Source organism: Chiroxiphia lanceolata, chromosome 3 (assembly GCF_009829145.1).
Source record: "Chiroxiphia lanceolata isolate bChiLan1 chromosome 3, bChiLan1.pri, whole genome shotgun sequence".
NCBI lineage: Eukaryota > Metazoa > Chordata > Aves > Passeriformes > Pipridae > Chiroxiphia > Chiroxiphia lanceolata.
Genome location: NC_045639.1, coordinates 93,304,690 through 93,448,868, shown reverse-complemented (window position 1 = coordinate 93,448,868; position 144,179 = coordinate 93,304,690). Strand labels below are relative to the sequence as shown.

At 36.5% G+C, this 144,179-nt stretch overlaps 2 protein-coding genes and 2 long non-coding RNA genes across 10 annotated transcripts; 1 reads left to right on the top strand and 3 right to left on the bottom strand.

Moving 5' to 3' along the window:
• Nucleotides 1-11,945: 11,945 nt before the first annotated feature.
• On the bottom strand, nt 11,946-28,718 carry LOC116783852. Its single transcript, XR_004355870.1, has 3 exons — nt 28,643-28,718; nt 14,510-14,585; nt 11,946-12,071 (listed from the first exon to the last, which is right to left on the bottom strand). It is a non-coding gene; the product is annotated as an uncharacterized LOC116783852 (long non-coding RNA).
• A 10,775-nt stretch (nt 28,719-39,493) lies between these two features.
• On the bottom strand, nt 39,494-52,140 carry LOC116784394. Its single transcript, XR_004356043.1, has 3 exons — nt 50,961-52,140; nt 42,061-42,204; nt 39,494-39,568 (listed from the first exon to the last, which is right to left on the bottom strand). It is a non-coding gene; the product is annotated as an uncharacterized LOC116784394 (long non-coding RNA).
• A 585-nt stretch (nt 52,141-52,725) lies between these two features.
• MCPH1 (microcephalin 1) lies at nt 52,726-102,067 on the top strand. 6 transcript variants are annotated; one of them, XR_004356140.1, is made up of 11 exons: nt 52,726-52,793; nt 54,927-55,018; nt 57,398-57,516; nt 61,625-61,709; nt 62,206-62,326; nt 62,610-62,750; nt 65,393-66,391; nt 74,441-74,553; nt 77,306-77,521; nt 82,844-82,914; nt 95,969-96,006. XR_004356140.1 is itself a non-coding variant. In XM_032683298.1 (10 exons), the coding sequence occupies exons 1-10, from the start codon at nt 52,775-52,777 to the stop codon at nt 102,028-102,030; spliced, it is 1,734 nt and encodes a 577-aa protein (XP_032539189.1). In that variant the 5' UTR covers nt 52,726-52,774; the 3' UTR covers nt 102,031-102,067. The 6 variants fall into 6 exon arrangements, 5 of the variants coding, with proteins under 5 accessions (XP_032539189.1, XP_032539188.1, XP_032539193.1 ...); XM_032683298.1 differs by lacking the exons at nt 74,441-74,553; nt 77,306-77,521 and adding an exon at nt 102,022-102,067 and having other exon boundaries at nt 95,969-96,046; XM_032683297.1 differs by lacking the exons at nt 74,441-74,553; nt 77,306-77,521 and adding an exon at nt 100,589-100,713 and having other exon boundaries at nt 95,969-96,046.
• On the bottom strand, nt 93,380-139,326 carry ANGPT2 (angiopoietin 2). 2 transcript variants are annotated; one of them, XM_032683303.1, is made up of 9 exons: nt 138,889-139,326; nt 117,896-118,051; nt 115,789-115,910; nt 113,950-114,182; nt 111,584-111,711; nt 104,918-105,019; nt 104,206-104,372; nt 101,328-101,458; nt 93,380-100,014 (listed from the first exon to the last, which is right to left on the bottom strand). In XM_032683303.1, exons 1-9 carry the CDS (start codon nt 139,171-139,173, stop codon nt 99,854-99,856), a joined length of 1,485 nt encoding a protein of 494 aa, XP_032539194.1. In that variant the 5' UTR covers nt 139,174-139,326; the 3' UTR covers nt 93,380-99,853. The 2 variants fall into 2 exon arrangements, with proteins under 2 accessions (XP_032539194.1, XP_032539195.1); XM_032683304.1 differs by lacking the exon at nt 117,896-118,051 and having other exon boundaries at nt 138,889-139,325.
• Between the last annotated feature and the right edge of the window lie 4,853 nt (nt 139,327-144,179).

Below are 144,179 nucleotides of genomic sequence, written 5' to 3'. Positions count from 1 at the left end.
TTGGAAAAAAATCTTTGTCAATTGATTGAAGAAATATAGTCTCCAAGCCTGGCAGATATGTTATTCCTATGAGATACTAACTGATTTGGTTTAACATGTCTTACCCAGGAGAGACCATGCCATCATCATGTTATCATATAACACATCATCATATGGAGTACTATAAAACAGGTATTAAAGACAAGGTGACCTTCTCAGGAATAGGTCACTTAGTGCCATGTTAGTGTCATACCCATGCTCTTCGCCATGGATCTATTTCACTGTCAAGGCTCTGGTCACACTGATTATGCAGAGGTACCCAGGAGAAGGTAGAATGTACATAGATCAACTGGCAAAACTATCCTTTCTCTTTTTACTGAAAAGCAAGGCTCTGTTTTACTCTACTAAAAATTTCTGGTTTGTCCTGTACAATGAAAATCCCTTTCAGTCAAAAGGCAGTTACACCTCTCTAACTAAACCTCCCTGGGATGAACTCTGTACATTCATACTTACAAGACACTCCACTGGTTTATTTCTGACAGCGCCTTACCCCTTGATCACTCAAGCCTTAAAGAAATGTTATAAAACCACTATTTGCTTCATACTGAAGCAGAACACGAGCCACATTTTGAAGATATAACACTGTTATTTCACATGTTTTTCATATATTTATGCCATTAGTTCAGTCACATTGAAATTCAATACAAGGATATCAAGCAACTATGCAATTTGTCTGAAAACTAGTATCTTTCGGGGCAGATGTTTATCAATTAACAGGCACAACTGGGATATTATAACTAAGCTACACATTTTCTGCTTGTTTAGCAGTAAGTGAAGCTGAATTCATTGAGAGCAAATTAAATTCCTCCTAGGTTAATGTACAGAACAAAACTTCACTGCATTAGCAACATTATTATCTTACTACTCATGTTTTGAAGTAATTGTAAACTTCAATGGCAGGAACAGTGGCTAGAACTAACTTAATATTTTGAATTAATTCCATGACTATTTACTCACATTTTAAAAGAAATTTGTTTTGAGTTACATCTGCACCATTTCAGTGTTTCATTTCTGGATTACATTCACCAAAACCACCTGCCCAGCAGATTTGTGTATTACATAAGTCAACATAGCTGCTATTTTGAAAGCTTAGCTGAAATATAAAGCAGTATGCCCTTTATACTTTCTATGCAGCAATAAATATACCTAGAATTATGATATATCTATGTGTTCTTCTTCCTCCATAACCAAGTATGCATATGTTATCACCCTGTCTTAATCTGGGATTCTTTGACCAGCTTTTGATCAGATCAAATTTCCAGATGAGGTACTACCATTTTCAGACCTTTGAGTCTGAATAAATTTCAAAGCATGTTACCATCATCCCTGGCCTAAAATTCCTAGTATTTCCATAATGGCACTGGGACTTGTATGATGTCAGAGCAGAGAGCTACAAATGAATTATAATTTCTTCCCTCTCTAACACTCAGATTGAGCAATGTTTTTACTTTCTTTGATATTGTTGAAAGATAATTTTGCTGACAATAACCATGACTGCATATGTCTCAGGCCTTGTAGATACTATACTCTTAATCCAAGGAATAACTTAAAGTGTAACCTCACTCTATCAACCTCCATAAATCAAACCCTCTACATTATGTTTCACCTCACATAAGTGAACTGTTAGAGAATTTGAGTGAAATTCAAGTACCACTGCCGAGTGTGACAATGTCTCAGGATAACTAAACAGGTATTCAACACATTTAAATACTGAAAAGAACTTTACAGACTTTAATTGTGAAGTGCTTTCACTGGAAAATTCTTCATTTACTTCAACAGAAGCAACATTTTATCTTTTCTACTCATGCTTGATATGGATGTTCTTTAAAGACTCATGAACAACTAAAATATAAGGAAATGGTTTCAAATTTTAGAATACTTTGGGATTTGTCACTGATAGTGAAGCATCAGAAATGATCAAGTGTAAATAGAGCTTAGACACTGGTATTGGCCATTGCTGAGATTTAAGTACCTTCCTCTGTATCTGAGCATCATCACTGCCAGCCACCGAAATCAAACCTCTCATTATTATATGTAACAAAGGAATCACTTGTCCTTTTTCCCTTGGCACCAGGTAGAAGTTACAGCTTCCAAGGTATTTTATAGTGAATGAAGTTAACTTTAGTATCCTTGGACTACTTCACCCCTTGAAGAAATTTTTATGGCTACAACTATGTTAGCTGAGTACACTCCAGGCATGAGTTCCTTAATGACATTTCCAACAGCTTCTTATTACCCTGTCTTTCAGTCCTGTGTAAGCTTTTGCTTCCTATTCCCCCAAGCTGACAGGCACTTCATATTGCTGTGTTCTGTTCCCATTCTATTTAGTATTGCAGACCACCATATAGTCCTAATTCTGGGCAGCTGAGGCTGTGACCCCAAATACAGCATTTAAGATCACTGCATTCACATACTAGCATGTACTTGTCCAAGTACAAGTCCAAGAACCGTGAGTTGATACACAATTATAATGCCATCCTAGGACGACTAAGTAGATCATCTACTGAGTCCCTAGTTTGGCTGTGTAGCACAAACTCTTTGAGGAACTTCTGGAGTAAAAAAAGCAGTAATTGAGCCACTGAAAGACAGATAGTTCTCCAGCAATGCATAATAGGCAAATTCCTAAAAGCTTTTAATTCTGTGTGTTGCTGTGATTCAGTTCCAGAAATTCAGACATAAGTTCCAGAGCAAGTATTGACGTCATCAGAGGGAGATGTGTAAAAGGCAAGAAAGTGTAGCATCATAGAGGGCTTTTTAAACAGTTTATGAATCATAACACATGGGTATCTTTCATTTGTGAACATCACACAAAAACTAGCAAAATTACTGTTGTTTTTTTAGGGGTTAGGAATGTATCTATTATTAAGGATAGGTCCGGTGTAATTCTCCTGCTGTGACATCACAGATGATGCCAACCTATGGGAGATAGTCCTAACTTGTATATTTTGTCTAAGCACAGTTGCATTTGGCTTGGTATTACTAAATGCTACAAAAAGAAGTTGTCCAATGACAAGAATCTAATCCGTACACGAGGAGTAATCTGAGGTAGCTGAAACACTGAGTACAACCCACTTCCAAAAGGGAATTGGCTGTGCTGGGGACTAGATTATCTTTAAGATCCCTTCCAACACAAATGATTCTATAATTCTATGTCATAGTTACAAAAAACAGCACGAACTTAGTTACCAACCAGCCTTTTGGAGCCCTTGGTGTCTGAGAGCACAAGTGCATCCCTGGGGCAATCCTGCCTGGAAGAGCATTGTAACTCACAGAATTAGTGATCCAAACAGGAGTTATCCTGACTGGGTGGATATGCTGTGCTATCATGCATGTAGAGCCTGGCCTTCAGACTGTTTTGCTGCATGTACCCCTTGGCTGCAGGGTCACCTCATTGTCACAGCAGAGCCTGTGCACAGCTCATACGCAGCTTAGCAATTACACCGCCTGCATGACCTGGCTCTAAAAAGTGCAGCAAGATGATCTCATGTGAACACCCTTTTTTTCTGACAGTAGAAATCATTAATGCAATTGTTTTCTTTTAAGAAAGTCGTGTAAGGTCTCAAATGGCCAAAAAATGAGTAAACTTTCCATGGATAGGATCCACACAGTGTGTTATGCCCTGGTTGGAGCCCCGTTTGATGCTGGGCATCTAGGGATTCACAGCATCTGAAGGAATATAAGATTATCTACATGATCCTCTTTTCCTTTATAGTGTTAATACCAAAAAATGAGATTTTAAGTGATACCTTGACAGACTCTGAGTGCCTTTCATTCTAGGACCATAAGAAATCAGTACCTTCTGGTGTAAAACAACACCATATTTTCTTTCTATAGCCTGCAGTAGGAAAATGGAATTGATTTTCATTTGTCTAAGTTTATGGGGCTCCATTTTGCTGCATTTTCAAATGAAAGGTATCAGAAAGCTAGTTACTGGAATAAAACAAGTTTTAAGGAAGACAATGGTCATCTGTGTTTCTGAGTATCCAAACTTCAGTTTTGGCAGTACTAGGAAATAGAAATGTCATTTTGTTTTAGCTCCTTGGCACTTATGATCACAGCATGTCCAATTGCTGGCAGAAAGACAGGCAACTGAAAAGCCCTGACACTCCATAGTGCAGGCATCCATCATTATGTCACCATTTTGCTATCACCTTTCATTAAAAAGCAAATTAGAAGACTGACTTAAATGTTATAAAACTTGGTCAAAAGCTAACCTCTGGCTACAGATCTTGCATGCAAATTTTAAAGAAGAAAGAACAATTTCTAAGGATTTCTTAGGATAAGACATGGAAGGTAGGCTTATAATGAAAAACTACTACCTCTGTTCAGTGACAGTAGTGTCAAGCATTATTAACAGCTCTATTTGTACTGTGAGAAAAAAACAGACAAAACAAACAAAAAAAAGAAGATGCGTGAAGTTTCAAATAAAAGCTAATATGAGTTTTGTACCCAGGATAACTCTCTATTTCACTCCAGAATTTTAAAAGTTGAAGTTAAAAGTGGCTGCTAAAATAGGCATTCTTTTGATATAAGACAGGGTGATGGAAAAGATCTAAAGTAAAAATTTTTTCAGATTTTCTGGAGCTTACCATGGTATCACTTTTGCTATTAATAACTATGCACAGCACAGACACTGAAGCCCTAAGCCCTTAAATGAGTGTGCAGAAGAGCATAAACACTGTGACTCAAGTTGTTCTCTTTCCTTCTCTCCTAGTTCACGGGAGAAAGAAAATTAGATCTATTCTGGTAGTAGACTCTTAGCTCTTGATATACTTGCTTACCTGTTCCAGGTAGGACTCCGCAGGCAGAGATAACACTTCGACTTGTAAGACGGAGCCCCTGCCACTACCACTGTGCTTACAGTACTGACATAAAATTCCATGACCATTAGTGTAGGTCCAATAGTTTGGCCCAGGTAGTTTTATAAAGCAGATCTGAAAGAAATGTAGGTTTGGAGTTTTTTTATTTTATGTGTTTCCTTACAGAAAAGTCTAATTGTGACAAAAAGTACTCAGGTTCAGAAACAGTTTCCATCAGTCACTGGTATTTGACAGGTAGTGGGTTTTTATTAGTATTTTAAAAATAAATAGAAACTTCACTATTGGGAAATAATTAAAAGCACTAAAAATCAAAGCACTTGTGCTCCTCAATCTTTTCTGATGTTCTGTAAAATCAGTGGAAAGGCAGTGACAGAATGAACACCATCACTTCTTCCTGGGCTGTGTGACATCCAACAAAGGGAAGAATGAAGGTTCTGCACACTGGTTATTTTCCTTACTCAGGGTGTATTTACATGGTTACAGGTATGTTTAACTATGACATTTGACTAACTCATTGTTTAGTTAACCACACTTTTACTTGCAAAGTTACCTGTACTTTGAAGTGGACTACTGGACTACAGCCTTAGAGGTTCTGTGCCTTTAAATTAAAGCAGAGTAGGGATCATATGTGCCCTAGAGATGACAGCCATTACCCAGTACTAAGAAATCTCTTCGATATGCTAGCAGTAAAAGCTAATAATAAAGAACAGAAAAAATCAGCTTTTCAATGATCTGCTCCTTCCAAATCCACTTTTAGTGGGGAAAAAAGACAAAATTTTTATCTACAATTTTATCTATAGCTTTTCTCAGTCCTCAGAAGTATACAAAGTTTAATGATCAGTGAAACACTTGGCAACAGCAAAGGTTGAAAGACAAAACCCATATCGGTCTTTGTTATTCTCATGTCCTCAAATGTAATCTACACACTTTATATAACTGTGATTTCTTCCTCCAAAGGTCCTAACAACAACTCCTATGTTGCTATAAGTAACTGTTTAATCTATAAGTAACTCTAAAAATGGTCTGCTTAAAGGAACTGGTCCTAGCATTTAGAAGTATGTACTACATCCAGGTCTTGCCCCTATTTGAAGTGCTACAAATCAGTTATGAGGCTAGAAAATGTGGGGGGTTTATCTAAATTGAGCATACAAACCAGCCAAAGTCACTGAAGGCAATCTATATTGTCCTAATGCATCACAAAGAGCACTGTCAAAATGACCCACTCAGAAAGAAAGCTAATGTTCCCTATGGTCCAGCAAAAAGATAATATAATTAATTGGAACCCTATAAAACATTATGATAAATAACTTATTTATTAGACTACTTCAGCAAGATCTATCTAATAAGAAATCAGATTGCTTTCAGAATTGGCTGGAACTGCCACTACCTAGCCATCAAGCAATGACAAACAGACTATGTTCATTTAAGCAGGAAATGTCCCTCAGCTTTCATGTATTTACTATAAATATGACCTGAGTTTATGAAAAGGTCTTCAGCCATTGTTTCACTAAGACAAGAGCAAACAGAAGAGCAGTTCTCTAATGACTGATACTACTGAAAGGTCTGTTACATGGCTTGCTGCTTGACCTGTAATGTGGGATAAGAAGCTTCTTTTTACAGCAGCAATGCCTCCAGGTCACATTTAAGGATGTTTTTTTCTTAATGAAGGCTGCTTTATTTCACAGACTGTACCATTATCGTTATACTGGCACAACAGCACTGGAAACTAATCCTCTTCCAAAGGAAATACAAAAACTATGTGCAAATTAGCAAGCCTTTAAGACAAATACAGAGTCATTAGAGTGAAACAGTCAGTGTTAAGGAGTGGATATCCATGGCTTTTTTATATATTCCACTTGCCTTAATCTAGTTCTGTTTCTCAAATGTTTATTTGCAGGTGGATCTCATCTTCTAGATTTTATTTAATCTAAAAACCAATTCATGTGTACTAAGGCCACCCCACAGTGTGAATGGAAGGAAGGGTGGGGAATGTCAGGAGATTCAGTTCAAAAGTTCACTCCTGCACTAAAACACTATGTCCATATTGTCCATAAACACAGAAGGAGTCTTCCTGCTGATGTAAATTTACTTCCTCTTTAAATTATATAAAGTCCATTAGATTGTTTCTTGCTCATACAAGAGCTGACATTTTTCATGCCCATATTCAAAGCCAACTTGCTTGTACTGGCAAAAGTATATTTCATAAACCTGGTATACAAGTAACATCAAAGGCAAATCAGCACAAAGTATTTCTTCTAAACATGAGACTGCATACCTCAAACAAGATTCCTGCACATGCATCACTCTTGTAAACATGATAGATATATTAATCATGCCACAGACAAGATGAGCTTCTGACACTTAATGCTATTTCTGTATGTTCTGAATATATTAGGATTATATAAAATGCAGCATCAACCACTCCATGCATAAAATTTGTATTTGTTGGACATTATTAATGGGAACACAAAGCCTCTCTCACTATGTGTATGTACATGGTCCTTTAAACTACGGTTTGCACAGTAACTATCATTAATTTTAAAAGCCATCCAGTCATATTCCTGCACAAAGCTTTGAGAGTGTAAGAGTAAGCTCACTTGTGCACAAGAATGATAAATGTATTCCTTTGCCTCACAGATACGATTTATATTAACCACTGCAGTGCCCATCATTTTTATGTAATGCAATACACTGTAATGACTTCTAAGTAAATAAATACTTTACAATGAAATAAATCAAGGAACTTCAGGCAAGAGCTTGTTAGAATTTTTCAGTGAAACTTTTATTATTTGGGAGAGACCATTTATCAAAGGTTTTTGTGGGATTAGTAGGAGTGACACTTACTAGGAAAGGTTTCCGATCTCTAATATGGACATGCCAGAAATACAAAAAGAAATACAGGCAACAGAAGAACTAGTAATTGCAGGAGGTCTTTTGATGTACCAAACTCTTAGGAGTCCTTCTTTCTCACGATATTTTTTTTCTGTGGGTGGTACTTTTCTTATATCTGCAATTAACTATTAGTCCAAAGAGAAAGAAAAGCTATTAGACATATCCTAGAGGGGTGGTCTCATCCTCTCAGTTAAAAATTTCTGAACATATACCCAATATATGTATATTTATTTATAAAATATATATATTTACTTCTGTACTATTATATTTACATATTATAAAACATATACAAAAATAGAAATTAAAAAGTATGATATAAACATTATTTTAGAGTTTATTTTATTTATTAATGGTACAAAAATCATAGAATTATACAATGGTCTGGGTTGGAAGGGACCTTAAAGATCATCTAGCTCCAACCTCCCTGCCATGGGCAGGGATGCCACCCACTAGAGCAGGTTGCTCAAGGCCCCACCCAAACTGCCCTTCAACACAAAGCATCCACAACCTCTCTGGGCAGCCTAAGAAGTGCTTCACCACCCTTTGAGTAAAGAAGTTCTTCCTAACATCTAACTTAAACCTACCATCTTTCAGTTTAAAACCACTGACTCTTGTCCTGTCACCATGTGTCCATATAGAAAGTCCCTCTCCCTCCTTTTCATAATCCCCCTTTAGGCACTAGAAGTCCTCAATATAGTCTCCCTGAAGTCTTCTGTTCCCGAGGCTGAACAACCCCAGCCTCAGCCTGTCTTTGTAGGAGAGGTGCTCCATCCCTATGATCATTTTTGTATCCTTCTGGACTTGTTCTAACAGGTCCTGTCTTTCTTGTGTTGAGGACCCCAGACTTGGATGCAGCACTCCAAGTGGGGTCTCACGAGGGCAGAGTAGAGGGGCAGAATCACCTTCCTTGACCTGATGGCCACTCCTCTTTTGATGAAGCCCAGGGTGGCTTTCTGGGCTGTGAGCGCACACTGTTTGCTCATGTCCAGCTTTTCATTCATAAGGACCTGAAGTCCATCTCAGCAGGGCTGCTCTCAATGAATTCTTCTCCCAGCCTGTACTCATGTCTGGGACTGCTCCAACCCATGCGCAGCAGCTTGCACTCAGACTTGTTGAACTTCACAAGGTTGTCATGGGCCCACTTCTCTAGTTTGTGTTTTCTTCCTGCTCCCCAAGTCGTTGCTTTGAGCATCCTGAGGTGTGCGCACACCCTACTTTGGAGACCACTGAACTAGAGTACCAGCCTCAAAGACATGAGTCCTCTTCCTTCATCTGAACTGAAAAGAGCCAGGATTTGGTTTCTCACAAAAACATCTTTCAAGTAGTCTTGAATTTGCTATGACAGTTAAGATGGTAGTGCTACACTCTTTTTGTTTGAATTCTTCTCTCTCACCACTAGCAGGAACACGAATTGTCATTTCTGCTATCGTGAGTCTTGATCATTTGCAAGACAACTCACTAGAATTCAGTATATAGTAATAACGTCTATATTCAGCAAAACTGCTGTTGCCCAGCAGAATGCTTAAAAAGTTATCTTTTAATATTTCTAAGTTACTCTCAAATTAATCTTATTACTCAGTCACCTTTCATACATATTCAAATAATTCTCGTACATAAACAGTCTTAAAGTTGCAGACAAGAATGCTTATTCAGTCTTGTTTAAGCTCCGACATAATTCCTTAATACCGATTTCTAAGTCCCAAATAGAAAGTCCTCAAAAGCATTCTAGTCTTTCTTTACTAAACACCTATCTCTGCTTGCCTGATTTCCCAGATGCACCATTCAAGTCACTAACACATGTGCAGAGTGCCTTTTTCAGAAATATATGCACCCCTCTTTTCCGTAATGAGCCATTGCTAACCAGGTTTAGCACATGGGAACCCGGACTCTGCCCATGCTGTGGGAAGCCTGAAAAATCAGTTGCAGTCAATAATTTAGTTGCAGACAAATAATTTAGTCTGCTGTGATGGTAGGTTGTACACCGTTTGTATAATGGCTAGCTCTTAGAGAACTCACAGAATGGTTAGAAAACAGAGCAGCCTGAGCTCATCCCAGGAGATGTGGGATTAAGCGTATGGCTTTCAGTTATTGTGAGGGGCAAGATACGCCACCTGCCTTCAAAACTGACCTACCAAAACAAGAAAATAGTCAGGTGGGCCAGGCTAGGCCTGGACCCCTAATGACTAGACAAGTCAGCGAACAGAGACATTTAAAGCTCTGCTTTTGGTCTGGAGCCATGACTCAAAAGCAGAGTCTGCTACAACCAGACTTATCCTTGCTGGGTCTTCATCTGGTCTTGTGATACTTTTCACTACGTAAGAGTTCAAGATGCAAAGGAAGGCATGAAAAGTTCATTTATTCATATGGGAAAAGAAAATAATGCTATTTTTAGTCAGTATATTTAAAGTCACCTAATACTTGAATATGAAAACCTACTGATAAGACCAGAACTACAGTTCTCTTTTTAATACATTGTTGTGAAATCCCAGATATGATGCACAGTCATAATTTAATCTATGATGCACACTCATAATTTAATCATGGCAGTAATAACTTTGACACCTTTGGTAATCAATTAACATTATCTTTGGTAATCAATTAACACCATGAATTTTACATTGTGATATAAAAATTGATAATATGTCTTACTATTCCAGTTCGTCAGCAAGTAGTTCATTTTGTTACAGAGTCATTTTTTTATATCAGTTAAAAGAAAGCTCATTCCAGGGCTGTATTGCTCATAGAGGGTTCTTTCTCCTAATGGAGAGACAGGTTCCAGACAGATCCTGGGTACATTGACTCCCACTTAGGTATGCAAACTTGTAGAGTTTTAACTGAAAATGAAAAAAATGGTGCTATTTAGAAACTAAATTCTGCTTCACACAGCTTCACATTGCGTGTACAACTGCCTTTTCTGAACATTTGAGTAAGCAAAGCTTCATCTATTCAAATGCCCAGAGAAAGCCATTTCTAAATCCATAAAAGTCATGTCTTTTAGTTTGCTTCCAAAACAATAATTGTCTTAAGTGGAAGTAGAAGTGAATCGGAAACAGGAAGATAGGTTTTGGCTGACCAGTCACGGTCTGCATACCAGACTGTGTTTATGAATTGCCAGAGGAAGAAAACACTAGTCTAGGCCTACGCAAAGTGATATTAATGCTCTTTGACCATTCTGAAATATTAAGAATTATGTTTAAAACCATTGGCATGTACAATGAATAAGCCATGATTAGGCAAACTGTGTCCTCCCAATAACAAATAATCCAGAATTCATTCTCCTGAATTGATATCTTGTCTAAAATATTATCATGCAGAAAAAACCTTGTTCAAAATACATATACATATATATTCCTTTCTTCAGGGCAGGAAGCATATTTGCTTTGCAGTCTGTGAAGCTCAAAGAAATCCTCAGTGCTGAGAAAACAAAGTACCTATTGACACAATCATGTCTAGTTGATCTCTTGGAATTATGATGATGCTTGGTCTCACTGACTGCAGTAGCAGCATTTATTGAAGAACTGTTAAGAATTCTAAATGTAACACAAAAGCCTGGTTTGTCAAAAAATGAACACGGAGGGAACAGGGAAAAACAAAGAGAGCAGGTAGAAGAGGCAGACCACCACTTTAGCATTCTCCTGAGTACTCAGAAAGACAGCTAATGACCTTGCCAGTACACCTCGAGCCTAGACTTGGAACTGTCCATGGCCCATGTATTGTATCAGTACAAATACTGCTGACATTTTCTTGAACTTGTTCAGGGATATATCTCCTAATATGGTCTCCTCAAATTTTCATGGTTAAATGTCTCATAATACTAAAGTCAGAATGTGTTACATGTTTTTTTTCCATTTGTAATGTCACAGTCACATAACAAACTAAAATGACATTTTTCTCATTAAAATATTTCTCCAGAGCAAGTCACAGATCTGCAACAGTACCTGGCACTGGGATTTATTTTTTTGTAGATCCATTTGCAGAAAACTAAATATGTGGTTTATATCCACTTTTATGCTTAACATAACAGCAGCTACATCAAAAAGTTAATATAGACTTAGTCCAAGCTTTCATATATTCCTCTGCAGATGACAGAACAAGTCCCATAGAAATGTTTTCAAATAAACATAAACATTTATTTAAAGTAGCTATTCACAGAAGAGGTACTTTTCACCAGAAATGTTACCTGCAGTTTTTTTTTCTGAAAGTTACATCTTTGCTTTAAGTGGTTTCTGTAGTGTTTGCAAAGTCTTCAGACATAAAAGGCCATTAAGAACACAACTGAAACTGCATGTTTTCTCAACCTACAGCGGTTTGTAGTGTTGCCTGCAAACAAAAATAAAAGACCAATTATGGCTTGAACACTGCCTGTGTCACACTGATAACTGACTACCCTTCTTCGTTCTTGTATTTTTGTAACACCTCGAGCAAAGGATACGTTTCCATTTCAAGCTCCAGTCCGCTCCTAACCTAACAGCTTTCATTCAGTTGGGGTTAACTTTCACCTCCGTTTGTTCCATGAGGTCAGACTCCACTGCCTACTCACTCCATTTTCTAACATTTTCACCTTGTCCCATGCAAACTCATAGAATTTTTACTAAGGATTGCAGATTTTATTTCTCTGCCTTCAAATCACTTGTTGAAACTCTGATTTACAGCTAAGATCACTGTCAGTGATGCTAACCAACATGTCACTGTGTCTTCATGCTCACACATTTTAAGCAATCGTTATCCTGTCCTATGCATAGACTATAAACTGTAAATGTATACTGCCTGAGAAACAGGTTATGACTAGTCTTCCTATGTGCAGATAGAAAGATAATATAGGACAAAAAATAGTAATATTAATTTTTGTGAGGAACATCAAGATGAGAGGCATTCATAAAAGAGCAGTACTTCACAATGCACCACTGAGGCTTTTGATCAGTATCTACCCAAAAAGAAGAATGCCATCTACTGAGCTGGTAATACAGATGACTTATTAAAAGCATCCAGGACTCTTTTTTTGGTAATCATTCAACTTAAGTCAGGTGAACTACAAAATACGAGAGGGGGTCAAGGCAGAAGAAACAAAATGGGTGGAATTTATTTTTTAAAAAGAATTCTTTTTTTTTTTTCTAACATACATCTTCACCATAAGAGTCTCAAATTTTCAGCAATGGTTATTCAACATTTATACCAACAACTTGGAACATAAAGAGCTCATTTAATACAGCCGTTGTTGTTTATAGTGTTTAAAAATTCATAAACTCACTGTATAAACTCACTTCCTAAGATTAGTGCTAAATATTCTTACCTAAAACCAGTGCTACACCTGCATAACAGAAAATTGGGTATAAAATGTCAGAAAAAAAGGTAAAAAATATGTGCAAAACTACTTCTGTGCAATATTTAACTGGCTTCGACTGCACTGAAGAAAATACTACAATTAAGTAATTATGGAGCTTATCAGAGCAATATATTTTCTAACATTAGTGTACATCAGACATATGATGGTCCATAATAAGAAGCTGGATGTGCTACAATGTTTACTTCCCATGAGACCTAGTTTGCATGTATGTTATACAGATTGTTCTACAGAAATAATAGAATTGATTCCTTGTTTGGTTGTGTCTTTTTTCTAAATGGAACACTCTAAAAATCAAGCATTCTTTACAGAAAACGAAAATAATATTTGAGGGCAGCATTAGAGGGAATGATGAATAAGAAAATAATAGGGTTTTTTTCTTTTGTTTATTATGACAGCATTTGAGAACCTCACACTTGGACCAGAAGATCACTGTGTCTGGAATTGTGCAAGAATATAAAAAGAAAAAAAATGAGAAGAAAACATTGCTGATCCTATAACTCAAACTTTATCATTACTTGATTTTGATTTTATAACACATAAGTACACTGAGCTTTGTACTCCACTCAGAATGCAAAACACACATGCACTTTGTAGTCAAGTGCAATTTTTTTGCTTTATTCAAGTTCTAATAGGAAAGGCCTGCTTATGTGTACAAGCACTTACAAGAGGTTTAGATAAAAACACCCCTCTTAGGTAATTCATAATATTTTTTACGCAGTAAGATAAAGATGAAAGAACTTTGCTTCCTAAAACTGGTACAGAATATCAAGAAAGCATGTAGACCTGGTTCTGTTCAGATTCTGGAATCTGAACAATTTTTCATCATTAAAAGTCATGGTAATCTTGAAAATCTCTGATATGTCCAAAACGTCAGGGTACATCAACACTTCTTTTGGAAAATGACATTACAAGAAATTCCAAAAATATTGAAAAAATAATAGTGTGTCACCAACCATAATGCATTATTGTCTATGGACATCAAACTTGTTAAATACAACTAAACCTGGGGTATGCATGAGGGCAGAAAATTTAAGAAAAGAATGTAAACATATGAGATAAGGGAATCATTTTGGTAGACTGAAAAAGTCCTCCAGAAATTTCATCAGGAATGCTGTTTGCTAAAACATCTGCTAAAATGAGAGTTTTCATCTCCTTGGAGCTTTGCCCACTGTATGTCTGAACAATTCCAGGAAAACAAAATTCTCTGTTTAACTATCTCAGAAAGCATGCAAAGCATGCAAAAAAGTTATTTTAACTACTGTTCAATAAGCATTCAATTTTTTGAAGTTGTCTTCATACTCGCAAATACTGCTCTCTCTTAACTAACAAGTGTCTTCTTTTTCTTGTCTATTTAAATGTTATTTTCAGTCTGGCCACAATACGGAACTGAAATCAACTTCAGTAAATAACTTACCATCAATAAAATAGCTGCTTTCTGGAATTTGGCAGAGCAAAATATTGAAACCATAATCTTCTGCAGTGGTCATAACCTGAATCAGAAAATCAACACACAGTTATAAACATCCACCATAAACTTATGGCATGTTTATCATTTTATTTCCACATTCAGCATACTAAACTATGCACAGTTTTTAAGTTCCTCTCTTGTAGGTAACCAGGCAAAACTATAAACCTGTACTTGTGATATTATACATTATTTTAATGACAATGTTAACAGAGTTATGAGCAGGATACTGTTTAACTCAACACACTCTGCCCACTTGCCTCCTCACTAATTAGGGGAAGAGACAGAAGTAATTGTGGTGAAGAGTATGGATGATAAAAAGAGAATGCAAGGCTACTTCAAAATCTTAGAACTTGCAATAGTCCAATGTCATTGCTTCTCAGATACTGTTTTCCAAAGGCAGGATTTGTGATGCAAGATGCTGCAGTACTGTCTCCTTAAGAGTTAGGAGATTTGTAATTATTTTGTAATTATTAATTAATTACAATTTGTAATTAATTTGTAATTATTTTTCTGGTCAACTCAACCAGTCAGGTAGTCAGGTCTGCAAAAAGCAAATCTTTCTTTCTTTCTGCTTGTCTCCTTGTCACTTTATCTTGGCACACTTCCCTTTCCCTTTCTAGCCAGCAACTATTTGCATAACGTTCTATTGCAAATGACAATAAGGGTTGCTTTAAACTTTTCCAAAGGTATTTCTCATTTTTCTTTTGCTGGTCAGACATATTAATTTGCAATTTAAGCAAGATGAGAGAATAGGTGAAAAAGAAATCCAGTGCTAATAGTGTGATTAGCTCTGATACACAATATTTAAGACAAGCATATTTCTTTCTTCGTACTCTGTGGGACCGATTGGACATACAAAAGGTAGATTAAAATACCAGTACGGTTGCTCTGAAGATGGTAAGGGTACTCACTGATATGTTCCCAATGACAGCTGGGATGGCTCCAAAGGAATCAGTAAACGAGTTGTGACACACTACTGGCTTGATTCCACTAAAAAATAGGAGTTTCTGTCATGCACCTTTCTGTCTAGTATGAAACCCAAGTGAAGCTGGGGTAGCAGTGCTTCTTAGCAGGGTACTTCTCAGGGTTACCAGAAAGGGCCATTTTTGCCTTAAAAATGTGCTATGGCATGTTCTGAGTTCCATGCTGAGTTCTTCAGGTTTAGTTGAGAATGTCTGCACTGTCTATTGACTGTACTCCCTCAGGTGCCATGGTAGGGAGAGAAGGCAGATGCAGCCATAACAGAAGCCTCTTCTCACCCAGAAAGCCATCTCCTTTGGCTCCCCCTTTGCACATGGATGGGGAGAGGATAAATGGCTGGATCACTTTTAGTTCCATACTTCAGACAAAATCATCCAGGCAATGAAGTTGAAAGAAAGCCTTGTCTACACTGTTGTGTAGACAACAGTGGATAAGTTAACCTTTTGGATGAATCAAAGCTCTGTTTTCTCCATATGCTGCTCAGTGAATGCAAGCTGAATGCAACCTGAACACTCCATGAATACATCGGTTAGTTCACTGATGTTTCACTTCAAATATATTCCTTAACTTATCTTTCTATATAAAATAATTTTGTGAATAAATTCTTAAAACATTTGTGGAAGTATTTCATCCTCTTTTGCATTACTTCTCATCACTGATTTACATCTTTTGTAGCTGCTTCCAAAAAAACCTCTGTGGAGTTTTAAATATTGCAAAGATATATATTTTTAATTCAGAATTACCATTGTCTAACTTTTCTTGCCCCTTTTCCTGTAAAACCCTTTTACTATTATGTATCAAATATCTGTTGTGACCATTTACACAAAAAGTGCATTAGCTATTACTTCTATTTGCCCTTCATTTCCCTGCACTACATGAATTTACAAGGAAAGATCTGTTAAGGGAGCAGACAAAGGTATGCGTCTGGCGTATCTATTTCTCTTTGGCTCCTGTTAGGAGTGGAGAGCCAGAAACTTAGTGATAAGCATTAGATGTATGAAATATTGGTTTTGAAAGCAGAAAATTAAAAACTTCATCTGGAGTTGTGAAGCCTTTGAATGGGTGACAGAAATCAGACCATGCAGCCCTCACTAGTACTTATTTTATTTTGTTCTGTTAAAGATATGCTACTCAATCCATCCTTTCATGCACAATCACACACACAAAAAACCCCCATATTCTCATCCAATGATGGAGTAAATCCTATGGCTAAAACCCCCAATATACAACTATGAGCAAGTGATAAAGCTACCTGCCAGCTCAGCTGTAAAGGCATGCAGGAAGCATTTTTTTTTTCTCCCTTAGGAACAATGTGAATAGGGCTGTGATTGCTACTTGTGGTGTTCTATCACAAAAAGCAAAATGTCCATGTTGTGTTGCAACATTTCATCAGTGTCTTATCACTCTTTAGTGGATATGTAATGGTAGTTTAAAACTGCATGGCAACTTTCCTTTGAAATATGATGATGTCAGAAAGCTTGACACCATGTTAGTTCCCTGTGTCCTTATAAACCTAAGGCCCAGTTCTGCAGAAGTTTCTGCAGAATTTTCATATGAAAAATTTCTAATGCAAAGCAAGGATTTTGTAAAAAAATGCTGATTCAATGAAATAAAAATATTTGTATAAGCATTTTAGTTTCAGAAATTCACAGGAAAAACATGTGCATTTGAGAAGAAAAATACCTGTCTCTGATATCTATTCTCTTCCTAGCTAATCTGGAAGGCAACTTGGACCTTGAGTCATAAGTTCCATGATTTTAAAAAGTCAGCAATATGTTTATGAAAACTGGAAATTTGACTGTTTCCAATTCTGGAACTGCAGAAGACCTCATTGTGTATTCAGGTTTGGGTACTGTGTCCAGTTCTGGGCCTCTCAGTTCAGGAAGGATGTTGAGGTGCTTGAAGGTGTCCAAAGAAGGGTAATGAGGCTGGTGAAGTGTCTGAAGCACAAGTCCTGTGAGGAGCGGCTGAGGGAGCTGGGGTTGTTTAGCCCAGAGAAGAGGAGGTTCAGGGCAGACCTTATCACTCTCTACAACTACCTGAAAGGATAGTGTAAGCCAGGTGGGGGTCAGTCTCTTCTCCCAGGCAGTCAGCAACAGGATAAGAGGGCACAGTCTTAAGCTGTCTCAGGGAATGTTTAGGTTGGACATTAGGAAGAAGTTCTTCACAGAAAGAGTGATTGGGCATTGGAATGAGCTCCCGAGGGAGGTGGTAGAGTCACCAACACTGGAGGTGTTTAAGAATAGAATGAATGTGGCACTTAGTGCCATGGTCTACTTGACCATGGTCATAGGTTGGACTCAATGATCTCAGAGGTCTTTTCCAACCTGGTTGATTCTGGGATTCTGTGACCTGTGTGTTTCTAAGTGATGTAGCAGGTAGCTGACCATTTTCCCTTGGAATATGGGGGCTTCATTCTGGTCCCAATCCCTGTCTTCCCACTCAGGGGCCTGGTACCCAGAGAACAACTGTCCTTACTATTGAAGACTGAGGCAAAGAAGACGTGAAGTATCTCATCCTTTTCCTCATACTATGTCACTATGTTTCACCTCACATGCAGCAAAGGATAGAAATTCTCCTTAATCCTCTTTTGTTACCCTATATACTCTTTGAGGGATATGGTTATCAGTCATGATTGTGCATGGACAAAGACTTTACAGGCTGGAACCTATATAAATATAAATAATATACTGAATTCCATGCAGTACAATTACATATAAAAGTGTATATAGGCTCTAAAGAGAGTAAAACTCATCATTCAACAACGTATCACCTTATGATCGATACAGATAAACAATTCTTACACTGGGAACAACAGGGCTAACTGTCCCTTCACTTGGACCCACCGGACAAAAAACAGAAGCATAAACAACAAGCCTGAAATTATTTAGACTCAGTAGGTGAACAAGGTAGACAAACCGGTATATTATATCCAGCCTTTCAAAAAGGCTAACTTTACAAAGCTCAGGAAGATCTGAACATAGATAGAGCTGTTTAAGAGGATTCCAAAGAAAGGTCTCATCATTATAGTGTACAATGGCACTAATAATCACCTTTTGCTACTGGAAATATACATCCTTGTGTTAAGTTCCCTTTTCACAGACCTGCCCTATTGTCACACCCTGGCTGACCCACATCATTATCCTTTGCTGTCATTTCCAACTGATAAGTCCCCAGTTTCTGGAAGAAATTCTTGTTATTAGTCGCTAAATGCATGACCTGACACTTTTCATTATTAAATATAACCCTATTCTATTACAGGAGTCCTTTAGGTCATCCAGTTTCTTCTTTGTATTGATAATACTTCCCAAATTTTGTCATCAGCAAATTTCATTACCACATTTCCACCATTTCTGCCAAGGTCATTAATTAAACTATTAAATGAGATCAACCTCCAAAAAGAATCCTTGATGAAATCTACAGACAATCTTTTTTCATCACAATTCTTCTTTCAACCAATGCACTGGTATATGTTTTCAGCCAGTTGTCCTGTATTTCTATCCATTTTTTGCTATTCTTCATTTTGACTAGTATCTTCCCAAATAGTAATGTACTGAACGCTCAGATGAAGATCAGATACACTGGATTTTCAAATCATCTAAGACTGATAAAGAGGTTAACATTGGCATGTCTCACAGTTAGGAATCTTAAAATGGTTAGTTGGCAAAGCTAATGTGATTCATGTTCGTATTACAAACACTATTTCAGAAGAATAGATATGTGATCATCTCAGGAAACATCTTTAAAGCAACAAATGTTTTCAACACCTAAATGACTAGGCTGCCATCATAACCAAACAAAATTGTGGAGAAACCCAAACACTTAAGATAGGAATACAATTAATGTCAAGAATTCTGATGTTAGGGAAAACAGGCCTAATCAAACAAAAGTGATTTCATTTTTTCATAAGACTGGTGAACAGAAATATATACACTTAACACATAAACTTGAAAAGGATTTTACATGCACATTACACTGTGATTAATAAAGAAGCATCCTATGATATTGATGAAGCATGTGATAAATAGGGTAAAAGTTACCACTAAGAGTAACTGCCATAACCTTGTATCCTAGATTGACCCTGCAGTCACCCAAAAAGATGTTCACTGTCCTCTCTGGTGTGTATTATATTCTGAACCACCCAGCAAAGCCACCCAGGGGTGGCCTTTCTTTTTCTGCTGTTTTTATATTTCATGGAGTGGAATAAGAGACAGGAAGAGAGATAAAGTCGGGTGCAAAAACACCAGAAATCATTCTTATTTGGAAGTTCTTAACACACAAAGCTTGCATATGCAAGTGAGCTTGAAACACCTTTTGAAAATGCATGAACTTACTATGCACGCAAAGTCAGATTCATCCCGGAAATTCAAGAGACTCCCTGAAATGGTGCTACTCTGTGATCTCTGTGATCTCTGTGATCAAGCTAAAGACTGACAGACAAGGAAGCTAAGAACTTGGACACAATGTCAATGTAGTTAAGATCCAGTATAAGATGCTACCTTACTGAAATACCTTCAAGAACTCACAGAATATGCTGAGTTGGATGGAATCATCGAGTCCAGCTCCTGGCCCTGCACAGGACCATCTCCAAGAGTCACACTATGTGCCTGAGAGCATTGTCCAAACGCTTCTTGAACTGTGTCAGCCTTGGTGCTGTGACCATTTCCCCAGGGAGCCTGTTCCAGTGCCCAACCACCGTCTGGGGAAAGAAACTTTTTCTAATATCCAACCTCCACGACACAACGTCAGGCCATTCCCTCACATCCTATCACTGGTCACCACAGAGAAGAGATCAGTGTCTGCCCCTCCTCTTCCCCTCACAAGTTGTAGACTGCAATGAGATCTCCCCTCAGTCTCCTCTTCTCTAGGCTGAACAGACCAAGTGACCTCAGCCACTCCTCATAATGGCTTCCCCTCAAGGCCCTTTACCATCTTCGTTGCCTTCCTTTGGGCACTCTCTAATGGCTTAATATCTTCTGATATTGCAGTGCCTAAAACTGCCACAATATTCAAGCTGAGGCTGCCCCAGCGCAGAGCATAGTGGGACAACATCTCCCTTGACTGGCTGGCAATGATTTGCCTGATGCCTCCCAGGACATAGTTGGCCCTCCTGGCTGCCAGGGCACTGCTGACTCATATTCAACTTGCCATCAACTAGGATGCTCAGGTCCCTTTCCATGACACTGCTTTCCAGCATCTCATTCCCCAGTCTGTCTGAACATCCAGGGGTTGCCCCACCCAAGGTGCAGAATCCAGTACTCTCCCTTGTTGAACTTCATATGGTTAGTGATTGCCCAGTTCTCTGTCAAGGTCTCTCTGCAGGGCCTCCCTGCATTAGAGGGAGTCAACAGCTCCTCCCAGTTTGGTGTCATCTGCAAATTTGCTTAGTATCCCTTCCAGTCCTGCGTCCAAGTCATTTATGAATATGTTGAAGAGCTCAGGGCCCAAGACGGAGCCTTGTGGAACCCAACTAGTGACAGGTCGCCAGCCTGATGTTACCCCATTCACTGCTACCCTCCGTGCTCAAGCTGTGAACCACAACATGATGTGTTTATGCAGCTGTGTGCTGGACATCTTGTCCAGAAGGACACTCTTCTCACTGAAAAGTTTTCCATTTATTGGGAGTGTTTTTCAGACAGTCCCAAAAGCACAGGTTCAAGGCTTGATTCTATTCAACATTTTCATTAGTGAGCTAGTTAAAAATTATTACACATGGCCATACATTTAGCAAAATGATAAATAAGGAAAAGGAATTGTGCAGAACAGTCTCTCTCACTTGCTAAGTTTGGCCTCTATTTAAACAGCATTTCATTTACTAATGTAAAATGCAAAGTTCTATTTGTAGAAAGCAAGACTAGAGGTAAAATCCACAAGCATGACAGATTGTATCCTGAAAAGCAGTGACCAAAAAGCATGTAAGAATTATAGTAGACTACCAACTAAACATAAACATCTGGTGCATTGCTATCACTGTGCTGTATACAGTACTGGTGAAAGTAATCCAGGGAGATTGAATTTAGGTCTAGGAGTTATGTCTAGAAAAAGTTGCTGAAAATTCAGCAGTACTGAAAATATACAGAATATCTCGAGGGTTGTAGAAAATGCCTTTTAGTGAGAGAAAAAATAGATCCGTCCATTTTACCAAAAACGTGAAGCTGTGAGATGATTACAGAATAAAAGTGCATTTGCAGGGAGGAAACACCAGGTGTTAAAGCTATTTAATCTTATCAGGAGAGAGCAAAGCAGAAAACAGTGGCTTGAAGCTGTATTCACAGAAACTTGTGTAAAAGCTAAGGTACAAGATTTCAATGATAAATGAAATGATGAGAATGTGTAATCTCTGAATTTTTTCCATTACTGGCAAAAAGCTTCAATTAGAGATTTGATCCATTTTCAAAAGACGTAACTTTGCAAAACAATGTGAAAAGCAATGTTATGAGCAACTAGATGATCAAGTAATTTTGGCCTTGAATTTATGTATGCCAAACAAATGACAACATAATCTCTCTATCATCTGTCAGACATGCCCTGTATTTCTTACACTTTACCAAGAAAGATTATGCAATTTTTTTTTTTTTGTATTTAAGAAATACTATTAGTATCACTTTCTTCAGCAGTAGAATAAATCCTCTAATATCAGGAGTATAACTGTATAGGCATTTAAAGAAGAGTGAAACTATCACTAACACACTGTAGAAATGCAATAATTATATATAAATAGCATTTTCACATATAATATGACAAGTGCGAGGTCTGATATTTCAGCAATGACATGACTAATAGATAGTACTGCACACATTCCATTTCCTTTCCAATGACCTGCCCTACCAATGGTATACAGCTCTCATTTCAACACTGATGGATCACAAAATACTGGATTTTAATCCTGTCACTGGTAGAGAATATTGTTTGTCCTGGGCTTCAGGCCATATTGAAAGAAATTTAGCATTTGTGGAGGAAGCAGAAAGAATGAAATATTTCTCTAGCAAGATATTTATTTCCCTCAGTTTTCAAAAGAGAAAGTGCATCTTGAAACTAGTCACTAACTAAGTTAGAATGTTAAAAGAAATACCAGCAGAACTTTATGGGTAAAGCAGAGTAAAAGAACTAGGTATCAGATGGATATTACAACCATAGCATCATCTGAGGTATATGACAGACTAAAAAAAAATATGTATTTAAACCTTAAAAGAAAGCCAGTGGAAACATCTGAAGTGCAAACAAAGTAAAGAATTACTGTTGAAAGCAACGTTTAGACTAGACTAGATTAGAATAGAACAGAACAGAACAAAATATTTGCAATTGGAAGGGACCTACAACAATCACCTTGTCCAACTGCCTGACTACATGACGGCTGACTAAAAGTTAAAGCATCATCCAAAAGCCTCTTAAACACTGATAGGCTCGGGGCTTTGACCACACTCTAAGAAGCCTGTTCCAGTGTCCGACTACCCTCTCAGTAAAGAAATGCTTCCTGATGTCCAGTCTAAACCTCCCCTGGCACAGCTTTGAGCCATTTCCATGCATCCTGTCACTGGATGCCAGGGGCAAGAGACTAACACCTCCCTCTCCAGTTCCTCTCCCAGGAAGCTTTAGAGGGCAATGAGATTACCCCTTTAATTCCACATCTCCAAACAAGACAAGCAAAAAGTCCTCCTTTCCAGCCCATTCACCAGTTTGTTCCTGGACATTAAGGTGCTGGAGCACGTCCAGTGAAGGACAACAGAGCTAGTGGAGGGTCTGGAGCACAAGTCACATGAGGAGCAGCTGAGGGAGTTGGGGTTGTTGAGCCTGGAGAAAAGAAGGCTCAGGGGGAACCTTATCACTGTCTATAACTACCTGAAAGGAGGGTGTAGCCAGGTGGGGGTCAGTCTCTTCTCCCAAGGTAACGAGCCATAAGACAAGAAGAAATGGTGTCAAGCTGCACCAGGGAAGGTTTAGATTGAATATTAAGAGAATTTTCTTCGTGGAAAGGGTTGTCAAACATTGGACCAGGCTGCCTAAGGAAGTGGCTGAGTCACCACTCCTGAAGGTATTTAGAACACATGTAGACACACAGGGACATGGCTTAGTGGTGGATTTGGCAGTGCTAGGGGAACAGTTGGACTCCATGGTCTTCAGAGTGTTTTCCAACCTAAACAACTCATGATTATATAAAAAAATTACATAGATTGTGTGATTTATTCCAAATATGGGATGGACATTCATAAAAAAACCACAAGAGATTTTTATGGGATTCACTCCTGACTGAGATAGCAGACAAACAACACAAGAAACTGCAATATTAATCTTCTCTTGAAAATCCTTAAGTTAGTTGTCAATACTGTATTTACAAGGGCACATAATGTTTGGATGCTAATGAAATTAACAATTATTTTGCAAAGTCACGTTAGGAAGCATGGACTAGTAGGAGGAAGCACTTGCCACTGGTTAGAGGTCTTCAGGACTCATGTTCAAGGAATATTTTATACCAAATATTAATCCTCCACAAAAAAAGCATATGTGCATCAAGCTTGTCCTGGGGTAGATTAAAAGGCATTAAAACACTTTAACAACATATAGGTGTTCTTTTATGTCTCTCATGAAAATGCCTCTTCAATTAAACACTTTATAATAAGTAAACGGAAGACTAATTTCTTTTCTTCTTCTAAAGTTAATTTTTTTTCCCTGGCAGGTTCACATGCACAAAGATTAGCAGGGTCTGCACCAAAGGCATATAGCAAATTTAACAGCAAAAATTACTTTGGGGGAAAATTAAAACAAAAGGGGTGGGGAAGAGAGAAAGAGACAAAGAAAGGAAAAGGGGAAGGAAAGACTCCACAGTGGCCAACTGAGTAGGGAAGTGATGGGAGTTTCCAGGCAAGTGTCCTCCCCTAGGAGGTGTCCAGCAATTTGCTTGAAAGTTGACAGAGATGGAAATGAAAAACAGACTACAGAAATGGAAAGAGAAGGTCCTTAGCACTACAAAGGCTAAGGGTCCAAAGGCACTGCGCAACATCGCTGAAACATGCCAACACCGAACTATAGGAAAAAAATCTGAGTAAGTGTGAAGAGTAACAGAATTGAACTGAAATAGAGATTCTGGGTTTTATCAATTAATTCAACAACTTCAGTCATTGGGGGAAATGTGTCTTTTCATTTGGCTTCTTGTATGCTAATCAATTCCTAATTACTCAAACATATTGAATAATATATTGACCTCCTCTCACTGTTTGTGCCATATAGGTTAATGAATGACACTGTAAAGAACACAGTATCACACTTGGAGAACAAGGGATTCATGTATTATTCACTCTACATAAATATATAGTTACCCTTTTTTGCATCTAAGCCAGATTTTGGGACTTGCAGGTTGTTTGTGTGAGGAGATGCTGATAATGCAACCTTGTTTATTTACATCAACATTAAAAAAATAGAAAATCTTCTTTCTGTGATCAGAGAAAAAAATAAAGTCTCTTAGTTTGCAGCTCTGTCCTGGAATCCTCAGTCCAAAAAGCTTCTTTTCTGAGGACCACATTCCCAAGAATGGTTCAGGTTATGCCTGGTACTTCGTTGGTAGCTCCCCTCTTTTCTCCTATGACTTTTCTGCCTTAACAACACAACAGCCCAAAAAAATCTCACCAGCCTTTCATCTGCTTTTCTTTCATACCCAGAAATATGTATGCAGGTTTGGGAGTGAGGCTGCAGTCTAGTTCTTTGAAGAACTAACTGCTTTATTTTTTCCCCTGTGGTTTTGCTCCTCTGTCTTAATGCAGAAGCAACATTTGGAGGAGGTGAGGGGCTTGAGAGGTGAAAGCACTGAACATAAAAAGGAAAATGCTGTTGTGTAGGTAGAGCAGGGAAGAGGACAGAAGAAGTCATTGTACATAAACAAAGAAAAACCACATGCCTAAGGAAAATACAGAAAAGAAAATAGACTTGAAGAGAGGAAGCTGAAACTGGAGATTCATTTGAACACTTAGCCATGATCACAAGTCTTCTTCTCCCATGGTACCCACACCCCAGTTCAGTAACCTCAGGGAAGACAATGCCTTCCAATATGCTACACTGGAAAAATTATTCCCAGTTTTGTTTGTAATGCTGAGAAAAAGGAGAACAACATTCCGAAACTGTGCTTTGTTCAGCTGCAGATAGAAGTGACTTTCTGTTTTCTGCTGGTCTTTTCCTAAGGTAACCTAATTTCTCCTGATCAGAGATCTAGTGATTCATTCTGGCTTCTGCCAAATGTCATGGCAGCCAACAGTCTGTCATAGCCTAATATCTTCCATGCTCTGCTATTCCTATAAGGGTAGCTGGGACAGGTCCTTAGGGAAGGGTATTCTGACTTTGAGGAAGGAAAGGTTGAGGTCCTTAGGTCACACTTTTTTCTGCTGGTTTAATCATTTCATACCAAACAGGAATCAATCTTCAGAATTACGATGGCTGAGTTCTTTGTTTTACAGACCTTTGTTTAAATTGCTAGACCAGTTCTTACTTACTTCACTCCTGTCCAGACCAGTGAGTCAGACAAAGAAGAACTTTTTTCTGTTGAAGTAATTAAAAAAGAAGGTTATGTGGAAACACACCAGATACACAGAAGACTCAGTGATATACCTATAAACCTGCATAGAATGAAAACAAACCCTGCATACAGACACAGAAGCAAAAAACCAAAATGCCTGTCTGACCTTTATGCTCATTTAGAGCCTATGTCAACAGATGAGGCGAGATTTGAGCGGGTACTTAAATTTGGTGCATATCCTCTCCTGAGGTCTACTCTAAAAGTGCAGTTACTCTAGTTGTCCGGCACAGAGTACAAGTGCAATAACAGCTTTCAAACTTACCAGGTAATAATATTATGCCAGGAGACATGTCACAAATAAACACTGAATTGAAACAGCATTTGTAGCACCTTGGTATATCAAGCATTGATTCAAGTACCTTTCACAATTTAGAATTTTAATCCTGAACTGTATATATTTTCAGAATTTAATATTTTATACAAGAAAAAAAAACCCTATCAATTATTGCCCTGCTCAAAACCTTGGACTTTCCAAAGATAGATACACCACCTTATGTGTTTTATGACCTTATCACAGGAAGGGTGATAGCACAGTTTACAAATCCCTCTCCAAAGAAGAGAATCTATTCCTTACTATGGACTTTCCAATCCATAGTTTTGAGTATCTTTAAATATTCTACACCATACAATCAAACTCCTTACAGGAATATGTGTATAAAATATTCTTTCCAGGAAGATGTAATTTGCTGCATCAGGGCCCGTGTGCTTGCTTACTTCATAGGAACATAAATGTGCTATTTTAATTCTCTCTTTAATGCTTTCATCTAAAGAACAACATTTTCCTCTTCTGGTCCATGACTAAACATGTGACTAAATTTATTATAATCTAAAGAGAAGTGAAAGCCAGGGGGAAGATGAGGATGCGTCCAGGGGAAAACATGAAACTTGCACTCTGCTGCTAAATCTAGCATGAGTGGGGGCACACAACAAGTCCTTTACACAAATGGGTGAAGTGTGGGAAACTTCAAGAGGGAAACTTCAAGAGAGAAACTACAAGTTCTTGCATAACTGTAGAGAAGTAATACCATTGGGATAGAGAAATGTGGTGGAACAGCTCACATAACTAAGAGTTGTAATCGCTTTTTGTCAAAGGTTTTTACATCAGAGGACAGACCAATGTGGGTGACACTGTGGTACGTAGCTGTCACATATCACCTGATCAGAAATATCAAGATGAAAGCTTCTTTAGACACAACACTTTCACATGCCCTGGTACACTTGTGGACTTCAGCCACTCTGACATCTGCTGGGAGAACATATTTGCTGGATGTAAGTGATCTGGGAGATTTTTGTGCTGTGTGGACAAACAGTTGAGTTCCTCCTAATGAAGGGGTCAACTGACTAGGGAGATGCTCTGCTTGACCTATTGCTCTAACATAGCTAAGGAGTGGCCAAGGATGTGAAGGTCAAGGGCAGCCTTGGCTGCAGTAACCTTAAGACTGTGGAGTTCAAAATTCTGAGAAAAGTGAGCAAGACAAAGAGTAGAATCACAATCCTAGACCTAAGGAAAACAAATTCCAGCTTGTCAGGAACCTGCTTGGCAGGATCCCATGAGAGACATTTTGAAACAAAAACTGAAACATGGGGAGGCAGCTACTCGCTTTTCAAAATGCTTATACATTCATGCAACTTCTACTATGCAATGTTCTTTCACTATACAATACTTTCACTACAGTGATAATAGTACAGAGTAGAGAGAGAATATACTTCGCTCTTCAAAAATGTGACCTGAAATTAGAAGACTATGCTAGAGTATAAATATGAAGACTAAGTGGTGGTTAACATTTGCATAAGATATGCGATATAAGCAATACAGACAATATGGATTACATAATGCATATATTTTATATAATGAACATCTAATATATGTATGAGAATTAAAAAAAATTTATGTGTTATCATTGGGCCCTAACTACATATACAACCATGTATACCAAGGTGGGAAGTCTGTTAGGAAGATATAACACCTGTAAATGTTCATGAAAGTGAATCTGGGGGGGGTAAAATTTTTGGAGAGTCTTGTAAAAAATTGTAAAGTATACAATTTTTTGTATACTTTACAATATCCCTTGTAAAGTACAGATTTGGAAACATAACCTCAAATTAACAAGTACTGGCAGTGGGTAGGGCAGGCTATACAGGAGCCAGAAGACTAAGCAAGGAATTTTACTTCTCTAGGTTTGTTGTATACAGTAGAGGGAGAACATTTTCTCAACAAGGCATGTCATAGCTTGTTATGAAATATTTCATAAAGGGATCTCTACCAATACTGAGAAAGTCTAGAGAAATTAGCCTCCTGTGCCTGAAGGTAGTCATTGTAAATATCCTCGATGTCCTCCTCGATACTAGGTGTTTACAGAAAAGTAGATCAAATAATTTCACTATCATAAAAATATGGCAAAGGTACTTGTGCAGATAAGAAAGGTTTCTTTAATATAAATCTGAATTTTGAACTTCACAAGATACAAGATATTAAACTAAATCAGAAAGAATCCCTGTGGTTGGAAAAGTAAAAGCAGAATATGGATTTATCTTACCTCCATTTCTCTCTGACCGTTAGTTGGAATCCTCAACTAAAAAATAAAGGAAAAAAGACTAATGCTAATATTTAAATATTAACTTTGTTTACTTTAAAAAAGTAGAGTCTTCTTTTCTTACCTTTCTTTACCATTTAATCATTTCATTTGTGCAAGGAACATCTAGGATGAACTCATTCTAGGATACTTATGAAGGTAAGAAATATATAATTAAAATTTGCTTGGGTACAAACTGCAGGATTAGATTCTTTGTAAGTCAGAATTTAACGAAGAAAAAAAATTCTGCTGGATGTAAGACAAGTTAGAGAAATGTTTAATGAAAGTTGTTTACACAGCACTATTATAAAAATATAGATGTTATGTATGTGCATTCGAAGCACGTCACAGCACCAGTCTAAAACGCTTAATATCCCCCTATAGATGACAGTTGGAAGATAATTTTTTGCTTACTCTGTTGAGTTTTTTTTTTCCTATTTACATGCCTTGAATATGTACAAGGTCTACTTTGAAAGAGGTGATGCATTCCCTCTGTGCTTTCCATATTGGGAAAGGTATTTTGGATGTGTATCTGTTTTATCTTTGTTTGAAAGGATTTCACAAATAGATTGTTTTATACTTTTCTTCATGATCAAAAGAGAAAAAGACCTGGATAAGGTATGATCAAAAGAAATTTAAAAACAATCCCACAATACTTCATTTGAGCATAAATAAATAAATAAATGCAAGTCAGATAAGACCAAATAGACAGATGGCAAATAAAAACAACATATAAATAACAATTAACTTATGACTGTGCCTAAGACCTTTCATGCACTACAAAGAATCTACAAAGATAAAATCAGTAGCAAATAGAGGTTTTACTCTTTCGATGTAAATTAAATTTTTCTGCTTAGAATTGAAAAGATATTTACTAAAGATATCTTGTTTCTGCAATTTTGCATGGACTCTTGCAAAATATATATCTATTACAGCTTCATATGCAGAACGATTTTTAGAAAGGAAAACCAACAGAATAACCAGCATCCATGTGATAGAAATGTCCTTGGCTTCAAAATATAAAGGCAAAAAAATTAATGTTGAAATGTCAGTATCCTTGGTGCAACATTTTGTACAAAAATATTTATGTTAAAACGTTACAAAGTGTTTAAGCTCAGCAATTGATTCAATATTGAAGACTATTTCAAAGGCTGTGCCTTTGTCTTTAGAAATTATAACAGTGCAGAAGATTTCAAACCTGTAAAGATTTACAGATACTTTAATGAGTAATTGTACACAACTCCATCAAATTTACAGGATAGAAAAGTTTATTTTGCTTATTATGCATGCTCTAAGGCAATTATAGTGCTGTAAATATTTAGGAATTTATCACTGGGATGAGCCAACAATTAAGTAAATGAACAAGAGGTAACAAACTCAATGGCCAGTATTTACTTACTATTTTAAATAATCTCTAATATGCCCTAGATAATCATCATATTACAGCACGGAATTCACTCAACATCAAATAGAGGATGACTTACTCATATAAGAGGTGAATTTAAAAGCTTTGTGAGAAAAACCCTTATGGATCTGTCTCAAAACAGTGGAGAAAATAAAGTTCTCAAGTGAAAAGAATTGAACAGCTTAATTAGGGTTGAACTCTGAACCATCCGTTAAAGGGCCTTCCAACTAGTTATAACGAAAGCCTAGGGCAACTTGGGAAATGTAAGCATTAAGAACATCCGCCTCTGCCAGTATAAAATTGGAACTATAGCTGCTGAAAGGCTATTACACCTGATGGTACAAAACTTTAAATTAATTATCATTAAGTTTGAAAAAGAGAGAGAAAAAACCCCTAAGGTTATATCCAGATGGATTAAAGTGGAAAGGAAAATAAATGGTTACTCACACCTGCCAGTCTTGAACTTTAATATAAGGACTAGTGAATGCATTTTCTAGAATGTCCCAAGTGATTTACAGATTTATCATTATTATCTAATATTAGTATTACCACTGAACCCTGAGGGCACTGTCAGACTGTTCAACAGTGTTCAATATCTTCACAAGACAAGGAAGACAGGTAACATTTGGTTGGGGGATAGAAGACTAAACTAATAACATATATGCCAAATTACTTATCTACATGCAGCTATGCAGCTGATAATTTGGGTGGCTGTGGACCATGAGGAGTCCAGGACCAAATTCTGAGCACAAGTGCTCTCCCCTGCATTCACTGAGCACTGAGGAACTGTGGACATTTAAAACGGGAAAAAAACCCAGGCTGAACCTGAATAGGTATGAGAGTGAATTAGGACCAAAAAATAAACCCACGTGAGGGAAGGCAGTACAAAATTGGAACTAGAAGTGCTGTGGGTAACAACAACCACATAACAGCAGAAACTAGAAAGTGAAACCACAACTGGGTTGGCAAAACCAGCAAGACAGACCGAAAAGCAAGAGCCAAGGAATAGGACGCAAAATAGAAAGAACTAAAGTGGTTAGTGAGCAAAATTACCTGTCAAGGCATAGGGGCATTGAGATTGGGAAGGGATCTGGAAAGGACATGTGGTGAGGCAGTGGGATCTCGGATCCTAGGAAGAGCTGTATTAGAGGGAATTATTGCAAGGCACTTACTGTGCTGTGGCTGTAGGAATGCAGGCAGAGGAAGAACAGGAAGACTAATGAGAAGCAAAGACAGACTTGAGACTAAGCAAAGAAATGGGGGAAAAGATAGGCTCTGACTGCACCAGAAGATTACAAGTGGAATAGAGAGTATGGCAAAGTCTGGAGTGAGGGGAGCAGCTGGATAATGCCCTGGTGCATCCTATCACCATGAAAAGGCAGAGGAAGTGTTTTGCACAAAAACTACCTGGTCAGTTGAAAAGTCTCTTAGTTATTCAATAAGCTACTTAATAAAGAAGTCATTTGATCAGCAGGTAATGCAGTCAAGTGTCAAGAGAAAGCATGCCCATTCTTTATGCGCTAATTTCAAAGCTCTAAGCATAATATCTCAGATTCTCAATTTGTAAGAAAATGCTGGACCCCAATACCAAGATAGTGGTCTCCAAAATTGAAGTTCACCTTATTCTCTACATCTGACAGTGATAAATGACCAGTACGGCTAGAAAAATTTAATGTACTACTTAATCACAAATACCTATAAGCCAAATACTCTGGGGTCACTAAGGAAAAGGTTTTAATTTGAGTTTGGTCTGTTTATGGACGTGATTATCTGACAGTCATCAGTAAAAACAGGAAACAGCCTTAGTAGCAGCTTAAAATATTCTCCATCTTCTGCTTTTAGTAAAATTATACAAAGCTACACTTTTCCATTGGAAAATAACACACTTCTCAAGCACATGCAGCAATACAGCAGCATTTTGTCTTTTTTGTGTTTTATACTGGGGATGTATTTATCTTTCAGCATGATAAATAACAAGTTCTACAGAAATGTGCACATTAAATGATGCCAGAGCATAAAAGTGGCAATGCTGGTTCATAATACAAGAATATAAATAGATAAAATGTATGATACTTCAAAGTATTTTCAGGAACTATATATTTTATTATTGGTATATAAGTAAGTGGTAAAACATGAAGATAAGGCAATTTGCAGTGCTATAAAATTTATACAAACTAAATTATTTTCATATATATGAGTGAAAGGAGAAAGAGGCAATACCACATAAATGAAGGACATTACCATAATTTTCTACATGCCCTAAGATATCTACACTGACATATTAACTTCCATTCACTTGTTCAAAACATTTCAGCTTTCTGGAAAAAAAAAAGATGAGAAGTGCCTTGCAAATTTCTCTTTAAGATTTCCTTCAAAAGAATTTATTATTTTTCTACTGTGTAAAAGAAAATGTGGTTTATGCATTACTAAGAAATAACATGAACCTCTGGCCATATCTATTGCCTTCCATCAGTCTGTTTAATTATCCTGGCCCATAGGTTTTTATCTTGGCTGTTAATCTTGCCACTAAATACCAGACCTAGCAAAATCTCAGAGAGTAAGCACAACCTCCCAAGTCATAACATGGACTATATATAGCATGTGATCAGGAGCACAAAGTAAATTATTATTAATATTAGAAAAATCTGTTTTCTCATCCAACAATGTCCTAGCACTTTAGGAGATGCTTGAAGTTACATAATTTTAAATTGCAGCTGTGACTGCCAAGTTAATGGCATCCTTTCAAATATGGCATTTCACTTAAAGATAGTTTAGCCTTTGGTCTTCATTCAGTTATTGTCACTGTTTTAGAACTTTTCCTCTTTTTGTGGCTGTCATTACAACAAGGATTGTTTTTAAAATGTAGCATAATTAATTTGCTAAAATCTCTTAAGAGTAAATAATTTTTAGATGTTTTAATGTTTTTTAAAAGGAATTCTACTGTATGTATTCTATGTATCATATTTATATTACAAATCATATCTGTGGGGATATATATACCCTACTAAGCATTTGATTTACAATAAGAAAAGGCTGTAATGTTTTGGAAAGCAATTGTTCAATCTTTCCTAAATTACAACCTTAACTGTTACTCTACAAGTGTTTCTATGTATCTGTAACAAACATTAGGAACAGTATGATTCTGATTACATATTTTTTTCTAGAGATCATATCTTGCTTCTCTAATTCACTTGCCTTGAGGCCCTGAATTTCCAAAGCAGAGGAGCACCATCTAGTTGTGTTGTTTCCATACCAAAGCTGCTGCCCTTTTCTTTAGAAGCATATACTGGTTTTGAGAGTATACTTTTCAAACATTTTTATTAACAATAAGATTTTAAAAAATCATCATTGCTTTAGGTATATTTAAGCATGAACTCCCTTTGTGCTGTTTAATATTTATTTCTACATAAATGCAAGATATTCAAACAAGTAAGAACTTATTTATTTCATTTGCTTGGCTCTATCCTGTGTGTTTGCAAGTAAGATTTGGTGGCTAGACAGAGGACACTTCAGCATTGTGCATCAGCAGGAATGATCTCAGGAATTCCTTTGCCCTGTTCTCAGAGATGTGAGTGAGATCTGCTAGCACAGTCTCTGTCAAAGTCCTCAGCAAAGGGGAAAGTAGCAGATCAATAAGATATGGTTTGCTAATGCAGGTTACACACCCACAGCTCTTCAGCCTTTCCTAAAGTAAACCCACCTATCACTCAGGGGGTTTAGCTTTTTCACTTTTAACTGTACTATTTTTTACAGGAACACACATTGTGTTTGGGGGAACACAATCAGGATTTTTATTTCCAATTTCAGCAGCATTCTCCTTATTGAATAGAGCAGAAATATTTTATGCATACTGCAAGAAAATGCAGAGTCAGGATCTTTGCTGTAATCAGCTCACCTGCAGACTAATACTTGAGACTATCCACTAAAAATTTAAAATGGATAATTTTACCTATGAATTCTATTGTTTGTCAGCATGCTTCCATGCAGTATATGTATTAGCACCATAAGAAAATAAGTACTTGGCAAAAACCTAATACCTAAAGAGATCTATATAAGCCTGCCTATAAAAGTGTCGGGCAGGAGAACTAAGAAGGTCATTGTATCATTTTTACAGTTTCCCAAGTGCAAATTATCTTCACACTTAAAAACCTTCTAAGGTTGAATACCCAAAGGCACTTGGAGATCTACACTATATTCTAGACAGCAATTTAATAAATCCAGAAAGACTGTAATACACAGAAGAAAAACTTACTCTTGTAACAGGCCTATTTCTTTGCCCTTGGCTTTTAGAAAAAAATTTTAAGTTACAAACTAAACAGGCTCAATCACTGGACTGGGATGAACAAAATCCCCTATTCTTGGAGACAGCAGCATACAAGTAAACCAAAGGTGGAGAATAGACTTAATGAGGGAGTTGCTATGGGAAGCAAGGAAAAGCACAAAGACAAACACACTCTACCTCACTCAAAGCAGAAGTTTGTCTCATCCTACTACATAATTCATTTTTGGAAGTTGGCACCCTGAGAAACAGACGGATGTTACAAATTCAATTATTTGAAAGAACTGTTAGATGCAGCTTCCCATGATTCCTAATGAGGTCAGATTTAATACGAAATGAGCTAAAGCATTCTAATATTGGAAAAGAAAATGTAAAGCTAAAATCATCAAAATATATTTTCATGAACTAGAGTTAATGATAGTGCTTTGTTGGCTTTGTTTCTCCAGGAACCAGTAAGCTAGAGAAACTGCAGAATCTGACAGAAAAAAATGCTTTAAAACAGCAGATGGCATCTTATTTTCTATTTGGCTCCTGGAAATCTGCTGAACTTTCATAATCTGAATCCTGGAAATTATCCTGACCTGTCAGATAAGTACAAATTAAAATAAATAAACAAATCACATAAAAATAAAGACAAATATAGAAGAGGTAATAATTTCACATATAGAAAAGTTAAAATACCCAATACATTCTATAGAACTGTATTAGGACCATTGTGCCAACACCTACTATGTTTCTTAAATCAAAGTCTGGTAACTCTGAATAAGTTAAAAAGAGCCAGAAAAATAAACAGAGGAAATACTTCAATATCTATATCAGTCTGCCATCCTCACTGGAAGTGGAACAGTGTGTCAGAATATTAAAACAGTCACTGGCAAGTCTCCAAGACAACAGCTGGAACATACCCAGCAAAGTCATATATCATAACAAACAATCTCTGTAGGAACAGAGACCACCTAAATAAAACCAAAAATGGTTATGATGTTCTGCTTCTTGGGAAGACCTAGAATGTTAGCCAACACTTGCTCTTGATGACCAGCCCAGCCATGGTGCTCCAGATCACTATGTGCTGTCTGCATCCATGAAGCAAGTCATGACTTAACCCTATGGAGTGAGGTGTCCTTTTACAAGGAATCTCTTTCACAGACATCTATAATGTGCAGAAGGGCCTTCCTATTGCTTTTTGAGACCCCTTTTTGTCTATACCTCACAGAATAGTTGTTTCACTTTACTGTCCCAGATGCTCCTGTCTCTCACCAGCCACACTGACCACATTGTCTCAGTATGTAAAAAAAGAAGTTATTTGTGAAACTGGGGAAAGTTGAGAAAGAGTCCAAACCCCAAGAGAGCTCTGTCTAGACAGAAGCAAAATCCAGCATGGTAATGTCCCACTTTGTTTCACTCCTAGTCTTTATTCATAGTGAAAGACTAGAACTGTTCCATAGTGTTGAGCTATGCCTAGGGCTACAGTTTTCTACCTAACTACGGATACACTCACCACAAGCATCTCACTTTTTGTTCACATGATGTGGACAGCTGCAAGCTGCTATTTTCTCTTGAGTCCACAGAAACAGCCTGGGCAAGAAGACTGAATGTTCTAGAACTGACCTCCTCACTCCCACACCTTCCTCTTCTAATGCCCCAGTCAGCTGCTGGCATTTCTGCAGATACTGGCATTTCTGCAGCTGCTGTTCCTGGTCCAAAGTGAAGTTTCCATGCATTTTTTTTTAACATTTGTTTTTCAAGAGGGAAAAGGCAGGACAATGGTGAGGTCAAAAGAGCAGTAAGGGCTGTGTTATGACAGTGCGTAAAAGGAAAGTACACTCAACATTCTGGCAGTGGAGGATAGTCTACTCTGTCAGGGAGCAACACTAAAATTTTTGGTTGATTTCTGAGTTTCAATGGGGTTTTTTTATTGTTTGTACAAATCCCTACTTACTTACAGTTTACAGCTACAATGTTTGTTTAAGGACAGATTCAGTTTAGACCTAAGGTATACATTACTGTGAGTAGAGACTGACCTCTTTTCAGGTGAGAGAGAGAGGTGGTGTTGCTGGTGGGCAGGAAGCATCCAGGGCATGATTGCTGGTTCCTGGCAATACTAGCACACACAGTTTAATACTTTTCATTTCCATTACTATAAATAGTCCTATTTTATCTCCTTTGTGTAATAGGCATTTAAGCCAGGCTGGATGGAACTCTGATGAACCTGATCTAGTGGAAGGTGGCCCCGCCCACAGAGGGGGTTTGGAACTAGATGATCTTTAAGGTTCCTTCCAACCAAGGCCATTCTATGATTCTATGAGAACTTATGCAATCAATAAGCAGTGGTTTTGCTTTGTAAATGTGGTTGGCCAATTCAGTAAGCGAATTATACGGCTGATGATTCTAATGTTACTTTTTCCCTAAAGATTTTTCTTTTTTTAATGTTTGCCAAGAAGTGTAGTAGTCAAATGTCATTGTCAAAGACCTCCTTCCTTCCTAGCAATCTTACCTGGACCTCAGCCATGTTCCTTCCCTGCTACTCCTCTCATTTCACTGAAACTGTCTTGCTCTCTCTGCTTCCTCTTTCTCTGTTGCAAATACTGTTGATGAGAGAGTAAAGCTCTCTCCTTAAAAATATGTACAATTCCATCCTGTTTACTCCACACTCAGACTGACCTCCTGGTCAAAACAGCAGAGCTGCACCATTTTATTGCAATAAATTACAGCCTCTTGAAACAATGAAACTTGAGTTGAAATTTTTCTGCTGCATATTACAGGACATAAGGGCACCTAGGAAAAAAGCAAGGAACAAACCCTAACTAATTAATTCTTACAGCATTCCTATGCTTCAGAGAAGCAGGAAGGATTAAATCAGACTAAGAAAACAGAAGCCTCTTCCAACAGCTTGAAAATATATCATTGCAGGTTTCTCACATTAAAAAGCAAAAACATTTACATGAACTCCATGCTACTTTTTCCATATCTGTTTATATTCAGAAATGAAACCCTTTTGTCATTATCTATGAAACACTTTGGTTAGCCTTTGTCGTGTGTGGGAGTGGAAGGTTTAGACAAAATTATTACAAAGCAAAGCCTTGCTGGAGAGTCTCGAGATATAGAAAGGACTCCCTTGCTTTCTAAACCCCTTCTCAGAGAAGGGTTGAGGTCCAGCTGAATCCTATCTTAGCCTTGGACTGTGTTAATGGTTTAAATTTAAGGAATTATAGAGGTATGATTAAACCACTTTGCTTTTAATCAATATATCTAAATATATAAATGAATTATCTATTATGACAAACTAACAAACAGGTGAACAGACAAAAGATCTTAATCAGAATTATTTACTACACAACATGAACACTATAAATCTACTAGTAGAGTATAATATAGCATAAAGTAGTATAGTACACTGTAACAAAGCAATTATTGAAACAATTATATTGAAGCTAGCAAAAAGAAATAACTATTAAGTAGAGATCTCATGTAACTCACCCATACCAACACTCGTGGAGAGATTTCTTCCGCTCAGCCTTGAGGAATATCCTTGGAGGGCATCCCCCGCCAAGGGAGGAATCTCCACACATACACCCCAAGAAAGGTTATGTCAGAAGAACCTGATTGTGTGAGAGAGGACTGAACTTTTATTGTATAAAGTGATTGACTGCTAGTCACACATTCACAGGTCAGCTATCAGCTTATCTGATTTGAAGTCTGGTGAACCAGGATGGTTTTAGTGTAATTAACACCAAGACAACACATGGTTCCAGCAGTTGATCTTTCATGACAGCTTGCATGATTGGATTATAGGTCTTATCAGGGTGGGTCTATCCTACCACAGCCTTGAATTTAGTAAATGATGTCTTTATCTCTGTTGGTCAGATAGCCTACTTTCAGATCAAGAGAGCAAGAGCAACTGTTCCTATGATGTAAAATAAAACTACTACAAAAATTGCTAGCTGTGTTTCCTTTTTAGTTTTTAGGTGACTTTTGAAATTCAGCTGAGATTGAAAAGTGATGTAAGAATAGTTTTTAAAAATGAAGAAACTGCTTTCCCTGCAGCATTTCAGTTTAATTATGTTTCTGATTTTCTCTTTGTAACCAGAAGCATTGATCAGCCTTGATTCATGTAAAGATCATCTTCTGCAGTGCTTCTTTCTTGTGATGTGATGGATACAACCTAATTTTCTAAAACTCTATATGCTTGTTTACTAGCAAATAGAAGTTTTTTTCTTCATTCTTGCTCCACTCTGCCCCCTCCCCATCAAATACGTACATTTCCTATGTTCAGCAATCAAACATAACTTTTGCAGCAATACAAACCATAGCCTGGCTTCATAGTCAAGGTGTAGTAATCCTGATGTTATGACCACAGACAAGTCTGGGACTTGGACATGATTTCCTTTTACTCTCTGAGGCCAGATATTAATAAAGTCCTGAATTCTTTTCTCATACAACATACGGTCACACTCCAGAAAAAGCAAGGATTATCACTGGAAACTGCAAAGAAGAGAAGCCATGGATAACATTGCTGTCAAAAATGAGGCTGTAGTTGATAATATGCTGTCTTTAACAAGGAAGTATGCTTAAGAAGTTTCTCATCCTCAAGAGTTCCTTTGGGCCCCACCTATTTTTCTCAATCAGATTACTAAAATGAAGCAACGTTGTTCAAAAAAATGGGTCTTGGAGGAGAAGACCCATTAACCTGAATGCAGCCAACTATGCATCATGAAAATCTGACAGCTTACTGCCACTAAGAGGGGACAGCAAACAACAGTGGTATTACCGTCTGTGTATAGAAGGGATAATTTTTTAAGCCTGTTTCACCTTCAAAGATATTTCATCACGGATGTACTGCATGAAAACTGTGTGCCCAAATACTTAAGGTCTCTGCATTTAAAACAACGGGAGGCAAATGCTATCCTTAGTAGTGTTGCTAAATTCAAAATGCCCTTGACATTTATTATACTGAGAATTATGATGAGTCTAATTTGTAGTAGACTTGTTAAACTGCTGGAAAGAAGCATATATCATCCCAGTAATATTTTTTCTATGCTTCTAATAAGACATACACATACAGGATTCAAAGTGCTTCCCTTATATGAAGTGAAAAAGACATAGACCTCACTCAAAAATACACTGACCTCACTCATCCTATTGTTTTTCCTGAGCTTTGCCGCTCCTGAAGTTTCTTTCTGTAAGAACACTTTGTCTCTTCCTCAGCCTTAAGAGACATTAAAATCCTTTTTATAATCCAATACACTGCCAGTAAGAACTCCTTGTTCCAACTGGAAGGCAAAGCAGATGAATTCTGCATCACTGACTATATTCCTAGAGCATGAATCCTTTTACAATTCCATTTGAGACTTTATATAGTACTTTTTATTCAAGCAAGTATAATGATGCAACTTTTTTCCTAGTAATATATTCACTTCCTTTTTGTCTGACACAATTTTGCTACTATCTGCAAGTCCTACATGAGAGTGCAACAAGCTATTTCTTCGCCTCAATGTTTTGCCATTTTTGAAAATGTTAGGTGTAGGTCTCATTTTCCCAAACCAGTTAACAGTTTGAGATGTTCAATCCAAACTTCTCTACAAGTCTTGTTTCAGAGGCAGATGATATTTTCTAAGACTATCAGCAACTTACCAAGATAAAAGAAGTTAACATAGGCCATAAGCAAGCAACGAATTTGTCATTCGGCTGTAACAACTCATGTACATACTTTGCCTCTTGTAAACATTTTCTGGAGGGTCAGTGAGAAAGAGTAATCAATCATCCACTTGCTCCTAGGTAAGAGCAGTTTCTTTTTGGCAGCTAGTGAACAAGCTGCTGTGCTACAAATTAACAGATGTGTTCTATAATGACTGCTCTATAGGTCCATATTTTATCAACAAAAATGTTCTGTATAGTAGCCACACTTAAAGTTAGGCACCCAAAATTATCATAAAAAGGCTAATCATTGGTCTGGAGCCTACTACTCATGCCGAAAGTGTTTTTACAGCTAGCCATATGCTTGTGAGTCTCAGGCTCTAATTTCCAGCCAACAAAAACTGATGTGAAAACTTCAACTAGATGAACAGAAATCAGTTTTGGAAATGTTATGTAGAGCTGCTGGACTTCACGAAATAATAGTTTTTCAACTTTATCAACAAGCATATGGAAATGTAATATACATGTGGCAAATTAACATAATACAGCAAGAACAAGGTAATCTCTTAGTTCATATAGTGTCTAGCTTTGTGTTGCACTATATCAGAACTGCATTATCTGAAAGAATACAGAAACTAAAGTAGTTAGATAACCACCTCAAGATAATCCCATTCTTGGACTTTGTACAAAACAATCTTTGATCTAAAACTTTAGGATGTCTTACACATGTCAAATAACAGGCCTGTTATCTGTCTGTGGGTTTCAGTATTTTCCAGTCTGTGGATCTCTACAGCTTTTCCAGCAGATCTATATGTCACTTTAAATTTTCACATCCACTGGGTTATTGCATAACAAATCCAGTTCATATTGCAAATCCCTACTAAGTGATCTCTGTATCTGTAGCTCACCCAACTGCAGAGCACCCTTTTATCTTGTTTTGTTATGTTTTGAACAGTCTGACAGAGTTGCTTATTCTTCTGATAGGTTTCACTGTATTGTGATGATCCAAATATATTCTATCTCTGCCTTGATGAAAGAGAAATTAGAATCCAACTTCAAACAACTGAAATGCAAATGGGTTAATCTTTAGCACTCTCAAGTCTCCCTTCTGCCATTTAACTTCTTCCTTATAATCCATTCCTAAATTTTATTCCATTTAATATTAGATGGACCATATTAACTACTGGCTTCACTAGAATTGCATAAAAGATTAGTTTCATCCCTGATTACCAAAAACATATGGTGAGCAATCAAAGAAATCAAAATGGGTTTGCTCTACTTGAACATAAACAGATGTTTATCTAACATTTGTCATTTGTTCCTTTGCTGCTTGCCCACACCCTGAAACAACATCTCAGCCTTGGCCATATTGATCAACATAACTGGTCTACTCTGGCCTCCAATCGGGAGGTCTGGAGTCACACCATCTATAACGCTGCTGATGCTTTTGAGAAAGCACGCAGGATCACTCTCAGGAAGAAAAGACAATGCAGAAAGAATCGTGCCTTGCAGAATATACCACCTAAGGAGTCTTTCTGCTGTGCCTTTTGCAACCAGACGTGCCTGTCTCATATCGCCCTCTTTAGCCACCAGCACACTTGTAACAAACGTGGGTAGAGCCCTTCCCAAATCTTCATTCACAAAGCCTAGCCATGATGATGACAATCTACTTTCATTTGTAGCAGCACTGAGAGTTACACATAGTTCTGCTGCACTTCTTCCACTTCTCCAATTTACTGTGATAACAGATTAGCTAAGCAGAGCTAGAGGCATGCGAAAAACTTTTTTGCAGGTCTTAGTCTAGATGCTGTTTAAACATATTTGAAAAGGAGAGGGGTGTAAGGCTTGATACGCACTCAGGTAACCCTGGGCATCAGGCTGTGGCTGAAAAGACAAAAGGCGAAAGCGGAAACCCACTTTGGTGCTTTTATAACACCACCTTTTGCATGTGCAATAAAACCCAAGGCTGTGTTCTTCCCCTGTGCTCTATGGCCTGCCTGGCCCCCCTGCAGGGGCCTCCAGGCATATCTGTGAGAATTTTATCACTTGTAGCAAGGGAGTTACCTCTCGGCAGACAGATAAAGATACACAGCATCCTGCATGAGAATGAATTCTTTCCCACCTTAAAGCCTTTTCGTGGCAGCAAAAGTTTCTTTGAGCAGGTGTTACCCTCTCCCTTCTCATCATTTCTTCCAAAGGTCTCTGCACCTACAGGGGGAAACCGACAAGCAGAATTAAAACAAACAAACAAACAAACAAACCAATTTTCCAGATCAATAATTTTATTAGAAAATATAGCACAAAAAATTATGAAATAATGAGAACTCCAGGTGACTCTATCCAGTAATTTTTATAAATATTGCACTAAAAACTAAGTACTTTATAGCATCCTGGAAGACACCATTTTCAATGGTAAAGTATTCACAGAATTATAGACTATCCCAAATTGGAAAAGACCCATAAGGATCATTGCATGCAATTCCCTGCTCCTCACAGGATTACCTAAAACTGAACCATATGACTAAGAGCATCAACCAGTCACTCCTTGAACTCTGACAGGCTCAGTGCTGTGACCACTTCCCTCAGGAAAGCCTGTTCCAGTGACCAATCAATCCTTCCATGAAGAACCTTTCCCTAATTCCAATCCGAACTTCCCCTGACACAGCTTCATTCCATTTCCTTGTGTCCTATCTCTGGACAGCAGAGAGATGAGCATCTCCCTCTCTGTTGGCTGCCTTGAGAAAGTTGTAGACTGCCATGAAGTCACCTCTCAGCTTTCTCTTCTCCAGGCCAAACAAGACAAGTGACCTGCTTCTCCTAAGTCTTGCCCTCAAGATCTTTCAGCATGCTGGTCACCCTTGTTTGGACACTCTCTAATACTTTTATGTCCTTCTTATATCGAGGCACCCAAAACTGCACACAATAGTGTGGAGGCTACACATTTGCAGCATTGAGAAGGAAAATGACCACCCTTGACCATCTGGTAATGCTGCGCTTGATGCAACCCAGGACACAGTTGGCCCTTTCGGCTGACAGGGCACTGCTGACTCATATTCAACTTGCCATCAAACCAAATCCCCAGATCTCTTTACTCTGGGCTATTCTCCAGACCCTTGAGGGAGACCACAGCTCCTTCTAATTTAGTATAGTTGTCAAAGTTAATGTACATTTGATTCATGCATTCAGATTATTTATAAAAACATTAAAGAGCACTGTCCCTAAAATTGACCCCTGAAGAACCCCACTGGTGACTGGCTGCCGGACTGATGTAATCCCATTTACTATAACTTTCATGTTGACTCATGAGCCAATTGCTTATCTAACCTATTATGGACTACTATGCTCTATGCTGGACATTGTATTCAGAAGGACACTGTGAGAGACGTATCAAAAGCATTGCTAAAATCTCAAACCACCATATCTACTGGCTTCCCTGGGTCAACGAGATGGATGACTGTCATAAAAGGAAATTAAGATGGTCTCTCCCCTCATGAACCTGTGCTGGCTGTGACCAATGACTGTATAGTCTCTGAAGTGCTTTTCAATAACTCCCAGAATAACCTTCTCTATAATTTTACCAGACTCTGAAGTGAGACTGACAGGCCTGTAATTACCAGGCTCTTCCTTCTTGCCCTTTTTGAAAGTGGGACATTTGCTAGCTTCCAGTTGACTGTGACCTCTCCAGAATCCCAAGATTATTGAAAAATAAAAGAGAGAGGTCCCACAATGACATCAACCAGCTCTTTCAGTACTCTGGGATGAATCCCATCAGGCTTCATAGATCTATGCATATCCAGCTGGAGCAGGAAGTCTCAAACAAGTTCATCATTGGCTGGGAGTTCATCATCCGCCAGTCATGCCCTTCCAACACTGAGCTCCAGGGGTTCCAGGGACCATCATCAGTGTTGAAAACAGAGGCAAAAGAGGCATTAAATATCTCCACTTTGTCTGTGTCCCTATTTAAGCAACAGACCAACATTACTTCTGATTCTCTTTTTGTTATTAACATGTGTTAAAAAGCCCTTTTTGTTGTGCTTCACAAATCTAATCAAGTTTTGGCCACGAGAATTTTCTCCCTACAGTGGTCAACAGAATCTCCATACTCCTACCATGTTGCTTGTCCTTGTCCCCAATGTCCATATACTTTTCTCCTCTGCCTAAGTTTTAGAAGAAAATCCCTGCTTGTTCAAGCCAGTCTTCTGTACCACTTGTTTGACTTCTGATATTTTGGAATTGCTTGCCCTGCCTAATCATCCTGTCCATCACAGTCATGGAGCTCATTCCACCAGGTTTTGCTTCAGCCAATGATGTCATAGCTCTGAGACAGGGTCAAAGCTTCTAGCTCTTCTTTCTTATTCCTCAGGCTGTACACATTTGTATGAGGACATTTCAAATATGGTCCATGTACTGAACACCATCACTAGCAGACCATCCCTCAAATAATGGCATACCACTCTCAGACTTATTTGTAGGGAGCCTGGTTCAATTAGCTCTGCTAACTCCTATGCAAAGATCACTTTCCCCTTTGAGACAGGTGTAACGCATCTCTTGCCAACAGGCTTGGTGCCATGTAGACCGACCCATGATCAAAAAACCCAAAATTCTGTCAGGTATGCCAGGCTCAGAGCCAGGTTACTGATATGTTGGCTCTTCCAGTTTCTTCCCTCATCATTTCCTGCAACTGGACAGACAGAGAACACTACTTGTGCTTCTGATCCCTTAATCAGTTGTCCCAAGGCCCTGAAGTCTCTTCTGATTGCCCTTGGACTTCTTGTTGCAACTTCACTGTTTCTTACATGAAAAATCAATAACAGATCTCATCGCATCTTTACTCAGGTCCAAGGAAGGCAGTAGATCTGTTCTCTACAAGATCAGGTTGCAGGTGGTGTTGTTCCAAGTGGTTTTTTCCACCTTTAGAACACTGTCCTGATCTACAGCACAAGTCAGACGAGCTTCAGCTCCTCCTTTGATAACATGGCCCTGTCCCCTGCTTCACACAGACACTGTTGCTCAGAAGTCATGCACTGACCTAGATCAGGGAGTTAATCTGGCTGAAAATTCATAGAATTAAAGGGTATATCCAGCGGCAAGGGATCTTGGGAGTTTGTCTAGTCAGGTGCAACGCTGAACTCAGTGCATTTGGCTCTTTGTGCATTTGGCTCTTGAAAACTTCCAAGAATGGATATACCACAACCCCTCTGGGCAACCTGTTCCACTCCCTCAGTCTCTCCTCAAAGGCCACATATTCCAGCCATCCTGATGGCCCTTAACTGAACTTACTCCAGTCTCCCCACGTCCTTCTTGTACAGGAAGAACCCAAACCACACTTTATTATTGTCAGGTATCCTTCTTGTCCAGATGTTGGACTTTGGATATATCATTGTTGAATTTAATGAGGTTCCTATTGGCCCATTCAGGTCCATTTGAATGGCAGCCTTAAACACAGGAGTACTGACACTACCCCCCAGTTGGAATCATTCACAAACTTAATCAATTCCTTTCTTACAGCATCAAGGCTCTCACAACTTGGAACTTTAGAAACATAAAAATATATATTCTCAGCCAGAGTTTACCTAATCTGGTAACATATCTCAGATAGAGTCTCAACCTATTTATGGTTTCAGGATTTCCTGAACTGTGAAGTATCTAGTAACCCACTTGAATTCTGCAACCACTTCTGTCAGCCACAACAACCAGCTGCCAGGAGTTCTACAGTTTAAGTTCCTCTTGTGTGGAAAAAACCTCACATTTTCTTTTTGTTATGAATATGCCTTCTACTGAACCCTTCTTCATTGGGAAGAAAGACTGAACAGCCTCTCCCCAATATCACTCTCCAGGTCACTCCTTTTTACACACCCACATCCCCAGTCACTCCCACTTGGCTGTTTTTCAGGCCATTTTGAGGCCCACTAAACTACATGGAATCTATCACATACCTCTACTCACACCAGTCACACTTCTCTGAACCTGAACTCTACTATATCCTACTTAACTTGGGAAACAAGCTCTGCTGATGGGATGTGGGCAAAGTACAGTACAAGTATAGTAATATTCCTTGTTTTGCTCTCTATTCCCAAAGAGACGGAAACAGAAGGCTCCTTTCCTGTGTGTACCACTTCATCCTTAATACAAGTCAGAAGATCTAGTTGGCAAGTAACGCACTTCAGATGCCTTCAAATGAGCTTTGGTCATTCATGCCAGGGAGATATAAGAAGTTCACACTTAATATTGTTCTCTTTGCTGTGTGCACTGCTTCAGGAGCTGAGTCAGCTGTAGCAGATGTGAATCAGCACCTTTTCTGCTTTAGTTCACAGCCTGAACTCCAAATTCACCCTACCATCACTTTTCCAGAGACTCGCAAAAGCTGTGGAGCTCACAGCAGAGGATGGAAATCTCTTAAATTGGTCTCACCTATACAACCAAGACTTGCCTGAACATATGCAACAGGACCGTGTTTCTAAACAGTACCATTTGGGCTGCTTAGCCAAGAGACAATAGGGATCATGAAGCATTTTGGATATTTGTCGTTAATTCTGTCTTCCATAGTCTGGATCTGCATCTCCACAGAAATGTGGAGCAAGCAGCCTGTGTTCAGTAGTTCAGTTCTACATTGCTTGGGAAAATCACAAAGCTTCAGCACAGAATTTCAGTACAGAGGTCAGATAAACTGTCTTTCCCACCCCTTCACAGCTGCAGTCATAGCCTGAACTGAAGGCAGTGAAAACTGTTCAGAGGGCAAATGCATAAGCCTTCCATGCCAGCATGAACAACACAGACACCTGCTTATTAGCATGTTGTTGAGTCATGCTCTCAGCTACATGATGGGCTGTTACTTTTCAGCATGGTGCTGTGTTTTTATTCCACAGTAGGTCTTCATAGTAGGGGTCATAATGCATCAAAGACATTGTCTTACTGGGAGAGTTAAAACTCCACAAGGATTAGTCTCTATCATATTATCAGTGTTTCACAAACTCAAAATAAAGCTGGTGCTGTGTCAGCACATTAGCTGTGGATTTAAAAACAGTGATTTCTTAAATTACAGGGTAGAAAGAAAAAATAAAATTGGTGTTACTGCCTCAGCTGAAAGAAGAAAATATTAACTGCTTTTTCATTTCCTGAAGGTTGCATACTTACTTACTTCATGTCATTTTCTTAATCATGAATATCACATTGGAAAATGAACAAAATCATCTCATTGATGAGAACATTCAACAATTTTGTAAGACTACATGATCAATAATATTATACTTCCTTTGTGACAGCCAATAAATGTCCCTCAAATTTTTTTCCTTGTTCCATGAAACATAAATAAGAAATGAGAGCAGCAGTAAAGGTTTTTTGACAATGATAAATACACATCCATCTGACAAGCATACATAACTGTTTTTTCCCAATATTACTCACAATGTAAGTGTGAGTAATATTTCTTTGTTTGTTTTACTAATATATACTAATAGTCTACATAATGTATATTAAAATAAACAGGGAAAATACGAGATAAGAATTTCCTCTTGTCTGTTTAGATTAAACTACCCTGGAAAACAGAAGTGGTAAGTTGAAACATGTTTTCAAGCATCAGTCAAAGGACGAAAACAGGAAAACAAACAAGCCACTGTTGGCAATCTCAGGAGGCTTTCTTCTTGTGGAGAAGCAAAGAGACTAGATGCCTCTAAGGCTACTGAGGCGTAACTCCTGTATCTTATTTACAGCACAAGCTTTTGCCAGCCTGTATGTCAGATCACTATGTGGTATGAAAAATGGCAACATGAGAGTTTATTTCACTAGTACAGTCCCAATTTTGAGCTATATTAGCACCACTTTCAGCTGGCTTCCTGGTCTGTAATTCTATTATGCATCATCAAAAGTCTAATCAACTGGAAGTGGCCATTTCTGGGCCCAAAGATGTCTTCCTAGTGCTAACTGGTCAGGAACAATTTTGCTGACTTTTATACCAACTAGGATAGGGGCACCATATGACACAGGGAAGGGAAAAAAACTGTCAGTTGCATAAATCGGATTCCTGAGATCATGCTGGCATATACCACTTTGTCATAAGAAAACTGTTTTCTAGATGGAAGTAACCAAGATTAAATCTAAGTTCCTGTAATAAACCATTTGATATATGTTACGTTACTACTACATATGAAGAAGAAGGGGGTTTGTTCAAGTCCTAAATGGGGAAGGTAAATAGGCATAAGATAGATCACAGGAGAGGGAGAACTAAAGACTATTCTAATGGAGATCCTGAAGGTGCAGTTAAGACCCAGTCATAGCTCCAGATAGATACAGTTAAGATTTCACCTTACTTACTATTTTAATTATGAGCTTGGAAATAAAAAAGTGTGTACTAATGAAATTTGCAGGTGGCCTGAACAGAGGCTTTATTAAAACAGAGGCAGACCAGAATACAAAAACAATTGGATGAGCTCACATACTGGAATGCAATGAAATTGAAAACTAATAAACAAGCAGTTACGATGCCATAACTCATGAGCTGGAAATATAAGTCTATCACAGAACAATTATGTGGTTCCGAGAAAAGGATCATAGGGTGAATTATATAAAGTGTATCTAGCAGTCCAGTGTTAATGGCATAGTACACAACAGATACACTGTACAATTTTGTGTGCTACTTAACAAATCAAAATTCAAACTGAAACAGGAACAGACAAGAACTGTTGGGCTCACTGAGAAAATGAGGAGTCTACTTTTTCAGAGGAGACAATGATAGTGGATGTGGACACTCACAGCTGCTTTCTGGAGCTTTCTCCATGAAGAAACCATCCAAGTTTGTACCTCCTCCAAGCACTTCTTCCTGCCTCTACATCTGTAGTGGTCAAGTAGCATTTAGAGATGACAACTGCAATTGTTACACAAGTGTTCAGGTATTAAAGAAACAAATTGACTGACTGGGATTTACTGATTTATAGGAAGTAGTGCACCCCAGTTGTTTAAGTTTATCTGGGACATAAATTACACTTGGAAATTTAAGAATGTCAAAAAAAAAAATACAAAAGGTTAAAGCTGTTGTTTGCCCAAATTGGAAACACAAAGCCAACCAACCAAAGAAACAAACAAATACCACCCAATAATCAATACACAAAATTAGACTCCACTTAATAATAGCAAACCTCCTTATTTGTTCTAGGTATCTTTCATACACTTAATGTCACGTCTTAGGGAGTAAGTAATACATAGCCCACCATCTGAACTCTGTGTCTGAGAAATGAACCTTGTCTCTGTGATATAGCCTTACAAAATACAATCCCAAAGGTCCCTTCCAATTTATATCGATCAGTTAAGAGCTGGCTGAGAAGGACTCTTGAATTAGCAAAGAAAGGACTTGAGAATACAGATCTTTTTCATAGTTTACCTAGCTTTGGAAAATTACTTGCATTGTTGGGGTTTTTTTAGTTTTTCAAATTCTTTGGATGCCTGACAAACATTTCAGTATTCATAGGACTTTTACTTTTTTGGGACTATTAATTCTTTTTGATTAGGAGGTCAGTTGAAATGTAACTTTCACTGTTCCTTCCTTTCTCAAGATTATTTACCTGTAAAACTCTTTCTTGCCAGTGCTGCATTCTATAACCTGTATGTCCTAGTAACAGAATGTGCAGAAATCATGTCAATCTAATAGCTGATGCTACATTCCTAGCTTTATAGGCACCATGAAATTGCATGTCATCAACCCAAACAACAAGCCTATTAAGATGACACTTACTTAATGTAAGTAAGCTCCATTTGTTGTCATTTTCAGGAGTTCGTTATGGCATGAAAGCTAAAACAGCCTGATGTATTCAAGCTGACAAAACAGCAGCTGTAAAAATATATTGCTGCTTTCTGTAAGTACTACAGGATTATAAATGCTAAGGAGGAACTGACAGCAAGACAATACTGGCGCAAGAACAGACAGCTATTAACTACCTATGGAATTCTGAAGGGTAGTCACCATCTGATAACTGAGTTCTTGTAAAGCCTGAAGTAACTCTGAGGTCAAAATGTCAACAGTTTAGGACAAAACTGTAAATTTGTAGGATATTTTTGGCATTGTATGTATTTGTTTCTGTAATAAAAAAGGTGGGTATTCCAAACCCAGCGTTCTCATGAGTAGTCCTAATCTGCTCCGATAATGAATTATAACATCTTCTTGCAACTACTACTCTTCATTTTCTCTACCAATGTAGAATCAGAGCACACGGAAATAATTGTACAATTCAGTATATTTCCCTTTAGCATCTAAAAACCTGCTACTATCTTTTACAAAAGGGCTCAAACACAGCCCCTGCTACTACCTTTTACATAAGGGCTCAAACACAGCCCCTGCTACTACCTTTTACATAAGGGCTCAAACACAGCCTGTGGATTTTTTACTAAGGGTTTGCAGTGTACATTTAAATCTCCCCTACCTCCACTTCTGAAATTGCCTTCAGATTAATGTTCATAGACGCTGCATTAAGACTAGACTTCCTTTTCCCTGAGGCACGCTTGAGAACCTTGGTAAAAATATTACATTCTTGCCTAGTAAAATACTGTGTAACATACTGACAGAAATGCAAAAGATAGGTAAATGCAAACAAACATATATATATGTAGATTGACTGGTCACTTTACACACACAGTGAACACGAAACTGAAAGGAAGTCTGTCACAGGTTCAGCAGATGAAGGACCCAAGAACTTGTGCTCAACATATGCCATAGATCTAGTGCCATATCAATGCCCTGGAAAATAAACAAACTGAATCAATACTAAAATATTATATAATAAATTACGATATCTTAAATAGCATTGGTACAGCCATCTGCTTGGAAGACTCCTAGGGGTCAAGATTTTGAGTCTGTCCATGAAAGTAAGAATGGACATAATGGACCCAAAGGTATTTTAGGTCAGCACTGTCTCTCCAGTGGGAAATTACTGAAACAAAGAACAAAAGAAAAGAAAACACCAAAGTATTCACTGTACCTTCTCAGAGTCCAGCAATATACAATTCAGGGCTTTACTCAGGGAAAGATGGCTTTGTACACTTTTTATAGTCTTAAAATGGATTTCATGAATTTGCTGAATATGCTTCTAGAAACTATGTGGTTTACTAGCACTCTGAACACACTTCCACAGCCTGATGAAGCACAATGTGGAAATATCTCTTCTGAGAAGACGCCATCTGCCAGTCTTTTGGTGCTCGCTATCTCTCGCTGGGAACGCACCACTCCAGGTCCACCTTCTGCATATGTTTATGATTTTAAGGGCCTCTAGCACATCCAGCTTCCACTGTTCCTTTTCCAAGCTGACAAGTTTTTGTCTAAATACTGATTTCTGCTAAGGAAATCACTCAGTATCCTTGTTTTGCATCTCTCTTGTTTTTCCATATCTGCTACATTATTTTTCAGATGATGAAATGAGGTTTGCACATTGAAGATTTCAGGACAACCATATTTGTCCAGCTATATAGCAACCCCTGAGCTGTATGAGTTGTATAGTGAAGCTGTGCAGCATCATTTTCCTTGATGTACTCCTTCTTTCTCATGGCAAATCTCTTTATACTCACTAATTCTATTATTTTTTATACATTTTATAATTTTTCCTGGGGAAACCATCAGTTTTTCTCTAATTTCCCTCTGGTATCACATTTACTACACTTCAGCCTTCTAGCACCAAAGCCAGTTCCCGCTACGGTGCACTAACTATAGCTAATAGTACAGTTGCTGTCAAGCAATTTTGTAAGCTTTCATAAATACCATCTCATAGTGCTCTTTGCTAATCCCTGTTTTGCTGGCTTTTTCACTTCAGACACTGCAGTTTGCGCCACCAGAGAGTTGAGAGGCTACTGGTACTCTGATGCACCTTTCTAGAAACTAAAATTCTTCCTGAGGACTCCTCACGGTGAATGGTAACACAGAAAATTCACTTAGTGTTTGGTTGTCAAAACATCCTGGCATCCCAACCTGCAGAGAAATAGTGTGGCCAGCAGGAATAAGGAAATGATTCTTCCTTTGTAATGGTACTGATGGGGCCACGCCTTGAGTTCTGTCTCCAGTTCTAGGACCCTCAATTCAGGAATGACATTGCACTGGTGCGTGTCCAGACAAGGGCAACAGAGCTGGTGAAGGGTCTGAAGCACAAGTCATATGAGGAGCAGCTGAGGGAGCTGGGGTTGTTTAGGCTGGAGAAGAGGAGGCTCAGAGGGGGTTTCATTGCTCCCTACAGCAACCTGAAAGGAGGTTGTAGCTAGCAGGGTGGCAGTCTCTTCTCCCAGGCAACTAGTGACAGGACAATATAACACAGGCTTAAGTTGCACCTGGGGAAGTTTAGGTTGGACATGCGGAAGAATTTCTTCCTAGAATTAATGATTAGATAATGGAATGGGCTGCCCACGGCATTGGTGAAGTCACCGTCCCTGGTGGTCTAGTTGACATCGTGGTGTTTGGTTATAGGTTGGACTTGATGATCTCAGAGGTCATTTCCAACCTAAGTGATTCTGTGATTCTGTAGCACAGTTTCCAGCAGCATTCGCTGTCACGAACCTCTGCCGGCGCAGGGCAGGGCCGGAGCTGGGCAGAGCACACACCTGTTTCTAGGCAGGACTCCGTGGAGCCCGCACCACTTTGCACTCCAGACTTGTGTGGACACGACGCGGCCGCCGCTCCCTCCAGCCCCTGCCCGCCGGGTCCCCCTCCGTGCCCCGGCACGGCCCCGCGCAGAGCGCAGGCGCGGCGGGGCCGGCGCGGCGGCGGGTTTGAACGGTGGCGGGCGTCGGAGCCTCCCGGGTTGTGGCGGCAATGGAGCCCGTTCTGACAGGTACCGGCCCGTCCGCCCCGCGGGGGCTTCTCCTGGCGCGGCCGAGAAGGGCCGCCGGGCTGGCGCGGGCCTCACTGTCCCGCTTTCCTTCTCCTTGCGGCCCTTGCCCCGGCACCTTCCGGCTGGGCAGCCGGCGGGAAGTGGCCGGGCCGGGCGGGTGAGAGGCTGCATTCGCGGCCGCCCGTGGCGGGGGGACAGGGCTCCCCCGCAAGTCGCTCTGGCTCGCCGCGAACCCGCCCGGTCCCGGCGGCGCGGCCCGGCTGTTCCGGGGCAGGTGGGCTGTGCCCGGCAGGCCCGGCGTGAACGTGAGGTGCCGGGACGGGCCGGACCCGCCTCGCTCGGGCTGCCCCGCTGGGGTGGCTCCCAGTACTGCATGGCTCGGAGCCGCCATCCGCTCTTCCTGCTCCGGTCAGTCCTGGCTTCCTTCTGCATCTCTCTAAATTTCTGCCTCGCCAAGTTGCCCTCTAATGGCAACTCAGCGATCGCCGCCTTCTCTGAGACCTTCTAAGCATAAGTTGGCGTTTTCAGATTTCAGAGCTCTTTTAGTTGAAAAAAGCACTTCTTCATTTTCCTTTCCATCAACTATACAAAAACTACAAAGGGCCTTGGAGTATATTTGATTACCTAAAATTGACTAATTATCATGAAATATACCTTTCATCCTCCTGCAGGTGCATGGAGCTTTGAAGTAGCATCCCTCTAAATTCCTAGTGTGGCCTTTACTGAAATGTTCCGATTTGTTTTTCTAGGAGAATTATAACTCTGGAGATTCTAAAATATTTCCTGTAAGAGGAAGATAGTGTCTCTTCAAATGCAAGTGTAGTGTTTCTCACAATAAAAGAATCAAGGGAAAAAAGCAACTCTTGTCAAATGCTGCTCTGGTCTAGTAGTAGAATGAACCCAGCTGGTGCACTGGAATAGATTTAAGTTCCCGTGTATATCTGAAGTCATGGTACTGATAATAAGATTTTTCCTAGTGGGCTGAATAAGGAAGTGGTTTGTGTTCCATATTTCTCTTGTATGTCAAAAGTATTTCTAGCAATTATAAAACCATGTTAATCTATAGAAGTACTTCTACTGTTGGAGCATTGTTCTAGTTTTCATTTAGAAAGAAGACAGGCGGCACTACTTAATAGTTGATCAGCAAGGCATGTGTCGTAACTAAGACAATTAAACAATATTTGCTAAGGATGACCCTTTTAAATTGAAACTCTCAATTTATTTCATCAGTTGTGAGAGTTGTCTGGCCTGTGGTTTGTATAAAGTTGTTTTTGGTGAACTGATATGCTTCTAGATTCTGGAACTTTCCTGATTCATCAATCAAAACGGAAAAGTGGCATGGCCAGTGGAACTGTAGTTTTACTTTAGTGCCCATCCTGAAATGAAATTAAAATTAATGAAGGGATTGTTATGAGTTTTATTTGCTTATCCCTCCATGTCAGTACTTCTGTATTGATTTTTTTAAAGACTTTGTTTGGTTGTTTAAAGACCTTGTCAACCAAGGCTGATTTCATTCCTTGAAGAGTTCATTGAACTGCTTGATAAAGGAAGCTACTTAAATGTGAATACCTAAAGTTATATAAGGCAGCTGACATGAAATTTTATTAGCCCCTGTTATATGTACCTAATTTGAGGTGGTTGGATATAAATAAAGTGAAACTTCAAGTCAATGCTGTTAAGTAATATTTCTGTAGAGTTTTCGGGGAGTTTGGGGAAGGAATAATTCTATTGTGGTTATTTAATTTTGTTCTGTAACTTGTGTTACATCAACTTGTCTTCAAATTTTTGATTAACCTCAAGTTAGCAGTGATTAAATAATGATAAGGGTAAGCAGTCATGTAAAGATAACGCATTGCTTGTTAATCTGGTAGTGTGTTTTAAATAAGTGAAGTGAAACATTGTTTAACTAGTGTCAGACTTCTAAGTTAGCTTAATTACAACTAATTTAAGGGACATAAATACACTTACAAAAACTTTCTGCTGCTAAAAACTGATACTCAGTTTACTAAAATGTATATTTGCAAGTGAATACAATATGTATAGAGACAAAATTTTATTAGAAAGGCAGCCTAACCAGTTTTACCATATTATATACTTTATTAGTTGTTTGTTGCTTTCTCTCTTCTTCTCCAGGTGTTTCTGCATTTGTAGAAGTTTGGTCATCTAACAGAACAGAAAATTACTCAAAAACCTTTGAACAGCAACTTCTTGATATGGGAGCCAAAGTAAGGAGACTATTTTGAAATAAATAGAATAGGAAAGCTCTTAATTACGCACTAGCTTGCTTGTATGTATATGCCTTGCCTGTCATGTATATTCCTTTTTAGTATGAGTTTTTAGAGGGCAGGAAGGAAGAAAATCACAGACCCGAGAGCAGACCAACGTGCTGTGAAATTCTTGCTCTGACAGATGGGAAATGCATTTAAAGCCTCTCTACATCTAGAAACCTCTTTGCATATTAATGTGATAGCCTGCATTTCTTGTGAAGTATTGGGCTTACCATGTACTGTGGGCAAAACAAATCAAAGTGTTGAAAACCTGTGGTTTGCAAGTATGTACCTTAGGTGGTTTTGTTTTCTTTAACTTGTAGGCAGCTGCTCTGTTATTAGTAAAATTTTCTAACTCAAGTACCACAACATTTTACTCTTTCATTCCCTCTCCCGCAAATGTTCTTCATTTCCAGAAAGTGCTAGTAAAAATACATCTAAGAGACTCAGTGTATGTCAAAATGATTTTTTCCATACCAAATATAGTTGACTTGTAGGTGCAAAAGATGTTTAATTGCCAGCTGTAAAATTTCAGCCAGAGACCAAAGTCAAACTCACATTTTCCCTTCTTTCACATTATCACTGATTAATGGAGATTTTTACAGCCCACATCATGCTCTAAAAAACATTTATGTGAACTCCCAGTGCTCTTTAAGTGGGCATGTGTAGATATATCTTGCTGTAATTAAGAAAGCTTGCTGATCTCCCTCAGTCCTCTCTGTATGAAATAAGTTGAGAGAGTGTGACAGAACAGTAGGATAACTAGTTTTATTATAAAAGCAAATGCAACTCTCAATAAATAACTCAAGTAACAAATATTTCTTGTTCTTTTGTGCTGTACTATCAGATCTTTGTAATTCAATTCTGATGATAGATTTTTCTCACAGAAAATATGACAAAAGCATAGGGCTTCAAAATTCTTCAGATTGATTGAAGTAGCCAAATATGGTGGAAGGTGCAGGCAGATGATGTGGATGAGCCTATTTAGCAGATCCCTGTGACTGAAAAGGGGTGGTCATGCCCCTTCATTATTTCAGACACTTCCCTTTTATTGGCTTAGCACATGATAGTAGACTGGCTTGGCTCATTGTGTCAGGAAATTAAACTCTGTATTAGTTTTTCACTAGATTGTTGATTCAGACATCGTCAGGTAAGTTCAGCTGAGCTGCAGAAGACGTCTGGGGTAAGAGAGGAGGTGGGAGGGGTGAGAGGGATGTATAAGATGGTGTTCCTCCATAATTTGGAGACAAAGCTATATCAAGCATCTGTCTCCTTAGGACATGAGCTGTCAGCTGGATACTGGGAAAAGTGAGTAAGCAATTGTATCTGGAGTTATAACTTATTCCAAGAGAGATTCATCTGTCCCATATACCTAGATACTTAAAAATCATGGGATTTTGTCTGCTAAGAAGTCATAAATCAGCTTGCCACCAGAAATTTTTTGCAAAGCTGAATATTTTTCTTAAAGCTAAATACAGACACAGCATGCTGAGAGCCAAGTATAGTGGTGCAGCTGAGAGAGCAACAGCTGAGAGCAACATTTGGCTGTGCTGAGAAGGTGCTGCTGCTGTAAAAAATGGGTTGTATTGATCCACCATGTCAACAGTCACAACTGATCAAGCAGTTCTGTGTAGGGTGTTTAGTCTCCACAAAGGAAATTTTGACCGTGAAGAATGGAATATCTAGAACTGAAAACATTATCGCTTAGTTGTCAGTAGAAGCTGATAATTGACAATTTGATCAGATGTGGAATATAACTGTGTATGATCAGATGTGGAATATAACTGTGTACTGACTTTAATTTTCTGTATTTCTCACTTTTTAAAGCATTCAGATATAATTTTTTTTTAGTGGCACCTTCAACCTTCCCTCAAAACTAACAGCGATCTTTATTGATGAAAATTGGTTTAAAAAGTGAGATTAGCTGTACTCTTTAAGCCTGAGTTATTTGCTGAATAAAAAATATATTTTGCTATTTCTTTAGATAGTGGCATCTGCTTTCTATACTGGCTGTTGCATAAGAAATTATGTTGCACTACATAAGTAAGTGATACAGCTAGAGTAGGGAGCTGGAATTAGTAACCTAGAAAAAAGAAGTCTGAAAACAAAAGGCTACTCTAGCCCTCTAGCCTGCATTGGCTTGAAAAATGAGGCTTGAGTTTTGATTGTCTGAGGATTTTTGCAAAGATGGGAAAGATCAAAAGAGTTTTTGACATAATGTTTTGAATAAGTTTTTATGCTAATGGTTTATACACTAAAAATAGACTACAGTAGCTAGTGTCATTAGCATTTTCCTATTATCAGACTTACAGGCGAGCTCTCTGTGTACTTCTGCAGGTCTCAAAAACTTTGAACAAACACGTGACCCATGTAGTCTTCAAGGATGGACGTTTGACTACATGGAAAAAAGCACAGAAGATGGGCGTAAAAACAGTTTCTGTACTTTGGGTGGAAAAGTGAGTACTCGTGGTTATGATGAATGTGGCCTTTCTCAGAGATAATGAATTCTAGTATTGTTTTATTGAAAAACTTCAGTACAGAACCTGTTTTATTAATGTACTTGAAATAGTGCTAAATCCATGAGTAAATTGTAACTTTCCTATGACATTATTCCTATTATAAAGCATGTTACTTGCATAAAAAGGTAAAATGTTAACTCTTAAAAAATGAATGTGTTGAAGTAGTTTCAAAGTACATTTGTTAACTATTCAGTGTTCTACTCCTTACTTTCAGATGGCATGCATAGGCAGTGAAGGCCAGATATTTATGTTGAATAGAATTCTTCCATTTTCATATGAAAAAGTACATTTCATCAAGGGCATTTTACTATTTCTGTACTTCTGTAGAAAGAATATATCCTAGCAAGAAAGAAAAAGATCCACATGTAGTCTGGCTTTTAAGACACTTGTCAAGTTCAGAACAGCACTACTTGAAGATTCTCTTCTACCATATGGAAAAAGTTAAATTTATTAAAAAAAGTTGTAAAAAAATTTTGGCTATGCAGCCAATCGGTGAGAATTTGCTAGTCCAGAGCTGCTTCTCTTGAGTTTACAAAGTGCTTGTGAGGCCTAACTTAGATTTCAGATGAAGTGTCAAAACACAGTTTTTGAATATGCATGTGTTATATTCAAACATTCCAATCAATAAATCGATGTGATGGTGAAAATTAGAATATAAGTCAAGTAAAGAGGGCCTTACCTATACCAATTACAATATGCACAGAGATAGCAGTCTTAGTGCAAAAATTTTGGGGTTATATGTTTTTTTTAGAAAAGGGGGGGGCAAATCTGATCTCTTCAGCCACTTAATTATAGGCCAATACAACCAGAAAACTTGTGATGCAAGGCCATTAGCATAAAAAGAAATTTCTGTAGAAGCAGGGGTTTTTCTTTTTTTTTTTAAGGATGTCTGATATAGAAGTTACAGACACACAATCCAGCCAGCTTTAACACCAAGGAAAAAACACTTTAAGTTCCCAAAAATGCGGGTGAAGCAAAATTGTATTTATGTGAATGTATTTCCCTAGGACTTGGATGTGCTATAGGAAAAAGAATCTCAAAAAAGTACAGGTGAGTAGCATCAACCACGGAAAAAGAATGAGAGTACCTTACAGGAGAGAGTCTCGGACGTGTCATGCAGAAATACTGTCTCCATAATAGCAGTTCCACCACAAGAATCTTCTCGGCAATGCTGGAAGGCATTGAGTGGATGAACACTATAGAAAGTTGAGCCATAGAGACAACCAGATATGTAACACTGTAGGAGATAGCAAGGAGCTTTGAAATCCAGGAGTAAAATCCTCAAGAAACTTTTGCTGGATACCAGCAACAAAGGGAAAAAACAAGAAACAGGATCTGGAGGGAAAACTTAAGCTGTTTAGTAGGAAAGAGAAGGCTAGCATCTTCCTGGTATTTTTTTAAGTGTTCCTAGTATCATTCAGACCAAGGCAAGGTCTTGGTATACAGCTTAGAAGATGAAGTTTGTTGGAACTGGGGGACTCCTCTGAAATAGAGGTATTTTGTTGCAGAGGAGGATCCAAGCTGTGAATTATGATTGAACTCCTCTGTAATCTTTTTCTTCTACCTTTTAGTTTAAAGTAAATGCCAAAAGAAGAACAGAAGAACATACAGCTTAGATTGGTGCATACTGTAGGCAGAATTTATGGGAATATCATATTCTTGAGCAAAGTATAGGTCAGGAGTGGTAGAAGCTTACATACAAGATAGTAATAAATATTCTTACTAGTCATAGGGTTATGCAAATGAGGCACAGACAGTACAAAATTAAATCAGTCTGTGCTAGCATTCAATTTTTTTTTTTTGTAATAAGATGAGGAAACTGGAGTGCCTGACTTTAAATTATATGCCTTGTATATCAGTGTCTGAGACATTGATAGGCAGAAGACAGTCTGTTGAACCCTGGGAAAATGTAAAGAGTGTGTGCCAGTAAAATAGTTGTCCTGTGTGGATGGAAGCTTAGTTTAAACCTGACAACCGTGTAAGCAAATAATGCAGAGTTCCTATGAGTTGAAGTTTTAGCATTGCTAAAAAAGATGGATGGCTTAACCAGCTGCTCCGTTCACTAGCAAGGGGAACATTCTCAGAATGATCAGAAATGCTGTGAAACATCATTTCAGGAAATGTAATAGTAAGTGTCAACTGTCTAGTGTAGACTGGGGGTTGGGTGACTCCTATTGGAGTGCAATGCAAACCAAATATATATTGTTTGGTCTTAATTGGTTTGTGGATGGTTCTTCTAATATTTAAGTAATTTTTGCAAGTATGGCCACAGTATAAAATATATATTCGTACTGGAACACCAAACCCAAGATCTTCTGTGACAGTGCTTAAATTCAAAAGGGAATCTGCTTGAAGTGGAAGTAGTTCTGTTAAGAAGCTAAGACAGTAAAGGGAATAAAATTCTTCGTAGTGTCAAGGAGACTATTTAAAGCATAAGTCCTCTTAAGCATGTCAGAGAGAACATGAATATCACATTTTGGGACTTACAGTAAACATTTCCATAACATTGTCACTTCAGCAGTAGTCAAAAATCATATTAAACAGAACATAAAACTTCATGTAATGGAATGACAGCATTTTATTGTGGTTACATTTGGAATGTTGCCAGAGATGGCAATTAGCATTACTGAAGTTTTCTTATAAGATGGGATAGAAGAGACAATAATGCTTCAGTCAGGAAAAGAAATGGGAGTGGAGGAGGGAGACTCTTGTGAATACAAATGTTCATATAGAGAGGCTGAATATGAAATGAATGTATATTTTCCTTTCCAATAGAAGAATGAGAAAGCATCACATGCATATGCCTGGATGCAGATTCAGAGAAAACAGTAAATGATGGTTTTCAACAGAACTCCTTGATGCAGAAACATAGTCAGCAAAGATTTACATGGGTTTAGAAAATTGCTGAAGCAATTAAATGTTTATCAAAACGTAAATACAGTGTTGTATCTGACCATGTCTAAACAAGAATTCTGTGGAACATAGACAATTGAAGTTTAAAAAAATTTGTGACTCCAGAGTAAAGGTATTTTTAATTTAAAAAAAGTTGTTTAGTTTCCTTCTCTTTTGTCTCCTTTCTAAGAATGGTAGATATCTCATGTTAAAAACAGTGAACAAAATCATGGATTTGCTATTGTGCAAACAAATTTTAAGTTTAATGCAAAATGAGTGACAGCTTTGGGATCACTGAGAAAAATCTTTTTGCATCTTCTTCAACAGAAATACAGTGAGCAACCTAAAAAAAAATCAAAACCCCAAACCAAAAAGAACCCTATAAAAGACAGAATTGCTACAATCTGCGTCCAGATTAGGAACACTTAATACTTCCGTATCGAACCCATGATTGTGAAACTCTACCTGTATATTCTTAAGTCGTCTCAGAAATAAATGATAAATCATTTACATCAGAATTGTATGCAAAAATTCTTATAATATATTTAGTGGCCAAATTTTCTTCTGTTTAGCTTCTCTGAATCAACGAAATCTCTGAATTAGTGTAATTTTTCATGTCGTCTGCATCTATGCTGATTAACAGTCTCAAAAGTCCATCGTTTTGAATATCTCTTTTTGATGCTCCAGAGAATTCTAAATTCAGTTTGTTTGACAAATGCACGTAGTAGTTTGGCTTTTTTCTTCGTTCAGAATTGAGTAACTGAGGATTAGATTATAATTGTACAGCCACAGACTTTCTAGCAGTTTCATCACTAGGTGTCAGTAGAGCCACACTGATGGCTGCAGGAAGGACTTCAGCCACAACTTTGGAATGTGTGCAAAATAACGAGTGGGAATCTTTCAGTTTCAGAACAGCAATTTAGAGGGCATCATTAGCACAAAAAACTGTATCACGTATCTGGCATGTAAGGTATAGATTTGGGTGATTTTTTAGCATTACAGTAGTTACCTTAAAGTTACACACTTAGGAAGGATTGGTATTACATTATTACAGGGCTCAGATGGCTTTTTTTGCAGTAAAGGTTCTCATTCTTAAAAACAAACAAAACTAAGAGAAGAAAACCTCAGCAAAGCTGCTTAATTTGTTGTACAGGTGTCAAGAAACTGGAGTACGTGTTGATGAGTCCTTATTTCCTCCACTGAACACTAGTGAAGGATTTCCACTACTGATCAAAAAAGTATGTGGGTTTTTTTTTTTTTAAATAGAACAGTAAGCTTTAAAGTTTGAACTTAACTTTCTGACCTCAGGCATTTGAGCTGTTTATTTTCAGAACATTCTGTAAACTGTACTTATCCATCTAAATAGGATTTTAAAGATAGGCTTTTGGTGTGATCATGTGGCATCTTACCTGAAGAAAGTATACTAAAATACAGTTTTTGTATTGGTGAATAAAAAATGAAGATGTTTCATTGAGTTGCAACAAACTCTATTTAAAAAAAAATACCTTTGAAGCTTTAGCTTTGCTGCAAACAGTAAAGTTCTGTTAGGTTCTTTCCTACTTCATATTAAAGTTCACTTTCAAAAATGTTAACTTCTGCAATTATCTGTGACTCTCAAGATAAGTAGCATAAACACCAATAATAAATACTGTGATGAAGGGATAGGCAAATAAGAAGTATAGTTACTTCTGGCAGTTTTATACTATGTAACTAATAGTTTTGTGTGTCTTGTAGCACAAATGTATGCAGCCAAAAGACTTTGTTGAAAAAACTCCAGAAAATGATAGAAAGCTTCAGAGAAGACTGGACCAGATGGCTAAAGATTTAGCTATACAAAAGACAACAATTAATGCTGGTAAGAACTATTTTTGACTAACATTCAACTATCTGAAGTTGTTTCTTTAAAGCACTTGATGGGGTTTTGTTTTTTGGTGGTTTTTTTTAGTTTTATGCATCTCGCCATGAGAAATGAAGTTGACTTTTTACAGAGTTCTTTGCAAGTCTGTGGTGTTAAGGCATCTGTAATGATTTTAGATAAAAGGAAACTATTTTTTGTTTTTTCGAAACAGAAATGAAACTTCATCTGAAGTTGTTATAGCATTTAAATATTAATATATAAATACAATTTCTTTGTGTAGAAACGGATGTACCAGTTTTACTATTTGAAGACAATGGTTCACTTGTATACAGTCCTGTTAATAAGATGAAAGATCAGTGCAAAGCAATTGAAAGAGGAATGAAGGGTATGAAGAAAAAAAGAGAAAATCTTTCTCCTACTGGTAAGGAGTTAAATTTTACTTATCTATGAACATGCACAGTTAGCTGGCTACTGTTTTTATTGCTGACTTTTTTGCACACTTGTCATGTTCTCACATGTTCAGAATTCTCTCTCATGTTCAGAATTTTTTTTTATCTCTTACTTGATTACATGTCTTCCCTTCTTCCCAGGTTTTGAGTAGGTACTGAACAACAGGATTTACAAATTAAATAAATTTGAATAACCTAATTGAATAAATGTAGTTGATTTCAAAATGCAGATCCGGGTGAATTAAATCTAGATTGTAGTTTTCAAATGTTTTTTGGTGCTTGCATTATCTTACTGAGAAAATATTAAGGTCTAAATCATTAGGTTTTGCAAGTTGTAAAAACTGTTGAATGTGGAACATCTTTTGTTGGTACGAATCTGTAGTATTTGAAGTTTTAAGATGTCTGTGTCAAGTAGACTGTGAGTTTCTAATTTGAAAAATAATTGTGAGAGGAAAGTAAAGATATAAGTAAGGATAAAGTGATACATGGATGAAAAATTAAACTTCAGTGTAATTTAGCGTGGCTTGTATTTATTTTCTCTTTGAGTTTTAGGTAAACCTTCGAACATATTGAAAAGCATTTCTACTATATCAAGGCTTTGATGCTAATTGCAGAATTTGACAGAGTCCTTAGTAAAATGCCTCAACAGGCCCTAGAAATGTCTGTAAAGATATCTAAATGGTTTGCCATCATTCTTTATTTTCAGAAAAATGTGCTACTCAGTTACCTAGAAAAAAATACTTACCAGTATGTAATAGCTTTTTTTGTTTTTATATAAATTTGAGACTGCTGAGCAGTCAATAATTATTTATATGGTTATAGTTGGCAACACAATGAGTTGTCTCTTACAACTAAGCTGTTTCTAAATATGAATAGATGGTATGGAAATCTGTACATTTCCAAGTTGGGCTAACTAGTTTATTTTTTACAAGTTCCTAGGTTCACAAATGACTCAAATACTTCCAAGTAATTCATCAGGAGACTGCCCTCATATAGTTATTCTCATAAAGTTAGGGGTTTGTTCCTGTGTTTTAGCATATTAGGAGGATGTAAGAGAGATGATTGTGAAGTCTGTTGAGCTACATCAGTGGGCATCCTAACAGTATTGATCATGTATGCAATGGGGACATACTTCAGACATCATGTCTTCTGTCAGTCACATGAGCAAAAACCTCAAGTTAGATGCTGGTGTTTGATCTCAGTAGAAATACAAGGAGAAGACAACCTTTTGAATTCATAAGCAGGGCTGCTTGAGAAGTTTGCCTGCTATCTGTTCTCCCCCAACAGTACACTGTACCTTGTGCTTTTCTGAAGTGCTGTATTTTGTTGACATCACACAGGAGTTCTGTTATGTTGGCTTAGCTGAGAATAGGGGCATTATCCCATTGCCTGAAACAGCTTGGTATGTCTTTGTGCAATGTTAGCGAAAAGTGATAGCTTAGTACTGGCAGTAGCATAACTGTGCCAGCAAACTTCTTTTATTTCTGTAGATTAGTTACGTGTTAATGAGGTAGAACATTTCAATTTGAGAGCTTTACCTTGAGTAAGTCCATTCAACGTTACAACTGCACAATGTAATTTTACATTAAGAATAGACCACCATATCCTGTGACAGCATTCAGTGTAGCTTCCATTTCTGATACTTTGTGACAGTGGCCCTTTTGTTTGTGCTTGAGAGATATATGAGATATATAGATTAATAATGGTTAAAAACTTCAAGAAGCCAGTTTTATTTGAGGACTGAATTTAAGACCTCTTCGACTGTCAGTTGAAACTCTGATCCTTTCTTTTCCATATATTTTATGTTTCTTAGTGTAGTTAGCTACACCATATGTTTAAAAATATTATCTATACTTTTAAGCAAATAACATCAAAACTTCCCCTAAAATCCACAGGAGCACTTGCAGAAATATTGCTGAAGCTTTGAACTCAACATGTGTTTAAGCAGAAGCATCTATTGCAATTATCAGATTGTAGAACAACAGGATTTTTAAAAATGTATTCTGAATAATCAGAGGTATTATCTTGTTTCAGAGGAATTTTTTCTGAAGAGTTATGAATATATTGTGTACCACCTCGCACAAAATAATTTCTTGAACATTGCTACAAGAAGTTATACATTTTTCCACTCTAATTATTTTTAATACATTGTGTGGATGTATGTGGTATGATACTATGATGTTGTATTTAATTTCTTGACTGCAAAAGCTACAAGGTGGTGCTAACGCCGTGGTAGCAAAAATGGTTACTGAGTTTCCAGTATTACTCTAGTGAACTTTATCAGTAAAATCTTGCTGGTTTTCTCCAAAAATACAAGAGTGAAATTGAGTTCCTCTGTTGCTTTGTTTCAAGAAAGCAGAACAGGACTTATGGGTGCTTAATGACCAGGTAAGGAGATATGATAGCTAAAGCTGTCGTAGGTTCTTGTCAACATAGAATGTACTTTGTTTCTAGTCCATTTTCTGTTTAGTTTTTGACAACTTGCTATATAATATCCAGAGAAGTGGCTAAATCCTTTTTTTGGTTCAGTAATTCCTTATATGTTTTACTGAGAAATTGATACTCTTTCTGTTTTGTTCGATAAATTTATATCAACACTTTCTGTGTTCTGCAGGAGAACAAATCGAAGACTACTTGAACTCAAGTTATGATTATCTTTGGGGAACTGAGAAATTAAAGAGACAGAAAACAGAGGTAGTAGAACACTCCTGTGATACTTGGACTGATAGTCTTGTATCCACGAGTGCATCAGTGAATTCTTCATCACAGGGCAACAAGCGAAAAAGCTTAACACCAAAACGACATTCCAGAAGTAGTTTAACAAAGAAACAGATTATACAGCACACTTTGGATGATAAATTGTCTTCAGAAAAGAAACAACCAAAGTTTCCAAAGAAAAATCAGAAGAATGAAAAGAGCAAGACTACTTCAATTGCAAATGAAAGTTCTCTTCTCAGAGACTTCGATCATATTACTCCTTCCAAAAAATTGGTGCAACTAAATACTGTTCCTTCTTTGATTGACAGTCTCTCTAATTCACCTATGAATAGTGAAGACTTAAATACGTGTTCACTGGATAAAAGCTTCCCTGTTGACAAAAATGATAGTATTCTTGAAGACAAGAAGAGGAAGAAACTACAACCATTACCTAATTTGAAGTTGTTTACCTCAGAACTAAGTGCATCAGGGTCTAAAGGGCTCTTGCAAGCAGTTACTACATATAGCAAGTCGTATTGTACTGAAGAGGCTTCTTATGAAGACTTCTTTTCATCATCTAATTTAAATGAAAATCAAGTACAGATAAGAGTGCCAGATGAATCACAGAGTCGTCCTGAAGTTTGTTGCAAAGACTCTCTTACCAGCGGGGACTTCTGTCACGTGAGTTTCTCTAAGCCCCGTAATACTACCAAGAAACATAGGAAAAAGTCTATTTCAGTGCATGATTTTCCAGTAAAGAAAAAATTCGAACCAGCTAAACTTCCTGGAAACATGCCATTAAATATATCAGGTGGCACTGCAGAAGCTCTAGATTCTGATGATGTGAATAGGCTGCCTCAGCATGCTCATGAGAAGTCCTACAGAAACAATGTGAATTACTGTGCTCATACTACTGGTAAGTTACTACCTAGAGCTGGAAAATCAAAAGATATCATACTGCATTAGATATACTCATGCAACTAAATTGCAAAATATACCAACATTCCAAAAGGAAAAATATTTCAGAAACACACCAAAAGAAGAAAATGCTGCAGTACTGACTTTATTTCTGAGTAAAATAAATGAGCGCATAGGATCCAAAAGAACACCTATTTGTTTTCCCATACATTAAAAATACAAAGAAGTCATAAGAGATAGGAAACTGTTTACTGTATATAACAAAAGTAATGTTGAGCCTTCTTTTCTCTTAATGTTTGGTATTTTGAAAAATTTCTGCTGCTATTTAAAATCTGTTTAAGACACCAAGGTCTTTCTCTTTTAAATGTTATGGTGCTCTTGTAAAGTAGCTCCTCATCATAGGTTGCCTTGTTCAAACTATTTTTATTTCACAAGTAAAAATTTCTACTAAAATTGAAAATAGGAGCATAAAATCTATGGTGGAAAAAATACTTGAGCTAGCAATTTCTAACTTGTGCAGAGGTGAAGATGGAATAAGACACGAGTTGCAATGTAAGCATCTTCTTCAACCATGACTTTTTTATATGAACTGATCTTCGTCTTTAGTAATAATTTTAAGAATATTTTTTATATTTAAGCATTTTCGAGTTAGTTTAGCTTAAGGTATTTCAATGAAAATGTATACTAAAATATTGAATCTCAGGAAGTTCCCTGGAAAATGGTCCTAACTTGTATTGGGGTAGTCATTTTCCAATGATGATATTTTGAGCTCTGTTTGTCAAACTTTACATGGAGTTGAATATTTGTAATTATAATTGTATATTTTAGTAGCTTGTTTCTTCTAGAAAATTCAATAGCAGTTCATCAATGAATTATATGAAATTAATTGTTAACTTAAAGGGCTCAACAAAGTTGATGTCACAGTTATGAAATCCAGTTGAAATGTTGAACGATGACTGCCCCTATATCTGTAATTAGTTGCTGAACTGTGATCTACTGTTTTAGGTTCACTACATCTGTATTTTAATACCTGAAGTGCATCGTTACAGCACAGTTTACAAATCAGTGGATGCAGGTGTGTTATAAATGTATCCCCATAAATGACAGCTTACTTCTCCAAGTGATAGAGGAGCCAACAAGGAGAGGTGCCGTGCTGGACGTTGTCCTCACCAACAGGGAAGGGCTGGTGGGGAATGTGAAGCTCAAGGCCAGCCTTGGCTGTGGTGACTATGAAATGATGGAATTCAGGATCCTTGGGGCACAGCAAGCTCACCACTCTGGACTTGAGGTCAGCAGACTTTGGCCTCTTCGGGAATCTGTTTGGTAGAGTACTGTGGGCTAGGGCCCTTGAGGGAAGAGGAGCCAAAGAGAGCTGGATAATATTCAAGGATTGTCTCCTCCAATCTGAAGAATAATGCATCCCTACAAAGGGGAAGTCATGGAAGAATGCCAGAAGGCTTGCATAGATGAACAAGGAACTCCTGGACAAACTTAAATACAAACATGTAGTTTACAGAGAACAGAAGCAGGAAAAGGTAGCCTGTGAGGAATGCAGAGAAATTGTCTAAAGAGCCAGGGATCTGGTTAGGAAAACTAAAGCATGGGCAGAAGTAAATCCGGCCAAGGACATCAAGGGTAACAAAAAAGCTGCCTTAGGTGCATCAGCAACAAAAGAAAGATTAGGGAAAATGTAGGTCCTCTCAGGAAGGATAGAGGAGACCTGGTTATCCAGGACGTGTAGAATGCTGACTTATTCCAGTTTTTTTGCCTCAGACTTCACCATCAAGTGCTTTGGCCACACTGCCCAAGTTGCAGCAGGTGAAAGCAGGGACTGGGAGAATGAAGAACCCCCTGCTCCGGGTTTGACACCATTTAAGGAATGTGAAGGTTCCCATGCACAAGTCCATGAGACCTGACGAGATACATTCATGGATCCTGAGGAAACTGGCCAAGGAAGTGTCTCTGCCACTATCCATCATATCTGAGAAGGCATGACAGTCCTGTGAAGTTCCCACTGACTGGAAAAGGGGAAACATAACACCCATTTTTAAAAAGAGAAGTAAGGAAGACTCAAGAACTACAGGCCAGTCAGTCTTACATCAGTGTCTGGCAAAATCATGGAGCAGCTCTTCCTGGAAACAATGCTAAGGCACATGGAAAGTAAGGAGGTGATTGGTGGCAACCAGCATAGCTTCACTGAAGACAAATCACGCCTGACAAATTTGGTAGTCTTCTACAATGGGGTTACAGCAGTGGTAGATGAGGGAAGAGCAACAGATATCATCTACCTGGACTTGTGCAAAGCATTTGACACAGTCCTGCATGACATCCTTGTCTCTAAACTGGAGAGATGTGAATTTGTTGGATGGATCACTCAGGGGATAAAAATGGTCACACTTTTAAGAGTTGCAGTCACCGTTTTCTCTATGTCCAAGTGGGAATCAGTGACAAGTGACATTCCTCAGGGGTGGGTATTGGGACTGGTGCTGTGCAACATCTGTCAGTGATATGGGCAGTGGGATCAAGTGCATCCTTAGCAAGTTTGCCGATGACACCGAGCTGTGTGATTGACAATGCTGGAAAGAAGGTTTGCCATCCAGAGAGGCCTTGACAGGCTTGAGAGGTGAGCCTGTGCAAACTTCATGAAATTCAACAAGGACAAGTGCAAGGTCCTGTATGTGTGTCAGGACAATCCCAATCACAAGTAGAGACTGGGTAGAGAATGGATTGAGACCAGTCCTGGGGAGAAGGACCTGGGGATGTTTGGACAAAAAGCTCAGTATGCCTTGGCAATGTGCACTTGCAGCCCAAGAGGCCAACCACGTCCTGAGCTGCATCAAAAGCATGACCAGCAGGTCGAGGGAGGTGATTCTCCCTGTCTGCTCTGCTCTTGTGATGCCCCACCTGGAGTGCTGCATCCAGCTCTGGAGCCCCAGCACAAGAAGATGTTGATCTGTTGGAATGAGTCCAGAGGGGGCCCCAAAGATGATCAGATGGCTGGAGCACTTCTATGATGACAGGATGAGAGAGTTGGGGATGTTCAGCCTAGAGAAGAGGAGCTCTGTGGGGAGCTTAGAGCACCTTCCAGTACCTTAGGGGGGCATGTAATGATAGAACAAGGGGGAGTGGTCTTTACCTGAAAGACAGTAGGTTTAGCTTAGATATTAGGAAGAAATTCTTTGCTGTGAGAGTGATGAGGCACTGGAACAGGTTGTCCAGAGAAGGTGTGGACTACTCATCTCTGGAAGTGTTCAAGGCCAGGTTGGGTGGAGCTCTAAGTAACCACATCTACGGAAGTGTCCCTGCCTATTGCAGGGGAGTTGAAACTTGGTGATCTTTAAGGTCCCTTCCAACCCATTCTATGATTCTAAAATATATATGAACTTACTGTATGTGTATTTTTGCCATGGGGCAATGTGCTAGAAGACTGTTCCTAAACTACATATTTCCTAATGTCAAAGAACAGTTAATTTTTCATTTAACAATCATGGAAACAAATGCGGAAGGAGAAAAATCACAGAATATTTTGAGTTGGAAAGGACCCACAAGGATCATTGAAGTCCAACTCCTGACCCTGCACAGGGCAGCCCCAAGAATACACAATGTGCCTTGAAAGCATTGTCCAGGCACTTCTTGAACTCTGTCAGACTTATTTGCTACATTTAAACTTAGGTGTGTCAGTTAATTCCAAATTTTAAATTCTAGTAATTAAATTATGATCTGTGTTCTAGCATGTCATGCTTTTATTGTCATGCTGGACAAGTTGTTTAAAATAAGAGATTTTGGAGGAGAAAAACAGGAACAGCATTCAGCAAACAAAAGTTATCTAATGTATACTTTTTACCCTTTTTGTTAGGAACGTCTGCGAGTCTCAATTTGTGTTTCTAGTGATTTTAATAGTATTTGTGATTTATCAGTGATGGCCATTTTCCCAAATATAATATATTCAGCTTCATGTATCTGTTGTGCAGTCAAGTAGAAACTCGAGTTTGACAGCTCAAATGAGCTCACTTCAAAATGGAAGGAGTCAATAATGAAAGAAGAGTTGTATTTTCCTTAATAATGCAAGTTTTGTGGAAAAAAAATGAAATTCTTGTTTCAAACTTTCTGCTGTGACTCTGTATGCTGGAATAATTGATTTTTATTAAATACAGGTTAAGTATTTCCTTTTTTTTATTAAATGCAAGTTGACTCTTGTCCCTATTAGTAAATAAATAGTAAATTGTTTGTTTTTCTGTATATTGTACATTATTTTAAAGATGGTAAATGCAGCAAAATATTTTTACAAACCAAAGACTTATTTTCACTCATCATATATATATATATATATATATACACACAGTTAGGAGTAATATATACAGTTGGGAATCATATGAAATTTTATTATACCTTTATATATTTTAAATACCAAACATTTTTCTTGCCCATTTTTTTTCTTACAATTTTATGTCAGTAGCATTTTTCCCCAGTGTCTTTAATGACAAGAAGATTTTATAAGCTTCCTTTCCTATTTGGAACATTTGATTTTAAAGTAGAAGTGTAATATGCAGGGTAATCTGAAACTAACTTTTTGAACCCTAATGCTTATGTGATAGCAAGCTCCTTTGTAGGGTCCATTCAAGGCAGCCCAGTTCTGCTGAGCAGCAGAGACATAAATATGGCTACTTCTTTTGGTGCAGTCCAAGTCATGTGACTTAATCTGCAAGCTGAAATAATAATGGACAAGGAATGCAAGAGTATGCTCATTTAAGCATTTATCATACTAAAATAATTTAGAAACTTGAATTCAGACTTAGCATTATTTCCAGTCTTAAAAATAAACTTAAGGCTTAGCTGAGTGAATTTTAGATATTTATGGTGAATATGGGAGGCAAATATTATCTTAATTGGCCAAAAGACATAAAGTAAGACCCATTGTAGTGTAATTAATGTAGTTGAGTGTTAAGATGGGAAATCTGAAATATCATTCTGTTATTTGGTGCAAGAAATCATTACATTTAATTAAGGTGAATGAGTTTTACCGGAGTTCCTAGGTGCTATGAGGCTTAATGCTGCCACAGTAGTGTTTATGTCTTTAAAAGCACACACATGAAAACTTCCTTAGACTTGATGTGCCTTTTGGTTTTTTCAGTTTTGGAAGAAGACAAGCTCACTAAAAAATATTTATGATGTCTTCTACTGACATTTTATTATGTCTTTTTGCAAGACAATTGAGGCATGAAGAAAACTCTCCTGGATTCCTTGTTTTATTTATCCTCACAAAAAATTTGATTCTAATTAATAATTAAAACAGAAAAGGACAAGTATGTCTGAATAGAGGACTGAGGATTATTTTGATCTAGTCAAGTTTACAAAACCTGATGACACTTGTCCTAGAGCACCTAAAAAACTACATAAAATTGTTCTAAACCATTAACAGGGTCTCTTTGAGAGCATGAGGGTCACATAAGTTTTCAGAAGACTTGAAGAAATGGTGTTCTCTGTAGTAAAAACTTGGTATTTGCCCATGCTGGATTGATATCTCCAACAATAATAATAAAAAAAGTTATTAAATATTCTGTGCATATGTACCTGAAGGATTACTAATGGTGACAAATTCAGACTTAATTTCTTCATAGCTGGGATAAATAACTGTAGATAAGTACAAAATAGTAGATACAACATAGCTTAATTTAAGTAACACTTCAGTACAGTATTTTTTAAGTAGAACATTATAGGTAAAATTTTTATTAGATAGACATGATTTATTTGATTTAACAAAACTAGCTCATTGTGCCTAATCATTGCTTTTTAACTCAATGGAAATTATCAAATATAATTTTGAAGATCATATTGTGGTTCAAAACTTCTCAGTGGTGATAAAATTATCACCAGTAAGTAGAAACTTAAATTGTAAAGTAAAATCACTAATTTGTTATAATACCTCAGAGAGCTGTTAATTTTGGTACCTGTCACTGAATGATATTTTAGAAGAGCATTTAGGAGATCTAATGGACCACAGTGGCATGAGTTACCTGCATATTTCAACTTAATTTAAGGATAACAGTGAATGGAATTGTTTCAAAAATTTCTGTCAACTTTATCTGAAGCACCCTAGAAAAAGCTACTAAAGATGAAAACTCTTTACTTATACCTGAGTAACTGCTTTAAAAAGAAGCAATTAGGGAAAAGCAGACAACGCCAAAGCTTGAGACCTACAGAAGGGAAAATCTGGAAAGTGCTTGAAAAGTCCTGATAGTCAGGAACTAGTAGGAACTAGATTGCAAAGAATAGTCCTTATTTATGTAATGCCTAAGATCACTGAGCTGATAATCAGAGATCAGGGACATTATTCCCTCTTCCTGCCTTCCTATAAATATGATGAGCCTATGGGAGTGAACCCTACCTGGAAAGTGGTCCAAGAATACAGGTCTTGAGACTTTAATCCCAAGTGGGACAAGAGCTGTGGAACAAGAGCTGTGGAGCATGAGCATTCGGGTCAAGAGTGGCAAAAGGAATATTGCACCACTTTTCACTGTCATCCCCCAAACCACCCCTCAAAAAAAAAATAAATTTCAGGTATTACGGTACCTGAAATGACTTAATGGATATTTGGAAATTACCAGAGACTGCCTGGGGTAAAGCAGTGGAGAAGATGATCTCCTGACATCCTATGCAGTCGTGTAGTTTGTAGATTTTTTTAAGATTGAAAATATATGTATAAAAGGTCTGTTTTTCACAAAACAGAGGTAAAAAATAGGTAAATTTTCATAAAAAAGAGATAAATTTCTTTTTTTTTCTTTAGTGGCAAGGTTTTTTTCTCCTCCTTGCCATCAGTCTTGCTCAGTGATTGAAAATGATGGACCTCAATGCAATACTAAATAAAATTAGCATAATTAATTGGTTCTCCCTTTATTACATGACACTTTGTATTTAAATATTGTGTTTAAATGAAAAATTGCACCTGAAAACCAGGTTTAGTTGTATTACACAAAAATTACTATAATAAATTTTGACTAGTTTAAAGACTATAATTTTAAAATTAATAATCAGTAATGGATTGTAATTTGTTGTTTTTCTACCACCTCAAGGACTAAGAGTTTAAATAGCTGACAGAGGAAAAACAAATGATTTTTAGTTATATATGCATTCAGGCTTGTAAATATGGAGAGTACCCTTCAGTATTTCCCAAAAGTATTCAAAGAAACCTATTTGGCAAGAGCTGAATTTAGGCTTCTTTAATCACTAATTAAACGTTTTGAACTCGTCTCATACATTTCTTTGAAATTAAAAATTAACAAATGTTCTAAAGTAGACTCCATTGAATTAAATTTGGGGAAAATTATCTCCTTAAATTTTGAGCAACTAAAACTTCATTGACCAAAAGATAAAGTTTTTCATCTTATGCAAGCAAGCTAATTTCTCAAACAATTCAGGAGTTTATTATTTAGTTCTTATAAAAGTCATCCTCACCATGTTGAAGAATTAAATATGTGTTAATTCATAAAATACATAATGAAAAATACTACTTTTTGGCAGTCACATTAGAGTGCCTTCTTATGGATGGTGCCTTTTTATAAATAATAAGAGTTGATATGCCAGCATGTGCATGCAACCTTGACTGCTAACAGCTTGCTAGATTTGCTTGCAAATTGTTTGAAAACATGTTTCAGACCTTCAGGTCATTTTATATAGTGTGTACTGAAACCATTGGTGTTTCAATGTGAAAGGGAAAGTCTAGTCACTGCTGCTTCAGACTTAAATTCAGAGAAATTGCAAATTTGATAAGGAATAGAAAGCAATTTAGCTGATTCTCTACTTGTAGTTAATATATGGTTTTCAAAATATTGGGAGTTTTGCAACTAGTTCATTTACAAAAACAGGTACTGAAAGATGAAGTCAGATGCTTGAAAGTCATTCTTTTTCTCTAGTTGAAATACCATGAAAAGTAACTGGTGCAAATTATTAAGTCTCTTAACTACACATAGCACTGCGCCATGATAAAATAATTGGTGGCAGTTTCACGAGATTGCATATTTCGTTTCAAGTTTCTAAATTTTGTTTCTAGGTGACGAAAATGAAGTTTCAGAGTGTCATGTTACTGATGGCTCTTGCAAAGTTTTTAATGAATGAAAGAATAAATGCAGTGGAGGATTAAGAAAAGCTAGAAGACTCCGAACGGTCAGTTTAACTGGACATTTGGTTTGTTAAGCTCTTTCTTTTTCTTGGAGAATCACTGAGCGCTTTTATATGTACAAAAAATAAATGCATTCTCTTTGCACTATCAATTTAATAACTTTTTTTTCTGAATCTCACTTTTCTTGAAATATTACACTAGTGGTCTTCATGTATAACCACAGAACTCAGCTTTCTGGTAACTTGTGGTGGCAGAGTCCATGCCAAGCTGACATCATAAAGGAGCTTAATAAGCCAACCTGAACTGTTTTGCCTGAAAAGCCACTGAAGTAGCCTGAAAAGATGCCTGTCCCTTTTGGAGGAGTTACTAAATGTGGCAGTGGTTTTTAATTGTTTTATAGTACATCATCACCAGTGGATGTTTCTGCCGGATAAAGATTTATGCAAGATTGTCTTTTAGGTTGCAGTAAAACTAAGTAACTTAGTATTTGAGCACAGTTTGGCTGTAAAAAAGGGAGAAGAGAGGCTTGGGTCAGCACTGAATCTTTTTTTAGTTGTTTTTCCTTTCTAAAAGTTCTTTTAAGTAAATATAAAACTGATCAAGAAAATGAATATTAGTTCTTTTTGTCAGTAAGTAGCAAGTCATACAATAAGAATGAGTGCTGAGTTGTTTTGAGAATGGGAAGTCCTAAAGTGCTAAAGTTTTACTGGTACCTATTGGTGGAGTTTCAAACGGACTGATCACAGATTTTGATCTTCTTTTATGTAAAAGATGTGAGCAGGTGCAATTACTAGGTTTCAACCTTTTAAATATCTTGAAGATAGGATATTCATCTCCATGGACCATTGATCTTCTCTGGGTTAAAATTATTATTTGACTTCTCTGGATATTATTACTTGTTACTTTTCTTATATATTTCTTCCCTTTACTTTCTTAAATATGTAGATATTTATTATTTGTAAAATTAATAACTATTATGTAGAACATATAAATCATTTCACAATAGATCTACATCCTGTAGAAGCAGTTAAGACAGTCTACTTTTTAGGCTAAAGCATCTCTCCAGAAGAGTTTCATTTCCTGGCACAGAAATCTGACTAAAGATGCTAAATGTAAATCCACAAACCACAGTCAGTATCTCTTTCTAAGGCTACTTGCAGAAATGGTGTGTGGAGATTTGTCAGATTTGTTGGTACTGGTTCCTTCTTTTGTGCAATTACACTACATGTGCTAGTTTTGACTCATTTCTCTTAAGATCCCAACATAACTATTATATACTGAAGAGAAACAAAAACCAATATGAAGTCCTTTTTTATTGTTCCCCTTTTTCAGACCTGACCTTGCAGTCGGAGGTGGTTCTGCTTGGTATCTGTTTGCAAAGAATGCTCTGTGAGGTGTTTAACAGTAGCAAAGCTAAGTAGGCTCTGGGGAAAATTCTTATGCAGTATTTCAAGATTGCTGCTTTCATCCATCCATTTCAGCTGGGTGATAATACAATTTCACTCAAATATCAATAAAATAGCAGTACATACTTTCATTCATGTCATGAATGCTTTCTAAAACTAATTTTAAAGGTTTTCATTGTCAGTTTAACTATGCAGATTCATTTAAAGACAATTTTTGGGGAGAGTGGGAGTTTGATTGAAAGGTGAAAAGAACTTCACAAAAAGATGCTATGTGATTAACCAGATAGTCCGGCAACTGTTGCACTGAAAAGTTTTAAGAGGGCATTGTTTTGAACAAAACTAGACTGTGTAAATTTTTGTAGATAATTAAATGGCAAAACTTCTCTAGTACCAATCAAAATATGTTCTTTAAACTTTATAAAAACAACAAAACATTATACAAATTTTTATTTAATACTTTTTTCCAATGGCTACAACTTAAACATTGCAATGTTTTGCTAACTTTTGACAATGTGAAAGTGAAGTTAGAAAACATTAGTTTGTTTCCTTTGCCCAAACAAAAAAGTGTCTGAGATAAATAGCATGAATACTTTAAAAACTATTATTTTATTGAATCATTAATTATTATGAAGTATTTTTCTAATGTTTATTTAAATCTTAAAAGAATTTTTATGTTAAAAATGCAAGTCCAAAAGAAATGCCATTTCCTAGTTATTTTAATGTACATTTCCATGTGATGACTATGTTAATCTTCAGACAGACTGTATTGCTGGAAATCTGGTGTAAGTGTAATCTGTTAAAGTCATTATTTTGCTTCTCAAATTAAAGATAGCTATATAAATTGCAGTTAGGTTTTTGTCATAGAAAAAGAGTCTAAAAAATCTACTGCCTCTTTAAAAATATGTTAGATGTTTGCTGAATGTAATTCCTGGACAAAGTCTAAACTGGAACTTTTATGTGTACTTTAGTTCTTACTCATTTGCTGTGGTGTATGCTACAGTGAACACTACAATTCTAACTCATTCAGTACAGTGAAAGCATATCAATAGGCATTTGGAGATCACTATGTGATGCTAAATATTAAAAAAGCCACGGAAAAATACCTTTATGAAATAAGACTAGGTGTAAGTGTTAACATTATTTACTTCCATGGTTATTTCTATTTGTCATTTTTAGTTTCTTTAGTATAAATCAAGCTGTAGATTCTATATTTCTCTGCTTTACTTAATGTGTTATGCATTTGTTTTCTTCAAAACCTCATGCAAGTTGAGTTTCCTGTATTTTGTTTTAGCTGAAGTCAAAATCAGGGAATTACTTTGATTAGATGCTTGTATATAACAATTTTAAATTACAAGTACTCATAATTTCTTTGTCTACACTCTTTATATAGGCATACTTATTGTACTCTTAACATGGAAGACTTCTAATCAAATTTATCTAAAATTGTATTGTCAACAAACAAAAGCCATGAAGACAGAGCAGTTTATAATGACGGCTGCAGACATGTTGGGGGAAGATAAGTAAGATTTTCAGGAATCTTTAATGGCTTCAGGAAGAAGCTTTTCGGATTTAAAACAACACTACCACCCCAAAACCAGGACTTTTGGTGTGTTCAAAGGCAGTGCATAAGGATAAATTTATAGAGTTGACTCTTAGTTTTGAGAGACAGCAACACTTCAATGAGGATAGTTTCAGATAAATAGACCCTTTATGTATTGTGATGCATTTTTTAATTATTCCATGAAATTAGATACATAATTCTTTGTTGCTTTGCATAGGGAAGACGAAGTTAAATAACTAAAATTAATCATAAAGCCAAAAATGTATGCAAACAAGTTATTTGCAGTGGTGATAAACTTGGTATGAGGTTGAGTGCTCATTGCTTATTGTCACAAAAAAGTTTACACTTACCACAGTGCCTGCTGCATGTCACAAATGTAAATATTTTGTACTTTAAAAATATGAGAGACTCTTTATTAATAACCAGTTAACTGCCATTTTTATTCAAATAAAAAATTTGTTTCCTAGTTTTAGAGGGATATGAGAGGCTATGGATGTCTTTTAAAGCATCTAACGGTATGATATCACTAGAAATGCAACTCAAATTTTATAGTCAAAAAATCCTTAATATACTGTTTTCTGAGTGAATAGAAGAAACTCTTTAACCACATGAAAAAAAACAGTTAAATATCATGAGGGATAGTTAAAACTGTATTTTCACAAAGATGACAGTATGGACTTAACTGGAATTCCTTCAGTTTTGTTTTTAAACATTCATCTTGGCTTGTATTTCTATAGCTTTTGGATTTCGGTGAAGGTACATGTATCAACACTGAACTGATGAGATTTTTTGAGAGGAGGGAAAATTTTTCTGAAGAGTCTAAGCTTGTGCTGTGAAACAATTGGTGTCACTAAATTTCTGCTCACTCAGCAAATTACATATTGGTTGTTTTTTAGAACCTTTTTCAAGAAATAGTGGCTTAAGTAGATGGAGAGTTTTGATTTTTTTGTTTGCACAGAATTAAGAAAAAAACCCACTTCACTGTTTCTTTTTTTTTTTTTCTATAAGTTTGGTAGGTATTGTGATTTTTGGTTCAGAGACTATTTATGAGGTCTTACGTAAAGTCAGAACATATGTTTTATTATTACTTTTAGGCAAGTAGGAAATTGCTCAAGATCTATCCATGGTGAACAGTAGATAGGGATAAGTATTGAGAATAAAATCCTGGAATCCCAGGTTACTTGAAGTACATCTATATAATCTCCATCCTTTTATTTAAAAGTCTATGCGTTCTTGGATTTCATGCTGGAAGGGAGGCTTTAGTGCAAGAAATAGATGTAGCTCTTTCTGGCTCAGAGCATGAGGGGAACAGTACATAAACATTGTGGAAGAAGTGAGAGCTTGGAGTCCATGCTTGAAGTGTACATACCTCATTGCTGAACACAGGTACATATTCTGTTCTTTTCCAGTTTTGGGGTGCAGTGTCACATTTAGCTCTGAGGTCATAACCATCATGCCAGAAAACCAACCAATCCACTGGGCTGCAGCTGGTTTGGCAGAGAATCAGTAAAACTGAAACTGTTTTCCCCTCTTGGCGTCAGAAACTACCAGGAGGAAAAGGAACTGCTGCTTAGATCCTATTTTCTTTCTTTTTTTTTTTTTTAATTTAACTATTGGAAAAATGAATGCCCAACATAAACCTACTGGTATCTGCCATGACTCTATAGGTCAGAAATCCTTTAGTTGATAGAACTGCTTTCTAAATTATAGTCTCACAGATCTTGAAAATTGTTGAAAATCAATCTGAACAAAAGACTTCCTAAACTCCATTTTATCAGCGTTTGATGTGTCTTCATTGAGATTTTTTTAATATTATTTTAAAACAAATATCACCATTCTTTTCTACATTGAAATTAAACACTTTATAGATTAATGATATGATCTTTGTAGAATTGAATTATGAGTTTACAAACAAGTCTGTGTGGAACAGAAATATAAATATGCAATCAGCTAAATAGGAAGAAAATCTTGCAACAGATTACACACACACTATACAAAAATCTTTTTTTTTTGAAGATTTGTGTGCAAGTATGATTGATTAATAATTCTTCAAGATCCTAAATATTTTTTTTATTATTATTCTACCCTTCCTAATGTTGCTGTTGCACTTCAAAGCCTGAAATAAGTATTGTTCAGTTGTTTACCATATTGTCTAGAGTGCTGTATAGCTTTAACTCAGGTTGTTTACTATCATCAACAACATGGGTTACAATCTTGTCAGAGAATTATTTACTGAAGTTTACAGTCTTGTATCTTAACATAAAGTTAACATAAATCCTGGCTTGACTCTTTTGGGCTGCAAACATGTTCAGGGTTATATTCACCTCAAATTCCACTCACTGCTGCATAGCTGGCATCTCCAAAAGACTTCAACTATCCAAATTAACGTCACACTGTTACTAATTGTGCAAATCCACCATGTAACAGTTGGGGGCATTCAAAATTGTTCTTTCCCTCTAAAAATGGTTCCATCCCTACAGCCTGCACAATGGAAATTTGTCTGTACCTCAGTTGCTTCTGCCCAATGACCTGTTGTGAACAGGGTTAATGAGCCAGTGATGTCTGCAATGAAGTAGCTGAGGCAAACATAATTTCTAATGAACCTTCCATGGTGAGTGGCAACCACTATTACCAAAAATCAAATGAATGGCTGATGAGGTCTTAAATATCAAACCATTAATTTTGCTGAAGCTACTCTACTGTTGCCCACTACCCTTGGGCTTGTTTTTTATCTTGCAGTTTCAGCACAACTTCTCATCTGAAGCTTTATGAAGTGCTTTTAGTTGGTCATAAGTCATCTGTCCAAAGAGATTGTTCACTTCATTGGATCATAGTGAAAGCATAAACACTTTTTAATGTCTGAACAGATGAAACACATTCACTCCCACATGATACTTAATTTTTTGTTGAAATTATTTACAGAAGGTTACAAACTAATTTTTTTAACCATGGTGAAGCTGGGATTTGAGGGGAGAAGTTCATGTTGCTTAAAATTTCAGCAGAAACTGTGTGACCTTCTCACAGATCATTTGGGAAGGTGAGTATACATTGGGCATTATTTGGTACTAATGATAGAATTAATTTGTGCCTTAGTGTTGTCTTTAAAATGTTTCTTCTTGCCTATATGAGTTTTCTCTGTAACATAGTGTTGCCCTATGATAGCCCTTGTTCCTCTTTCTCCTGTCTTGTGACTTTTATGGGGTGAGCGAGTGCCCTTCCTTCACCCAGTCTTTCATCTTCTGTTAGAATCTGAACTATAAAGTAACTTTTTCCCCCTCTTAGCATCCCACTTCTTGAAATTCACTTCTGTCACATTGTCTCTGTCTCTTTCTTATATTAGAAAAAGGTTCTTTACCCAGAGGGTGGTTGGGCACTGGAACAGGCTCTCCAGGGAAGTGGTCACAGCACCAAGCTTGACAGAGTTCAAGAAGCATTTGGACAACGCTCTCAGGCACACAGTGAGATTCTTGGGGCTATCCTGTGCAGCGCTAGGAGCTGGACTTGATGGTCCTCGTGGGTGCCTTCCAACTGAAGATATTCTATGATTCAGTGATTCCTCAGGTTTCTCATAATAAGGTCTAGAGATGAAATTTTCCTAGTGAAAGACAGTTGAGAACTGGACTGCTGCTTTTCCTGAGCAGTGGACCAGGAAGCCAACCCCTAATTGGTACCTGTTGGAAAGAATGGGAATCACTGCTGCCTGTGCTTATAGAAATGATAATAAAACTTTTCATGTCATGTTGATTGACCTGGAAATTTTTTTGTTGCAGCCAAAGGACTGGAAAGAAGCATCTGCTCTCCCCTTAACCTTTGGCTATTCTAATAGAAAAAGTCAGTCTCCAGTTTTGCTAACGATCGCAGACAGGTAAACCTGTCCCTTAAACTTGCAGAATGCTGTGAAAGCCATCCCTTGCTACAGAGGTTTTGTATCCCCTATGATTGACTTTTTTCTCTTAAGTATATTTGTTAGCTGTGATTGGTTGTATGTGGAAAACTGAAAATGTCAGTAAGTTGTAAACTCTGACACTGCTAGTCTGAAAAGTCTGAAACCACTCATCTTTCATCTTGCAAACAGAAGTTCTAGGGGTTGCTGTGTCTGCGATTACAGGATTTCTCCCGTTTTCTAGTATTTCGCAGTGAAGGAAAAGTGGTGCCCAGGCACCTGTCACATCATCTTATTTTTCTGTCTTCTAGTAGCCTACTTTGTTTTTTCATCTTTCCCCATGGCAGGATTGAATTTTTTCATATCTTTCTAGGACCAAAGCAGAGGTGCTATATTTGGTTAGGAAATTACAGTTGAAATTGACTTTTGCAGCCAGAGGAAACTGGAAAAACATCAGTATCAAAGGACTGATAAGAGGAGAAAGGCTAGCCAGAAAGTAAATTACAGCTTTGAATAATTGCTGTTTAAAAAATACCGAATAATAATCATCCATTACAATTAGCAATTATTTTCAGCTATGAGCCACAATTACTTGAATAAATTAATGTATTACAATTTATTGATTGTTTATAAAAGCAGACTTAAGGTTTTGGATCCACATTACAACCTTCCTAGATAAAAGCAAAGTGAAATTAACCTGATTGTTGAATATTCCTATGGTACACATGGCTCTGTCTTTTGGCTCATGTACTAGTAGGACTGAAGATTGTTACTTCTGAAATACTGCTGTAAAGATCAAAAGTCAGTATAAGAGTTCTAAACCAATTTCAAAACCATCTGATGGACTTACAATAGCCAGAGAAGAAGGGATTTGAAGTATACAAACAAGATAGGATTATAATCCTGTACTATCCCTTACACTGTATTTGCACATGCATGCACTGCTTTCCCCTGCCTCCCTCCTGGCCTCCAGAAAGGAGGTATATTGGCCAAATCACATAGGGCAAGTATGTGAGTTGAGTAGTTGTTGAGTCCTAAAGGAGAAGGTCTTTTTTTGCTCCATCAAAGCATATATCTGAGATTGATAGTACTCTGAGGAATATTTCTTTCAGAACTTCAGTCAACTTTAAGGCACAAGAGGAGCATTTGGACTAATATACAATTCAAAAGTACTATTTATTGGTTGAAATCCTTTCTTGAAAAATATCTGAGGCCTAGGTTCTTGACTCAAAGACAAAATGAGATCTAATATACTTAAGTTGGAATTCAACCAGTCACAGATGTAAAATTATTATTATCATGTTAATTCTTTATGTGAATGCACTTTATTCTTGAAAACTGACCTGGAAAAACATTTTATGGTCTAATTTTCATTTGTCACTTATGAAACAAAACCCATGACATGCTTAAGGAAGGAAAATTTGAGCTCACCTTCTTGAAAAGCAGGTCGTACAAAATGGGACTTTTTTCTTCTTGTCCTTCAGCTCCAAGAAACACCTGCTCAAACTTAGAAGGAAGAAAAAAATACATTTTGGACACCTTCTTTCTGAGGTTGGTAAGTTAGCATACAGGAAGTATCACGTTATTTTTTAAGTACTGGGGAGATTTACAAATACTGTTTCCTCTCAGCTACTGAAATGCATGTTTTATATTTCAGATGACTTAGAAAAATCTTTCTTTCTTGGCAGACTCTGAAGAAGTACTTAATGCAACTGTGCTTCTACAAAATATATAAAGGAAAGCTAAACTATATAGTTTATGTAAAAGCTTATATTCCAGACCTCAAAAATAATTCAGAAAGAAGTGTGTTCTGAGTCAGAGTACAGATAATGCAACTCTTCAGGATTCAGAGATTAATGATAAATAAAAGGACCAGTTAACTTAATACCACCTTTTCCAGTGTTTTATTAATAATAATCCTGCTACAAACATGCATTAGAACTCATAGTGATGCTCAGCAGATGTCTTTTTGCTGGTCAGAAAAAAAGTGCTAACTCAATTTTTTTTGGTTGTTTTTCTTTGGGTCGGGTTGGGTTTTTTTGCAATAAAAGCAACATAAAAAATAAAACACACAAAGAGCACAGAAGAAAAATTGCATAGCGAGGGGGGAAGCAATTAACTTGAAAAATGTAGAGCTGAAAATTAGAACATAGTTTGGCTAAGTTTTCCACTTGGTAACTGTAATTAAAGAGAACTGCTTGTCTTATTGAAGCAATAAAACAAAATATTGTCTGCTTAGCAAGTGACCTCTAACTTGCAAAAATATGCAGTTCTGAATGCAAATGAAATAACAGTTTGGAAGAAATTTAATTTATTACAATTTCTACATTTTGTGTGCGTTCTTCTGCGTTCTGAAGTCTTTGAATAACTTTTAAGTGCACTGACAGGACATTTTTTCAGAATACTCCCTGTACCATCATGTATGCCATGTACTGTAGCCTAAAAGCCATAATTCAAAAGCTGACTTTGCAGAGTAAGGTCAGGACAGGCTGCAGGTTTCCTCATTTGTGTGGATCCAGTATTTTCACTTACCTATAGACAAGGTATTAAGAAACTGTTAACAAACATTTCTGCTCTGAAGCTGAAGAAGCAGCTGTAGGATTTCAAGCTGCTCTGGTCCTGATTTATATTAATGCTTTTTTTTTTTAACCCAAGTTTTGGCAAAAGTAGTAGTATGATTAGTGATACTTTCATAACGTATAAAAATTGCAGGGAAGGATTTTTTTTGCACATTCTAACACATCAGGATCTGGCTTTAGAGTTAATGCTATGCAAGGAGCCCCAAGAACCTAGTGGAGTTCCTTTTTTTGGATTTAACTCCAAACTTTGACTAAAAGAGCTTAATTTTGATAGCAGCGAGCCTTGGCTTTACGTGCTGAAGGAGAACATCATGACCATGCTAAAACATACATATTTGACTTAGATGAGTTTTTCCATGCAGAAAGATTGGACAGAGGAAAGCAAATCCTTGCTTTTAAGCCTTTTTTTTTGCCTTCCCAGGCTGTCACATCCCAGAATCCTTTAATGTTCATGATTTTTTGCAGATCCCACAATGTGTATTAAGACAGTATGAAGCGTGTCCTCATAATTGTATAATCTAACTCCATGTCTGATTTCAATCATCTGACCTAACCTGTGCAGTGAGTGTCTAATATTGCAGTCCTTTCACCACAAGAACCATTACTTAGTTTCTTACTACATGTCTTTTTTGAGTGTTTATTCTTAAATTCTGAGTTTATGTAACTTAATATTAATACTAATTATATTCATGTTCTGATAGACATATCTAATATATATTGTTGCATTGTTGTTATTTTTGCACAAACTCTTTGTGTGTAAAACTCCAGTGTAGAATTGAGTTGGAACTTCCAAGAGCAATTGAATGTGACTGCTTGTTTGGAGTTGGAAAGTGATGCAGTAGAAAGTCTTTTGGCTAAGAACAGAACAAAATTTGATTACAGATAAGTTCACTTTATCCTCTCTTCAACGATCAGGCTAGCAGTAGAGTAAGATATCAACACTAAGTATTACTGGCAACAAGTTAGAATTCAGAAACTTACATTTCCAAAAATACTACATTGAATTTCTCTCAAATATTTCAATATAAAAGTTGCATCCTTTTGTCTTGAAGTTTTATTCCATTCTATTATTGATTGGTTTTACATTTTGACATTGTATACATTTTCAGTTCTGAAGTATTGTAGACCTTACATGCTTATCATGAATTTAAAAGATTATTGAATATGCTGCATTATGTTGCTTCTGAAGACTTAAATAGATGCGGTTTGTGATTTTCAAATTTACCTACCCACAGAATGAAATTACCATGTGTATGTTGAAATGACTCCTTCATATGTTATCTTTAATATCTGCCTTGTCAGTGGTATCTAAATTGTGTTCTGTTTATGCAAAGAATGTTCATATAATGAACAGTCATGGTGCATATTATTAGTCTACATTCTGTAAGTCTAATAGTCTACACAGGTAATTCCAACTCCATTCTTAAATGTGACAAATTGCTTGACTGCTCGATAGAGAACAGTTCTGTACTGATCAGAGAAGTCGGAGTTGCATCAGAGTATGTTCTCTCTTCTGTCCTTTGATTCATTAGTGGGTAAAATGAGTTGCCCTCAAGTCGTTTTTTAGCCTGTACTAGCAATTCAAAATATTTTTGTGGTCTCAGGTCAGTACACTACTCAAAGGAAACTTTGGGAGCTTACCACTTGAGTTGTGGCAATATATTGAAGTGCAGAAGTGGGAATTATTTTTTCTTATGGACCAATAGTTATCTGGAGAAATAATTTAAATTCATAAATTGATTTTGAAAATTAGGAGTTTGAAATAATTTTATAAAATTCGGTCAATCTACTTTTTTCTACAAAATTAAAATGTTTATGTATTTGTGTATGTTTATGTAGCTACAAATAATTCTTAACTGAGGTTTTCAAAACATCTTCTTACATGCATTTTTTGATGACTATGTTCTGTTTAATTATGTATTTCTCTGATGCTGCTAAAATTCGTGTTCTGTGCTACCTTTGTGCATGTTGGAGGCCTTCATGGTCGTTGCTGACGAACTCCCTCCTTTTCTGACTTCTGTAATACTAGTTCTTAAAGAGCTTCTTTATAGTCCATATGAGGCAAACACTCCTGCTTTGTACATAAGCTATGGCTGGTATTGCAGAGGAAGGCAGGGATGCTTTATAAGGTGTTTCAGAGTTGCTGGTTTGAGGATTGCTGTACTCCTTGAGTATCCCTTGTGTGTTACATTACATGAACAACTTCTATTTACTAGAAAATATTAAAGAGTGAAGGAATGTTTACTTAACCTGAACATCAAATACTGAAGTTATGCCAAAAAACCCCCACTATATTGTAAAAATAAAGTCATAAAAATTATATTTTTCAATAAATATACTCTTGTTTCTGCAGCATCTGGGCTAATCTCTGCCTTTCTTTTGGAAGAAACTGGAATTTTAAATTACAGGTTTTCTTTGTTGTAGGTAAGCTACCTTTTCCTTTCCATCTGATCAGAAGGAGAGGGCAGAAAACAAATACTGTCCTTTTTTCTGTGGCATCTCAGACTGGAAATCCTTTGCTTTTTGTTTTTGCTAATGAAAGCTTACACTACTGTCTTTGCTATATCAGATGCTTTGATACAAGACATAATGGAAATGGTTTCCTTCCTTCCTTGTCTTCAAAGTTTAATATTTCTATTATATGTGTTAATTAACTCAGACTCTTCTCCAGGTAATACTGTAATTATAAAGTGGTTTAATCCTTTTAATGGAACAGTTTCTAATTGAAATTTTTTTTTCAAAGGGGAATTTTTTCAGATTTTTGATGTTTTCTTGTCTCTTTCACATCTCTAGCCAACAAGGATACTGGTTATAGAAGACTGGTGTCTTCTAATTATTAAACATTCTATTTAGTCAGCACACAGTTTAAATTTGAATGTGGATAATCTTGTTATGTGTATGCAAAATTTTGGGGCTGTGCACTTTATTTCATTCTATGTTCTGGCTAGAAATTCGTACACACATGTATATGTCACTGCTATTTGCACTGTGTATGTTTCTGTTGCTATGGTGCAGACTGAATTAGTTCTGCAGGTGAGCTCAGCAGGGCTTCAGAGCAATAGAACTGAAATTTTAAGCAAGTTTTGAATTTTTCTGAAGGAAATGTAAATAGTAGTTGTACGTAGTAAATGGTTCAGCCCAAGACTTAGGTTTTCCCCGTACATTTTAATTATTTATATTTAAAAAATCATAATCTAAAACATAAGTTTAAAACGTTTTCTTTCATACAAATAGTTGCAGAGTAAATATCAGCTGTAGGCTTTTTAGCCCCTTAGTTTCAAAATATTTGAAACAGCTACCACTGCATATTTTGGGAGAGAGTTAATAATTTTCTGGCATGCTCTTATCATTCTCTTGAAGGTCTTACGGCATAAAGAACATCCAACAAAAACACAATTCCATATTTTATACTACACTTGCTTACAGTTTTTTAATTCTTTTTCAAAACTCAAGATATTTTTACTATCCATAAATCTGTTTCAGGCTTGATGTACTTAAATCTTAATGGTTATATAGATATAGGTGCTCAGAAACAGCATTTCGTGGCTGTTCTTTCAGAAGTTTTATGTAAATGGTTGTCAATAGCTATTAACAAGTATATATATCAGAAACATAAAATGTAAATAATACTTTTCTGGTACTTAATGTGACTGGATGCTAGTAACACCAAGTTTATAAAATAGTCTTTGCAAGTTGTGCACTACAGGATCACTGTGGAGGAGGTAAAATCACAGCTACAGTGCAGATAGTAGGGGAAAACAGAGGCTGTGGTCTGCCTAAAAGAGGAGAACAAATCCTGGCAGAGCTGGGGAAAATTTCAGTTTTTATAAAGAGGTCATTATTTTATTATTTCTTTTATGTTGCTTGTACATTGACTTTTCCCACTAGCCAACTATTTCATTAAATTAAAATATCTGGTGATAACAATTGCTTTTCTTCAGAACCTTTTTGTAAAGACTGTGCTTTTGGCTGACTACAGCTGTAGGCATACATCAACTTTTAAATGGGTGAAAGGAAAGGGACCGCTTCCGAAAGAACTAAAGAACAGAAAATAGTTCTCCAAAATACAACCCAGTGGTCAAAAGCCAATTTTACTACCCAGTAGCTACAGCCTCAAAAGTGGTTCATTAGAATTTACATTTTAAGATGCATGAGTTCAGTGGTTTCATGGCATCGGGTTTTGAGATTATATTAAATGCTGCTCACTGATTCACAGCCAGCAGCTACCTATTTTTCTGATTTACAAATCCAGTGAAATTTTGCTGTAAATTTTCATCCATCAATTTTTGCAGTTGACTCAAGTATAAACTGGGAGTTTTCTCTGCCATTTATAAGACATCTTAGATTCAAGTCTTGTACAACAGGAATTTTTCATCTCATTCTAAGGAATATTATGTAGACATGGGAAAGAACTAAGAAAAGGTTCAGGTAGAGCATGGAAATACATCCCCTGGGCATGCACTCTGGGCAGGACCAGCCACTGTGGGTTGCAGCATTGCAAAAACATTCACTTGTAGGCTATGTCAAGTTAAAGCTCACAAAAATGTAAAGGGAATAGTAAATATTCTAGTAACAAGCAAAGCCATATAGCCAAGGCCAGAATTCACACTGGAGTGGTCAGTTGTTTAATTTTTTTTAAGTATCTCAGCATACAATATCGCCTTTTAATTTGTTTGAAATTAGTTTGCTACACTGTTTTTACTATTAATTTATTTGTTTTAAGCTTCTTGAAAAATAGATTGCTCCAATCTCTATGAAGAAGTTTTTACAGTTTTGTTGGAATTCCACTAAGTAGCTTGTTTTTTTTTAGCTGGGATACTTTGGGAGTTTGTAACAGATTTCCTTTCTGTGGAAATCTGGAAATGTAGTGAGAATGAAGTAACCACAGAGGCTTCTGGAGATGCTCTGAGTGCTCTTGCGCTCTGAGTGTCAGTGATTAATGTTTTACCTGAAGGGATCGCCAGTGTGATAGATGTGACTGTGTTCAATGTTTTACTTAATTGCTTTATCTTATGTCAAATGCCCTGGATGTTTCAAAGTCAGTGGGGGGAGCAGAGAGGCCACCAGAACTTGGCTTTCATTTACAGATTCTTTAATGATCATTTATAATTGTAAAAATAATGATTAGTAAGAACAGTAAATTGTTCTCTTGCAACAGCTTTTCTTTAGTGATACCAAGATCTTACTCTTTTCACAATGATATATTTATGTGCTTCAGCACAGCTATGTAGAGACCTCGAATTAGAATTCCAGTTATAGGTGGACATTCTGGAATTTATATTTACTTTTAATTGTATTTAAGGATAAGTGAATTTTTAATTGAAACATTTGCTCAAATCTGTAGGTAGAAAGCCAGACAGAACTTTAGGATTTCTCTCTAAATTTAGACACAGCATATTATTCAGATGCTGAAAATCTCATGCTTCCTAATGAAAACCTGTTCAGAGTGCTATGTCTAAATGTTTACATTTCTTGGTAATACTTTTATGATAGTACTACAAAAGCAACCAAGAATTAGGCTCTGTTGTACTGGGCATTGTACACAAACAACATATTAGATAATTCTGCACTCAAAAGCTTTTATTTAAACAGACAAGATAGATGTGGGGGACAAAAGGGCTTTGAAGTGCAAGTAGATATGACTGTATGATAACAGAAAAGGGTCTGTTTGGACTCTGTTGAGAGGGTAATGAATTCGGGGCTACCAAGTGTGTAGAGGCTTAATGAGAAAAGTACAAGAAATTATTAGTGAGGAAAGAGATGAGTTTGAGTTATTTTGTGTTGTGTGTATATGCTTTTATAATTCTGTAAATTCACTCAATGTTGTTTGGGGTCTTTTTTTTCCTTTTCTTCTTTTTAGGAAGCAGTAATGCAGTAATTCAGGTGATGAAAAGAACTTGGAGACTTTTGTTCTCAAATGATGTATGTGGAACAAGAAGTCATGTAGTTACTGGGGATCCTCATCATACCTTGAATGTTGTGCTGAGAATTGCTCATGGGTGTTGGATTGTTTCTTATGAATGGGTGAGAAGTGCTTTTTAATTTTACTACACGATAACTTAAACTTATTTTGTATAGCTGAAGTATCAACTGTGCTTGGGTCTATGTTACATACAATGGTGCAATGTTCAGATATTCAGACTTACCTAGAATTAATTCAATTAGATGAAATTTGTCTGTGTGAAGCTCTCTTACTGTGAGTTACAGTCTTTCAGCACTTAATCTAACCAAAGAATTTCTGTATTGTACCTCATTATGTATTTTAGGAAGGCCTGAACTTTTGTCTCATGGATGAGAAACTCATCTCCTATGCATTATTTTTGGGCAGACTAAAGACTAAATAAACCATTTCTGCTCAACGTTAGCCAGCTCACATTATTCAGATTGAATTTTTTATATCCTGATAATATATTTCTGTTCTGTTCTGAAACATGCATTTTGTTCAGCGTTTGGTAAAAATTAAGGGGAATTGTTAGATCCTTTGCTGCAAGTAGGAAAAATATAAAATAGAAATAGCAGTGACTGGGTGGCGAGCTTACCTGTCAGCCCAGGCTTAAGCAGTCTCAATTGCTCGCTCTGATAATGAAACTATTTCTGGAACTATGAAACATAGCTGTTGGAATTTATATGGAATTAGTTCTTCATCTTATACAGAAAAGGTTTGTTGAATAACTTTCAATTTTGTAGTTTCCTTTTTCTTATAAATACTTGAGAATGTAATTGTTGGGCTGAAAATAAACTCCTATTGCCTTTTTGTTTTTGAGATGTCTGACACTTAGCAGTGTGTAGCTTGTCCTGTGTGATATATATACAGTCATCTGAAGTTGTTGTGGTATCCTTCAGGGTTTTCATAAATTCTTGGTGATTAATTTCCCTTGGAATAGAGGGTTTGCATCTTTCATCACCTTGAGGATCCAGTAGTGTACCTTTGTGGCAAAAAAAAGACTAATAGCTGCATTAAGCTTGGCTGCATTTAGAGGAACACATTTGAGCCGGGGGTTTGGAAAAGAAAATCTCCAGACATCCTTTCCAGCTGCAACTACTATATGATTCTTTGCATCTATGAATTAAATACACTGAAATGTCTGTCCCACACTTGGCTTTGTATGGAGCATTTAACAAGTCACAACGTAATTGCTATAAGCCATTTTTTCATAAGAGGGTAGTCAAACATGAAAGCTGCGTTTTATCTCGTTGAAAAGCTTCAAATAACTACTAAGACAGTAAAGATGTAACCAGTACAAAATAGCTTCCTGTGTTTGTACATAAGGCAGTATTTGGATAATCAGTATTCTGACAATTGCTGTTCTGGCATTTCACAGCCCATTTTATACTCTGAACTTTTGTGAACTAATTTATGGTGAAACCATCTACCCATACTTTTCGTAGACTGTATTGATCAGTAGTAATGCCAAATTTTGTCCTCTTATCTTACAGTCTACCTTGTAGACTTATTCCCTCAAGTAATTAAGTAATCTCTTTCACTGAAATAAATTAGTGCTTTGAACTTTTTTAAAAAAATTATTTCTTAACTTGGTTAAATCAATGAATCTTATAATGTAAGAGCTTTTTTGTCTTATTTCTAATTGTGTCACTGGCATAATTTTGCCATCTTTTAACCCAAATTAATTAACTGAAAAACTAGAGAAGAGAAAGCTGAAGCCTTACTTAACCATCATTCAGTAGATGGAATTCAGGAATTCAGTAGAAAATTAGTTAGGAGAACTTCATTGATGCTACATTATTGAATCCTTTGAATGTAATCAACCCTATCATAAGTACTTTCATTGGTAAAATAGTTCAAATTGGATAATTAAAATAATCGATCAATCTGGAGAAATTAGTTACACTTTTTAAACAAGGTATTACTTTTGACCAGTGATGATTGTCTTTTGTAAGATGTCTCTCAACACTTTGAGAAGTTATTTACATCTGCCTTCTGACTTGTAACATGGAGATAGTTTAGACTGAAATATTTTTTTTCTTCCGAGAAAAACTTAAAATTATATTTTTAAAGATGGATGTTGGAGAAATACCAGATTTGCCATCAGACATTTAATCTTCATAGCACTCTATTTATATATTCCAACATGAATTATTTGAGTACAAATACCATATGATCATTCAGTGTGCTATCTGGATGGGTAAGAGACCATAAATAATGACTACTCAAACTGTGTTTTCAGATCCTTGAGAACTTGATGTCTGACATACCTTTCCCTATATGATGAGAACATAGCTGATATGGATAACCAGAGGAAAACTGCACCAAGGCTAAACTTTTAGCTGTATAACCTACAGAACACTTTTGGAGCTCCATGCCATACTGGTTGCCTGCTACTGAATTACTTGAAATAGCCCATACTTGAGGATGAAGTAACAGATTTATCAACTTGATTCTAGAGTCCAAAGCCAAAGGAAAACATTCTTTAAGGTTGTAAGAAGTCCACAGAAAAACTATGCTTTTCTCACTCTCTTCTTCCTTCTCTGTTTTCTCCTAACTTGGGTCCTCCATGATCAGAAAGACTGTATTCTACTAGAATCTGGTATATTCTCAATATCTCGATGTTATCAGCTGTATTTTCCTAACTTCTGATACTCCTATATCCAGCATTCTTACTTGATCCATACAGTACTGCTTTATCATTACAAGTTAAATCTTCTGTAGCTGCACGTTTGAAAACTTCTAGATAGCCCTTTCTTCTCAATATTAAAGTGTTTATATTCTGAAGTATTTCAACTAAGAATAATATTGCAAATCATAACTTGTTTTTGTCCTACATGAATTTTAAGCATTTTTTCTAGTGTTGCTGTGAATATATACTAGTTGAAAATTTGTCAAAGGCAGAAGCAAACTTTCAGTAGTTTGCAATGGAAAGCTCTTGTCTTTGTTTTCATGAAAACTGAGTGTTTTAGTGAATGGTGACCTAATTATTTGCTCCAGGACCTGTTCATGAACTCAGTATCTAATTTTCTTTTTATCTAGGAACGTAGATACGATGCCTTTGTACTCAATTCCAGAACCATGATAGACAAGCATTAATCCATCTTTTGTTAAGACAAACAGAATTCATTTCTAAACAAAATTCTGTAAATACTACAAGGATTGATAGATCTGTTGCTGTAGAATTGGCCTGGAAAAGAAAAAGGGATTACTTAATCATAACTAATCTTTTGGGTTTATGTTTTAATCTGCTTGAGTTGTTGTCCAGCTACTTTTGGTACAAACATAATTTTGGTACTATAAGGACATGATGTACACATTACACAACATGGTACGTCTGTTCCTGCTGAAGATTATTTATGAAGAATTTATTTTCGTGTAGCATGTCTCTATGTTAAATTTTCTTGGTTCAGTTAAAATTGATTTCTACTGGAATTAAAAGAGAAATGGCTTGGATTAACAAGTTTTTTATTTTCAATAAATATACACAACTATAAGTATAAAGCTCACAGACTTCAACATTCTTACTTTAAATTGCTAAAAGTAATTGTAAAAAATACACACAGCTACCACTTTAAAATTTATAATTTACAATCCTAAATTGCAGTCTGTATGTTTTTAAGAAGTTACTATACTTAGCTGAACACAGAAATGCATTATTGAGTTTTGAATATTTGTTAAATGTCACTGACTTATTAATGTGCTTAACTCTTATTTTTATGTTTGGTATGATATAATGACTGTAGAAATTATTTTCTTTTTTTGTATATGCGTTTCATTTTCAAATATTTGGTTGTACATCTTCTAAAAGAAAACATAATATTCTTTGGAATTCTGTGATCAAGTTCAACAATAAGTTTGAAGATATGCTGCTTTTTATTACCAGCAACAAATCACTGTTCACTTCTAGTCACCTGCAAAATTAGATACCTCCCCTCACAAGTCAAACATGTCTTGTCACATCACACAAAGCACCAGCTTTTGTAGCAGTTCACATTAAAAGTTGCTGGTTTCCCTGGAAGTCATGAGACATAAGCTGCTTTCAACTGAAAACTATAGAACTTAATTTAGAAAATAATTTTTTTATCGAAAACGAGTTTGGAATTTTCCTTCATGTAGCAATAGATTTGGGGCAAAAAAGTCCTTTACAGAAACTTATTTTCCTACATACAATTAGGCCATTTTATAAGGTTTATGTTGCTAGTTTATAATCACTCTGTTCAGCTTAAAATTTTTCATCAATGAGCTTTAACATTGTAGAGGATAACTTTACCATGCTCAATATCTACAATACCAGTTTTTATCCAAGTGGAATAGCTCACAGGCTTGTTCCTAAATTTTATGAGGTAATGTTTTATAATTAAAATTAATAATATATGGATTTGTATGGCATCTTCCAAAAGAAAGAAAAATACAGAGTATTTCAGTTATTGTGAAACAAGTATGGGAATAATTTCACGCACTGATGAAATTCAGCTTGTTCTAAGGTGAATAATGACAGTTTAATGGTGCCTGGCTGTGCTAACAGTAAGAAACAGCCATCATCTATTTAAAATGTGAGAGAGCTATTTAGGGTAAATGTGACAGAGGTAGAATTATTCTAAAACAGGGATTTACTCTCTGATAAATTCCATATATCCCATTTTGGGGGTATATGTATGCTTCTTATTCCCTTAATACTCTCTGTTGTTCTAGGAGAGCAGGGTAGGTACTTGTAGGTAGCATTGCTTGCTTTGACTTGTATTTAAGAGGTGCCAGATGGCAACTGCTGGAAGGATGTTGTGAAGCTTAAATATCTTCTAAAGGGAAAAGTTGTTGAGTGGAATGAGTGGACAAAACTGGCAAAGAATTTACCAGTCTCTTACCTATATAAGAAGCTTTATGGCTCACCACTGATAAAACCAATGAGGAAAATAATCTTGTCTTCCATCAGAATGTGCTTCTAAATTTAGACTATCTACAAATTAGTAGCAAAATGTCCTTTATATGACTCAAGGACAGAGCCAATGTAGAAACTTCACTCTTTTTCATTTTCTCATTAAGATGATGCTTTTACCAATTGAGGGATAGTATCTAAACACTATGTGGGAGCTTTTAATATTATAGTCTACCAACTGCAAGTTATGGTAAATTGTTTTGAAGAACGGTTTAGAAAATCAGTGTGGAAAAATATGCTGGATGAAGCAGTTTTGGGAAAGTTTTACCAAAAAAAAATAAAAATAGAGTCTTTCAGAAATTAAAAATACAACCATTTTAAGTAGGTTTTTTCCACTAACAATTTTCTGATGGCGCTGATGGGAACAAAAGTCTGAAAGTAGTCCAAAGTGTTAGTATTGCTAGTCTCCAAGGATCATATTGATCCAGTGTTTCAGAGCTCAGTTGAACACAAGTGATTATGTATTTTCTAGAGTGTCAATGTTCTGCGCCTTTTTTTGTGCTCTAGAATATGACATTGACAGAGCAGGGGACCAAAGTGGATGAAATTGAGTTTTCCTTCTTTGCAGGCTGATTTACATATGTAATGTATATTCTATGCAATAGTTACATAATCCTTGTCACCATTGTTTAGCATCTTCATTTATGATCTGGATGATGGGGAAGAGTGCAACCTCAGCAAGTTTGCAGATGTTAGAAAACTGTGAAAGAGCGTTTCAAACACCAGATGGGTGTTCTTGTTCAGAGAGACCTTGAGAGGCTGGAGAAATGAGCTAACAGAAACCTCATGAAGTTCAATGATTGACTGAACCAAGAGAACAGAACTGATGTAGTATAACTTCCCTTTTGGAATCTTTGTTCTAATTCTATGTATTGTGATGAAAATAATATCCTCTATTTTCTAATACTCTCACAAGGTTTTAAATTTTAATGTAGCTATGCATAGAAATATGGCCAGTATTTTAATGGTTTGTTTCAGTTGTAAAATTTGTATCTTCTTCAATTGCGTGATTTTTCAACAAATCCTTTGGTTTGGATAAATGAAGTATCAAACAACTGTTGCAACAGCACTGTCACTTCTAATTACACATTCAAAGAGTTTGTTGTTTTAGAAACTATAAGAGCTCTACTTACTACCTATTTAATTCTAGGTTCTGTGGTCTTTGGAACTGGGCCATTGGATTTCAGAGGAACCATATGAGCTTTCATCCAGCTTTCCTGCAGCTCCTGTAAGTTTAATGGTCCTTTAAGCTTCTGAGCCTTCTTTTGTTTATCTGGGAAATGACTGGCCCTCTAAACAGGTTTTGTGAACAAGAAAGCCTACTAGAAAAAAATATTTTTTAAAGCAAATACTGTAAGGAGTTATTTTCTCCTTTGTCCACTACTTTTTGAAGTGTGTGCAAAAACTCTGGTATGCATGGAAAATGCAAAAAATTGATCCACCAATTAACATCTGAATAAACCAGGATCTTATTGAAGTATAAATGTACTTTAATTTTATTTTTACCTGTGCTTGTATATAAAATGGAGAGGCATGCTATTGCCAAATGGAAAGACTTGCAGGTCCTGGACTCAATTTTTTTGGTCCAGAAATTTCTTGGGCAATGGAAAATTACTGTGGCCTTCTAGAACTGCTAAGTAGGAAAAAATGAAGCATTTTTCCTGCCTCTAATGATCATTCTCAAATACTGAATCAGGAACAAGTACAAAAGTGTGCATATTGGGGACATTGTGTACCTGTGCAGACCTGCGAGTATCAGTACTTCATATGTTCTAATCAATTAAACAGTAATTTTATTTTTGTTATAAATCAAGTGTTTACTGTTATTTCATTCCTTCTGAAATGTTTCCTCTCACTTCACTTTAGTGTTTGCAGTTGAAGCCATGCAATCCTCTTTAGATAAAATGTCATTTAAAAACAGATTCACTCTAAAATTTCACATTTGTGTTGATAAATTGCTCCATTTTCCCCCAAAATTAAAAAGTCTCAATAAACAGGTGATCTATTCAATATCTGCATCAATATATTTGATCACTTTCCCAGAATAGTCATGAAAAAGTCTTAAGCTTTAGAAAGACTTGTTTTCAACAAACCAAAACTAGCCATGCAATATTAAATTATTTTTGTCATACAATGTTGTTTTCCAAAATAAATAAAATTAATGTCAACTGGAAGTTAGCACTATTTTCATCTGCCAAGTTGAGCATTCATACTGTGCCAGATTCCATCATGGTTTTTAAGAAGCTTTTTGGGAGTTGGTTTGTTTGGTTTTGTTGGCTTTTTTTTTCCTTGCTGTAGATTATTGGGGTGGATATGCTTAGTATCACAAATATTGGGAGCATTTTCTTTAGTTGTCTAATTAAAGGCAGCAAACCAGGAAATGCAGGAATGTATACTCAGCATTTCTATTAGATTTCACAGGATTATAAAATATTTTAGATTAGCAGGGACCTCTGCAGGTTGCCTAGTTCAGCACTCTGCTCCAAGGGACTCGTCCAGTCCACCCTCGTGGTAATGAGTGAATAAATTAAAAAGAAAATTTACATTTTCCAATTCCAACTTGTATTTGCTGCATCTTGTCCCTGTCCCTTGTCTCACTGCGGTGCACCTCCCAGAAGAGTCTGGCTCTGTCTTCTCTGTGTCCTCGATCAGGCAGTTCTAGGCAGCAGTAAGGTCTCTTCTTCCCCTTCTCTCTCTAGCCTGAAAAATGCCAACTCTCTAGGCCTCTCTTTGTGTGTTGTGTACTTCTTGGTATGCACAGCTCCTTTGCTACCTCCTTTACTACTTGCTCTCTAAGACATTTCTTAGGAATTCATGAAAGCGATTTTATGACATATTTTGTTTTAGTTTGGGATTCATATATCCTTACAAGTTTGCTATGAAAAACAATAAAATATTAAACAGTAATTTTAAGTACACTATTTTTGCAAGTCTTCAGGCAATGACTGTTAATTTACATTCTTTACATTTATCTAAAATCAGATCATGAATAATATTAGAAATATTTTTTTGTATCTGCTATCCTTTAGTAATGATGACACATTTTTAGTGAAGAATGGTGGTGGTGTGAGTGGTGGGGTTCTCTGACAGCAGCTTTAATGACTGTCAGTATAAAATGGAAAGTTTTCTTCCATCTTTCTCAAAATCATTTACTGTTCTCAAGATAGAACCATAGAATCATCAAGGTTGACAGAGACTTACAAGATCATCCCGTCCAACCGTCAACCCAGCACTGCCACTGTAACCCTGAAACCACATCACCCGGTGCCAGATCCAGATGCCTCTTAAACACCTCCAGGGATGATGACTCCACCACCTCCCTGGGCAACCTATTCCGACGCCTGGCCACCCTAACAGTGACATTTTTTTCCTGACATCTAATCTGAGTCTCCCCTGTCTCAGTTTAAGGCCATTTCCTCTATTCCCCTCACTGCAGGTGCAGCAGAAGAGACCAACCCCCACCTGGCTACAACCTCTGTTCAGGTAGTTGTAGAGAGCGTGATGAGGTCCTCCCGAGCTTCCTCTTCTCAAGACTAAACAATCCCAGCTCTCTCAGCTGTTCCTCATAAGACATGTTTTCTAGACTTTTAACGAGCCTTGTTGCCCTTTTTGTTAAACTAAGCTTGCTGAAATTTTCTGCCTGAGGATTTTGTTTTGTTTTGGGCTATGTTCTTGCATTTTAACTAGTTCAGTCATCTGCTGAAAGTAAAGTTTTACAAAAATAATACTTTAAGGCTAAGACTAAGCATGAGAAGTAAAAGCTAAACTTAATTTTGGGAAAAATCTCCATAAAATTATTTTGTGTGATTTATGAAGAAATATCTTCTCAGTCTGAACTGTAGTGTTTAGTACGCAATTTTAAGGCATATAGTAACAAAATGAGGAGGAAAAAAAAGCAAAGATCACCTAGTAAAGTAATTTATTCACATTGTGGCATACATTGAGGGCCTACCTACGGAGAATTTTTAGGGAGAATTCCTAACCTTACTGAAAAAAACAACAGTGCGACCTTTTAGATTACTTTCAGGTTTTTGTTTCCTGTTTTTAAAATGTAGCAATTTGTATCATAAGCATAATTTTAATTGTATCAAAGAACATGCATATGTTTTTCAGATAAGTTATTTTTACAAAACATATAGATATACTACAGCACCAGGTGATAAATGATTGTCATAGACAACCGGACATCTGGTGTTAATGCCGTTGTCTCAGTTTGTAGAATACTGATCAATTATTTTACAGGTAAATGACAAGGGAAGAAAAAAGGTACAATCTTCATAAAAATATAAAGAAATACATACTATATTGTAATTTATAGAGATTTTTTGTAATTTAAAGATAGTTACTGTAATAGTACAAACTGAAAGAAATGGTGGGTTTTGTACATGGTATTTCCCCAAGAATAAATGCAAACTATTCAAATGCTATTTTTCCTCTGTTAAATAACATAATATAGGCTATTGGAAAAAATCCCCAAATAAATGTAAGAATTGTTTAGGAGATTATGGAGAGAAAGAATGTATTCTCTGACTACAGTATTGAGCTAATTACAGGAAAGTATTTTTTTATATACATAAAGGGCAAACATGACACAGAAAGATAAAGATAAATAGTTCTAGATCTAGCTAAGTGTTTTATATTAATGTTTAAAGTACAGTGGTGAGGCAAAACGCGTATTTCTAAAACTATTTTAGGGCTTTTTTCACAGTTCCAGTTACTTACTAACACATACAAGCATAAATGATTGGTAAAACAGAGTCCTTGTCTGCCAGTTTCTTCGATGTTCTTTTTATTTGGTCATTTGGCCAAATCACTGTTATATCAAGTTGATGCTTTAGACTTTGTGTCTGGTTAAATAATATCAGCTTTAGCTGATCAAGGCTATTGCAATTCAGGAATTGTACTGAACTGACCCCTTCAGAAGACTAGTGCATGTTTTCTGGGCTTGAAAAATGAGACAAGTTGCAGATGTGTGTTTATATGCTTGGCAAATTAAGTCTTTGAAGACTATACAATTCACATAATTCAAAAACATTTAGAAATCTGCTGGTCGTATCATCATAGTTGTAGCTTTGAGGGAGTATCCCGAGCCTTTCCAGTAGTACCACTTGATCCCATTAAACTTGTTGTTGTTCTGTCGTAATGGATAATACATTCCATTGAGGTTAGAAGGACCACAAGCATCAAACCACCATCCTGCAAGAGAGAAGACAAACATCAGCAGAAGTAATTTTCACAATAGTATATAAGGTCACTTTGTTGTCCAGAAATGAGAAAGAAATCTAAGCCCAGTTTGTCATTCTTGTGATTTGGAGCTGTCGGTATAAAATACTTGCCTCAAACTCAGGAAAGAAGTGTATTTTATGTATCAACTACATATTCTTGAAGCTTCTGTAATACATTGCCCTTTAAAATTGAGAAGGGAAGGTGTTCAATCAAGCTTAACAACATCAAATATTGTTGACAGTCTGAGGGCAGAACACGAACTATAATGATATCAAGTTGTCTTTGATTTTATTTACTCTTTGGTAAATTTCTGTTCTTCACAGATTTGAACTCAATTCTTTCTAGAGGGTTAATTCAGTTCTCTGTGCAGATCAGTTCAAAACCTTCTGAAACTTGGTAAGAAGGAAAAGGAAAAAAAAGAAGCCCTCATTGTGTATCCTTATAGTCCTGACCTGTTAATGGGTCATAAGGAAAATTTATTTTTATTAATATTATTTTTATACTTCTGTTATGATGGTGATAGTATATGTGTTCTGTTTTGCAGGGCAGTAATCCAATTATCCTTTTGGATAAACTGAAGCTGTCTTTTTTTCTTGCAACTTGCACTAGAGGAAAACAAACCATTGCTTAAGAGATAACAGGAAGAGAAGTCAAATTTACAAAGAATTTGTTTACATTTCAGAATGTGGAATTCTAGATTAAAAAATTATAGAATTTGGTTGAAGATAAAAATATCACTTAGAACTCAAATAACTAGTGATCGATCATTAGAAAAATGTAGATATCTCATATCGGTGATGTATCTTTACCGCTTCATAATTATATCAAAATATATTTATAATTCGTGTTGCCTTCTGTAGCACGTGCAGTACACAGCAGCTTTTGGGGATTTTCTCCTCTGGGTAGTTAGGGAAAGAGTTTATGCCTAAAGAATCAGGAGCCATTTCACTGACGAGCTGGATCTCTGAAACAGGGTTTTTTCAGGGAGTTGTGTTTTGATCTCTGACTGTTATTTCATTCCTTGGAGGAAGAATCTGCTGTCTTTCTGGTTAGTTCCACAATTACAGACTTTCTTGTACCCCAGCTTTAGAGACTTCTTTCCCTCCACTTTTAACTTCTCTTGTTCTACTTTAACTAACCATTGTAAAATGATAAAATACTTCATTTGGAGTCACCATACTAGTAGTCAAAATTTACTAATTCAAAATTATCACTGTTTATCTCGTAGACAATTTCACTGCCAATAAAAATAGGAAGACTGAAAAGCATAAAAACATTCCTACCTCCTGTTAACATTTGTGAACATTTGCAAATACATTTGTCATTGTCTGCATCCTTTGTGCTAAAATCATTTCCTGGTTGGCTTATACTACTTATTTTGCCCGCTGTCCCAGTAAGTCCTTTAAGGTAAATCCTGTAGAAGTGAGAAATGGAAAAACAATTATTAAGTGGAAGTTGATGGTATCTGATCTGCAAAATAATGATGGAATACTTTGCAATAAATATCCTGTTCAAATAGTTAAGTTCTCTTCTGGCCAATGTACTGTTGTAAGCTGTTTTTCAGCATAATGTTTTCATATGAATAGAAATGGTCAGCACAATATTCTCATGAACAGCCTCCACATTTATAGAGATGATGTTCATGTCATCATATTAGAAGCAAATTAGAGCAAGTATATAACTCCTGGAATTTTTCATGTAGATCATGTATTTCTTAATACTGAAATTACACTGTTCAACTTTCATGCCACAGTAATAAAAATATTTTTTTATTAAGTTTAAAAGTTTAAAACAAAAATTTTGGTTCCCATTTTGCTATTAACACAGCATAGCAGTTTATCATGACAACTCTGCATATATCAGAAATAATAGCATTATCTGGAGTATTAATTACAAGCTAGTGACTGGCATTTTAGAAGTTGCTCAGTACTTCCCTTTCCACTTTCCTAATCATTCTTCCTTTCACATCCTTCATAGATTTATTAGCATGAAATCATCGCAGGTATTTAAGTTTTCTTTAATTCCCTGGCAAGGTAAGCTTTCAGTGAGGTGCTGCTGTGTTGGGATGTGCTTACACAAGTGCTGATGCAGTCGCAGTGGGGAGAGACAGAGCACCGAACTAGAAGAATATGAACCCTCTACTCCCATAGTATCTCTTTGGGGGTTGCATTTCTGTATCAGATACCTCATGCTTCTCAGAGGCATTCTATTTGTTAAAGGAGGAGATCTGAATCTCTGAGGAGAATTAACTTGTCCCTGGGTCAATCTTTATCTTGCATGTAATTCTCTGCTTATGATAGAAGTTGTCTTTGGGAGTTTAACAGATTATTTTAACACATTTTAGATTCCTTATTTGAAAACATATTGAATTAATGAATTTTTACTCATTTAGCTTTCAAAAGATCAGCTCATTACAGATTTTCTCAAAAATGTCTTTCCAAAAAATTATTCTGTTTTTTTCTTAAAGTGAGTTCAAAATTATGTAAGCCAATTTATAACATAAATTATATTAAAATTTCCAAGTATAATGTATGCACCTAGGCTTGATCCTTAAATATAATTTGAAGTCTAATGTAAGCACAGTATTATTCATTTACTGTTATTAATAATTTTTTTAAAGTACAGCTTAATATAAGAGAAGATGAGAGGCAGTGGATGGAAATCGAAATGAGAGGTTCTGACTAGGTATCAGGAAAAACTTTTTTTGCCACAAGGACAGACAAGCAGGTTGTGCAGTCTCCACCTCTGGAGGTTATCAAGACATAACTGAAAAGCCCTGAGCAACCTGGTTTGACTTCTTAGCTTTGAGGTCAGAAAGTTTGATTCAAAGTCCATTCTGATCTCAGTTTTTCTATAAAGAAATTTCAGTTTTATGGTCTCATAGTCTTCCCAGCATTTAGAATGTATTAATCTTTTTTTATGTAATGGATCACAAATTCATAGAATGGTTTGGGTTGGAAGGGACTTTAAAGGTCACCTAGTTCCAATCCACCTGCCACGGGCAGAGACACTTTCACTAAACCAGATTGCTCAAAGCCCTGTCCAGCCTGGCCTAGAACACTGCCCCCCAGATGGGGCATCAAAGATCCTCTTAATTGAATACTTTCTTTGTTTTTTTTCTTTTTCATAATGTTAAATATATTCTTTAAACCAGTCCATTTTATGATGCATTCCATGTTTGGTTGCATATGATAAGGAAGTTTCTTTTACCATCTTAGTTTTCAGTAATTATTTTTTAATATTGTAAATAGACAAGGGTAATGACCTAATTTGCAAAGGTTGCCTTTCTAAGTATTTTAAAGCATTACTTAAAAAAAAAAATCTCTGCTGTAGATTCTGACTGCCTCCAGATGAAAAAATATTTACTTTGGAGTTGAGACAACTGTATACTACCAAGGCATTAAGATCTAATGTTTTGTGGGGGGCAGATGCTCATGGTTTGGAATTGCTTTGCTTGCATATAAGACTTGAGTTGAAATAACAGCATCAGTTCTCTCAGGTGTCAAACTGACTTTATTTACAACAAATAGCTGCTAGAAATCTTGGAGAAATTCACCTAAATGTAGGTAATTTTTCTGTCCAGTCACCTAAAGCTCCATGATTCTGTACAATTATTAAAAAGAAACATTTCATGGACCATGCAGTAGGAAAGCATCTGTTATACTGTGGAGACTCTAGCTTCTTCTCGAAAAAATCAAACAGTATCTACTGCATTTACGGAGAGCCGGGAGAATGAACTATGAACTGCCCATATATTTCAGCTGTGGATGATGTTATTTCAAAATGTATAATACTATGATACTACTAAAAGTGTATAATACTGTGATAGTATTTATATAAAAAGTATTTCTTTAAAATTTGTATTATTTCTTATTCTAACTAAGATGTAAGAAGAAATTATGAAGCTTTACATTTTACAGGATGATGGGAGCATAATTAATAGCTCCATTAAAATCTGGTGAGCACTAGTAAAATACACATTTTCTTCTTTGGAAAAAGAAATAATTTTTTTAGGCAATAGGTAAAAAGTGGAGCAAACATTATTTTCTGAGTGAAATGGAAAATAGTCAAGATTTGTACAAAATAAGTTCATGCATCTACCCAGTTTAGAATTATTACTATCAGAGCTTTGTTTTATTCAAGTCTGATTTTTCTGCTTACCTGTATTTTAATTCTTCACTTGCTAGAGAGAAGTGGTCGTACAATGAATACGCCTCATTTCCTTCCCAGTCTTTCAGGTGTATTTTAAGAACATAACGCTTCTGATTAGTCAATTGAGAAACAAACTCATTTCCCAGCCAGTATTCCCCAGCAGGATCACCAAATCCCTGTAATTCAAGGTGCATATTTTAAACTATATGTTATATTAAAGCTTTGTTTTGTTGTTTTTTTTTTTTGTTTGAGTTTGAAATTATCACTTTATCTGTTTTTAAGTTTAATAGTTTTCAAGTCTGTCAACGGAGAATTTTCCTGTGTCTATGAGGGTTATTGGTCTGTAATATTTCAAAAAGTTAATTTCAGCAAAGACAAGCTCAGGAATCTGAAACAGTGAATCAGTATTACTTCATAGATTTGGAGCAGTTTCGACTGTTGCCACTAGAAACACAAATATAAATAACTCAAAAAATGTAGACATATGATGGAACAGTTGATTAAAGAAAAGTAAGGTTTCTCTTTAAAAACAAACATCACACTTGCAAGTCTGCTTAGACAAACAACTTATTGGACTCTGACATTTTCTAAATGAGCATCTAAGGACATAGACAACTTTTTAAAGTTGTTTACATTCTAAGGATGCTATTAATGTAACTTTAGTGTATTAGATTTCAGATAATAATAACTAATATTTAAGGCTTCAGAAAACATTGCTTACCATCTTGTACTCTTTCCATGTCCGGTGAAAGTCCACACTGCCATCTTCACGTCTCTGAATAACTGTCCAGCCTCCTCCACCAGTTTCCATGTCACAGTAGGCCTGTCAGAGTAAGTGTGTAACAGCATAAGTCATAGCAAAACAAACCCAGAAAGGCAAGCTGTGCAAAATATGTGTTAAAAATGCAGGTTTTTCATAGCTGTCATACAAATCAGTTGTGGTTGTCCACAAATAAATGTGATTCCTCTGTATATTCCTCTGTATCACACTTAACAGAATACAAATGACACCTTAAAAATAGCTGGTAGCTGCTGTTAAAGGAAGAAAAAAAAAAAGGAATGTAATTTCTTATTCTATGCTTCCCTCTTGCACCGGTATTTTTGTGAGTTTCCTCGTGATATATTTTTTCTAAAAGATGTTTTCACTTCTCCATTTTTCTTGTGAGAGATCTGTTCAAGTTTCCCATGGCTTTTCAGAGTATACTGTCAAGTTCAGGCAGTGAGCAAACTGAAATATATTTTTATTTCCACAGTCATTGTTCAGCGCCTTTGCAAATGGTCTGACCCCAAAGTTAAATGTAAGTGTAGAACAGTTATTATCTCAAACTTAAATCTTGAAACCATGTTATACAGACTGCAATGGATATCTTATATTCTTGAACAAAAAGGTAACAACTGTAAGATGTTTCCAAATATTCCTAAATAACCTTTGATTTTACCGAGTCATTGCTAAAACTTTGAAAGGACTGACATGTAATAGGCAGTTCACTGAACTCAGTTTTAGAATTCCCAATAAATACATCTCTGGGACATAAAATTCAAGTTTATAGGTGTCTTTTTCAGTCAATCTCCTTCTAGATTAAAATCACTACAGTGTCAGAGATGAAAGGTATTACTGAAGGAACCAGAGTATTGGGGAGATGCTGATGGAAAAAAAGTCTTTTGACAATTAACAGGAATTTTGGAGTGATGTTTGGGAGAAATAGGGGACAAATTAACAAGAAAATTTTGTAAATATGTGAATATCTAGTACAATTTTTCTTGAGAAAGGATTTGAAATTGTTGCATCTAATTCTGCTTTTCTGAAACTAACAGAACTTATAGGTAGACTTGTGAAGTTAGTAAAGCTAAGCTGGTGTAACTCAGTACAATGAAAGGCAAAGTGAAGTCAGGATCTGTTTAAATTGCATGTTAGTACCAATACTATCTTTAAGAAAAATATTAAATTGCTTGTACAAGTATTCCTGTCTGGAGAGTTCACAGTTAATGCTCTCTCATTTGTAAGTTTAATTTTTTTACCACTTCCTGTCAAGATACTGAAGTTCTGAGTCTTCTTCAGAATTATTTCACATCTTTGAAAAGTTTTTATATTCTATTGTGAGTATTAAACTACATTAACTTCTAATCTTTATTCTAGATCTTTCATCTATTAAGTGAAGTTGCATCTTCCCATTTACAGCTGTGGAGTTAAGATTTGACTTCTTACACTTTGATAGGATATTTCATCTGTAGAGACTAATTAAATAAATAAATAAATAAAAAACCTAGCCAAGCATTTCAGTATGAATTTGGAAGTTTCCTTCCTTGCTTAAAAATTCTCTCAGTGGTCTTACTTATTACCTAATTTATTACTGCTGCTTGTCACAATGTGCCTATAGATGTCCCAAATCATGACTGAATGACACTGAAGCTGTATGGCTTTTTCATCCTCTTCTTTGGGTCACTGGCTTATCAGTGTTAGCAGTTAGCAGATTTGAGCTCTTTGAACTGTTAAACATCCTGGAAATTCATTGAAAAAGAATGACTTCAGAGAAGCCAGAATTTCCTTCTGTCCTATGGCAGTTTTATATGTGTTGTTTTAGGAAGTAAGGTGTACTCCTTACTAAATTTTCAGTGTAGTTGGCTCATTTAGGATATGTGGATTGTACGTATGTGATACGCACACACATGTATATATTTATATAATTCAAACAGGGTATTTACAGTTCAAGCAGTGTCATATATCATATATACTGTTCAAAGGCATCAGACTTTTGAAGGGAAAGAAAGCCCTTACAGCTGGAAATATCAAATATATTAGTGTTTCAATAGGCTGTAGCACATAAGAAATCCAAAGCAGATACTTTATTTTAAGCTTATATCTAGACTCTTTGTTCAACATCAGAGAATTGTAAGACATTCAATTTGAGATTTTTAGGAAAGATAAAATACATAAGGAAAAGAGTTGGATTAGGGGTTACTTCTTAAAGTATATCATGTGAATGGAATTTAATTGAAAGCAGCAACTTTCATTTGTACTGATGTGTGTAATTCCTTACATCTCAAAGCCTGGTTTTTCTTTGTTTTTACTAACATCTTTATTTAATGACCAGTAAAAAATTGGTAGCAGTATATAAATTAAATTTAGTAAAATAAAAATTACCTTGTAAAGGAAAGGCAGAAGATGTAAGAGATCAGTCTGTTTCAGAAAGCTAACTCATGAAGTGTAATCTACATGTATATGTGAAAACTAATTTCCACAGAGGGCTATGAGGAAGGATACTAACAATGGGCCAAAGCAGATGCTTTGTAGAGAAAGTTGTTGATTCTGAAGCTTCACCCCACTTGAAAGAACAATATAAGCAGTCAGATGGAGAACAGAACTGTTTTACCCTTCTTTGAAACATGGAGTTTTTAAGTATGTACAGTAGGAGCCCATATATTAATTTACTTGAGCTGCAAGTCCAGTCGATATTGCTACTGTAGATGGGTTTTTTGCATCTTACATTCAATTTTCTTGATGCCTATCATCTAAATTTTGATTCAGTTGGAATTATTACTTTGAAGAAATAAATGCCTTTAAATAGCACTTTATTTTGTTCTAATGAGATTAAAATATTCTCGAACAGTGAATGACTGGATGTTCTACATAAAACATTCCTGTAACAGGCAGGAAAGTAAGCAAATGGTAAGACAACTAGCTGTTATAGGCACTGTAGGTTTGTTGGGATAAATGCTGGGGTACTGCAAATTTGTTCCCAAAGGGAAAAGGAACTAACTAGGAACTGAAACACATAATAAGAAATTGGAGGAGAGATGTCCATAAAAATCTCACATAGATTTTTTTTTTACCAGTAACGATTTTAAGAAGTTTATGTAATTTTGTGAGTATAATCTTTCCGCACCAAAAAAATTTCATGTCAGTCATCTCTAAGGCTTTCTTTTATAACTCATTACTAGAACAGAACTCTTCTGACCTTTCAACCTAGCCTAGGTTTTATGTTCAAAAGGAAGACATGTAACATTTGATAAAACTAGTAAAAATAGATACCAAGATTAGACAGGCAGCAGGAGTCTTCAAACAGATGCCAAAAAGAATAAAGAGATTAGCCTCTCAAGTTACAACAAATTGGAATGGGGAATATTTGAAGTATCTTGTGAACTGCTTCAGTGCTTACAATTCTAGCAGCTGTAGCACTGTGAGAGGATATTTGGGGTGTAAGTGTTTTCAGACGTACTTTATGAATGGTTAGGCTCAGGCTGAGTTATCAGGATGAAGATCCACTAGAGTTTTTATGCTAAAGCAGGTGCAGTGCAATGATTTTGTACTCTGCTTTCTCTATCTCCTAGAGATGTGAATAGATAAGAACTGCAGTCTGAGTTTCCTTGTTCTGGAAAAAATAACTACACACACTGTTTATAATTTAATTTACCCTTATACCAGGTACCAGTGAAAAGACAGATGATGAGACTTCAAAGATTCACAGAAAAAAAACCAAAATCATCTTACTTATTCTTACTGTATTGGTGAAGCTACACATATGATCTTTTTTAATGCTTGGCATTAGAAACAATGTGAAATTAGTAGCTAGTTTTTTGGAAGGTTATGATAAACCATTTTGTTGGTGAATTCAACCTTGCCGAAATCACTTCCTGCGAGAAAGTTTTGGTTAAAAGGCCTTGGCTCTGAATGTGTGTCAGTTCTGGGACAAAAATTCAGCTAAACATGGGTGGAAATGGGAAAGAGCTTAGCCACTGTTTCAGTCACTATTTTAAGCTTTGGAGTAATACATTGGTAACAGTTTTATGTACTCTGCCTGGTTAAAACCAGGAGTTTAATTGGTTCATGCGGTTGCTGTAAACATGAAACTATTGACTTTTCTTGGGTTTGCCTCTGCCATTTTTCCTTGTGTCAGCAGTCTTTTGCTGTTTTTCCTCGGTGTTTTTAAAAGGACTTAGCTTTTGTCCTGGTGCAGAACAGGAAAGCTTGAAAATATTAATGGAATTAAATAATTGTTTTCCTCTCGACTTTCATATGCAGTTCCTTAGTTTTGGATTATGATGGGAGACAAATTAGTAAAGTGGGATCAGTTACAGATTACACAGGAGTTGTTTATAAGCCCATTGGGAGGTCAGAAGGTGTTACAAGAGGAAAAGATGAAAACATAAACAGCAGTGCAGCACTTTTGGCAAATAAAAAAGGTCACTCTGTTTCCTGGTCTGAGTAGCCATCCACATCATAAACAGTTGAAAATGGTGTAACATGTTGATTATCCCTAAACCTTCACTTCCCTTGACAACTCCTCTATATTTGTATAAAAAATCAACATCAGATTAAAACTTTTTAGTCTCTTATTTTCAATGTCATATGGTAAGTAAAACCTTCCCTGTCTTTTTTTATCCAAAATGGGCAGAATATGATTTAAATTCTTTAATATTATTAAATTACTGATTTAATACTAATTTAATTAAATTAGTGTATTTTAACTACTTTTTAGCCTAGTCAGTTACCAAAATGGGTATTTATGTTAAGTTTTTTAAGCTTCCATGTTCAAATGTAAAGCATTTAATATTTTATAGTCTATGAAATTTGTGATTGTACTTTTGAAAATGCAGTGTAAAGTTTATGACAGAAATTTTCATTCTGTAATATGTCCTGCACTTGCATCTAATTTTAGAAAATATGCATGCTCTGTATATTATATATGACAGTAAAATTAAAACCAAAGAAAAACACTTGAGACAAGTAATAGTAAGAGATCGAAGGAATGTAAACCTTGCTGAGATGTCTAACAAAGACTGCTGCAATCTGTTACTTCAGGGATGTAGTAGCTGAGTCTCCTTTAGCTTTTAAAATTGTGATTGTAGATATCTATGCTATTTAAATACCATTCAGCTTCACTTTATGGCATCTTATGTAACTAATTTTCTTGTGAAACAGATGTATTTAGACTGGAATATTTGACAAGAAAACTAACTTTTTTTTTCCCCAAGAGAAGCGGACTGTGAATAATTTCTCTAGATTATATCTGCAAAAAATTGCAGGTTTTATCTATTGTATTTTATAGGTCTTACCCAAACAAATTTCTTATTTCCTTTAGCTTAGCGCTTTGTAAATGTAAAGATCACAGTCTGGCTTGGGCTAAATGAAGTTCTGGCACTTCAAAGACTAATCACTAGTGAATTTCATTTCTAAACCTTTGCTATCCAAGCTTGGGGAAAAAATGGTTTCTCTGTCTGGGTTTTACCAATTGCTTTTCCACATATGACTCATTTTTCTTTGTTTTTTTTAAATTTTCTGTTAGTTTTTCTGATGTAATAAAGTAAAACCTTTGGAATTCCATTAAATATTTCTTTTTTTGTGTGTGTGTAAGGAAATGTCTACAGTAGAAATTAGAAAATTATTTAGTGTTTGTCTAAGAAATATATTAAGCATTTTTTTTTCATATTCAAATGTACTTTAGCCTGTTCATCTGTGTCTGAATAGTTAAAAACAAACATTCGTCTTTTGAGCCCGATTCCTCCCCATGCTCACTACAGGTTTTGGTTCTTTATCCTCACAATCCACGTGTGACTTTTCTCCCTTTCACATTCTGTTGACTGTTTCAACTGACTTATACTATCTGAAGCTTTATCATTTTATTTATTTCAGTAGATGGAGCATCTGTCAGGCATCCAGTGTTTCATCTACTGAATGCCATTTTTGGCTCAAGGTCTCTTCTATAGAGCTATGGTATATGGCTTTAACTGAAATTGATGCTGAAGGTCATTTCAGTTAAACATATGGGGAAAAAATATCCACAGAGGAATTTAAACTGATCTAGTGAAACCACTGCAAACTCACCTTTTATTTAAATCAGAGCAATATTTTCCAGAAAAATGCTCTCTGTTACCCAGTGTCAGTCATGCTGATCTAATTGTTAATGCAAGTGTTACATAAATGTCCTTAAAACTCTGTCATGAGTATATATCCATGAGTACTCTTCCGCATCCCTGATTTTACCTCCTTTTGCCATGTGAAGGGATTTGGGCACGTGAAAGAACTAAGAATTTAAGAGGAGATAGGAGTCTGCAGATCATGCAAGAGCAACTCTGATGGAGTTACAGACTTTGTAAAGAAATGTCAGTATGTTATTGCTTTAGCTGCGTTAATTTTGCAGAAAAAAAAGAATTAAATTCTGGCATGCTGACACAAACAACAAAATGCTCATTAATTTTAACGGAGCCAAGATTTCACCTGAAGGACTTTTTTCTTCCTGTTAGATATTCTGACTTAGGAGTGATGAAATGCTTATAAAAAGACCTTGGTAAGTAGTAAACTTCACTATTAACTAGCCTTCAAAATAGCATATTTGCCAGATCAAATAACTTTTAACATCCAGTATGGCTAGGTAGCTCTTTATCCTACCTTCTTTTCTTGTGCCGTGTTTGAAACTGTTAAAGTGTAGATTCCACTTGTTGTCAGTCCAGATTTGAAAGCTTCAGCACAGTCCTTGAAGCTGATTTGCTCCTCTTTAGCTATGAAGTTGTTTTTAGCTGTTAAAAATACAATTGAAATGGAAGGCATTAAGAAGAGACAAATAAAAGTTACTAAGAAGCAATTTATGATGTAATCAGCCTAAAGCTTTGCAGCTCCAAAAGATATGCCTGGCCCTGAAAGAAATGACAGATCAAGATACTTATTATGTATGTTGTTACTTTGTATAATTTAGAGACATTATTCTGGTAGGAGTCTGGTTGCTTGATAAGTTGAAAAATGCCAATACTTATGTTGAATAAGAAAGGATATTGCATGACATTCAGTTAAACAGTCTCTGCTTCCACTCATTGCCTTTCCTGGACTCTTACGTGTATTACAACCTATGTGCTCATTAACTATTACTACGTAAATACCTAACTAGCAAGTGATTATATTAAGAATCACTTTGGGGCAGTACTCTAATATTGTAAAATCCAATGTAAGAGTTATGAAGTCTTTTATAATACAGCAGATTGGTGGAACTACTCTTACAAAGATTTTAGATATGTTTCTTTGCCCCTGTGCTTAGCAGGAACAAGTTTATATGTACCAAACTGAAGCTTGGCAGCTCAGCCCAACCCACTGAAGAGACATCCCTTCTCGAATTGATTTGTGCAAAAAATACATTTTCATATGTCTAAGCCTTCTTATTCTACAGAACAATCTAAGGCTCATCTTTTCGTTCAGTATTTTATAACTGTGGAGGTTGGAATTTCCTGGCATTTTGCCTGCTGACTGATATTTCATATTTGAACCTTTTGGAGTTGGTTCCGTGTGTTTTCCCTTTTAATTCAATCTAAAAAGCAGACAGTTACTACAAAGGTTTAGGTGCCATATAAATACATGCTTATATTACAGTTGCTTATTATGTTGTTTTTAGCTTGCTTATTCATTATTTACCTGTTTAAGTGTTTTGCCTTACATATAAAAATAACACGTTCAGTGTTTTAATTGCTTTTCCACACTCTATTGTTTGTATACTGTCCTAGAAGCTTTCCCTGCTAATTTTGTCTTTTTGGCAAACGCTCATTATTTTTTCCACTCTGGGTTTAACAGTGCTGTAGCCAACATGACTTTGACTTGTTTACTTATTTGTGCACTAGTATAGCAGATAACATCAGCAGGAACATGTACAGCCTTGGTAATGGCATTTAAGGGGATAGCATCAATTATCAAGACAAAAAAACTCGGGATTTACTTTGTTTCGAAAAACCTACAACATCATATTATTTAGGATACTACTGAAAGTAAGGACTTCCGAACACTCTTTTCCTTTTCTGTGATCTAACTTGCAGTAATGTAACACAGACTACCTATACTGTCTTCTATGGTGTAATGACAAATTTTAAAATTTTTTTTCTGGTATTTAATTTTAAATCCTTTTTTAGGGGTTCTGTATGCTGGTGTATTTTAAGCCCTGAGAACTTTACAGGCAAATGTGCCAGTCTTTTCTATAGAATAGCTATACCTTCTTAATTTGTCCAGGTTTCATATCAGACATAAAATTCCAGGCAAGGACTGTTTAAATCCTGTGTAGCCATAACTTTGTGGTTTGTGTGGGGTTTTCTATGGAGCGTGTGAACCTGCACAAATTTGGAAGCTATGCTCTGTGGCTATGATTTGTTCCAGGGTTGTCAGGCAATTAGGGGTGAGATTCTTGCCTATAAATTTGCTAGGCTGAGGGATTTTTAGGATGAACAAGGAAACTTCAGTGGAGGACTTTTGGCAGTACCTGTTGGCCTGGGCTGCTGCTTTCTGTTGTTGGGGGTAAAAACTATGCCTGTGCTGGTTCCTTTGCCTTTATCAGCCACTATAATTTGTCCTTTCTTTGATCAAATCTATGTGCATAAAGCAATGAGAGGTGGCAGAAACAACCTGTGTGAGCCAGGAAGAAATGTTGCAGGCCTACATCATGCAGTCTAACCTAGACTGGTCAGTTGGTATATTGCCACACGAATGCTATGTGAGATGAATGACACTTGGCATCTCTCTATTTTGATGAACCACTGGAGAAGTGGGCAGGCAAACCAGTGTAAACCACAGAAGATGAACAAAATGTTGAAAAGAAACCACATAAATGATGTGTTTGTTTACCCTACTCCCCTAAAAAGGAGGTTAATCAACTCAGGCAAAAAAATACAGACTTTTTGAGAAGCAGAAGTGTGACAGAACTAGATGTAAGACTTTATAGGTAACAATGTACATAAATTAGAAAATAGCTCAGAAATTATATAAGCGTGTTTGCTTTTACTTACAGTTTGGTGTAGATATCATAGTAAGCAAGTTATGAACGGTCTCCATCAGATCATGTTGTTGTTTTTGCAGAACTGAGTTGTTTACTGTAGCTGTAGCTAACTGTTTTTCTAGTTCTTCTATAATAGAATTCTGTCTGGATACTAGGACTTGAAGCTGATCTTTTTCATCTTTTATTGACTTCAGCTGAAGTGTGTGCTTGTCTTCCATCTCAAGAACTCTTTTTTCTAGAAAGCTGAATAAAAGATTACAATTAGGCTCCCCAGAAACAATTTTGAACTGATGTCAAGCCTGTTGTAGAAGTTTCTTTCTTCACAAGTACTCAATTTCATTCTCTGATGCCATATCTGCAGTAGATGACTAAACGAAAGTTTAGTTTCATATATATGCTTTAATTTATTATATAGGTGCATTAATAAAAAACATTGTCTGCCATAGTCTGTATTGCAGGCTTTTTAGGTGTTTGATAATTCAGCATTATTAAAGGAAAGATACAGTGACTAAGATTTCATGGGTTTACCCTATTAAAAGATGAAACTTAATCTCATCTTCAAACAGATTGAAACTGTGAACTTTTCAAACATCCTATAATTAAAATATATACTTAATATGAATAAATGTTATGGCATTAAGACAGGGAAACGTGCAAATAGTTACTTGAAGATGTGTTAGCCATCTCCAGTTCTGGAGCTGGTATGATTAGGTCTCTGGATGGAACATTATTTCACTGCTAATTGTTCTGATGCAGACACTGAGAAAGCTGATGTTAAAAGGTGCATGGCCAGAAGACAGAAGTTCACCTAAAATCCATTGCTATTATTGAAAAAAAATCCTGAATCTTATGTTTCATGAAGATTAGCTCAAAGTCACATTGCCTTTTTTTAGGTGAGAAACAATGCTTTTGTGTTTACATGGATGTTACAAGAGTAGTCTAAGATCTGCTGAGTTCAACACCAAAGAAAAGTGACCTTTAAAATTCAGTATTTCCTTCGCTTTCCATTTGATAAGGATGCTTGCTCTTCTTAAGCTGATAGACAAAACCTTTAGGGAGCATATGTAAGTGTAGTAGACTAGTGAACAAAAATGTCAAAACATGTCTCATGGGTTTTTTAAGCTAATTCTTTCAAAATAAAAAGCACTTTGCACATATGGTTCTCATAAAAAAACATGGTTTTGAAGGAGACAACTTACTGTTATTGCTGCTTTTAAATTTCTCTGTAAACTATTTATTGCCAAAAGTAAAATAAGACCCTGGTGATATGGAAACAAAACCAGCTGAAAAAAGGTATGAGCCTTTAGACCACAGCTGAGTACAGAAAAGGATAAGAATAACAGTTGGATATTGGTCTGAATTTCAAACATTGACTAGTAAGGAACATTGAATGTGATTAGTGTTTTATTTTTCTCATGTTAGAAAAAAATTGCGGCCATGACCTGGTTGTTCATTAGGATAGCTCTGTACTACATGGAAATAAAATTTTGGAGATGTGGTTGCACTCAATTAGTTCGAATCAGGTTACTGATAACTTCGTCTTGATCAGTCTAAAGAACAATATAAATTGTCTACAACTGACGTACTGAGAAGTACTGCAGTTTTAGCCTTAAGTTCCTTAAATAAAGGAGAACTTTAAATAGTGAAAAATGATATATAAAGAGAATACGAGAAGAAACCTGCGTGATCTCCTAGACTTTAAATAATATATGACCTTTGTAATGAGCATAGCTGGGTGTGGGGAGTTGTGTACCAGGGCTTATTTTCCTACTTCAGTACATTTGTTTCTAAAACTATTATAAGGGCACTTCAGGGAATAGCATTTCATTGGGTTGATAGGCAAACTTACCTGTTTTTTTCTTGTAATTTTGTTATCTCATTGGTCTGATCTGAAATCTGCCTTTCAAGTTTGTTTGTTGAAAGAGAGTGTTCCAAAAGCTGAAGTTCAAGTCTGGTTGTCTGGTTTAATACCTAAATAAAATTTACACAAAAAAATTGACAATTAAGATACTTCTCTTAAATAAATTTTAATTTTGTTATGTTCTGAAATCATGCAAATCTCTTCTTAAGCTTATGATTAAAAATATATATATTTTTCAACACTTAATGTGGGCACAAATGTTCATGGAATCAGAAGGAAGAAGAATACACATAGTTGCACTAATTTTATTATTACGCTACCATATATGAGTGGGAATATTTCAGTAGTCTGCTACATTTCTGATCAATGGATGAGAGTTACTGTGTACTTTAGCTTTGCTGTTATATCTTCCCCTCTGTTATGATAATTCTTACTTCATTACTGGAACTGTTATGTTTGTTGCTCAAAGAATGAGTTGAGTTATCTCAGTCTGGTGTAGAAAGTAGGTACTCTCTCGCTTGCTGAAATCTTGGCCCAGTCTTAAAATCACTTGATAGTTCCCTCCTAGCTATTTTTCTCGATCCCAAATTATATTTTCAAATGTTTTTCATGTGAACCACACTTTTGTCAATTCATTCTTTGCATTTTAATGTTACCTTTTCTAAATGTATTGTTTACACTTTACTTGCATCTTTAAATCAAGAGATACAGATACTAGGAAACATGGAAGATAGTGTTCGGTCTGTATGGGATTGCATTACTTTGAGGCATGTTTTCTAGAAATATTTTCTCATTGTTTTAGAACAGCTTTTTTTAATTCAACAGAATTTGGCTTTCCTTGACAGGAAGAATTGATTACTCATGTCCTTCATGTTAAACAGTCATTCAGGACATGATTTCACACTTAAGTGTAATTGAAAACTATTGCCAAAAGTAAGTGTCCTTGAGAGAGCAATTGTTTGGTTAATTTCCTTATGTTGCTAATTAAGCCTTAAACCCAGTCACCAGTAATTTCAAGCAGAGAAGGAAAGCTACAGTCAGGATTTTCTTCCTCTAAGCAGAAAATAATTGAGTAATTTCCATAAAGACATTACAGTGAATGAATAAATACATTCTCTCAACATGTGCAAAATATTAAGCTCCTGAATAATGCAATCAGAAAGTTAAATTCAGTACCTCTGTGAGCTATGAACTATCAGTTTATCAAAGAATTCACAAAGGCTTGTGAAAAAGTGGAATTTTATTCATTGGATGAATTCTACAGATAGTAAAATGTCTAACAAGGATTTTAGATTTTGTATGCTATTTCTATTATATAACATGTTATGTGCTGCATGCTATATTCATTATGTGTTTTGGCAGTTATATGTCTGAATTTTCCCACCATGTCTGCAAAAATACAAATGCATGCCATTCTTCATTGATTGGACTTGTCCTCCTATTAATATCTGCATTCTGTTTAACAGAATGTTAATGTTTTTCAATTAAACCATAATTAAAGAAAAACCCTTTTTTTTAAAGTAAGTTAGCAAATAATATGTACAGCAGGCAGGTTTACTTCTGTGTGAATATGCTTTTCTAGAAGCCTTCTTAGAGTATCTGTGAAAGCATTCATTAAAAAGACACATTTTTCTTGACAAGTTACAAAAAATATAGAAAAGTTTCAATTTTAAGAAGCAATGAACCTGGTAAATGGAGCAAAGGCAGTTTGAAGAAACTTTCTTTTAGCTAAAGTGGTGAATAATCAACAGAGATATACAATGAAGGTTGTATGAAAGCACACTAGGACCCAAGTGATGCTTAGATATAGTATAGTAGTTTTAAGTACACTCTGTTTAAAGATTAATGTAACAGTTATCTTGCTAGACTTACTTCCAATCCTGCTGTAAAGGAAATCACTCAGGTGACAACACTGGGCTTGAGATGGAACTAGGTATTATCAAATACTAATGTATCCTTAGGGTGGGTGGAGCTCTTGGTGATAATGATTGACTTCTAATTGTTGAACTAAATAGTGTAACAATAAACGGTGTTAAATGTGTAGTTGTAGTATTTGGGAAGCAGAAGCATTTTTAGGTTGAAATTCATTACTTACTTGTGCTTCAACATCTGTTAATTTGCGGGTCTGTTCAGCTGTTTGATTTAGTAAGTTTGTGCCTATTTCAATCATTACTGCAGTCTGGTTCTGCACTGCAGTTTGCTGGATCTCTACCATTTCTTTCTTCATACTGTCTTGGATGTAATTCTCAAGCTACATGGGAAAGGAAAGAGAGAAGATAGTTGCATTCTTTAAAATGTTGGAAAGGGAGGTAGTGCAGTAAGCCTGCTTGCTGCCTTGCTGAACAAATTTGTTCCTTGTCCTTGTTATGTATTTATGCAAAGTTTCCCAATGTTAAGTTCTGTGAGAGGAAGGGCAAACGTGATAAGGAATGTGTGGCCACTCATTTTCTAACGGAAGGAACAGAGATTTGCAGTGGTAGATGGAAGGTACAGTGGTAAGAACGCTTGTGGGCACTTGGAAGATTTTCTGCCTTAGTGCTCCCACTATTTTAACCATCAGAGGAGCTTCACCAGCTTTGGCAGCGATGGGAATTTTTTAGAAGACAAAAGTTTAAGAGTTTAGTCATCTTCCTGTATTTACAGTTAAATATTTTCAAAAGCATTTTTCATCACATGACTAGTAGTCAGAGAAGAGGTCAGATGTCATTTAAAACTCTTACGTGCACATTTTTGTCAGAGAGAATTTCAAATAAAGACATGAAACCATAGAAAAACCTATACTTTAAATACTTTAAATGCTTAGGATTTAGGAATGTAAAAGTTGTTTAAAATACTTCATTCTGAAGTAATTTCTGTAATTAGGTTTTTTTAGTAGTCATATTATAAAAGAGTACCCTGCTTTCAAGGAAAACAAGGAGAAAATAAATAGCAAGGATAAAATTAAAGTAACCTTATATATGTCTCCTTCTACCTGTCGGGATTATCAAAAAGCAGTCTGATTTTTGTCCACACTTCTTTAATATCATTTTCTCGGTAACATTGCTAATACTTCATATATCTTTCATGGCTTATGTTTGAACTCAAAAATCCAGGCCACATGATTTCATTTTTTTCCAATGACTGGTGAAGTTTCTAGAATCAAAGTTCTACTTCAACACTGTTCTAACAAGAGATCCATAATAAATTTTGAACTTCATGCTGTACCTACAAAGGGGATACTAGCTAATAACAAATAGCTAATGTCATTAAGCACAAATTATAACACCTGACCAATTCCTAATCTAAGTAAAATGGTAAAACAAATTGATATCTTGAATTTTTGAAAATATTATTTTGATAATGCTATTTTGATATGAATGATGGCTTGTAGTAAGGAGAAACTTTGAACATTACTGCATGGCTACTTTCCATATCAGTGAGGAAAAAACATCTTATGATTTCAGATTCTATCAAACCATGGGGGGAAAAAAAGGACATACAGAGGAAAAAAAAAAGAAGGCGTGAGACATCTCAGGTATCAAGAGCTACTATATGAGAAAGCATTGAAAATATTGCATCATCTTTAATTTAGAAAAAAAGGCCCACAAAAAGTAAAAAGAAAGACAGCAATGAATAGATCAACAAAGATAGACTGTTCATGAGCATTGATTCTTTCATGAAATAGTTGTGGATTTTAAAACTCAGTCTTCAAGGTTGATTCCTTTTTCACTAGAGATCAGAATGAGAATCTCAGCAAAGTCATCTCCGCATACAGGATTACAGAGCTGCATGACTTCTTTGAAATTGTTATCGCTGAGTTATTCCAAAACACACAACTAAAAAATGAGTTCATTCTGGGCTTAAAGGTAAGGTAAACATTTTGTGGTAGGCTTAGGGAATTGCCCATTTCAAACACACAGCTGTAAGGTTGCTCTGATTACAGTATGCAAAACCTGTGATTACAATTTAAGGCATCTGGTGGTTCTGGTTGCCAGATTTTTATACCCCTTGTCACAATGGTTTCAACCTTAGCAAGAAGTTGTTTAGACACACAGATCTGCATTTTCATAATTTATCTTATTTGAGTATCTGTAAGTATAAGCATATCTCCAAGTATCTGACCTCTTTCAAATAATCTCATTTATGTGGTGAATTCTAAATCACTGAGGTATTCTTTTGATTCCAGTTTAATGGCTAGTCTTCGCATCTGTTTTTCAACTTAAAAATATTAAATAAGTAACTTAGGGAATATGGTATCTGTGCTTACTTGAAAGCAAGAAATATGAACACCAAAAGGGATTTATATTAAGATTTAAAGCCAGTTTCATTATCTGACTTATTTATTCTAATTTAGAGTGACACGAAACATCAAAATTATATTGACCTATTAAGTGGCTTTGGAACTTCTTGTGGGGTTTTTTCCCTAAAAGTCCTACAAAGCATGATTACATAAATCCCTTCTGTTTTTTACTTCATATTCACCAGTCCTCTCCCACTTTTGTACATTCTCTGCATGTACATATCATAAAATCTCTTTTCCCGACCTGAACCAAGATACGCACTCATCCCTCTGCTTATATTCCACTCTCTCTTCATCATAAAATGCAAAACTGTAGAAAGCAGGACTTTTTACAGCTATATTTCGTAATTTTTTTTAAGTGGCAGGCATCTTTCTTCAAAGAATGATGTTCATCCAAAATGCCCACCATCTCCCACTGACCTTAGTGAGAGCAGAACATGTTCCCATTGCATACTCTCAGAAAGCAAGACCCTCAGCTTTCCCTGAGAGGGAGGTGGAAGAACATTTTAATTCAGGCTCCAGTTCCCACAGCCACAGCTGAGCTTCATTGACAACACTGAGGATTAGCGGCCATTTTGCCAGACTGCAGTTCTTTGTGGCACATTTCTTTGTAGAGTACCATTCATCAGTTCCTGCAAAGGAGCCTCCTTCCTTTGTAAGCAGCAGCACACTCAGAAATTGCTGAAGGGAGAAGAATAGGCTGAGTCATTTAAAGGAGGGAAAGACACAGGAATGAATGCTGCCGTCCCCATCTGTCAGTTGGGAAGTTTGGCAGTTTGGTTTGAACAGCGTGTCTGTCATCTTCAATATTTTGCTCCAATTTGGAGGGTGCAGCAGCGATTATTGGCTAGATTTCTCCTTTGCCACGTAGCTAGGGGAAGATAATTTTTAATCTCCTTTTAATTCAAATAATATTTGGCATATAAGAATTGTGTTGATATATCGTAACCTTGATTACATGATGGTTATTTTGGACAAAGAAATTGTCAAAACCTAATAGCTGACTATTAGTGATGCAACTTCCTTTAGAAATTCTGTTTTTGAGGGAGTAAGTCGATCAATGAGTCCTGACTTAAGGCAGTTACAGGGGAGAGGAAAAGAGGTATTAATACATTCACTTTTGAAAGAATGAATATTTGATAGCATTTCAGTGATTCTTTGTGGGATTTTTTTATAAAACATTCTATCTTTCGTGTAAGAAGTTGGCTTGCATGTATTTTGGAATAAAGTAAATATAAAAATGAAAGCACAGATGGGAAAAAGCATGCCTCAAAGTATGTTTACATTGCAAAAAAGCTGGGAAAATTGAAATAATTTCACAGTTAAGATCTGTAACAGTTAAAGTGATGCATTTTTAGAGAGAAGAAATTCTCTAAGGTCATCACTTTGGGGTTGTGTTGTGGTTTATTACTTCAAATTATATAAAATCATAAAGTTTGATGAAAATACTTTAGCCAAGTTGCCAAAAAAACAAGGACAGGTCAATCATAGTGGAACACATTCCAACACATTGCTTTTATAGCCAAGACTGTCCTTTTTTGAGCAAGCTTTAAATTGACAAGAAAGAAAGACGACGTGTGGAGTATGCACTAAAAGGAATTTGTTTTCTAACCATTGGCAGATATAGTATTAATCCTTTATGAAGAATTGTCAGTACTTATTCAAATGAAAAGCCTTCCTGACTGCTATCGTATCGTTTGTGTACATATTGCAGAACAATTTTACAAAGAATCAGTGACTTATTTTTGCATTTCAAAGACGCTTTGAGTTACCAATTTTTTCATTTACAGTTACAAATGAGATCTTGCTTTTGTCCTTTTCTGCCAAATGTTTAATCTGTACTAATTAAACAGTCACGTTCCTGGCAGCATTTATAGCTACATGAATGCATACATCACTTCTTTGCCAAATGCTACTCCATATAAATGGTACAAATAGTATGGACTGCTTATTTTATTTTATAGAATTTGTCAGTTGTTGGAGCAGGCTTTCCAAATAAAGTTTGGTGATTTTCTTGATGTTTCTAATCTGATTCTGTCAACTGTAACATTTATTTTCAGGGAGAGATAATGTTAAATATGAGTTTAATATTTAATATAGTACTGTGTCCTGTATGAACAGGTTGTATTACAACACATATTGTGTGTTTAGTCATGTAATGTAGATACAGAGAAAATTGCAGGGCTAATGACATGTATGTAGTGTTTTTTCCTCTAACTTTTGTTTTGAATTTCCAAGAGTGGAGTAGATCCAGCAGAAAACCTAGCAACAGAAAATACAATGTTTACAGCTAGGCATTTTTTGAATGTGCATTTGAAGCTACAGTGTTTGACATACGTAGAGGACTGGGCAGTAAGGCACAGACTGTCAGCTGAGGGGGGGATCAAGACCATCAAGAGACCCTCAAAGTCCCCCAACCCATTTCCGTAAAAGTCCAGAAGAACAGATTGTGTGTGATGACTCATTTACGTGAAGAGTGAGAAACTTAATCCCAGGGTGGGGAAAACTCACCTATAAAAAGGTATCCCTCCAAAGCCTGGGTGGCACCACAAGGACATTGGACACCTTCTCAGCTGTTCTTTTATTACTCTTATTATTAGAAGACAGGGGCAAACATGTGCCAATTTCCATGCCAAGTGTGTAGTTTGCTAATAAAAATTTGTGAGCTTTTTTTTTCTGAACCATTTTGGCTTTTGCCATGCTTTTACAACCCCATGCATCTACAACTTTTAGGTGTTCTCTTCTGCATAGGAGTGAGATGTGATACATACATTAAACTGTTAAAAGCTTTGTGAGTTATTGTTCTCACATTCCTACTAAAAATGTCCTGTGCTTTATGCAAAATTTACCTTTGTGAATTTAAACCATAGGAACTTAATCAGCCCTTCCAATACCTGTGGTCATCATCCTTGGGGTCTTTTATTCCTCAAGATGTTTGGTATATTCACAAAAGTGAGCAAGATGGAAAATGTACTTAAGCGTCCATAATCAGTTTTGCTGAGTTCTAGTGACAGGGCAAAGTACAAAAACTGCTGATGAGTCTCATCAGTTCTCTTCAAAATACGTTTTCAGAGTACAGATGAGACCTTCCTACTTCTCACACACCAGATGTCTTGAGTTATCTTTAACCCAGTAATTCTTGGTCTTAGTTGCCCTGCCCTTTTTTCAGAGTGGCAGTGATCTTTGGATTGTAGCCACATCTGGTTTCTTCATGAGTCATCTGAAGTAGAATTTAGCCCATAAGTTGGAACATTTTTTTCAAACTCTGTGCCAATGTGCAATTGTCTCATTGTAGAAGGTTATCCTTATATGCCATAAAATCCTTAAATTTCTGATTCACACATACATTTTTGTACATAAAGACAAAAATATAGTTTTTTAAAAGACTACTTTCACGTACTTCCAATTGAGATACTAAATACTTAAATTGTTTATTTGTAGTATAATTGAAGTTTCTACATGAGGAAGGGTTTCTTGGGATGAGCCACCTTGGATATGGTTAACAGTGTAACGTAATGTAGTCTTTAAAAAAGAAGAAAACATGGTCACAATTTCATCACAGCAGTTCATATAAGCAATATGTAGTATTTTACATATATATATATATATATATGCCACATATGCTGCTTAATGTGCATGTATGTAATGCATGGAGCACCATATTGCCAGGCTCTCCATGTGCGCTTATATTTGTATTTCCATATAACTTTTATGTGTTTTGTATTGCTGTTGTGAAGCCAAAATACTGTACAGATTTCAGTTTTGTTCTCTTTAGAATAGCTTTTCATACTTGTTTTCACAGTCTGTCAATGTTGCTACTGCTTAAAGTCAGAATAGAAATAGAAGGATCACTATCCCTTCCAAGAGTCATTTATCTTGACAGACCTAAGGGAACACATTTTTAAGGGCATTGCATCAATCCCCATCAATCAGACTTTAGGCTATTTTAAATCAGCTTTTAATAAAATAATTTATTTCTCTATGTTTTCTGAAAGTCATTTATCAATTTTAGTAGCTTATAACTTTTGGAAAATAATATTACACTGCAGAAGGAAAAAAGCAACATTTTAAATTGCATTTTTATCTTTTTCCTTTTTTTTTTTTCTTTTTTCCCTAAAGCAGGATGTCCCCATGGTCTATGTGCTGTTTCTCAAGGGAGGAAAAAATTCTTTTGGGAATGTATATTGGAATGCTTGAGATGTCTCTACGCTATTAGATTCTTACATGCCGCATTGAACATGTCTGCCTGTCCAGACCTCTGGCTAAGATTTTTCTCTTATCTCATTTTCCTGTCAGCAAACAAAAGGTGAAAAGCACATCATAAATGAATACTATCTGGAAGTGAGCTGAGATTTACTGGAAAATATTCAAGCTAAAATTGTGTAATAAAATGCTAAAGATTTAAATGCTAATTGTTCAAATAGTAAATACAGACTTTAAATGATACACAGGAGATGGTTCTGTTAATGACTCTTGTGCATTAAATGAAAGCTTACCAGGTTATTCTCACATCTGATTACATTTCATTTAGACAAAGCTGTTTGTTATGCTTTTGTAATTTACACTTGCTAGCAGAAAAAAATCGCCCCCCCCTTTACTGGCAATAATCTACTTAAATAAAAACTAAATATTTCATTAATATAACATGAAACAAAATGCATTAAATGCCTTCATTGTCTATGCAAATATTTATGAAGAATGACTTTCACTCTCTGTTCTTGAATGGAAGTATTTTGTACCTAATATTAAAAGTTATTACGGCACAATCATGCTTTCTACTGTATGTTTTGAACTAACTACAAATGTTACAATCCAAATGATGATGTAGAAAAAGCAAAAAAGAAAGAAAAAGGGAAGAGACTTTGAGAGCTGAAACAGTCCCAAAGGCTAATGTAGAGTTGAGCTCCCACCATTCCAGACGTTGGGCTTGTTTTGTACATGTGATACTACACTACTGCTTTCCTAACTAATCTGCATTTTCATGTGTTTTGTCATTTGGAGGATGACATGGGTTCTTCATACTATATATGATGCTTATAGTTTCTATGGAGCATTTTTGGGGAGTTGTACATTAAATTGCAAATGAAAAATACTCTTGAGATTTCAAAAAAATGTTATTAATAGCAACTAAATAGTCACCTTGACAACTGTTTAATAGCGTGAATTTAGATAAGAAAAGAATTTAAAAAAAAACCCACAAAATTTAACAGCAACATCTTCAAAATTAAAATCAATTATTTAGTGATTAACCAAACTCATTAAGAATTAAGGCTGTTCATTAAGGCAGTAATTTAAGATTCTGAATCACCATTTTTCAGGATCTCAGCTAAGTGGTATTTCTCTTAGAAATCAGGGAAGGAATTCATAAAGTTCCCATTAGTCTAAAAATAAAGAATAAATAAATAAATAGTATGAGTCATGAATGGCATTTTGCCGAAGTTCAGTAGCACTGAAGCCAGGAAGACAAGAAGCCAGTGATGCTTCTGCCATTCACTGATATGAGTATAAATATTTTTTTATATGCAGCAAGCCATCCATATTCAAAATTAGAATTCTTTATGTATAAACAGTATAAGAAATACTTGTAATCAATATTTAATTTTTAAATACTAGATTGTGACATTCAGCTGTAATTTCACAAATTGAATATTCAAACTTTTTGGAGACAAGCCTACATGTTTTCAGTTATATCTTGTACTTGTGTGCTACCATCGAGGAATCAGGACTTTACCAGACTGGTGTAAAGATGAGATTCTGCCCTAAAAAGGTGACATCTGAAAAAACACTTGCTATCCCAGATCTAAATAATCCTTTCCCATTTCTGTATTTTTATCCATTCCACTGAATATTAGGCAGCTGAAATAAACTTGCTATCAGATATGCTGATGGGGATACTTATGACATTTTTCATGAAAAACATTGGCAATGTAGCCTTATAAACTTTACAAAATATTTAGCAAATTTATCTGCCACAGATAAAGTCATTTATCATTTTTATCTCAACTTAGAATATCAAGCGATTTTTTTATGAACTCCTCTTTCAACAGGACTGCCTATTTTAAAGAATAACTCATGATGTGACCAAGCAAATCAGAGTGCAAGTTTGTGAAGAAATATGAAGCAAATTCCTCTTTTCAAAGCATGTTATTGGGGAAATGAAAAAGAGCTAGGCATTCACAGTTCATTCTCAGCATTGCTTTCTAGGGAAGCAGTCATCTTGCATTCCACTTCCAACCAGAAGGAAGAATGATTTGGAGTTCAAGGATCAAACTAGTTAGGAAGCTGTGGAACACAATTAGTCCCTTTTGTGAGCTATAAAACTGGGTGTCTCCTGTTTCAAAGCTGTGTTCACAGAGCATCTTTCAGCATGAAAAATCATTAGATTTTCCTTTTAAGCTTCACAGATAAGGAAACTGAAACCATTTTTAGTAGTTCTTAAACTTTGCAACATACTGGCATCTAAATATAGTTTATGGAGCTTTTCTAAGATCTTTTTCTTGAAGAAGTTTCAATGATGATGCTAGCAAGAGACAACCAGTCATTTGAGCTGAAGGCCTGAAAATTTTTAATGCTCAAGACTTTGGGGAAGTACATGTCAGCTGCTGATTTCAGTTTTGAAGAACTGAATTTCTTTACTAAGAATGCAGGGGGGAAGAAAAGTAATTTCCTGTCAAGTGCTGTAGCTCCTTTTTTTAAGAAATGCTGCATCTTTCTCTTTACTGTTTCCATTGATAATATGTTAGATGGACTGAGGAGGTGGGGTGTCGGAAAAGCTGCTACATTTACATCACCAGCCTAAAAATTCCTCAGTTGCTGGACCAGACCTGTCAGAGAACTTCCCTGAAGTTTCCAAAACACTGGGAAGGGGAAGCAGGACTCAAAAACCAAAATAGGCTTAACTCTGACTACAGAAAGCACTAAGGGCTGCCTTAAATAACAGAAGCTCAGGTTAACCTTGGCTCAGTTTAAAAAATGAGCATCTTGATATGTTCTTGTCAAATGCCACTTATTTATTTCTCTTTGCTGTTCCATTAGCACAGTTAAGAGTCTTTAATGCAAAAGCTTCTGAGGAATTCCATGCTTGAAAGATAAAACAGGAAGCTACTGTGTTAAGCTACTGTGTTAAGAGTGGACAAACACAAATATTTGGAAGCAAAATCGGCACATATAGGCAGCATATTGCAGAAACAAAATGTAGTGTGTGATACAGAAAAAAAATATTTTAAATTATGTAATCCTGATTAAAAAAATACATTTTTTTTTGCCTCAATACCTAGGATTATCCATCTAAAAGCCGGCAGTTTAATTTTTTGGAACAGGAACAAGATGACAAGTCTTTCCATCCATTTCTTCCAATAGTTCCTCTTTGTCTGTGGTACCCCCTAAGGACTCAGGCAGTGATGGAAAGTCACCACTTGAGCTGAGTTCCAGTCAGTGCTCCTGAAAGCCTGACAGCAGGCAGCTGCCAGTTGGTGCTCTTCTATGAAGACCAGAAACTGAAGCAGATCCTCCCCCCCAAAAAAATTATACTATTGGCATTAATAGTAGGAGAAGAGGAGGAACTCTCAGCAAAAATGGCTGAGAACCAAAGCTATGCGCTATAGGATGGGTATTTTATAGGAGGACACTGTTCCCTGTCTGTCAAGATCTGATGGGAAGGGCCACTTAAGAGGGAGACTTCTATATGCACTTTCCAGAGACTCTTGGATGCAAGACTCTGCTCTCAAGATGAGTAACAGAGAAAGTAGAATGACGTTGATACTGCACGCACCTAGCCAGGAAAAGAAGCTATCTGTCTCAGACTTGAGAGGTGGGCCCATACAAACCTCATAAATTTAAACAAGGCCAAGTGCAGGGTCCTGAAGCTGGGTCAGGGCAATCCCAAGCATAAATGCACACTTGGCAGTAAATGACTGAGACCAGGCCTAAGGAGGAGGATTTGGGAGTGTTGGTGGTTGAGAGGCAGAACGTAAGCCAGAAATGTGCACTTGTAGCCCCTAAAGTCAGTTGTGTCCTGGGCTGCATCAAAAGGAACATGGCCCTCTACTCTGTGCTTGTGAGGCCCCACCTGGAGTGCTGCATCCAGCTCTGGGTCCCCCAGCATAAGAAGGGGATGTGGACCTGTTTGAGTGGGTCCAAAGGAAGGCCACAAAGATGATCTTATGGCTGGAGCACCTCTCCTATGAAGACAGGCTGAGACAGTTGGGATTTTCCAGTCTGGAGAAAAGAAGGTCTGGGAGACCTTAGAGCAGCCTTCTAGTACCTGGAGGGACTACAAGAAAGCTACAGAAGAACATTTTTCACAGGGTCATGTAGTGATAGGACAAGGGGGATTGGCCTTAAGCTGAAGGAGAGTAGGTTCAGGCTAGATAGTAGGAAGAAATTCTTTGCTGTGAGAGTGGTGAAGCGCTGTAACAGGTTACCAAGAGAAGTTTTGGACTCCCCATCCCTGCAAGTGTTCAAGGCCAGATTGTTTGGAGCTCAGAGTAACCTGGTCTAGTGGAAGGTGTCCCTGCCCACAGCAGGGTGGTTGGAACTAGGTGACCTTTTAGGTCCCTTCCAATCCAAACCATTCTATGATTCTGTGAACTCTCAGGAGAATATCCATGCAGTTGAAGGTTAAAACCAAATCTGACAATAAGGACAAACAAATCCAGAGTGAGAATCCTGAATGAGAAGGAACATAGAGAAAAGGGACAGGCAGGAAGCTGGATAGCTTCAACAGAGGGAAAGAAGCAGGAGGGAAAAAAAACCCTGAAATGAATCTGTGTGAGCAGAATTTTAAAAATGGACATATCACAGATAGGAACTCTTAATGGCAGTGAGCTGCAAAAGGGGACTGGAAGACTGCTCTTAAATCCAGCTGGGGGAAGGAATTGTCTGATTTGCTTGAAGTTTAAAAAACATGGTGTAGTTGGAAGGAAATTCACTGAGGAAAATGGTGAGTGTGAAGGACTTGACTGGATGAGACTCTTGGGAGATGTTACTCCCACATGAACTTGAGAGGAACAAGAAAAGGAAAATGTTTATTTCCTTCTGAATAAAGTTATCACTTTTTTTTTCTATTCCAATAGCATCCTTACTTACTTAGAGGTAGTCCACATGAAATAAGCCTTAAAGCACACATCTACTCCATTATCAACTTAAAATACTTTTTTCAGTAATTTTTTTAATATTTCTTAGTGAAACTAAGAAGTCAATGGGAATTTTTCTACTCGTTTAGAGCAGAGCTAGGTTTTTGTATGCTGTCCTCAGAGCCTTTTTAAAATAATAAAGTTTACCATAACAAAGAAGCTGAACTCAAGACATGCCTAAGTTTTCTCTAGATGCAAGTCAAATAAACTTATGTGTCAGGGGAAAAAAATTAGAGTATTACTAACTATATTTAAACTTTCTTCCGTAGCTGGTAAACTGTAATTGTCAGAATCCTTGCTTGGATGTGCTAAGATTTCAGCAGGTCAGATTGTTTATATTTGTTGCAGTTTGTACTCTTTCTACGGGTTAGGTTATTAGTCTTGGGGCTTACCTTCTAGTTATTTGAACATTCTTTCATCATGTCAGAGTACTTTTCAGAGAACATTCTCAGTAAGGCTCTAGTAACAGTTACAATAGGATTTTTTAATTTACTATTACTTTATAGGCAAACGTTATATCTGAGAGAAAATCTGCTATCAGGATGACAGTTTAACGTAAGTGAAAACACAAGGATAGTTAATATGGTCAAAGTTCAGACCTCATGCAAGGAAGTTCAGGAGTTTTTAAGTCAATTTCTTAAAAGCAGAAAACACAAGATTTTGTCTTTTTTACTTATTCACTTAAGCTATCTTTTGCCTACTTTATCCAATTTTTTTAAGTTGTATTAAGAAACTGGACTAGTGTTCCCTTTGAATAGTTGAATTCCCTGTTTATAAAAGAAATTTCTGAAAAGAAAAAGTATGAAAATTGTTTCATTAAGTCTTCACCAGGGAATTTTCTTGAGTAAAAAAACTGCCTTAATGGACAGGGTATTTATTAATACAGTAAGTGTGTTTTCCATTGCTACATATATTTCAGTCCTGATCTGCAGCTTTTTGATGTTTGAATATTAACATTTTTCACAGCTGAGATTGTCAGTTGACAGCTGGTACCATGGGAAAATGAGGCTACTGCTTCTTGACTGATTGGCACATTCTCCTTAAGGTGCCGGTTTATATGTCACTTCGAAACTGTGGATTTGAACTCGTGTCTTGCAGGTAGTTACACCTTATAAGTGGAAAATGAGGAGGAAAATTGTTGCACAGAACATAATGGGAAAAGACCTAAAGGAAGTATATGAAATTTCATAGGATGATATCTACAAGTTCTGTCAAGGAGGACAAGCCTGAAATGATTTTTGAGTGCCAGCAATCAAAATTAAACCTCTCAGCTTACTCAGATACCTCAGTGTCAATCTGTGCATCAGGTCACATGATGAACAACACCCCTGCTGTACACAGACGTCACTTCATGTGTAAGGGAGCTGCTATGGGGGCTATGGCTATTGCCCAGGAAATGTCCTTTCCACTGAGCTGGGTGTCTCCCCATTCCCACACCCTGACGGAATGGAACAAAGAGGCTTTTTCCTTCCAGGATCACGTGCATCAGGTGCAGGCCTGAACCAAAAGCAAGCATAGCGATGAAGCTGATACCGTGAGTGCAGGAGGTGAATGACTCCTAGTGCCTGCAGCGTGAGAATGAACAGGTCTGCAGAGCTGTTGTTTGGATGGGGCTTAATACAGTGCTCAGTCATTTTATACTAGAGATTTTGAGAAGATCCTGCCATTTTTAAAGGGATACAATTATTTTCTCCAAAGGCGAGAACTTTGTTTTTCTTTCTCCCTGTCAAAAAGTTCTTTTAAGTGGAGTGATAAAGATCAAACATTAGCTTAGTGTGTTTTCATGTGGTTTTGACAAACGATTTATTAAAAAAAATACTAAAGTATTGCTTCTGAAGTATCTCAAATTATGACAGTTGTGTGAATGATTGTGCTGTACCACACTGGAATGCTCTAATACGCTAGTTTTGATTTTATACTGAATTACTATGGTCCTCTACAATGCTTTAGCACAGGTTTTGAAATGCACATAGCTATTTTCAATTTCTTGATAATTATATTGTTAAAAAGATACTACAGAGTCTAACAATTGAATGCCTGTTAAAAGAATTTCAGTTGCTAATATTGAAAGAGCTGTAATGTATCAAGCAAGGCTTTCCCTCCCCTCTCCCCTGTTCTGGAAACCTAAATAATAAGTTTTCATACCTAGATATTCAATAAAATAGTCTGTTAAGCTCTCAGCATGTTACCACAACACATTGATTTTAATACCTGACCCAAATCAATGATAGAAAGTTGATATTTTGTTCCTCAGAGGGTAAAGAAACTAGAGTTTTGATTGTTTGTTTTTTTTATTTTAAAACGCTGTTATGATGCTTGAGATCTGATTAAAAATAAGGAACTAAAAAGATATTTTTTCCCTATGGTATTAAAGGGAGTATGAGCAAAGCTAGGACACTTATATGCCACTTGGGTTTAACAGGAATCCTCAGAGAGAGCTAAATTGGAAAAAAGTTGCTGTCATCTAAGAATTCTGAAGTATTTGGTCATCTACAGGGGAAAATGCTTCCTTACAGCTGCTGTGAATAATGTAGCTGTGAAGAATACTAGATTTCTATCCATATTTTTATTAACAGAGGGGGAAGTGAATAGAGAGAGGGTTGCATATTCTATCTCTCTTTAGCAGTAAGACCTTTTTATGACCTTAGTAGACTCCTGGAAGATTGTTAGCTAAACTTATAAAGCTACATATGGGCAGTATAAAGACAGCAGAAAAGTTCCTATAGCTTCCCTCTCTCTCTCCAGACTAAGCCGTAATGTGCTCAAAGTTGGAAAGAGAACAGATATCTTTTAGTCATACAAAGTGTGGGATATGTTTGCTGAGCTTTGTAAACAACATCTTAATTTTAGGGTTAACCTGTTCTACAGACAGATAAAAACTGACAGAATCTTCAGTAATTACTTGGATCATGGAAAAAAGAAATTTTAAAAGGCATTTAAGGAGTAGTAATGCCTTCCCTAGGCAGCTTGGAAAATGACAGACACAATGAGTGCTTGTAGAACTATTTAGGTGTGGGATTTTTTTTAATACAAAACATAGATCTGGATTTTGTAACCTAAGAAATTCTTTAACATCTCCTCTGAGCTTGGTTTACTTGGAATAGACTTCAAGTTCACGAAACAGTATTTCATTTATTCTTACTAGAGAATAAATACAATTCTTTTTTTGCCTCTACCCCATTTCCTAGAAATGTCTATTAAAGAAAATGAAATGATCACACTATTTTCATTTGTAAAGCACTTTTTAACTTACTGTATATGTGTGATGTTATTTGGTTTAACAGTGTGTAATGTGCCATATCTCTAAGGCACTTCTTAATATTAAATTACTGTGCTATACCTTTTTTCCCCAAAATGCTTTGCCTTTTTATATTATCTGATGTTCCTATTGTTTTTCCACCTGTAATTTATATTTGGCCAGTCTGAGAAATTCAAATAATAAAATAGCAGATAAAATTGTCTTTGCTTATTTCTGAAACTTCTTGTTCAGTGCCATGGACATTTTCCTTTTCTTGAAGGTTCTACAGTCCACTGACACATGGCTTGTTCATTGCTTTCGCTGTTATTACCAGTGACAGAATTCCTAGGGTACATCCTACCAAAATATTTTCTGTGTGTGACAGTCTTGTTTCAGGTACTAGTATACACACGAAATATTTTTTTATTCAGGAGTCATCTTCTCCTATTTTCCCTTCTGCAGTCTGTACAGGAATCCTTAGGGCTCCCATCAGTAGCTTATTGTTAACTAGATGCTGGAACCATTTTTGTCTGAAATTACAACTTGCATCTTCTGTTCCAGGAAGGCTTTTGGTTTTTTTTACAATAAGAGTGGTGAGACACTGGAACGGGTTGCCTTGAGAAGTTGGAGATGCCTCATCCCTGGAAGTGTTCAAGGCCGGGCTGCATGATGCTTTGAGCAACCTGGTATAGCAGAAGATGCTCCTGCCCGCAGCAAAGGGGTTGGAACAAGATGATCTTTGCAGATCCCTTCCAGCCCAAACCAGTCTGTGATTCTATGATTCTGTCAGAATGTGGGAATAGGGAGACACCAAACTCTATGGAAAAGCCATCAGTTCTGCTTTGACTCTTGTACCTAAGCTGATTTTTACAAGTGGGAAGCATAATGTTTACCTATATATTCATATAATATTTGCACTCTAGTCCACAGTTCTACCTTCTACCTCTCTAGCTTCTGAGGCTTGCAAACTTCAGTGCCAAAGTAATATGCAGGAGGAGAGCCATGCAGCATGCTAGCTTTCCCAACTTCTTCAGCAATGCTGATAGATCTGCCTCTTCAAGGAGGATTTCTATTAAGTTTTCCATTCCACTGTTTCTCTCTTTTCCAGGCTGAAGAGGCAGACTGAACTTACTCTAGGGAGCTAATTAATGCAGACTGAGGCACCTGATGAAACTCTGGTTTTGCCAAGTTCCAGAGAAAGATCCATGAGTGGCACCTCTCTGTTGTAGACCCTAATCTAAGATATGACGCTGTGTCTTCTAAATCAGTTGGCAACATTGTGCATGTCTAGCCTTATAATAATGGGAACAGGGGTGGAAGACTGTCTTACTTTGCCCCTATCCTGGCTTTGAGCTAAAGCTATGTAAAACCCCATGGAACAACAGACGCAACAAGAGGCTCTTGAATTAAAGCATGTAAAAAGTTATTAAAGAAATAGTAGTTAACTAAGCTGCTTAGTATTGTAAATCAAATAATGTGGTGCATTTTCAAAAGCAAATACTCTACTATGTAAAGGACAGTATCATACAGTCGCTGAAGATACTAATTGTCACAGTTTGAAGGCTGGAAATGGGTATCTGTGTCTTCTAGGGTAAATTCCATTCTAAGCAATACATATGTGATAGTTTAGGAATCAAGCAAATTATATTGTTTCTCTTGGTAAATTAAGGGGAGGTGCACACTGATGAATTTGTTCATAATGAACAAGAAAAGAGGAGCAGTAACAAGATAATTGTCTGTAAAAGAAACACCATTCTGAACCTCAGTCTATCTGCCAAAGTTTCAAAGATGTTCTAAAGGTTAATGCTCTTAAATTGTATAAGTTATATGCAAACTAAAAGGACTGGAAACTGGCAATTCAGGTATCTCCAAGCTCGTTTCCTATATGTACACTTGAAGAAAGAAAAAGAAGGGAAATTAAGCACTTGATATTGATAATTGATGGAGAAAGTCTCCCAATTTGCTGTTTGGACCAGTCAAAGATGAGAAGTTTATGATCATGTTAATCACAAAGCACAAAAAAAAAATATATCTTGAATGCTAGCAAATGACTAGTTCAGTAAAACAAGCCTCTGTTTATCACGTTTTTTACTGATAACATCTCAGAGATGGCAAACTGTCAACTTTAATTTTGTCTTATATATCTGTGCAAGAAAAATCTCATCTTCTTTGGTGATTTTGTACAGTTTCATACCTGTATCACCAATTTGGTATTTGTGGAATGATGCAGAAATGGTCTTTACAATGTAGTTTTTAAACACAGGCAAAAGTGTAATTTCAAATCCTTTCACTGAAATTTACCTACAGGATATACAACAATAAACTACATAGTTATATCATCCAAAATACTGTGGAAACTTTATCTGGTAACATGTACTAATCTGAAAGTAAAAACATATTTTCTTTTGAGTTCTGCCAGTACTCTTTTGCTTAGCAAATACATCATTGACAGACAGAAACAAGCACTTTTCACAATAAGTAAAAACAGATGCATTACTTAAGAAAGGAATGTGGGATTCAGAGGCAGAATCATGTCTTGCGTACTTCAAAATCCAACACTATATTTATATTTGTCTTTATCCATTGTGTGCAGATGGCTTTGGATGACAGTGTGTCAGAATATCTTTTTGTATTTGAGAAATGAACTTCAGTACAACAATAACTATAACCTTTCATTGGTAATTACTTATCAAAAATTATAAACATTCATTCTTGTATATATTAAAACATCTGATTTTGTTGTGCTTTAGGAAGAAACATATTTCAAAGTGACAAAGGGTTTTTGGCTTTCAGGATATCATGACAAGGGAAAATGAATCTCATTTCAGTGTATACGAAGATACCACATTTCTAACAGCAATGCATCCACCAGTCTGCTGGGATGGTTCAGAATGAAGTTCTAGTCTTAGGTTTAAATGTTGATTCCCAACAGAGACTTTTATTTTCTAGTCTTTTGATCTGCTGATAAACTACAAATAAATTACCTAAATTCCATTTGCTATAAGCAATTTGATCATACATTGTTTTCAGCTGTTTGCAACAGGAAAAACTAAGAAAAAATTACCTATTGCTTTTACACTATTGCTTTGGACAGTCATATCTCCTGAGCAATAGTCTAGTCAATGTGCTAAGAAGCAAATTCAAGTCAGCATTCAGTTATTTCAATGTCTTAATACCTGAAAAAAATGCAGTTACTTGACTACAAATGCCATGATCCAAATGGTAAAGCTGACATTTATTCAGAAATAAATTTGTTTAATTTTTGAACTGAAAGGAATTGCCTGTCTTTTAGGAATATCTGAAAACCAAAAAGTTCCAAAGTATAATAGCCAGCATACATATCTATATTTAAAATTTCCAGTCTTGTATCTCATCTGTGTACCAGTCTACTATCCTCTCAAATTAATTGAAGATTTTATTATTGAGAGGTTTGCTCTCCCTACTGACATGCACATTAGAAAAAATCTTACACTTAAGTATATAAATTGATCTTAAAGTAGGGAAAGGCAAAGAGAAAAGTTCATTTCAGGTATATTGCTACATGGTTCATCTAGGGTTTTGACCTTTGCTTCACAGTATCACTTACTGGCTTACTGCTAAACACTGGATTAGGTGGAATAGTGGTTTATTCTAGTATGTCATCGGAATGCTTAAACATAATCTACTTTTCAAAAGACATTCTCCAGTTTTATGTATGGCATGTACAGTAGTAGCATAATGCATTATTAAAGTTCAGACCAAAAAAAAATGTATTTTCATGAAGAAGCAATTTGTAATAAGTGTAGAAAGAATTCTTCTGCTCTCTACACAGAATCAGATCAGAAAAGAACCTGGATGTATGTAACTCATTTTCGTCCCATTGTGTTTGTCCATTAAGCAGATGCAGTGCACACTTCCCATGCTGTTCCATTCATACAACCCAGTGTTCATTCAGAAACAGAACATTTCCTTTAGTTGATGGATTAAAGGCAGGAGAGGGGGAGGTGTGTAAAAATGTTTGGGGATGTGCAATACTTCAGGAACAACGTTTAAAGTTAATTCACACTTTTGTAGTTTGTACTGTATTTTTTTACACAACTTCAAAACAAAACAGTTGCTGCCTCTTAAATGAACAGAAGTAACTTTTAAAGAGCAAGACCTAATGCAGGTTTTTGTGCAAGTTAATGTCAGGTTATTTTTAAAACCAGTCTCATATTACACTTTCAATTCACTAAAAAAATTAAGTGAACACAATTTTTTTGCCCTGCCTTGACTGATCTTGCATTATATTTTGGTAAGTTGAAATATGAACCTAGGAATGTGTGTTAGTGACCTTAAAAAAAAAGAGCAAGTAAACTCTAAACAACTTTAAAGGTTATTGTTTGCTTTTCATCTTCACTTGCAGACCAGGTGTCTCTAGCAAAGCAAATCTGAGGAAAAGCTACTTTTTGTTGGAGGTTCTTTGTGAACAAAACAGATGACATTAAGAACAGGTGTTAAAATAGTGAAAAAAGCAAACAGCAATTATTTTACAGGATGTTTAGCTGTGGAACAGCTAGAAAAAAAAATCAGGCTATTCTAAAGCATCTTATTTGGAAGTCTTTGCTCAAATAAAAGAAACATTTATCTGTCTAGTAAATCATAATCTGTCTTTCAATCCCCCAAAGAACGGGTTAGAGATACTTATCCTATTCCTCTTAGAACTGATTTCCCAGGGGCTAACAGGAAAAAGCATATTTTTTACTAAATAAGGATGCTGGAATTTGTTTACCGGTTTCCATTTACCTGATGCCACTTATGATACTGTGTTTGCCTACTTAAGTAGCATTTAGCACTGGAGCCTTGTGTGATTTTACTATTTATGTTAGGAAATTGCTTAGCAGCTGGGTAGATTGGACTGTTTTACTTTGTGTGTTTTTCATCTTGCATTGCACATCTGTTAATGTTGGTCTTAACACTACAATAGTGAGCATTGTAAATTAACAAGTAGAATGGTAAGTACGTATGTGGAGAGAAGTATGTTTGCCTGTTAGATTAAAAAAAACAAGAGCTACTTAACTGACATTATTTGGGTGCCTAAATTAAGCATCCTAAACCCATAAAGAGAGATTTAGAGTCCCACACTGGAGCCTTCAAGTGTATGCATTTTGGATTTAAGCTTCAAGGCTCATTTTCAGGTTGATGAAAACACTGTGTTGTCTACTTTGGTGTGACTTCTGTTTCTTACACTCAAATTTGCCAGCAGGTTTCTTTGGTTATATCATACTAGTTCTGTAACTTTGTAACTGATGAGAGAAGTGAACCCTAATGCAAAATTATTTTATAGCTATGTATGAAGTGGCTACTTATTGTAGAAAACTGAATTCTCTCCATTTCCAACACATATTTCTTACATTTAAAAAAAAAAAAAAAATTATGACATTACTGGAACACCTATTTGGAAATGCAAAGTCAAGTCCTCAAAATATTTATTGCTGAGAAGATAGGCATCTTGGTACAGAACATAAATGCTTACAAATTTATTATGCAATTAAACTATATTGTCACACTTTTTCAGGTACTAGTGAAATAAAGGGGTTTTAAATCAAAATCTCTTGAACTGCATAGCATTTTGAATCAGATGATTTTCTATAATAATGTAAAATAGTTATCAGGTTAATTCTCCAGTAATATTAAGAATATATACAGCAAAAATTTTTTCTGCTCTTTCAGATATAATGTTAGAAATGTTGCGACTTTCAGGTATAATGTTACAAATGTTGCCACTTTGGCAATAAACGTGTCATTTTCCTTTAGGTCCAATGGAGTTGCCTTAAAGGAAGCTCTGTGGCATCTTCAACACCTTTTCCAGAATATTTTCCCTTGAATGTTGTACATTTGAGTGGGAATGTTACAGGATGCAAAAAATATCCTCTAATGCACTTTCTTGAAATTCTATCACTTCACAGGGCTAATTTCACTGCAAGTCTGACTTGCAGTCTTTGCTTAGAATTAGTTCTTTATCAATGGTGCTTAATAGGTTAATTTCTGCATCCAAGTTTTGAAATCACATTTCAGGTAACATTTATCAAACATGCCTTGGATAAAGGTACATTCCATATTCTTTAAATAGGGCTAGAATAGCCCTCGTTAGTTATTTATAAATTAGTAGCTGGTTCTTTATGTCTGAAATTTCAGATATGCCCACGGTCCATCTCTGTATGTAATTACTATTCGTCCAAGCAACTTCAGTATAATGACAAACTTTAAAGCATGATCTCTGCAGAACTGTGCAGTTCACTGGTCCTTCTTAGTCAGTAAAGTTATGTTCCAGACTTCAAAACAACTTTTTGACTGAAAGGTAATTCAATTTTGGGAATTTAGAAACTGTTAGAGAAAACAAACATACAAACAAACAATTAAATAGATAACAGGATGTTGCAAACAAGATTTTTAGGATAGAAATTATATTACCCCACCTTCATTAGCCACTGAGTGTTGTTTTCCATGATGTTCTCAAGTAGCTGCAGTCTTTGAACTGAATCATCATAGTCCAGCGGCGCATCCCTCTGCACCGCGTTGGACACGTACGGAGTGGAGGACCGGCAATTGTCCGTCTCGGGCAGGAGGAAGGTGTAGCTGCACGAACCATGCTGAACCTGGTACTGCTTCTTGCCTATCGTCTCCATACTCTTACTGAAGGAGTTGTATCCTGAAGCTAGGAAGATACCGCAGCCCAAAAAGAAGCAGGCGGCCAGCTGCATTTTAATCCCTGCGGCAACCCGGCGGACCGAGAGAGCCTGGGTGCGCCGGCCGGAGCCCGGCCCTAGTTAACCTGCGGAGCAGCCGAGCACTCTGCTGCCATGTGCCGCCAGGGTAGGGCAGGGCAGGGCAGGGCTGGGCTTCCCTCCCTCCCTCCCTCCCTCAGGCGCCCGGGGCGGTGCGGCCGCTCCCGCCGTGCCCGCGGCTGTCAGGGAAGCAGCTGGGCCGGCCCCGCCTGGCCCACCGGCCCGCTGCCTTCCCTTCCGAGCTCCTGCCGCCTTAGCACCCTGATCAACCCCTTCCCGGCCCTTATATGATAAGTTGAGAGAGCGGGCAGACACGGGGAGCGGAGCTGCTCCTCCCTCCCGCGCTCGCCGGTGCCGGGGGGGCACCGCGGGACGGCTGGAGGGAGCGGGGCGGCGAGAGGAAACCCCAGGGAGGAGCCGGCAGAGCAGGACCCCTGCGAATTCCTGCGGCACGGCTCTAATTAAGGGTTTCCTAGACAGAGCAATCAGTTCCGATAGCCTCCAACTATGCTTGTAAATTATTTGAGGGGGTAATAATTTTTAAACTGTTCCTCCTCTCTCCACCCTCCCCCCACCAAAAAAAAAAAAAGTTCCTGGGCTTGCTTGTTCTTAAAAATTTATTATTTTTTAAATGTACTGAACCAAGATGTAATTTAGTTGGTGTTTAATGCATTGTGTAATAACAGAGAAAGACACTGTCCCAAGCATACAAAAGCAGGCATGGGCACCTCCTCGCAAAGAGAACAAGGGACCGTTTTCAGCTGAACACTGACTTCGTATTTTACTGAATCTCTGAGATGAATACTCATTTTTAAGCATATCTTTCAAGAGTTAAGCATTTACAAGCTTTTTATTTATTATTTTAAAAGCCTTTTTTGTCTGTACGAAATGGCTAACTTTGGAAGTGCTAATGTTAATAAGATTTAGAAATCACAAGTCATCTGGGACTGGAAGAGGGAATAACCATCCAGAGGCAGTGGCAGTAAGGCATGGCCCAGGAAGTGGCATGGCTGAATAGCAGTTACCCTGTCAGCTCTCCCTAGCCCAATTCTGTGCCTTTAGAAGTGGGAAATACCCATAAAAGGTGAGGGAAACGCTAATAAATTAAGTTTGTGAAATGTATATGTAAGAGTAAAAAGGAGGTTCCCCCTGCTTCCCACTCCCATGTTCTCTGCAGTGATCAGTCATCTTGAAAAAGTGGAAAATTACTAGCCAACTACCAGACCCTGGGAAAGAGTTTATTTCACTGAAATTTTGGAAAAATTTACTTCTCTGTAGAAAGAAAATGACTTCTTGAAACCACGATGATAGGATTCTGACTCCTGAAGACAAACTGCCTGACGAGATTTTGGCTAGATGTGGATCTGGAAGCTATAGATTTTTTTTTAATTAAACAGAGGGAATGCCATACTCGTGAAACTAACATGAATTACTGACCAAAGTTTCTCTTATTCAAGGAAAATCCCAGCATGCCTCAGGATCTCTTAGGACAGACTGTCTTACACAATTTGCTATATCTCATATAGTGTATTAATGTGGCTTTTACTTTTTAAATCATGGAAGTTGTGTTTAGGAGTTGTCAAAAATAATTGTAGCAGTTAAAATGCATGTCTTACATTGTTGGAAGCTGCTGGAATTTCGTTACATACTACATAGTTACTCTGGAAAGGATAATCTCTAGACTTCAATTCTGGAGAATTCCAGAAAGATTCTAATGACAAGTGGAACCAATTTGTCAGATTTTTTCCTGTGGAGTATTCGTCTGCCATTGTTCATCCTTCCAGCCAGAGGAAACAGAGGAGTATATTTGGAACAGTCTAGATTATTTTCTACAAACTGTACATATTTGGAGTGTTTGGTATATAAATTATGCATTCTCCATCCCTTTAGCTTTGTATTGCAATAGCAAAGCAGATTAATGTGGTAGCTGCATTGACAGCAAAAGTTTCAAACATTTGTATACTGATGTCTAACTTTCAGTGTATTAAAGTCTTTGAAAGGATGTTTAATTCCATGTGAATTACAGTATTTTGTGAGGTACTTGAGAAACCTACTATTACCAAGTGAAGACAGAATGTAGTATTAGATTAATGCACTAGACTGTGTGAAGCATTTCTAAGTATCTAACCAGACACTGAAATTCAGGATTTTCTGTTATTTGAGTACTTTAATTAATTTGTTAAGTTAAATGAGAATTTCCTATTATGCTCTTAAATTGACCTGTTCTGTGTTTTCTTTTCCTTGAACAGCTAGCTCAAAAAATATATATCTTACTAGTCATTCCCCCTTTCCCCACCGTTTTCTTATACTCAATAGAGTAGTGCTGAAAATTAGATTGCTGCAGCCCTGAAAATATCTGTCTCTTAATGAGGAAGAACTGGAGGATAATTTTTATTTTTATTACTATATTTTCATGGATTTTTTTCATTCTTTATTTAGATATTAAATATCTAAAGATGAAACTGAGCAGTGTAGTCTTTTAGAAGTTTTCTTTTTAATTATTAGACCTCTACTCAGTGGACTATACATATATAAAAGACAAGACTTAAGGAAGAGTCTGCTGAGAATTCATTAGACAGGATCTCTATGAGAGGCTTGATTAAATCAGTAGTTTTTGAATGGCTATGAAACATGCCATCTGTGTGCCACTCTAGTGAGTCAGATCACCAGCGTAATCTGGCAGCTCAGTTTTGCTGGGTTTTTGAGGAGAGACTGGAGTGTCTCTAAAAGTTTGAACTGGAGTCTGTTTTCCTTTAGGAAAGGCCAAAGCATGACCCCCGGGAGGCCCTTGCACTCTAACGGGGCCAGGAGAAAAACTGAACTTGGAGACTGCCTAGGAAGGCTTGCTGTATCCTGGGCCTCCACTAGGGAGAACTGTGGTTGTAGGAATACTGGAGAGAGAAACAAGTTCACCTTTTGCTGTATTTTTGGATGAGTTTGTGGTTTTGGGGGGGTTGTTGTTGTTTTGAATCAATGAATGAATAAATGAGTAAATGGCCAGTTGCTACGGCAGCAATTCGGCAAAAAGGTACAGAAAGCACACGTATTATTCTGAGAACTGACAACAGACTACTAGTGGAAGACTCTCACCAGCACAGCAGGCATCACCAGTTAGTTACTACTTGCTGTGCTTCTCATCTAGCTCATGGAGTAACACCCTGAGGTTCACCATGGTAATGTTTCCCCCAACTTTTTCTTGATACTCCCAGGCTGTAGGGGCAATAAATGCAACCCCCAACACACGTAACTGAGAGAGGGTTTTCTGTTTCCCCATCTGGGTCCAATGGACTCATATTGCTTTAATGAAGTGCTCTGTCCTGCTGTCCAAGAAAGTTAGTGAGCATTCACCTTGCCAACGAAATAAATACACATCCCTTTAACCCTTCACTGCAGGATACTGCCGTATTTGGTTCATCTTTTGGAGCATTTGATTGTGATCCTTCACCCATTCTATCCCTTTGGGAGCAGCTTTCCCAGCTGTGGAGGAGGAAGTGGTCTTCTCTGCCTCCCCAGGGAGTCAAAGCCAGTCAGAGTTCAGGGGGAAAGAAAGTAGTAACAGCTAAATTTAGAAAACTGGTGTGAAAAGTAAGGCAAGTTAAATACACTTTTGTCCTTGAAATCTGAGGAAGAGGAAGGACGATGCCTGAATGCAAGCCTTTTTACTGAGCTGCAGAGGCATTATAACAAGTCTGCTTGAAGGGAAGGGCTTATTCCAAAAAAACGGAATGACCGGGAAGATCTGTCCCCTGTCAGTTATGAGAAGGACCATCTCTTTATTAGACATGTTGAAATAGGGAGGAATTTAAATAATTTGGCATGGAGTCTTATAAATGTCAGTATGAAATTGAGTAAAAAGTTATAATTCAAACTAGTCGCTTCCTCTCGGTGTTTCCTTCGTGGTTGTTCTCTTTATCTTTAATTTCTACTGTCATTATGGAGTGTCATATTTACACTCATGATACTTTTATTCTGTAAACTAAAATATAGCTGTTTAGCCTGTGATTTGCTGCTTGCTTTAGAGCTGAGTGTATACAGTATTTGCCATAAAATAGCAAATAGTGGCTTGGTATATTTAAAGTACAAATTAGATCTTTCCCTTTTTAGAAAGAAGATACCCACTCTACAAGACTCACCTTATAAGCAGAGCTGAAATGTATATTTTCTCAAAACTAAACATTTAGAACGTTTTGCCAGATGTGTGCAGGCAATTTCCTTTCCTTGGGAAACAGTAAATTCCCTTACTCAGCCAATCCTGGTTTTATTCCATGCAGCATATAACTGAGCTGCTTTGAGAGAGATGCCTGAATTCTACTAACATTATCTTTCCAATTATCATTTTACATACAGCTGCACAGCTTCTGTTTGACAGGCAGATACAGAGATCTTGTGAGATCTCTGATAGAAAAGGAAGCATATAAATTTTTGAAGAAGTGTAAGAAAATGTTGACTTGGCTTTAGTCTGCTATCTGTAGACTTTGCCACCTAAAACTTACAAGATGTTGATTTAGTAGATAAGTTTCCATTTCAGCAGTTTTCTTTTTTTAGCAAGGGAAAAGTACATAATGAAATATGTGCAAAATGAAGGCAGAACAATTTAAGCAAGTAGGTTTTCGTGCTGCTTTCTTACAGGGGTATTTGATCTGCATATATAAATGAAAATGCCGTAATGTGAGAATGTATAACTTCAAAACCAAATCTGAGATGAAAAATTATCTAAAACATGGAATAAATTAGTGAACTATTTCATATATTCCTGGTATTTACATTCCTCACATTTTGACACTCCATATTAAGTCCCTACCTTTGGTTCCTAGTACTTAAATATTAGTTTGTGATAGTTCCATTTGCTGTCTTCAGAATATTTTCTTCCACTGGGACTATTTTAGCATTTTTCTCAGGAACAAATGTCAACAAGGACAAGACTCATGAACTTGTAACTTAAAAAACAGGGGCAGGATCTAGGACCCTACTGGATTTTTAGT

Bases quoted from the DNA above. Each gene is read 5' to 3' on its own strand.
- ANGPT2 (XM_032683303.1), bottom strand. From the start codon at position 139,173: ATGCAGCTGGCCGCCTGCTTCTTTTTGGGCTGCGGTATCTTCCTAGCT. The intron at 118,052-138,888 runs GTGGGGTAATAT...TTTCCCATGTAG, and splicing joins ACACTCAGTGGCTAATGAAG to CTTGAGAATTACATCCAAGA. The intron at 101,459-104,205 runs GTAAGCAGAAAA...TCACTTCTACAG, and splicing joins AGTGAAGAATTAAAATACAG to GATTTACCTTAAAGGACTTA.
- MCPH1 (XM_032683297.1), top strand. The intron at 55,019-57,397 runs GTAAGGAGACTA...GTACTTCTGCAG, and splicing joins TTCTTGATATGGGAGCCAAA to GTCTCAAAAACTTTGAACAA. The intron at 57,517-61,624 runs GTGAGTACTCGT...TTTGTTGTACAG, and splicing joins TCTGTACTTTGGGTGGAAAA to GTGTCAAGAAACTGGAGTAC.